At 41.8% G+C, this 144,179-nt stretch overlaps 5 protein-coding genes and 1 non-coding gene across 10 annotated transcripts; 3 read left to right on the forward strand and 3 right to left on the reverse strand.

Annotated features, from left to right (window-relative positions):
- Nucleotides 1–6,035: 6,035 nt before the first annotated feature.
- LOC109875763 (zinc finger protein 2 homolog) lies at nt 6,036–13,041 on the reverse strand. The gene is made up of 2 exons (XM_031824622.1): nt 12,430–13,041; nt 6,036–8,222 (listed from the first exon to the last, which is right to left on the reverse strand). The coding sequence occupies exons 1-2, from the start codon at nt 12,752–12,754 to the stop codon at nt 6,919–6,921; spliced, it is 1,629 nt and encodes a 542-aa protein (XP_031680482.1). The 5' UTR covers nt 12,755–13,041; the 3' UTR covers nt 6,036–6,918.
- A 22,688-nt stretch (nt 13,042–35,729) lies between these two features.
- Nucleotides 35,730–109,294, forward strand: LOC109875754 (zinc finger protein 189-like). 4 transcript variants are annotated; one of them, XM_020468176.2, is made up of 2 exons: nt 35,730–36,314; nt 42,276–43,223. In XM_020468176.2, exons 1-2 carry the CDS (start codon nt 35,969–35,971, stop codon nt 42,497–42,499), a joined length of 570 nt encoding a protein of 189 aa, XP_020323765.1. In that variant the 5' UTR covers nt 35,730–35,968; the 3' UTR covers nt 42,500–43,223. The 4 variants fall into 4 exon arrangements, 3 of the variants coding, with proteins under 3 accessions (XP_020323765.1, XP_031680509.1, XP_031680508.1); XM_031824649.1 differs by lacking the exon at nt 42,276–43,223 and adding an exon at nt 107,048–108,925 and having other exon boundaries at nt 35,741–36,314; XM_031824648.1 differs by having other exon boundaries at nt 35,741–36,314; nt 40,359–43,223.
- Nucleotides 44,793–44,874, forward strand: trnas-cga (transfer RNA serine (anticodon CGA)). The gene has a single exon. It is a non-coding gene; the product is annotated as a tRNA-Ser (tRNA).
- On the forward strand, nt 61,885–67,294 carry LOC109875766 (zinc finger protein 501-like). The gene is made up of 2 exons (XM_031824637.1): nt 61,885–62,526; nt 65,037–67,294. Exons 1-2 carry the CDS (start codon nt 62,157–62,159, stop codon nt 65,891–65,893), a joined length of 1,227 nt encoding a protein of 408 aa, XP_031680497.1. The 5' UTR covers nt 61,885–62,156; the 3' UTR covers nt 65,894–67,294.
- LOC116374174 (gastrula zinc finger protein XlCGF8.2DB-like) lies at nt 71,869–78,734 on the reverse strand. Its single transcript, XM_031824640.1, has 2 exons — nt 78,213–78,734; nt 71,869–73,344 (listed from the first exon to the last, which is right to left on the reverse strand). The coding sequence occupies exons 1-2, from the start codon at nt 78,445–78,447 to the stop codon at nt 72,527–72,529; spliced, it is 1,053 nt and encodes a 350-aa protein (XP_031680500.1). The 5' UTR covers nt 78,448–78,734; the 3' UTR covers nt 71,869–72,526.
- LOC109875767 (cilia- and flagella-associated protein 251-like) lies at nt 91,376–111,479 on the reverse strand. 2 transcript variants are annotated; one of them, XM_031824641.1, is made up of 4 exons: nt 110,980–111,479; nt 94,390–94,680; nt 94,184–94,288; nt 91,376–94,065 (listed from the first exon to the last, which is right to left on the reverse strand). In XM_031824641.1, the coding sequence occupies exons 1-4, from the start codon at nt 111,029–111,031 to the stop codon at nt 93,782–93,784; spliced, it is 732 nt and encodes a 243-aa protein (XP_031680501.1). In that variant the 5' UTR covers nt 111,032–111,479; the 3' UTR covers nt 91,376–93,781. The 2 variants fall into 2 exon arrangements, with proteins under 2 accessions (XP_031680501.1, XP_031680502.1); XM_031824642.1 differs by lacking the exons at nt 91,376–94,065; nt 94,184–94,288; nt 94,390–94,680 and adding an exon at nt 110,161–110,538.
- Nucleotides 111,480–144,179: the final 32,700 nt, after the last annotated feature.

Consider the following 144,179-nt stretch of genomic DNA (forward strand, 5'->3'; position numbering starts at 1 on the left):
TTGGTCGGTCATTGGGTTAATTTGTTTCGCAATATGTTCAAATCAAATCAAGCTTTATTTACACAGCACATTTCAGACATGGATCCAACACAAAGGCTTCATTAGAAAAAACTATGAGTAACAGAAATATTTAGTACACAAACATAAGAGGATAAAAAAACAGACTATTGAGCATTCTAAGGAAATGCCATTGATTAAAATATGACCAATTGGATTTAATATCCAACATATAAGCTTGTTTTTAAAGGAGGGGTTCTGAAAGACTATGGGGGTGTCCACTGAAAGTTGATGAGTAACAACAACTGGGACCTAAAAGACACCCACCATGAGACCCACCAAATCTGCCCAAGAAGAGGCAAACAAAAGAAAAACCCACACCAAACTTTAAGACAGGACGCAAATCAAAAAAGGCGGTGGTTAAAATAATTTATTACAATCAATACCATTCATACTATTACAAAATCATAATTCTCATTCTTCATTCTTAATAAAATTCTATTTACAAAAACATCAAACAAAAACAAACCTCAGGGGAGCATCGTCCCTCCCCGTCATACCTAACCAATACCTAACCCTTTCCCCCCTTCCCTAATCTATCCCCTTACCAAACTCACTCTAACACTCCCAGCCCTAAACCCCCTTTCCACCTCTCCCGTGCCGCATGCTTCCCCCACTTCCTCTCCTCCCTCTTCATCCTCCCCCTCAAATCACCTTCCACCCTTCTCACTATCCCTTCCACCCCCCAATCTCTCCCTGTCTTGACTAAATTCTTCCTGGCTTCCCACAGTCCCTTTTTAAAGAGACTCATGAGAAGCCAGAGCAGAAACCTGTCCCTATCCGTTCCCTTTGCTCTCCCTACGCCTCTCTCTAGCCTAGCCCATGTCAAAACAAAATCACTCCTAACCACACCTAGCATCACCCGTGCCCTAGCCCAGACTAGTCCGGCAAAGGCACAGTCCCAGAAGGCATGGCGCACAGTCTCCTCCCTGCCACAAGCAGATCTTGGACAGGTGGGGGATTGCACCAAACTATACCGGTACAAGATGGCACGTACCGGCAAGAGCTTATGGAGGCCCAACCAATTCAGGTCCTTGAGCCTGTTGTCCAGGCACCGCGCCTGCACTCCCTCCCAGACCTCCTCGTACAGGTGCCTGTGGTCTAAACCTACTCGGGCAACTTCAACCTCGGGGTGCGCACGCAGCCACTTGGCCGCATGGCCAAAGTGCCACGGCAGCTGTTCCGCCCGAGGACCCGCGTTAGACCACACCATTACGCTTCTCGCCTTATACGAGAAGAACACCCGCAGGAGGTAACCGGACGGGTGTATAACCGGACGAGCAAGCTCCGTCAACAAGAAAGAAACAAAAATGGCGTCCAGCTTGAGGGGGAAATGTGGTACCCCCCTACCTCCCTCCCCGATGGGACAGATCATGCGTGCCCTGGCGACCCACTCGCACCTGCCACTCCACATAAACTGAAACACAAGCCTCACTAGAGGCCTCCTCAGACAAGCCGGCAATGGGTAGATGTATGCCAAATACAAAAGAGACAGCAACACATCCACCTTTAGGACCAGGACTTTGCCCATAATAGACAAATACCTAGCCTTCCACATTGCTAGCTTCCTCTGTACCACTGCGATACGCATGTTCCAGTTTAGCGTCGCTGAGCCGGAGGTCTCAAAATGAACCCCGAGAATCCTCAGGGCCCCTTCACAGAGAGAACCCCCCAGGCACATCCGTTCTACCGCGCCATCTTCCGAAAAACTTGACGGAAGACTTTGCATGGTTCAGAACTGCTCCCGACGCTCGGGTGAAATCCCCAAAGATGGCAAGGGACCTTGTCAGGCACGAGTCCTTGCACAACAGCAAGGAAGTGTCGTCGGCGTACTGCGTCATCTTAACACGCAGCCCACCGCTTCCAGGGATCAACAAGCCTTCCACCCCTGTGTCTGCCCTAATGGCAGCCCCCAGAGGCTCCATGTACAGAACGAAGAGGAGAGCCGAGAGTGGGCATCCCTGTCTGACCCCAGACGAGAGGTCAAAAACGTCACCTAAGTGGCTATTTACACTAACTCGAGACCCCGCTCCGACATATAAAGTACGGATCCATCCTATAAACTTCTCCCCAAATCCTAATCTACCTAACACCCTGAATAGAAAAGATCTATTCACGCGATCAAAAGCTTTCGCCTGATCTAGCGCTGCTACCATTAAAGGCAGCCCTCTATCTTCAACCCAAGCGATGGAATCCCTGATCAACTGTAGGTTCCATCTTATAGAGCGGCCCTCTAACCCGCACGTCTGATCCTCGTGGACGACGTAGGGAAGGGCTGTGCGCAACCGGTCTGCTAAAACCTTTGCAAGAATCTTGTAATCTACGCACAGCATGGTCAATGGCCGCCAGTTGCCAAGGTCAGTTGCTTCCCCCTTCTTATAAAGAAGTGACAGCACACCAACAACCATTGATCGCCCCGGGACCCCCGTCTCAAGGATGGCCTTCAAGACTTCGAGAACCACTGGTCCAAGTATACCCCAAAACATGAGGTAAAACTCAGCCGGCAGCCCATCCATCCCAGGCACCTTCCCTTTTCCCATCCTCCTAAGAGCGCTCTCAACCTCTTCTAGTGAGATCTGGGCCTCCATCACGTCTCTAATGTCCTCTGGCAACCGCCGGGACAAGTGTTCTAAAAACACGTTTCCCTGCTCTACATCTATTTCCCTTTCCTTAAATAAACCTTGGAAATGATCAGTTGTCACCCTGACCATTTCCTCTGGTTTACTTACTATACTACCATTTTCTTCCCTAACTCCATGCATTACCTTCCTACTCTGCCTGGCCCTAACCGACTTAAAGAACATAGCGGAACAAGTCTCATTATGTTCTAGAAAGCCACTATGCGCACGCTCCAGGAAAGCTCGAGCCTTCTGCTCCTGCAGCTCCCTGAGCTGCGCCTTTAGGGCTGCGAATCTCTCCCAGTCAATCGACCCGCCGAGGTTGCCTGCCTCGTACTCGAGTTCAATTAACCTTTGGATACGATCCACCTCCCTCCTTTCCTCCCTTTTTTTCCTTCTACAATATCCTATTATGAAAGCCCTTATCCTCCCCTTGACTAAATCCCACCACTCTAACACCCCCTCGCACATGGACCGGAGGCCGTCAAGCCTCCGAAAGAAACAAAAAAATGCATCAACGAAAGCCTGCTCCTCCAGTATATCCCGATCTAACTTCCAGTACCCCCTACCGAAGAGGCAGACTGGCGACCCCACCTGCAGGAACACCCCGTCGTGATCCGTGAAGAAAACAGGCAACAGCCGCCCAGACAACTGACCCAAAGACCTGGATACAAGAATGTAGTCGAGCCTCCGCGCAACCCCCCTGGAGTTGCGCCATGTAGGACCGACCATTGCCGGAGTAGTGTGCAGGCCACCATCAACCAGACCATGGCAAGCCATTAGCCCAGAGATGGCACCTGCACTGCTATCACCGCCTACCCCTAAATCTATATTAAAGTCTCCTCCTATCACCAAGTGCCTGTTTGTAACACACAGGGGCGCCAGACAGTCCACCATCTCCCTCCTGTCTGCCGCCACCTGTGGCCCATACACCCCAATTAACCTATATCTAGCTTCTCTAAACTTAACAGCTATCCCCAAAACTCTACCCTGCATTATTACAAAAGTGTTCTCTATTTTAACCTCTCTATGCCCACACAAAATCCCTACTCCTGTTGAGTGCACCCCTCCTATGCCCCAAAAAGATTCCCCCTTAAATCTACACACATCCCCACCATCCCTCAGGTGAACCTCCTGTAAAAAACAGAAATCAAACCCCACACCCTCTAAATAACAAAAAACCGCCCTCCTTTTAACATTATTCCTTAACCCCCTAACATTTAGACAAAAAAAAAGAAACAGAACTATTCATTTAATTATTAACAACAAATAAAAAACCAAAAAACCAAAAAAAAAACAGGAGACTCACCCGATGCTCCCCTGGTCCATCTCCACCGGCGGGGACGTCCTCTCCTCTCCTGACGCCCCCCCCCGTCCTCCATCCCAACCCATGACCCAGGCAGTGTGTTGGGTCCTCCCTCCCCACCCACCATCCCCCCCTCCCCGTTTGCCTCGGGGCTGCATGTAGGGGACCCCATCTCCCCAAACAGGAGTTGGGATCCCTCTAGCAAACAGCCCACCGACCCCTCACTGGAGTCATCCACTAAAATGCAAGGGGCTGAGGCAAACCGGGAGGACAAATTACCCCCCCCCCCCCCCCGCCACTCTCTTAGCCCCCCCTCCCCCTCCACACACCCCTCCCTCTCACTTCCTGCCAAGCTCCCCCTCTTTATCCCTTTCTTCTTTGGTGAAGGAGGTAGCGGGGAGACACAACGTCCCATCCCCGCTAACTCCTCCACCAAATCCCTCATTTCGACCTCGAGGAAACCTGGCAGGCTGTCCCCCCACTCCTTCCCCCCATCTCCCCCTCCCCTCCCAACTCCACTCCTCCCTCCTTCTCCGTCACTGTCCCCGTTCCTTCTTCCACTCCTTCTCGTACCACTGTCCCCTTCTCCCTCTTCTCAGCTCCTCCACGTTCTTCCACCTTCTTTTTAATCTCCTTCTTTTTCCTTCTTTCCATCTTCTCTCCTCTTTCTTTTCGCCTCTTCCTTCTTCCCTTCTTCGTCCTTCTCCTTCCTTTCCCCTGTGCCATCCGTACAATCCGCATGCGTCCTCTCTTTCCTCCCCCCATCCCCCGCTCCCCCCCCAGCTGCAGACGCGTATGACCTGTGACGAGCCGGGCAATCACGCCACAGGTGTACTTTCGAGCCACACCCGTGGCAAGCCTTGGGCTCGTCACACTCCTTGGCCTCGTGCTCTTCCGACCCACAAAAACGACATTTCTTGGCGCTGCACGAGGCCAGGGTATGGCCGTAGGCCATACAACGCCTGCAGAACGGGGGCTGACGTGCATAGTAGAGTGTTCCCCTGTCAGCCCCCAGGGAGAACATCGCCGGAGGATGGAGGTAGCCATCCACACTCTTCGGGGACTCCCTGAGTAACGCCTGGAACCCTCTCCTCCCGTTCCAGAAACCCAGGGAGTCCCTGAGGTACCTCGCTGAGGAGACATTGTCCATGTATCTCCCCAGAAAGGCCCTCACTTCTTCATCCTTCACGTGCGGATTGTACATGTTTACGGTGACCACCCTGAAGTTGTTCTTTGCCAGGCTGGTCACCGCATAATGGCACAGGGGTCCTTTTCTTTCCGCTTCCTTTGCCATCTTCAATACATCATCATGTTTCTCTTGCTTGTGAAACGTCACATCAAAACCCTTTTCATTCAGTACTTCCTTCACCTCTATCCTGAGGCATCCCATCAATATGGTCCTTCCAAAAGTTTCCCTGCCCCAAGGTTCCATCTCCTTTTCAGTCCATGAAAATCTTACGGTATTTGCTATACCAATCCCCGGGAACCGACCAGGTTTGCTTGTTTGTATTCATTTTTCTTTAAAAAAAAAGCTCTCTTCAAAAAGAAGCTTCAACCTGAAATGAAAACATTTTAAACCAAAAAGGTGGAGCAACTAAAGGTGTTGACTCTCCACATCTATCAAGACAACTGGAGCACTGGGCCAGACACTTTTAAATAGAACCTGGACCAGCTCAGGTGAAACACCTTCCCACTAACGAGATGGACAAGCCAGCACAGGTGTAACACATACTGACTAATGAGGTGACACCAATCAGTGTGTCCTACGTGCTAACGCGCTATACCTGCTGACGAGCTTTACGTTCTTAAGTCCAACCTCAAAACATAAATGGAAAAACCAAAGCCTGTAACACCATCCCCCTTAAGACAACAAATATAACCTATATTTTTGTTGGACAAGTTTGCTTACCACCAACAGAAAACAACTTCCATTTCACATTATAATCTACTACAATGCTTCACCTTCTACAATATAAACATGGTGTCTACTGTCTGTCAACAATTAAAAACAAGAAAAAACACGTACTTCTAAATGATAATATACAATCATTGAATTTTTTTCTCCTTTTTCTTCCTATAGAATCGTAGAACTCACTAGCTTCTAGAACTCTCATCCCCTTGGAACGAGCCCAAACAAAACTCAAATCAAATTGTATTAGTCATGTCTGATTTCAAGAGCAAACTCCTGCAATATCTCGATAGACATGTTGTTGGATCGGGGCCCAGCCCCAATGTCATGCTCTAGTACATTTGGGTTGGAACATCTGAGAATGATCCCTGCTATTCTAAAAGCAGGATAACAATTCCAATCTAATTGTACACAAAAAATAGTAATTTGGTTGCATGAATAATTATGATTACTAAATGTTACATGAATTGTAAATATGAAATATCAAAAGCAAATGGACACCCCTTTGTAAACATGGACTGATAAAAAATGTATATTTTGTCAGGCTGGATGTTTGAAATATGAGGTGATTTGTATCACTCTTCTTCAGTTGTGGAATGGAATAAAGACAATTGGCACTTGGATGTAAAGAAATGCTGGAGTGATGTAAGATTGTTAATAAAATGTATTATAGACCAATTTATTATATTGCGTCCATGTGTATTGGCTGCAAGTACGTTGAATTTAAGTTGTTTTCAAGTCATTGAAAAAAAGACCCGAAGACATCTTATCAACTTTCACTTTCAGTTTTCCATGTCGCAAGTTAGACAATTTTTGTTAAATCTCATAAATAGTACTATTTCAATTCAGAGCAAACGTTTAGGGTTCTACATTCTGACATCCCTTAAAATACTGCTCCTACAATGTTAAAACATTCTACATTGTGACATCATTAGAATACTGCTCCTACAATGTTAAAACATTCTATATTGTGACATGACTAAAATACTTCCACAATATTGAAAACATTCTACATTATTTCATTGATATCATGAAACAACATGTATTTTCTGATGTTTGACCAGAGATCTTTTATCAGAGTATCTCTTCCCACATTGATTACAGCTATGCGGTTTCTCTCCTGTGTGTGTTCTCTGGTGAGATACCAGGCTGCTTAGCTGAGTAAAACTTCTCCCACATTGATTACAGCAATACGGTTTCTCTCCTGTGTGTATTCTCTGGTGTACAGTCAGAAGGCCAGATGAAGCAAAACTCTTCCCACATTGATAACAGCTATACGGTTTCTCCCCTGTGTGTGTTCTCTGGTGTGATATCAGGCTGGTTGAATGAGTAAAACTCTTCCCACATTGAGTACAGCTATAAGATTTCTCTCCTGTGTGTGTTCTCCGGTGTTTTGTCAGACAGCCAGATGTACCAAAACTCTTCCCACATTGATCACAGCTATAAGGTTTCTCTCCTGTATGTGTTCTCTGGTGTGATGTCAGGCTGGTTGACTGAGTAAAACTCTTCCCACATTGACCACAGGTATAAGGTTCCTCTCCTGTGTGTGTTCTCCGGTGTGTTGCCAGACGGCCAGATGAACCAAAACTCTTCCCACATTGGTCACAGCTATACGCTTTATCTCCTGTGTGTGTTCTCTGGTGTGATGTCAGGCTGGTAGACTGAGTAAAACTCTTCCCACATTGATCACAGCTATAAGGTTTCTCTCCTGTGTGTGTTCTCTGGTGTTTTGTCAGACAGCCAGATGTACCGAAAACCTTTCCACATTGATCACAGCTATATGGCTTCTCTCCTGTATGTGTTCTCTGGTGTATAGTTAGATAGCTAGATGTAGTAAAACTCTTCCCACATTGATCACAGCTATAAGGTTTATCTCCTGTGTGTGTACGCTGGTGTACTATCAGGCTGTTTAGCAGAGTAAATCTCTTCCCACATTGATCACAGATATAAGGTTTCTCTCCTGTGTGTGTTCTCTGGTGTTTTGTCAGACCACGAGATGTGCCGAAAACCTTTCCACATTGATCACAGCTATATGGTTTCTCTCCTGTGTGTATTCGCTGATGAATAGTGAGACAGCTTGACCCAGTAAAACTCTTCACACATTGATCAAAGCCATAAGGTTTCTCTCCAGTGGGAATTCTTTGATGTATTTTAAGGTCTGATGAAGAGTTGAATCTTTTCCCACAATCAGAGCAGCAATGAGATTTCTTCCCTGTGGGTCTCTGCTGTTGTATTTTGAGGTGTTCTGATCTGGAGAGACTCTTCTCTGCCGCATCAGCATCATAATGTTGTTGAGGCTCCACAGAGGATCCACGATAGTCCCGTCTCTCTCCTGTGTGAATGACAAAGTCAGACAGATGGTTAACCTGTTGAGTGTATGGGGCAGTATTTCGATTTTTGGATGAAAAACATTAATTAAACTGCCTATAATTGTCAGATTATGATAGAAAACACTATAAAGTTTCCAAAACTGTCAAAATGTTGTCTGTGAGTATAACAGAACTGATATTGCAGGCAAAAACCTGAGGAAAATTCAACCAGGAAGTGGCTTCTATTTTGAAAGCTCCATGTTCCATTGAATGCCTTCCCTCCATTTAAAGGGATATCAACCAGATTCATTTTCCTATGGTTTCCCCATGTTGTGAACAGTCTTGACATAGTTTCAGGCTTCTATTTTGAAAAATGAGTGAGAAAGATCACATCGCGTCAGTGTATAGCTGGGTGTCCCCAGAGTTTTGGCTGCTTGGAGCAGCCATTTTCTCTCTCTCTCCTATTGAAGAAGCTACAGTCCCGGTTGAAATATTATGGATTATATATTGTAAAAACAACTTATTGATTATAAAAAACATTTGACATGTTTCTGTGAACATTACGGATACTATTTGGAATTTGTCTGCGATGTCGTGACCGCTCGAGCCTGTGGATTTCTGAACATAACGCGCCAACCAAATGGAGGAATTTTGGATATAAAAATAATCTTCATGGAACAAAAGGAACATTTATTGTGTAACTGGGAGTCTCGTGAGTGCAAACATCCGAAGATCTTCAAAGGTAAGCAATTTAATATATTGCTTTTCTGACTTTCGTGACCAATCTACTTGGCTGCTAGCTGTTTGTAATATTATGTCTACTGAGAGCGATGTCCTTAAATAAACGCTTGGTATGCTTTCGCCGAAAAGCTTTATTGAAATATGACACGCCAGGTGGATTAACCACCACCTAAACTGTGTTTTGCTATATCGCACTTGTGATTTAATGAAAATTAAATATTTTTAGTAATTTATTTTTAATTTAGTGCTCTTGCAATTTAGCGGATGTTGACGAAAATGATCCCGCAAAAGGGATGGGTGCATCAAGAAGTTTTAAAGGCCCACAACAGCAGAAATCCACTGTTTATTTGAGGTAAACGATGATGCCCAGAGCATACCCATGAGTTCTACAACAATTGACGTCTGTTAAATTATTTGACAATGAAGACAGTCAAGTTAGCAACAAGTCATATTTTATCTTGTGGTAACTAGAAATAAGTTATTTAAGTTGTTGAAACTAAGCAGTGTGCCAGACAACTATTGGTCTCCAATGTAGGCCCTTTTCTGTGCTTGCTAAAATTGCAGCACGAGGGCAAAGCACAAACAGAAACACCTCCCTGCTAATGAGTAAACCGATAGTTATGGATGTAGTATATCTGCCTAGAGCAAAAATGGTGAGCAAAGATTTTCGTTTTTCACAATGTATTAGGAATATTACAGTGCAAGATCAGGAGTGCTACTCAAGGAAACTCACATTAAGCTCTGTGTCTATTCACTAATTCACCACCGTGGGGAAAACTCAGTGGAGATCTCGCAGGCTGACAGCAAAAATAGCCTCCATTTCCAGGTTGAATATGAGTACATTTCACACTACTTTTGGATTATAATTGTAAGGCACGCTTGAATGTCTAATATGGCTAATATGTTTGTGTTTTTGTCGCAAATCAACTGCTATATACTTTAAAAAAACACAACCAGTAAAATGCTCTTTGGCTAGCTTTAACATCAGCCATAACGTCATCCAACAATAACATAGACCTACTGTAGGACCCATAACTTCACCTAACAATAACATAGACCTAGGATTATGAATCATTTTAATATTTCAGGTGAAACATGGAAACTAAAATGTCTGTCATGACATTTCATAACCAGATAATTTTGTGAATAATCCCACTAGGCTACTCTGTAATGGGTTGTCATTCTAAATGTCCTGAATAGAGGAAAATAGCTCTGTGTGTTGTACAATAGCCTATTCATCAAGGAACAATTCTCTACACATTATGAGCAAAGTATCTCCATTTCCAAACAGACTAACGAGACCCTACTGTAAATCAAGCAGATAATTACATTATAAACATCAATGTGTTAGGCATGTTGGATCCAACGTGGAGCACAGCATAACTGTCTTTACCAGAGTAATGAATGAAGAAGCACTTTGGTTGTTGTGGCATGTCGTGATGTTTGTCATGTGACTGGCATTCAGAAAATGATTTCCTGGATCAGCTGATGATAGTTAAACATGTGACTGTAACAAAACAGCTACACTATTAAGAATTATGTGTAATTATTATTTTAAAGCGTTAATGACAGTATCCATTTGAGTGTTGTCAATAAAGTTAAGGTGACTCTCAGTTACAACAATTGGATTTAGCTAACTCTGAAATGATTTAGGATTTCTGTGTCCATGAAAACTGTTTTCCCAGCGTAACATAAGGAGACACTAAATGTTGCGTAGTTAGAGAGCATTTTCAGAGATCTAAATACAAAAAAACTGTCTGACAGCAAGATCCAGTATTTAAGTTTAAGTTCATCATAGCGTAACAAGCGTAACATTATGACTATAACTATTGTTCCCCGAAGGAGGGAAACTAGGTACAACATATTATTAAATCCACACCTCCCTGGAAGCCCTGCCTTCCACAGGTGATGAGCGTGAGACTCGGATATATTCCTTAAATGTAATTACCGCTCTTCACCGACCCAGGAAGTGGCGGGGCCAAACAGGTGTCGTAACTTGTTCATAACTGGCACACAGATCGGTAGTAATGGTCAGATAAATTGGCTCTCTAAATGGAAATGGAAAAAGTTTGCAAATTTTACCGGAAACTTCATGAGCATAACGTCAGAATTTAGGAAGGCCAGCAGCAGGTCGGTTGGTTATTTTCTTCTGGTTATATTGATCTCTGGCTTCCTCAAGTCATTTGTGTTAATTATTTAATCAAACGCTTGAAGCATCAGTATAGTTCTATATGGAAAAATACGTCATAACATAACAAGTTCCGCACAAACAGTTGATTTGATTCAACACATACAGTTGATTTGATTCAACACATACAGATGATTTGATTCAACACATACAGATGATTTGATTCAACACATACAGTGTATGTAGTTGATTTGATTCAACACATACAGTGGATTTGATTAAACACACAGTTGATTTTATTAAAACACAGGGGGTGTGTCTATATGGAAAAATACACATCATAACATTCAACCAATCAATTGGTAGAAAGAGAGCAGTATGTTTTTGTTATCTGGGACACCCTAGAACATACAGTGCATTCAGACCCCTTCCTTTTGACACATTACATTATATTACATACATTTATTAATGATCAATCTACAGACAATATCTCATAATGACATCACAATACCCCATAAAAGTGAGATTTAAAAAAAAGAAATGCTTGCATACCAGTGGTTGTATCTCTGTAGGACATGCCAGTAGGCTACAGTAGGTTGTATCCCTCTAGGTCATGCCAGTAGGCTACAGTAGGTTGTATCCAAGTGGAAACAATTATCAACCCAATGTGGAACATGTTGAATTTGGTCAACAACAAAATTAATGGCATATTTGCTACGTGGGGTTTACTTGAACCAACAGAAGTTTCGTAATGCTTAAGTTGTTATGTGGACACGTGATATACCGACAACTTTGATAAAAACATTATAGAAGTTGTCTCCAGATCGCTATGCATATTCATGCCATGAGGCTAGTAGCTTAGCATCTCTCCATTGAATACAGGCGGTTGACAACAACAACCCTCATAGAATATAAACAATAGATTACAATAATAAGATGTATCCACCAATCCAAAGAAATGATAGGCAGGAGAAAGACAACCCGCAGTGTCGCTTTGTGGACAACGACTCCCCTTGTTAGGGCAGGGAGACATCTTGTCAGTATATCCATAATCTTTGGTGTAGCCAACCCAACTCTCACATGGCACTATTGGGGGGCACGGTGTGTAGTAAAACATCACTACATGAAAATCACTATATGTCATGCCCCCCCCCCCAGTCTGCGGTCAGCAGATAGACCCTTCTCAAATATATATGTTAAGTCACTTTGTGGAAACGGAATGGAGAAAACAAGGGGAGCTTGTTCTCTACGTTGTCTGATTCTAGACATATCAGTCGTCATCCCAGGCTCTCCGTTGAAGAGGTATTGACGAGCTAACTCCGAATATCCAAAGTTAAAAACACATTTAAGGCGGTACTTACTGGTGTTAATCAGATCTCCTATCTCCTCCTCTTCATCTTTCAATGTGACAGTAATCTCCCCTTCCTTCTTCACTCCAAAAAATGCATCCTCCTCTTTTTTTACTGTAACATCCTCCTCTTTCACTCTGAACGAGTCTTCCTCTTCTTTCACTGAAACGTCTTTCTCTTCTTCTTTCACTGTAACAGCCTCACCCTCTACTTGTTTTACTGTAACATCCTCCTCTTCCTTTTCCTCTTTCACAACAATGATCTGCCACAGACCCTCTTTCTCCGTCCAGCAGACCTCCTCTTCTTTAACCGGAGGAGAGTAGTTTAGGGAGCTCATGGTCGGGATGTTAGTTAGCTATCATTAGCGACTAGGCTAGTGCTAACTTAACCTGCCAGCTACTATAGTTGACTAATACAAAATAACGCAATATTAAATTAAATAGGTTAACAAGTAGATACGACAGAAGTGTGTCTAAAACACAGTAGTTAATATACACCGAAAGCGTCTAAATAGCTTGAATCTTTCAGCTATGTTGACTAGCAAGCTACCGAGGTGGTTGACGAGCAGTTTCTGAAGAACCGTCCACTAGATTATACGTCACGCTGGCAGCGTCGCCTGAAAGACGCACACGTCGTCTGCTGACTGGAGGGGAAACGCAGTTGAGGATCATATTTTATTTTCAGATAAAGATTATTTTAAATGGATTTAATTAAATAATACTATTATATTGAGACATACAGAGACCTGAATGTGTTGATTGATTAGTGCGAATAAAAAAATGTTTACTACAGAACATTTAAGGCAGTTTCATTTAAGTCACCATAAAAATAAGTAGCTAGGTACTGTAGGTCTATACTGTTCCTACATGGTGTAACAATACATCTTGTAGATGTATATAATGAACAGACTAGGTCTATACTGCTCCTACATGGTGTAACAATACATCATGTAGATGTACACTACTGTTCATAAGTTTGGGGTCACTTAGAAGTATCCTTGCTTTTGAAAGAAAATCACATTTTTGGTCCATTAAAATATCGAATTGATCAGAAATACAGTCTAGACATTGTTAATGTTGTAAATTACTATTGTAGCTGGAGATTTTTTATGGAATATCTACATAGGCGTACAGAGGCCCATTATCAGCAACAAGCTACGCGTCAGTATAGAGACAAAGTAGAGTCACAATTCAACGGCTCAGACACAAGAGGTATGTGGCAGGGTCTACAGTCAATCACGGATTACAAAAAGAAAACCAGCCTCATCACGAACCAGGATGTCTTGCTCCCAGGGAGACTAAATAACTTTTTTGCCCGCTTTGAGGACAATACAGTGCCACTGACAAGGCCCGCAACCAAAACCTGCGGACTCTCCTTCACTGCAGCCGAAGTGAGTAAAACATTTAAATGTGTTAACCCTCGCAGGGCTGCAGGCCCAGACGGCATCCCCAGCCGTGCCCTCAGAGCATGCGCAGACCAGCTGGCTGGTGTGTTTACGGACATATTCAATCAATCCTTATCCCAGTCTGCTGTTCCCACATGCTTCAAGAGGGACACCATTGTCCCTGTTCCCAAGAAAGCTAAGGTAACTGAGCTGAACGACTACCGCCCCGTAGCACTCACTTCCGTCAACATGAAGCGCTTTGAGAGACTAGTCAAGGACCATATCACCTCCACCCTACCTGAAACCCTAGACCCACTCCAATTTGCTTACCGCCCAAATAGGTCCACAGACGACACAATCTCAATCACAGTGCACACTGCCCTAACCCATCTGGACAAGAGGAATACCTATGTGAGAATGCTGTTCATCGACTACAGCTCAGCATTTAACACCATAGTACCCTCCAAACTCGTCATCAAGCTCGAGACTCTGGGTCTCGACCCCGCCCTGTGCAACTGGGTACTGGAATTCTTGACGGGCCGACCCCAGGTAGTGAGGGTAGGTAACAACATCTCCACCCCGCTGATCCTCAACACTGGGGCCCCACAAGGGTGCGTTCTGAGCCCTCTCCTGTACTCCCTGTTCACCCACGACTGCGTGGCCATGCACGCCTCCAACTCAATCATCAAGTTTGCGGACGACACTACAGTGTTAGGCTTGATTACCAACAATGACAAGACGGCCTACAGGGAGGAGGTGAGGGCCCTCGGAGTGTGGTGGCAGGAAAATAACCTCACACTCAACGTCAACAAAACAAAGGAGAGGATTGTGGACTTCAGGAAATCGCAGAGGGAGCACCCCACTATCCACATCGATAGGACAGTAGTGGAGAGGGTAGTAAGTTTTAAGTTCCTCGGCGTACACATCACAGACAAACTGAATTGGTCCACCCACACAGACAGCGTCGTGAAGAATGCGCAGCAGCGCCTCTTCAACCTCAGGAGGCTGAAGAAATTCGGCTTGTCACCAAAAGCACTCACAAACCTCTACAGATGCACAATCGAGAGCATCCTGTAGGACTGTATCACCGCCTGGTACGGCAACTCCTCCGCCCACAACCGGAAGGCTCTCCAGAGGGTAGTGAGGTCTGCACAACGCATCACCGGGGGCAAACTACCTGCCCTCCAGGACACCTACATCACCCGATGTCACAGGAAGGCCATAAAGATCATCAAGGACAACAACCACCCGAGCCACTGCCTGTTCACCCCGCTATCATCCAGAAGGCGAGGTCAGTACAGGTGCATCAAAGCAGGGACCGAGAGACTGAAAAACAGCCTCTGTCTCAAGGCCATCAGACTGTTAAACAGCCACCACTAACATTGAGTGGCTGCTGCCAACACATTGACTCAACTCCAGCCACTTTAATAATGGGAATTGATGGAAATTGATGTAAAATATATCACTAGCCCCTTTAAACAATGCTACTTAATATAATGTTTACATACCCTACATTACTCATCTCATATGTATATACTGTACTCGATACCATCTACTACATCTTGCCTATGCCGTTCTGTACAATCACTCATTCATATATCTTTATGTACATATTCTTTATCCCTTTACACTTGTGTGTATAAGGTAGTAGTTTTGGAATTGTTAGGTTAGATTACTCGTTGGTTATTACTGCATTGTCGGAACTAGAAGCACAAGCATTTCGCTACACTCGCATTAACATCTGCTTACCATGTGTATGTGACAAATACATTTGATTTGATTTTGACTTAATATGCTGAAAACAGGTCCCTAGTGGAATGACAATGAAATAGCTGCTTGTTAAAGAAGCGATGGAGGGAGAGAGAGAGAGGTAACCATATGCTGAAAGCAGGTGTATTTATCCCTGTGTTTCCTGTCTCTCTGTGCCGGTTCATCTTGTATGTCCAAATCAACCAGGGTGGTTTTTCCTGTGCCCATACCTTCTCTATTCTCTTTTTTATAGTCCTCCAGGTTCTGACCCCTGCCTGTATTCTGGACTCTGTACCCGCCTGCCTGACCATTCCGCCTGCCTTGATCTTGAGCCTGCCTGCCACTCTGTACCTCCTGGACCCTTTTGCCTGTCCACGAGCATTTTCTTGCCTACTCCCTTTTTGGATCAATAAACATCTATGACTCCAACCATCTGTCTCCTGTGTCTGCATCTGGTTCTCACCTTGTGCCCTGATACATGCGTACTTGGTTAGGAGACTCTCCTGTGAGCGATACAGAGAAGCCCCTGTATTGTCCCTGAATATTCGCTGCTCCGTCTGTTGCATTACCAACACACTGTTTGATATCTATGTCCATCTTCTCAAGGGGTCTGTTTCACAAGGTCCACAAAGTACTGTCCAGTCTATGACTCACAGTCAATGACCGCAATCAGTCTCTCGTGGACAACATCAGTGACATATCGCAGGACTACTGCACACTGGTCTTTGGATGTTAAATCCTGTGTTGTGTCCATTCATATTGAGAACATCCCTGCCTTTCTCACTTCAACAGCAATTGTCTGCTGAATAAACATTCTGATGACTTCAATAACTTTATTTGCTGTTGTTTTGGACATCACAGTTACCAAGGACCATCTTCCTTTACTTGCCATCTGCTTCTTGCTCTTCTCAATGCTCCACCAACATGCTCTTGTAGGCAGACATATTTGCTTAGCAACAATATAAGGTCAAGAAACGTGTCATGATTGACGGCCATGTTTTCCAAGTTATATGCAGCGTCGTGTCTGTGTCCTCTGTAGCTAAGCCCACATTTACCAATAACTTTAAAGACATCATTCACACGTTCCATGACCTGCCTCCTCTTTCTGACCTGGTCTCGTTGAACTGACATTTGCGTATCACTCAGAAGGGTATGGATGTCTGCTTTGCTGGCTCTGAGGAAAAAGGCTTCTGCACTTTCTCTATGGGTCTTGCTTTTCTCATGTTCCTGTACTCTCTGATGGGCATGTTTCCAGGCCTCCTTTGATAAATGCACTATCACTGGCTGAAGATTTTGCAAATGACAAGACATACTGAGCAGAACAAGGAGGGAGTTACTTAAAAGTATGTCAGCCATTTTCTGTTTGTGCCATCTTTGGAGTGGAATACATTGGGAATGACTCTTTGAGGGGTTTGTTTTGGGTGATACTGAAAAAATAAGTCAAACTCCTTGGACTGAGGACAGGCAAAATAATCAAATGGATTTTCATTGCTTTCAATGTCCCTTTCTATTTTCCCTATACTGGGCTCTGAACCTCTCTCGCTCTAACTCTGCACATCTAGTTGCTTTGCAGAATTGTAAGAACCAATGCCGGACAGGAGAAGCAGGTACGGGGAGTCAAACATTTATTCTGGAACGGACAAAGAATAAGCACAGGAACAGCGTCAGCACACGGATAAACAAGGCCATATGACAAACAATCCTGAAGCAGGGAACAGAGCTAGGAAACAGGCAGTTATAGGGAATGAAATGATACAAATAACTGAGTCCACGTGAGTCCCGTGAGTCTCATGTGTGTGACGGGGAAAGGCAGGTGTGTGTATTGAAAGTGGCTTGAGTGCTTAATGTTGGGGAGTCTGGAGCCCTCGAGCGCCAGAGGGAGGAAGAGCGGGAGCAGGAGTGACAAGAATGAGATTAACATTGTAAATAACCTCAATTTAAACTTGTATTAGATGTGCAGTCATCGATTGTATGCCTGATTACAGTCCCACTGATAATCTCATAAATAAATCTCATATTAATCTAAAATCATAGCCTACATGTTTAGGTTTGTGCTCTGAAGTTGTACCTGAAGGTTCCTGCTCTGAGTCTGACTCTGAACTGACCACCGTCTCCAGTTCTATAGGAGCACCTGAAGCTCTAGTGCTGCTGCTGCTTCCTTCTGCACCTTGTAATGCTGGTACTAATGGTGTTAATGATCTTTGTCATTTCCTGTGCTGTGTCACACAGGCTACTGGGTTACATTCATGGATGTATTATGATTACGTTACTGTAGTCTGTTTCGCTGTACAGTGTATGTACACTTTCCCCAGCTTATGTGGCATGAGTCATGACCGAGTCCTGGCAAGTCCATATTCTAGGTTTTACTAGAACCTATTTACTACTATTAGTTGAAACATATTGTCTTCAATGTCATATTCTTATCCCTATGTTGCACTCATTGCTATGATATAATTCCTCCATGAAGACGTAAGACGTGCAAACTGTTTAACCTCCCGGCCGTTGTGTCACTATTATTAGCTAGGCTACTTAGCTAGCCATGCTGGGTGTCGTGTGTGTGTGTATCAGTGTGTGTGTTTTTGAATGACTTGGTCCCTTACTGGCAAATATGTCGCTTATTTTAAGGCATTTAGCTGCGTCTGTTGCAAGGGCCTTTCTCTTTTTATATTCTCTCCCTCTCTGCTCCATCTTTCCTTTTCTGACCGTCCATTTCGCAGTGTGATTTATCTTAAATGTTTTCGGTAGAGAAGCATGTTGATGGTTGCTATATGCGTCAGGGAGAGACCTGAGTGATGTAATTTCTGCGCAGGGACACTGCAGCGAGAGAGTGAGAGTCGTGTCTGATGCATGGATTATCCATAAACTCATTCTTGCTTGCCATATTATCGCTGGTCAAGTTGATTATTCACAGCACGCCAAAACGACCCTCAGGCCAAAACGACCCTCAGGCCACGGAGAAATGTCCTGGAGCTCCCTACGGCCAGTCCGCCACTGCTGCTCGGCCATCGCTCATCCATATACTTATATGTACATATTCTCATTCACCCCTTTAGATTTGTATGTATTAGGTGGTTGTTGGGGGAATTGTTAGATTACTTGTTAGATATTACTGCACTGTCAGAACTAGAAGCACAAGTATTTCACTACACTCGCATTAACATCTGCTAACCATGTATACGTGACCAATAACATTTGATTTGATTAGATTTTCCAGTTAGCTACCAACTTGAAAGAGGGAACTTTAGCATAAAACCCACATGGAAAACTGAGATACGGCAAATAACAAATAAAGAGAGGCTTATTTGACACCAAACCAACAAATGTAGTTACTAAAACATAAATTGCTAATGTACGATGTAAAAGGTGGATTTTATGATGTAATGTCAACTTTATACATTTCTATCCCCGGGACCAAAAACGCATGCTTCCCACATGGAACTTGTCTGCACATTTTAAATATATGTTTTATTCAACTACGTTTCCCACTCTAGTCAGCAGATAATCTAGTGGACAGAACGTTTCTTTCAACCGCACTACAGTTTGTCAGACACCTCGGTATCTTGCTAGACAAAATAGACGAACCAATAAAGCTCTTTAGACGCTTTAGTGTAGATTAGTGTTAGTGTTTACATACTGGAGAGGGAATGCAAAACAACGACGCTGGACAGAGTGGAATCAGGTGTATCAAAAGGCAATTTATTGAGTCAAAGATATTTTGTCCTGCCGTTATCGTGCACGGACCTAAGCAATGTGACTCTGTGAGGAGTCAGAAAAATTTGGCTACCTCGCCAGAGTTTACAACAGCATGTATACACAGAATAATGTAGGTGGGGTCTCGTCGTGTTGGTCTTCTGACTGGTCCTGAAGAGTTGGAGGCGGGCCCTGCTCTAGCCAGAGCAGAAGCCCCATTAGTGCACAGCAAAGTCCTTTGCTCTTGGCACCCGACCAGTAGGGGGGGGGGGGGGGGGGGGTGGAGTGTGAGTGTACAGATGCTCATGAAATATATGTGTGTCAAGGAAGCGTGGATTTTAGGGACTGGTAATGTCTGCTTTAGGCTCAGGTGTTTCCTGTTTATGCAGGAGTGCATGCAAGGGTCAATGTCAGTGAGATAGCTTGGCACTTCTAAGCTCGTTAGTGTTGCAGGCTGCTCTTTGTAGTTTACAGGGGAGTATATTTGCGTGATGGCAGCTGTGTGTCCTTCGGATAATCATGTTATTGCACGTAGGCTCTAAACTTGACTGAGGACACTGGGCCCAGAGTTATGCTAGTAGTGCTCGATATTAGAATTATTTATATAACATTAGCCACTGTGTTTTAAACCCACTTCTGTCGTCTAGTTAGTTATCCGATTTAATTTAATATTTACGGTGTTGTTGTTATTATTCAGCTAGCGGTTAGTTAGCATTAGCCTAGCTAGCTAACATCTCCGACCATGAGGTCTCTAAGCTACTCTCCTCCTGCTAAAGAAGTGAAAGAGGAGGAGGAAGATGAGGATGTTACAGTACAAAAACAAGTAGAAGGTGAGGCTGTTACCGTGAAAGAAGAGAAAGACGTTTCAGTGAAAGAAGAGGAGGGTGTTACAGTAAAAAGGAGAGGATGAAGAGAAAGAGGGTGTCGTTTTTGGAGTGAAAGAGGGGAGATGACTGTCACGTCGAGAAAGGAGGAGGAAACTGGATATCTGGTCCCGGTTTCCTAAAGTCATCTTATGGCGTCCAATGGTTCTAATGATGAACAGGCCCTGATTAACACTAGTAAGTACTGTGTTAAATACAGAGGCACAAACTCTGCAGTTGTTGAACTGATGTTTGGTGTTAAAGGGGAAATCTGCAATTACTACATCCATATTTGGACTTTTAAATTATTTATTTATAGCCATTGATTCTTGAAGAATATAACACATGCCTCGTGAACTTAGTTCAACTGTTGTATCCAATCAGAACCACAAATAAGCTTTTTTTACTCCAATGTTTAGAAACAATGTAAACCAACACTGTATAGCCTCAACATGGTTAACTATAATATTGATATTATGGATGGTCAGTCCTTGCATCCATAGGTCTGTCTAGGAATTTGAGAGTAGTTACATTTCTCCAGACACATCCATCATCTTATTAGCAAAACAGTGGTGGAATTACAGCTTTGTTGATTGTTGTGTGGCTTTTTTAAAGGGACAACCTAGGATGTAAACAGAAACAAAATGGCTGCCCAGAGACTTGGTTTGAGGGATGGCGGCTGGAGAAATGTAACCACTCTCAAATTCATAGAGAAAGCTATTGTATCAACCTTAACGCCAAACCTAGGGACCTCGTCAAGAAGTTCAGACATCTTGGCATAACAGTTATAAGGTGTTGGCTTGACAGTTGCTGGACCCAGGTTTGAGTTCAGCTCAGGGCCACCCCATTAATTCACTACACTATGAATATAATGACTGGCCATCCATGATGTTCAAATGATGGTTTAACCAGGTTTCTAGGCTATATAGTATATTCTAGAATGACCAGTGTAGATTTCTTGTGGGGCTTGTTGACAAGTCATTGTAAACTGTTACAGCCAATTTATTTTCATGCCATTACATCAATATCGCCCAACCAGAAGAGAAGAAACTCTTCCTGAACCACCACCACCTCCTGTTGGCCTTCATATTATCTGACGTTGCTGGTAATAGGCTACACAAGCAGTCGGCAACCTACGTTTGGACTTCAAATTTATCTGACCATTTCTACTGATCTGTGTGCCAGTTATGATTTTCATATGCACATTTTACTGTAACAGTTTAATTTATAATAGTATTGTTACGGTTTTCTAAGTGTGGTGAAGGAGAGTCGGACCAAACTGCAGCGTGTCGATTGCGATCCATGTTTATTTAAACAAACGTAAAACACGAACTAAACACGAACACTACAAAAACAATAAACGAAACGAAAACCGAAAACAGCCTATACTTGTGTCAACTAACATAAACAAGGACATCAAGACAAATAGAACAATCACCCACGACAAACTCAAAGAATATGGCTGCCTAAATATGGTTCCCAATCAGAGACAACGATAAGCACCTGCCTCTGATTGAGAATCACTCCAGACAGCCATAGACTTAGCTAGAAAACCCCACTAGCTACAATCCCAAATACATACACACCAAAACCCCAAGACAAAACACACCACAATACAAAAACTCCATGCCACACCCTGGCCTGACCCAATACATGAAGAAAAACACAAAATACTTAGACCAGGGGCCTGTTGCACAAAACTAGGATAAGGGATTAAGCCAGGATATCTTGGTGATCCTGGCTCAATTGATCCGTAATCCGGTTGCACTAAAGATGGATAGGGGGCAGGAGGATATGTTATGGTATAAATTACCATGGAGATTTATTCTGTGGAGCTAGCCTGCTCCAGACCAGGCTAAATTCCAGGATCTATTTAATTTTTTTATTTTTTTTTACCTTTATTTTACTAGGCAAGTCAGTTAAGAACAAATTCTTATTTTCAATGATGGCCTAGGAACAGTGGGTTAACTGCCTGTTCAAGGACAGAACGACAGATTTTGTACCTTGTCAGCTCGGGGATTTGAACTTGCAACCTTTCGGTTACTAGTCCAATGCTCTAACCACTAGGCTACACTGCCGCCCCATTAATCTCATCCCTAATGTCAGTCAGCAGTCACCACAAATGGAAACCAATAGTTATTTCACTGCTCACTATACATTGTTATCACATTTAACTAGACCCACTGTTATTTAAACGTTTGTGATCATTAATTTCAATGATTTTTAGATGTTGCTATCATTAGATAATTTACAGTTTCCCATAGACTATAAGGCTATATATAAAATGATAGAATATTAGGGCCACAGAGGGGAAAAAAACACAAGTCATAATATTGTAACCAGTTGTTTTAAAGGAGGAGAGTTGTTAAAATGACAGATGTGGGGCATTTCATGAAATTGTACTTCAGTATGGTTTCATAAACAGACATGCTGATGTGCTAGAATATTAAGTATCACATTGTCATAAGTATCAAAACAATATGTAGCTTTTCTGCAGAAAGAACCAGCCTCATAAATATGACTTTATCCTTTTTCTTCAGTGTGGCCCTAGTACTCTGTCATATAAACAAATACACATTCCATATGAATATAAAAACACAATGTGTAACATTATGTTCCTTTATTGAATAAGGACAAAACAAAGCAGGTAAACCATCAGCTCCTTTCGAAACTGAAGTCACAGTGACTCTACAAGATGGAAAGCACAGAATCCAAGCATATTATACAAAATGATACATACACATTCAAAGGTCTGTATATAACACACCCTGCATGTCTGCACACTAAAATAAATGCAGGACAAATCCATACACATCAACTGAACAGACAAATGAATGTAGCCTCCCTGCAGCCTTGTATTACACACAGTATACCGTATACCGCACAAACATCATAAGAGGCCAAATTCGTCCATCTTTAGTGCAACCGGATTACGGATCAATTGAGCCAGGATCACCAAGATATCCTGGCTTAATCCCTTATCCTAGTTCCTCTGCCACCGCAGGACATATTTAACCAAAATTGAAAGCACACATACTAACTAAAATAATTCAACACATATTGGTCCCTCAGCAGCCGACCACTGTCGTCATCAGGGAAGATTGCCGGATTGTCCCAGTCCATGGCTGGTGGCACTCTGGGGGCCCTCTCCTTCCTCAGGCAGGCCACATTGTGGAGGACAGCACAAGCCACAGTAATATCACATGCCCTAACAGGGCTGACCCTTAATTTGTGAAGGCAGTGAAAGCGTGCCTTCAGGAGGCCAAAGGTCATTTCAACTCTGGCCCTGGTCCTGGCATGGGCATGGTTGTAGGCCTGCTGTGCTTCCTGGGGGTCTGTGAAAGGTGTCAGGAGAAAAGGCTGGCAGCCATACCCCCTGTCTCCCAGCAACACACCAGAGAATTCACCTGTCAACACAAAATCTCATCATTACTACCTCATAAACACAGTGATATTCTTGACACAGCCATGATGGTTATAAATAGGGTTGTGTGGCTTACCTTGTGATAGATTTCAGAGGCCCGAAAGATTCTGGAGTCATGGACTGAGCCAGGCCATTTTGCCACAACATTGCTGATCACACAGTCAGCATTGCAGACCATCTGAAATCATAAGATGAGGAATATTACACCAATCAATGCACATCACTGGCAATGCAGAGTGTTCGTCAATGGACAATATCAAAAAGTTATGTTCACCTGAACATTAATGCTGTGAAAGGATTTCCTATTCACAAAATCGGCCTCATGGGCACCCGAGGGGGCTTTTATCCTTATGTGTGTGCAGTCCACTGCACCAATGACATTGGGGAAACCTGTCACACAAAAGTAATGAGTATCCTACTATGTGTTAACAGTTGTCCTGTAATTTGTAGATCCTCTTACCTGCAATCCTATAGAACTCCTCTTTGATGTCACAGAGTCTTCTGTGGCCAGGGAAGGAGATGAAGACATCTGCTAATGCTTTGATAGCCAGACACACACTCCTTATTGTGCGGCAAATTGTGGCCTTGTTCAGCATCCCCCACTGAGTACAGGAAGGCTCCACTAGCAAAAAAGCGCAAGGCCACACAAACCATTTGCTCCACACTCAGTGCATGGCTCCGTGCAGTGCGGTGCTTAATCCTGGGACCCAGTAGTCTGCATAGATACCTGATGCCATCTGCAGAAAACCTGTATCTTTCATATAGATGGTCATCAGGGAAGGCCAGTGGGTCCAACCGGTCCCTGAAGACCCTTTCTCGCCTGAAGGCTCTCCTCAGCACAAGTGCTTCTTCATCCACCACATCTCGCACGAATGGGCATGCCATTGTCAGAGCAGAAAGGAACACACAATTTTGGGCCTTCATATAGGCTAGTGGCCACACCTGGTGCTGGGGGGGTGGGCAAAAGAGGGCGATGCCTTATAACGATGACTTGGTTGTACTGATTGCTGGGAAAATTAAAAAAAACTTAGAAAGATGCCACCGTCCTGTGTGCTCACAATAAGAGCTCATATGTCATGGCTCACTTGACTTTACGAGAATATACCTAATTTTTATTTTGAGCTGTGTCATCTTCTTGGAGCTGGGGGAGGAAAGAAAAATAATGATTAATACATTTGTGTTACAGTTAGCATACAGTGTACATTGAAGGCATATCTCACCTCCCTCTCAAGTTTTTTTATTTCAAGGTCCAGTTTCCTAATTGTCCTCTTTTTTATTTCGAACTCCAGTGCAAGATTTTCCATCTTTTTCTTCTTGTACTGAATGTCTATGTCTGCCAGTTCTATTTGGCGCCGGAGGTGGTTGCCATACAACTTTCTGATAGCTTGTGAGCTCTGTGAACACAATACAATTAGCGCAGCTGGAATTTGGCAGGATGTGGTGTCCTTTTATTAATACGCACTATGTTGCCAGGCTGGTTTTCCCACTGTATAGCATCTGGGTCCTGTAAAAGAAATTAGATTTTTTGATTTTGATGAGGACTCCTCACCATTGTAGAGTAAATAGTACTTTCACAGTCTTAACATGATACCTCATGCCTTCTGGAATCCAGAGAGATGGTCTCCTCCTCATCATCGTCTCCATCATGTGCTGTTGCTGCTGCACTGGGGCCTTCACCCTATCACATTTAATCGGATTCATATTGAAGCTAGTAGACAAGACATGCCAGGCCTACAGTATGCCTTTGATGGAGTACTCACTGGATCAGCATCGTCTGGTGCTTGTGCTGGTGGCTCTAACAGGAACACATTGCTGCCAGACACTGCAAGGCAATAGGTAAACCAAAGTCAGACAGTCCAAATTGATTCAATATGAATGTGGTTGTATCCCATGTAGAGATGGAAGGACATACCTTGAATGAAGCGGGTGGCATCTTGGGAGGAACCTATGCTCGTCTCTTTCCCCCCAGGGATCCCCTCTAAGACGGGCCTGCCTTTATTTAGCTCCAAGGCCATGTCCTCTGCTGGGGTAAGGTCAGCCTTTGGTGACCCACCACCCGTGCCTTGTCTGTGGGTATTCTTTTTCACTGCTAAAACAGTACAGACAATGTGTGAGCAGGCACCTTCTGGGTACAATATATGCTTGTGCTTTGTTAAATATTAGTCAGGGACCATACCATTCTGCAGAATGTTCTTGTATTTGATTTTGACCTGCTGCCATGTCCGTTTTGGCCCGTTCATGTTTAATCTACACACACACACACACACACACACACACACACATTTAATGGAGTCACACTGCAAAAAATTACTTGGTATTTTTGTCTTGTTTTCAGTAAAAATATCAAAAAATGTATCATAGCTTTATACAGTGTGATGGAGTTACTTTACACAATTTCACTCATATCTGCAGTGCATTTCAATAAAAAATTTAACCGTTTCATAATTACAGTACAACTGCATTTTTGGAGATGTGAATTAAATATTTGAATTGTAATTGTGATGTTTCAGCGGAGCGGTGAGTGTGTAATTGTGCACTACTTACGCATTCAGGCGGTCTGCAATACTTTGCCACGCTTTATCACTGTGGCGGTGTTGCCTTTCTTCTTAATTATATATTTTACCTCCTCGTATGCCTCCATGAGGATTTGTGCTTCCGACGGGGAAAAGTACGCGGCTCTAGTTGCCATGGTAAATCAGTTAATCTGTGATCTGTGGCGGGGTCTATTTGAGTGAGCCGTGAGCGCGCACCTATCCAGGATTGGTTTCACCTGGCTTAATGAATCCGTGTCTGCTCATCCTGGCTTGGTCTTTGTGCAACCAACTAAGCCTGGACGCACATGTTTTGGCTTCATTGAGCTCAGCTGAGTCATTTATCCCGGATGTCTTAATTCTACTTTTGTGCAACAGGCCCCAGGGCGTGACAAGTATCCAAAATCATTGTCTGTGATTAATCTACAGTTTATCTAAATGAAAATCTAAATCTAACTTTTTTTGCCAACTATGTAAAAAAAAAATAGCCTACATAAAGCCAACACATAAAACCATTGCATTCTGCAGGTAGAAAATATCCTGATAAAAATAAATATCCTAGAAATCACTTTGGCTGCACATGGCCTGTCTACAACGAACTTGAAACATTGTATAAAATGTTCTGGCCTCTCAGTTTCCTGCGCCAGTGAGTTTGGGACAGACACAGCTGTAGGCTATTTGTGCAAAGGATAAGAGGTTATCAGGTATTTTACATGTCACCCTCCCTAGGAGAGGGGGTGACCTTGATAATGTATTGTTAAAACGAGAGGCTGCCTGGATCTTTAACTTAAAGACCCTTGCTCCCTTCGGTCTCAACGTAGACTTTGATCTGAAGCCATTCTTGTGATTATTGTGACTTTGCCAATGTAATTGTTTGCAAGCTTGTGTAGTCGAAAATGAATTCATGATCGTATGCTATCCATGTGTTGTTTGTATGCTGTTCTTTGTATGCCATTTTAATAATTGATAATTAACCAATGATATTAGGCCACTCTTGGCCATGATTACAGACACCTGTGTCTTTTGACACATAAACGAGTAATCCCGCAGTGTTTGTGATTATACCCTGATGAAGACCGCTTACGTTGGTAATTACTTTTTTGCATCTGAGCTCCTAGAGTGTGCGGCTCTCTTTTATTTTTAAGTCTTCTACTCCGCTAGCCAGCACCTCGCCTAAATAGGTGTGTGTTTCTTTTTCTTCTAGATTATCAGGTATTTTATTACATTTCCACTGGATCAGAGCATTACATTTTTCCATTTTGTGCCGAGTGGTTATCGAAAGGGCGAGAGCTGGAAATATGTGTCAAATACTTTGAGGAGTTATTCTCATTTGCAATTGATTTTGATTAGACTTTGTTTACTTGCTGTTTGAGGTGGAGAGAAATTTGCTTTGAGAAGCTCCACAACTCATTAGTGGTGGTGCGTTAAGACAAACAGAAATACTATCAGACGTCCCCAAATGGGCACATTTATAGGCCTACATTTGTGTGCAGGTCAAGTAGATTAATCCTCCTCCTATATGCGTGATCAGGTGTGCGTCCTTACTCAACATTGACAGGAGTGTTTCAAATGAAAGACAACAAATAAATTGACAGAAATGTATGCATCTTGTGTCTCCCCATGTTACGCAGGGAAAACAGTTTATGGGCACAGATATCCTAAATCATTTCAGAGTTTGGTAAATCCAATGGTTCTAACTGAGAGTCACCTTAACTTTATTGACAACACCCAAATGGATACTGTCATTAACGCGGTTCTTCAATAATTACACATAATTCTTAATACTGAAGCTATTTAGTTAGTCATGTTTTCAACTATCATCAGCTGATCCAGGAAATCATTTTCTGATTGCCAGTCAAATGACAAACATCATGACATGCAGCAACAACCAAAGTGCTTCTTCATTCATTACTCTGGTAAAGACAGTTATGCTGTGCTCCATGTTGGATCCAACATCCCTAACAAATTGGTGTTTATATTGTTATTGTCTGCTTGATTTAGAGTAGGGTCCCGTTAGTCTGTTTGGACACAGAGATACTTAGCTCATCATGTGTAGAGAATTGTTCCTTGATGGATAGGCTATTGTACAACACACAGAGCTATTTCCCCTTATTCAGGATATTTAGAATGACAACCCATTACAGAGTAGTCTAGTGGGATTATTCACAAAATGATCTGGTTATGAAATGTCATGACAAAGACATTTTAGTTTCCATGTTTCACCTGACATATTATTTATAGTCCTAGGTCTGTTGTTGTTTGGTGAAGTTATGGGTCCTACAGTAGGTCTATGTTATTGTTGGATGGAGTTATGGGTCCTACAGTAGGTCTATGTTGTTGTTAGGTGGATTAATGTGCCAATTTGTTAAACACTTAGTGTACAAACCCTTATTGTCAGGCTGATGGCAAAGCTAGCCAAAGATAATTTTACTGGTTGAATTATTTTTTTAAACTATAAAGCAGTTTTTTTGTGACAATAACACACATTTTAAGCAGATGATTCAAGCGAGCCTTACAATTATAATACAATAGTAGTGTGAAATGCACTCATAATCAACCTGTAAATGGAGGCTATAATTGCTGTCAGCCTATGAGAACTCCCCTGAGTTTTCCCCCATGGTGGAAATTAGTGAATATACACAGAGCTTAATGGAGGTTTCCTTGAGTAGCACTCTTGATCTTGCGCTGTAATGTTCAGAATACATTGTGAAAATCTAAAATCTTCGCTCACCATTTTGGCTCCAGGCAGATATACCACATCCATAACTAGCGGTTTCCTCATTAGCATGGAGGATTTTCTGCAACCAAATTGTGTGTGCATTGCCCTCGTGCCGCAATTTTAGCAAACACAGAAAGGGGCCTATTTTGAAGACCAAAAGTCATCTGGCACACTGCTTAGGATTTCAACAACTTGAAAAACGTATTTCTAGCCTGCAATCACCAATGTTACTGCTAACGTGAAAACAAGACTAAATCTGACTATTGTTGCTGTCTTGACTGTCTTAATTTTCCAATTTAACAGACGTCAATCGTTGTACAATTTCATGGGTATGCTCTGGACATGACCTTTTACCGCAAATAAACAGTGGATTTCTGCTGTTGTGGGCCTTTAACCATCTGTCTGACTTTGTCTGTCACACAGGAGAGAGACGTGACTATCGTGGATCCTCTTGGGAGCCTCAGCAACATCATGATGCTGACGAGGCAGAGAAAAGTCTCTCCAGATCAGAACTCCTCAAGAAACACCAGCAGAGACCCACAGGAAAGAAATTTCACTGCTGCTCTGACTGTGGGAAAGATTAAACTCTTCATCAAACCTTAAAATACATCAAAGAATTCACACAGGAGAGAAACTTTATAACTGTGATCAATGTGGGAAGAGTTTTACTACATCTAGCAATCTAACTATACACCATAATACACACACAGGAGGGAAACTTTTCGCCTGTGATCAATGTGGGAAGAGTTTTACTACATCTAGCAATCTAACTATACACCATAATACACACACAGGAGGGAAACTTTTCGCCTGTGATCAATGTGGGAAGAGATTTATTCTGCTACAAACCCTGAAATCACACCAGAGAATACATTCTGGAGAGAAACCTTTCGGCTGTTATCAATGTGGGACGAGGTTTTCTCACTTGAGCTGCCTGATAGGACACCAGCGGGGACACACAGGAGAGAAATCTTATAGCTGTGATCAATGTGGGAAGAGTTTTATTAGATCTAGCAATCTAACTATACACCAGCAAGTACACACAGGAGTGAAACCTCATAGCTGTGATCAATGTGGGAAGAGTTTTATTAGATCTTGCCATCTGACTAGACACCAGCAAGTACACACAGGAGTGAAACCTTATAGCTGTGATCAATGTGGGAAGAGATACTCTAGTAAAAGATCTCTGATCAAACATCAGAAAATACATGAAGGAGTTGTTTCATGATATCAATTAAATAATGTCACAATGTAGATTATTTTAACTTTATATCAGGAGTATTTTAATGAATTTCAATGTAGAACCCTAAATGTTTGCCCCCTGTTCAATTGATTTTAGCCTCATGGAAACAATCCAGGCTCTGAATTGAAAGAGTTACTATTTATGTGATTGAACAAAAAGTGACTAACAAAAAAGAGTTGGGTTACACTTACCACGTTGGTGACCCACTGGAATCAAAATGTAGCTAGCAGTTTACCACGTTGGTGACCCACTGGAATCACAATGTAGCTAGCAGTTTACCACCTTGGTGACCCACTGGAATAACAATGAAACACTCCAAAATGTTTAGGTTTTCAATATATCCCAAACTGTTTCTGCATATTGGTTATTGATTTGGACACGTTAAAACTGTGTTTTGACATTGCACTATTCCCATTTAGCTAAATATAATTCAAAAGACGTTGAAAATAAGACTATGCCCGACGTCCAATATATGTTCATTGTAGTTAAAAGTGAAAGTTGAAAATATGTATTTTCAGGTCATTTTTTGAATGACTTGAAAACAGCTTAATTTCAACGTACTTGCAGCTTATACGCCTAAATTCAATTTTATTAACAATCTTACATCACCCCAGAATTTCTTGACAACATTCAAGTGCTAATTGTCTTTATTCCACTACTGAAGAAGCATGACTCAAATAACCTCTTATTTCAAACATCTAGCCTAACAAAAGATACATGTTTAATTATTCCATGCCTCACCATTAAGTTAATTATTGCCAATACATATTAACATATTATTTCAAATGTACAATTATGTAACATTTAGTAATCATAGTTATTCATGCAACCAACTTAACATTTTTGGGTACAATTATATTGACATTGTTACCCTGTTTTTATTTCCAACAACATGCCTATCTAGTGAACCCTGAAAAGAGAGAGAAGCTCCGCAGTAAGGTGGAAAGTTACTAGTGTATCGCAGGTGTTTCCTCTTGAAATCAGACATGTGTGTGGTAAGGACAACTTGGTTGCTGATTATCTCAAGGGTTGGCAGTCAAAGACTGGTGTTTTGCATTTAGCCAGTGTGTTACCATGGATCACAATTTATTTTGACACGTTTTTCCGTGTTGGAGATGAGTTTTATCTCTTTTTCTTTTCTGTATTTTTTTGAAACTGCACTGTTGGTTAGGGGCTCGTAAGTAAGCAGTCCAGTGTTGTATATGGCGCATGTGACTAATACAATTTGATTTGAGTTTTGTTTGGGCTTGAAGCTAGTGAGTTTTAGGAAGACGAGAGTTCTAGAAGTTAGTGAGTTTTAGGATTCTATGGAAAGAAAAAGCATGAAAAATTATAGATTGTATATTATTATTCAGAAATATGTGTTTGTAATTGTTGACATGTATTGTAAAAATGTAACCAATTACAGAATTAAATGTATGTGAAGACACCATGTTTATATTGTAGATGATTATGTGAAATGGAAGTTGTAGAGATACTCTGAATGATTGGCTATGAAAAGCCAACTAACGTTTTCTCCTGAGGTGTTGACCTGTTACACCCATTACAACCAATGATTATAATTATTTGACCCTGCTGGTCATCTATGAACATCTTGGCCATGTTCTGTTATAATCTCCACCCTGCACAGACAGAAGAGGGCTGGCCACCCCTCGGAGCCTGGTTCCTCTCTAGGTTTCTTCCTAGGTTCTTGTCTTTCTAGGGAGTTGTTCCTAGCCACGTGCTTCTACACCTGTGTTGCTTGCTGTTTAGGGTTTTAGGCTGGGTTTCTGTACAGCACTCTGTGACATCAGCTGATGTAAGAAGGGCTTTATAAATACATTTGATTGATTGATTGTACAACTGAATGCATTCAACTGAAATGTGTCTTGGGTGCACATATTGTTGTCAGTATGTGTTACACCTATGCTGGCTTATCCATCTCGTTAATGGGAAGGTGTTTCACCTGTGCTAGTCCAGGTTCTATTTAAGAGTGTCTGGCCCAGTGCTCCAGTTGTCTTGATAGATGTGGAGAGTCAACACCTTTAGTTGCTCCACCTTTTTGGTTTACTTACGCTCTTTTAGTTTGGAGTGGGTTTTTCTTTTGTTTCCCTCTTCTTGGGCAGATTTTGTTGGTCTCATGGAGGGTGTCTTTTAGATCCCAGTTGTTGTTACTAGTCAACTTCCAGTGGACACTCCCATAGTGTCATTCAGAACCCCTCCTAAAACCCCACATGTTTAGTTTTGGTTGTTGTCAGTGACTCTTTGTTAGTTCCCTCTTCTGTTTAAGGGACGTTTCTGGTTTTCTTGCTGGGGAATGTAACAACAAACAATGTAGTAAAACAAGCTTATATTTTGGGTTGTATCATCATGTTCTTGTTAATCAAAGGCATTTCCTTGAAATGTTCATTAGTCTTTCAGTTGTTATTCTGTTTGCTCTGTATGTTTTAATTTTTTTTCTGTGAAATGCATTGCGTTGCATCCATAAGATACATCCATTGCGTTGCATCCAAAAGTGCTGTATAATTAAAGCTTGGTTTGAACACATTGCAAAATAAATTAACCCAATGTCCAACAGATTCTTGCTCCATCTTAGTATGACAAACAGTGTAAATTCAGTGCATTTGTTGAAATCAACAATATGTCAACGGATTCAACTACTGAGAACTAAAGCAAACAAATGGATCAAACAGTATCAATCCCACTTTTCCAGCCTGCTGAAGGCGTGGTGGAGTGATACACATCACCCCCGGCTCGACCAGGGGCTTGAGGTGGTCTCCCACAGCTCTGCTTATGTCATGTTCTGTGGCCTTGCTGTTCCATTTCTTGACTGCCCCTGAAACACAGAAATAAACACATTTAGTCATATTATATAAAACACTCAAAGTAATGAATATGGAGCATCTATGACCTCAGTTACACCTGGCACCTAAATGTGACTTCTGTCATCTGATCACTCCATGCTGCATTAGGTTCAGATCTACCAGGATGGGCCTTTGACATAGTCTGAATATGTATCAGCAATGTAAAGAGATGAGTGGGGAAAAGTACATTTTACACAAATGACCATATCAAATCAAATATTATGTCACATACAGATGTTATTGCAGGTGTAGCTAAATGCTTGTGTTCCTAGCTCCAACGGTAATATCTAACTAAATGGTTGTGTTTCTAGCTCCAACAGTACAGTAATATCTAACTAAATGCTTGTGTTCCTAGCTCCAACAGTGCAGTAATATCTAACTAAATGCTTGTGTTCCTAGCTCCAACAGTGCAGTAATATCTAACTAAATGTTTGTGTTATTGGCTCCAACAGTGCAGTAATATCTAATTAAATGGTTGTGTTGTTGGCTCCAACAGTGCAGTAATATCTAACTAAATGGTTGTGTTATTGGCTCGAACAGTGCAGTAATATCTAACTAAATGTTTGTGTTATTGGCTCCAACAGTGCAGTAATATCTAATTAAATGGTTGTGTTGTTGGCTCCAACAGTGCAGTAATATCTAACTAAATGGTTGTGTTATTGGCTCGAACAGTGCAGTAATATCTAACTAAATGGTTGTGTTATTGGCTCCAAAAGTGTAGTAATATCTAACTAAATGGTTGTGGTCCTAGCTCCAACAGCGCAGTAATATCTAACTAAATTGTTGTGTTCCTAGCTCCAACAGTAATATCTAACTAAATGGTTGTGTTCATAGCTCCAACAGTGTATTAATATCTAACTAAATGGTTGTGTTCATAGCTCCAACAGTGTAGTAAAATGTAGTGTAGTAGAATAGGATAGAATACAGTATATACATATGAGATGAGTAATACATAGACAGATACAGTACAATAGGCTAGAATACAGTATATACCAGAGGTGGGACTAAGTCATTGTTTTACAATTCACTAGTAAGTCTCAAGTCTTAGCACTCAAGTCCCAAGTCAAGACAAGCTATGGGGCGCAATCGGGCGATGTAGGCTTTTACACAATCGCCCAACCTTAACACATACACACACACACCCTGTCTGTGTGTGCTTACAGTAGGCTAACGTATGTCAATGGTTTTTACGAACAGCAGTAACATCAGGCAGGATTTAGGCTACAAGATCCCACCCAGTGTTCTCTAATCTCATAAAACATTTGAGTGTCGTTATCCTCTCAAGAGGAGGGTGCTGGAGTATTGAAAACATGGGAGGCAATAATTCAGACCCCTACCTTTTGAGAATTACATGTTAAACAAAATCTCCTTTTCTAAGAAATTGTATCAGTATAAAATAATATAATTTTCCTTTTTTTTTTTGGTGTAACAATACATCATGTAGATGTATATAATGAACAGACTAGGTCTATACTGCTCCTAGATGGTGTAACAATTCATAATGTAGATGTATATAATGAACAGACTAGGTCTATACTGCTCCTGCATGGTGTAACAATACATCATGTAGATGTATATAATGAACCGACAAAGTTTATACTGCTCCTACATTTTTGTATTATTATTATTATTATTATTCACCTTTATTTAACCAGGTAGGCAGTTTAGAAGAAGTTTTCATTTACAACTGCGACTTGGCCAAGATAAAGCAAAGCAGTGCGACAAAAACAACAACAGAGTTACACATGAACAAACATTCAGTCAATAACACAATAGAAGATCGAGAATATATTTTTATGTTTAGGAATATTGTGAAACATGATCATTCCACTATTAATGTAGATATTATGGACATTTTATTAAATCAAACGTTTTACCATTGGAACACTTGATGTAATTAAATCAAACGTTTTACCATTGGGAAGCTTGATGTAATTAAGTAATTATTATTTTCGGATATAAAGACTAGGCTGTATCAACAAAAAACGGATTGCAACTTCCAACTTTGTTCGACTTTTGAAGCTGCACAAAGAACGGTAAGTCGTGGCTAATACAGCCGACAGCTATACATTTTTTTTTTGTTGCTAGTATAGCATGAAGGCTAAAGTAACATTAAATCAATGAGCCTCCACACAGTCAGTCAGTGCGGGAACGTGAACATTGCACCCAAAATTGAGCTTCAACTGGCCAGGCAGTTGTTTATGAGATAAGAGAACACATTGGGTGGGATGTAGACCATTCCTCCATACAGAATCTCTCCAGGTCCTTGATTTCTTTTGTCTGCGCTTATGGGCTGCCCTGTTCAATTCAAACCACAGGTTTTCAATGGAGTTCAAGTCCGAAGTCTGAGATGGCCATTGAAAATGTTTTTGTGCCCAATTAACCATTTCTTTGTGGATGTTGATGTGTCTTGCTGGAAGATCCACTTATGGCCAAGTTTCAGCCTCCTAGCAGAGAGGTAACCAGGTTTGGGGCTAAAATATCCTGGTAGTGGGTTAAGTGTATTTATTTTATAGGGTAATTTTAGCTAACCTTTATCAAGGGTATCAATAACTAGCTGCTTATTTTGATATCTAGTTATTTGACTGAATCAGAAATAAAGATGTGGAGTAGATGTAGAGTTTGTTTTGAATTCTCATAAAAAATCTGAACTAATCAAACAACACTTGTTGCTCTTTGTACATGTTGATATAATATTATTATTTAATGGCGAGGGAAAAACGATTCCCTAAACTGCTTTATAATATTATAATTCAATGAAGAAAAAAAAAATGTTTTCCCTCCTCAACTGCGTTTCCTCCCTCCAGACAACAGATGGCGATATGTGTATTTCAGGCGATGTTTCTACTGGGACGTATAATCTAGTGGACGGAACGCTTCTTCTACAACTGCAGCCACCTCGGTAGCTCGCCAGATAATAAAGTCGGAACATTCAAGTTCTTTGGGACAATTTCGTGGTTTATTTGCCACTATGATTTAAACATACTTATGTGGAAACAACTAGCTACCCCATTTAATGTAATATTCACGTTGTAAGTCAGTTAGCTGGCTGGTTAAGTTTGCACTAATCTAGTCGCTAATGCTAACTAGCAATTATCCCCGACCATGAGTTCACTAAACTTCTCTCCTCCTTCTAAAGAAGAGGTCTGCTGGACGAAGAAAGAGGGTCTCGTCAAAGAGGAGGCGGAAGAGGAGGCTGTTACAATACAAGAACAAGTAGAGGGCGATGTTGTTACCGTGAAAGAAGAAGAGAAAGACGCCTTCAGAGTGAAAGAGGAGGAGGATGTTACTGTGAAAGAAGAGGAGGCAGATGCCGTTTTTGGAGTGAAGGATGAAGTGAAAGAAGATGAAGACGTTTTTGGAATGAAGGATGAAGAGGGGGAGATTACTGTCACATTAGAGGAGGACGAAGAAGAGAAGACTGGAGATCTGATTAACACCAGTAAATACAGTGAGTACTATCTTATAAAACAGGGACACAAACTCTACAGTTGTTGAACTAATGTGTGACTTTTAAAAGAGCATTCTACACTTGAATATGTTTTTGTACTGTAGAAATTGTTCATGATGTCCTCCAGTGATTTTTAAACTTTTCTTGTTTGAAAGTGATATATAGATACAGTAAAGTATAAATACACTAAAGGGAAACAAATAAATATGTTGGGCAAAATAGTTTTTTTTTTTAGACAACTGCAAACTAGAAGGAATGAGGATGTCATAGTAAGTAGAGGTCGACTGTTTATGATTTTTCAACGCCGATACCGATTATTGGAGTACCAAAAAAGCCGATACCGATTAATCGGCCGATTTTTGTATTTTATTTGTAATAATGACAATTACAACAATACTGAATGAACACTTATTTTAACTTAATATAATACATCAATAAAATCAATTTAGCCTCAAATAAATAATGAAACATGTTCAATTTGGTTTAAATAATGCAAAAACAAAGTGTTGGAGAAGAAAGTAAAAGTGCAATATGTGCCATGTAAGAAAGCTAACGTTTCAGTTCCCCGCTCAGAACATGAGAACATATGAAAGCTGGTGGTTCCTTTCAACATGAGTCTTCAATATTCCCAGGTAAGAAGTTTTAGGTTGTAGTTATTTTAGGAATTCTAGAACTATTTCTCTCTATATCATTTGTATTTCATTAACCTTTGACTATTGGATGTTCTTATAGGCACTTTAGTATTGCCAGTGTAACAGTATAGCTTCTGTCCCTCTCCTCACTCCTACCTGGGCTCGAACCAGGAACACAACGACAACAGCCACCATCGAAGCAGCCTTACCCATGCAGGGCAAGGGAAACAACCACTCCAAGGCTCAGAGCGAGCGAGTGACATTTGAAACGCTATTAGCGCACGCTAACTAGCCAGCCATTTCACTTTGGTTACACCAGCCTCATCTCAGGAGTTGATAGGCTTAAACAGCACATAAACAGCACAAGGCTTGACGCACCTTTATTTACCTTTATTTAACTAGGCAAGTCAGTTAAGAACAAACGAAGCACAAACGCACAACGAAGAGCTGCTGGCAAAACGCACAAAAGTGCTGTTTGAATTCATGTTTACGCGCCTGCTTCTGCCTACCACTGCTCAGTCAGATACTTAGATATTTGTATGCTCAGTCAGATTATACGCAACGCATGACACTCTAGATAATATCTAGTAATATCATCAACCATGTGCAGTTAACTAGTGATTATGATTGATTGTTTTTTATAAGATAAGTTTAATGCTAGCTAGCAACTTACCTTGGCTTACTGCATTCGCGTAACAGGCAGTCTCCTTGTGGAGTGCAACAAGAGGCAGGTTGTTATTGTGTTGGACTAGTTAACTGTAAAGTTGCAAGATTGGGTCCCCCGAGCTGACATGGTGAAAATCTGTCGTTCTGCCCCGGAACGAGGCACTTAACCCACCGTTCCTAGGCCATCATTGAAAATAAGAATGTGTTCTTAACTGACTTGCCTAGTTAATTAAAGATTAAATAAAGGTGTCCAAAAATATTGATTTCCGATTGTTTTGAAAACCTGAAATCGACCCGAATTAATCGGCCATTCTGATTAATTGGTCGACCTCTAATAGTAAGGCCTTCAAGGAGTTGGCTTGATGGGAAGTCGTGACGTCATCCAATAGGCGACAGATCTTCATGTGAATATTCATTATTCTTTTAAAAATCGTTCCTGCTCTGTCAAGTTGGTTGTTGATCATTGCTAGAAAGCCATTTTAAAGCCTTGCTATAGACTTTTAAGACAATTTTAGTCCAAACTGTAACTAGGCCACTCAGGAACATTCAATGTCATTTTGGTAAGCTCCTCCAAAGTAGGTTTGGCCTTATGGTTTAGGTTATTGTCCTGTTAGTACAGTTTTTTTGTATTCAGATCTCTGAAATGCACTCTAACTACATAACATTTAGTGTCTCCTTATATTACGCTGGGAAAACTGTTTTCATGGGCACAGAAATCCTAAATCATTTCAGAGTTTGCAAAATCCAATGGTTCTAACCGAGAGTCACCTTAATAACCTCTCGGCACACAGAACCCGTTAGCGGAATGAAATTCCACTACATACGGGGATCGCTACATAAATAGTTATATTAAACATTCATGAAAATACAAGTCTCTCACATGTTTCGAAAGCCTAGAATCTTGCTAATCCATATTTTAAAAAGGATTTACTGTGAATTATCTGAGGATAGAGCCCCATAAAAAAAACAGCTATTCAACCAGCACAGGCGTAACAAAATCACAAACTGCAATAAAATAAATGGTTTACCTTTGACGATCTTCCTCTGTTTACAATCCCAATGCTTATGGTTACACAATGAATGGTCTTTTGTTTGATAAAATCCATTTTTATAGCCTAACACGAAAAATTTTGTGAACCGCTTGTCGTTAATTCCGTCTCATTCCATTTTCGACGACACATTCGATGTAAATACACACACGTTTGGTGACTTTTCCAGTCATGTTTGGTTTCATTGCAATCAACTGGTTTGTTTGTAACACAACCAAACCTGATGGGTCATTTCGTGGGGTGTATTGACTGAAAGAAACCGATTTGAAGACAACAAGTAATTGTTTTGCATCAATGATATGACCGCTGTTTCGTTGATTGACTGTATTTTAACCCAATGACCAATGATCGTCTTGAAATCTAGCTGGGTAGATAGCCAATGAGCTGAGGTAAACGGCAATATGTAATGTTTATGTGTTGGAAGACCAACCCATGTCGTAAACTCCGCCGTAAAGAGGGTCATTCGCTATTGAAGTTTCATACCGGAAGGAGCTAAGCATGTTACGCACAGCGTTGTTTTGGTAAAGCGCGTCTTCAGCTGTTTATATATCAATCAGTATGGCGACTAAGTCAGGGAAAGCTAAATCTAAGTCTAGATATACAGATGTACACACAATTTTAGAAGCAATTGATCGGGAGAACGAGACAGAGGTTGTTGGAGGACGATTCATTTAGCGATTCCCAAATGGAGGAATCTTTTTTGAACAGAGAGGACATAGTTTTGGACTGGTAAGTTTTTCTCATGCCAATGCCGTTGTTTGAAATTAATAATCTGAAATAATATTTGTGAAATGAAATAGCCTATTTGAGGCTGTTGAGGGGAGGGCAGGCCCACAACAATGGCCAAAGTGAAATGGAGACAGTAGATACAGCTGATCTGTTGTAATATAATAGAGACAGTAGATCTAGCTGAAATGTCATAATATAAATGAGACAGTAGATCTAGCAGGTCTATAATAATATATTCAACCTTATGTTCCCTGTACACTTCTCTCTCTCTCTCTCTCTCTCTCTCTCTCTCTCTCTCTCTCTCTCTCTCTCTCTCTCTCTCTATGTATATGTGTATATATATATGTATATGTATATGTGTATATATATATGTATATGTATATATGTATATGTATATATGTATATATATATATGTGTATATGTATATGTATATATGTATATATATATATGTGTATATGTATATATCTATATGTATATATATGTGTATATGTGTATATATATATATGTGTATATATATATATATATGTGTATATGTATATATGTATATGTATATATATCTGTATATATGTATATATGTATATGTATATATATCTGTATATATATATGTATATATATATATATATGTATATATCTATATGTATATATCTATATGTATATATGTATGTATATATCTATATGTATATATCTATATATATATATATATGTATGTATGTATGTATGTATGTATGTATGTATGTATGTATGTATGTATGTATGTATGTATGTATGTATGTATGTATGTATGTATGTATGTATGTATGTATGTATGTATGTATGTATGTATGTATGTATGTATGTATGTATGTATGTATGTATATATATATAGATATATGTATGTGTATGTATATGTGTGTGTATATGTGTTTATTATACCTGTTGATACAGGGCTCATATGTGAAACTATGCTAACTGAACATTTTCTTTCACAGTGACACTGACTCCGAATGGGAGCCCCCAGTGCCAAGGTGTCCATCCCCCACTGAAGCTGGTTCATCCAGCTCCTGCCACAAGTGGTGTTCATCTGCCCAAATTTATTTCTGCAGGCATGGATGTGCCTCAGGGCCAAAAGCGCACAGCACGGAGGCGTCGCTGTGTTCTTTGCAAAATGAAGTCCCCCATCACCTGCACCACATGCTTGGTGACCCTCTGCTTTACAGCAGAAAGAGACTGCTATGGCACCTGGCATCAGCAGCACAATATTGTGTAGAGGACTGAGGGTCTTACAAATATTGAAAGTGTTATTTTGTAAATGTATTTTTATTTTTCATTTTTTGGGGTGGTGTGTTAGAATACCATTTTGGTATTCTGTATATAGTTATTCCATTCAAAATGTAAAACTTCACCAATTTGGCAACTTGGGTACATTTGAGCTACTTGTGTGGGACACCTGGGTAACTTCATGATAGATGTCATGTAGCAGACTCATTTTGGAAGTTATCGTTCTGAAAATTTGCACAAGTACTGCTGCCCTCTTATGTTTTTCACTGAAATTGTCCCCATCATCCTATCTGAATGTTTGTTTTGTCTTGTTGATTTTAAAGATGATGATACAATTTATAATACAATGTATTATCTAAACCAGATCTATTGTGTTATATTCTCCTACATTCAATTCACATTTACACAAATGTCAGAATGTTTTCTTTCAAATGAAATCAAGAATATGCAGATCCTTGGTTCTGAACCTGAGCTACAGGCAGTTAGATTTGGGTATGTCTTCAGGCGGAAATTGAAAAAAGTAGGAGGGTAACTGTAAGAGGTTAACTTTATTGACAACACCCAAATGTATACTGTCATTAATGTGGTTCTTCAATAATTACACAATTGTTAATACTGTAGCTGTTTAGTTACAGTCACATGTTCAACTATCATCAGCTGATCCAGGGAATCATTTTCTGAATGACAATGACATGACAAACATCACGACATGCAACAACAGCCAAAGTGCTTCTTCATTCATTACTCTGGTAAAGACAGTTATGTCGTGCTCCATGTTGGATCCAACATCCCTAATGTTATTTTCCTATATTTATTGTTAGGTGAAGTTAAGGGTCCTACAGTAGGTCTATGTTATTGTTATGGGTCCTAGAGTACACTATGTATGTCATGCAACAACAACCAAAGTGCTTCTTCATTCATTACATAGGTATATTTGTTGTTAGGTGAAGTTATGGGCCAATTTGGCAAACTGTACAAACCCTCATTGTCAGGCTGATGGAAAAGCTAGCCAAAGAGTATTTTACTGGTTGAAATGTTTTTTAAGGTCAAAGGGATTGATTTGCGATGATGACACAAACATTATATTAAGCAGGACATTCAAACGAGCCTTACAATTATAATCCAAAGCAGTGTGAAATGCACTCATAAGCAACCTGGAAATGGAGGTTACTCCCCTAAGTTTTCTCCTATTCATATTCAGAATACATTGTGAAAAACTTCATCTTTGCTCACCATTTAAGATATACTACATCCATAACTAGTGGTTTCCTCATTTGCAGGGAGGTTTTTCCAAAACTAAATTGCATGTGCATCACCATTGTGCCGCAATTTTAGCAAACACAGAAAGGGACCCATATTGGAGACCAAAAGTCGTCTGGCACACTGCTTAGAGTTTCAACAACATGAATAACTTATTTCTAGCCTACAATCATCGATGTTAGTACTAATGTGAAAACAAGACAAAATATGACTCTTCTTGCTCATTTTAAGACAAATATCAAATAATCATTACAGACGTCAATTGTTGTACAACATCATGGCTACGCTGTTGGCATCACCTTTTACAGTGGATTTCTGCTTGCTGGTGTGGGCCTTCAACCATCTGTCTGACTTTGTCATTCACACAGGAAAGAGACGTGACTATTGTGGATCCTCTGGAGAGCCTCAAGAACCTTATGATGCTTATCAGGCAGAGAAGAGTCTCTCCACATTAGAATACCTCAAGAAACACCCACAGAGATCCACAGGGAAGAGAACTCACCGCTGCTCTGACCGTGGGAAGAGGTTCACCTCACCAGCAGGCATTAAAAAACATCAGAGAATCCACACAGTAGAGAAACCTTTTAGCTGAACTCAATGTGGGAAGAGTTTTGATACATCTAGCCATCTGAAGATACACCAGAGAATACACACAGGAGAGAAACCTTATAGCTGTACTCAATATGGGAAGAGTTTTACTCAGCTAAGCAACCTAATATCACACCAGAGAACACACATGGGAGAGAAACCATATTGCTATGATGAATGTGGGAAGAGTTATGTTACATCTAGCTATCTAACTGTACACCAGAGAACACACACAGGAGAGAAATCCTATACCTGTAATCAATGTGGGAAGAGTTTTACTCAGTCAAACAGCCTGGTACAACACCAGATAACACACACGGGAAAGAAATCTCGTAGCTGTGACGAGAGATACTCTGATAAAAGATCTCTGATCAAATTTCAGAAAATACAAACATGAAGGAGTTGTTTCATGATATCAATTAAATAATGTCACAATGTAGAATGTTTTAACATTGTAGTAGGAGTATTTTAAGAAGGTTAAACGTTTGTCCGCTGTTCTATTGATTTCATCATGATATGGATATTAGCCTCAGGGGGAAAATCCAGGCTCTGAATTGAAAGTACTATTTATGTGATGTAACAAAAATTGACTCTCAAAAAAAAAGTTGTGTTACACTTACCACATTAGTGACCCACTTGAATCAAAATGCAACACTTCAAAATGTATTATACATTGTATTGACCTGCTCCCTTATTAATAAGTGAATAAAGATTTAGTTTAAGAATAACTGTGACTTGTGTGATAAGTTTGTCTCTCCTCATTTTATATTAAAGAAATTAACCACTACATTTGGCGATGGGGATGTGAATCTTGACTTGATGACCGCTCCTGGCGACATGGGTAAGTGGTGCACCAGGGATCCCTCAAACTTGGGTCTCGGGGAGACCACACTTCGGGAACGGAGCAGATGGACCCACCTTTGATCTGAGAGGCAGCGAGTCGAGGTGATACCACATCTTGAACGTAGTTTAAAAAAAAGAATGAGGTGAGCGAAACAAGTGGAGTTTTTAGAAAAGCCTCGAAGGCTCTGAGTGTGTATTCCTGTGTGAGGGGGGCACCTTGAAGGTGTAAACAGGAGGTTCTGAGGCTGAGTCGGCTATCTGTGTGAGATTCTGTGTGAACTAGAATCTGTGTTTTGTAGTTAAGACCATTTATGATATAGTATAAGATAGTAAGGTGCACCTGTAATTATTTTAAACCTGTACTTGTTTTAAACCTGTAATTATTTTAAACCTGTAATTGTGTTAAACCTGGACCCCATTTTAGAAGTATTGAAAGATGTAAATGTATGAGTTGCATTATCCTAGGAACTAACCATGACATAGAAATGTGAAAATATTCCTGCAGGTTAAAATATTGTTGAAAAACAACTAATTGATTAGGTATGTTTGGGAATAGTATTGTGTGACTGTGATATGAGAGTTGTGTGAATGTGGAAATTAGTCTTAATCTGACGTTTTGATAGTAAAATATGAAATATGCTTAATCAGATGATTGAAATTCGGCTAAGAAGCGGGATGATATTTTAGAAAGCAGCAGAAGGTCTATAGTTCCTGGGAGGCTTGATTTTGCTGTGGTCTCTGGGAGGTTAGAGAACCGTTGACGATCCGGTCAGTGTCCAGGAAACAAACATATTTTGGGGGGGTTTCGCTGGGAGTATGTTTAAAGAGCTGCTTCGTGTCTATGGAGAGTCCTTGAAAAAGCTAATGGAATGGTTGTTGTGAGTACCTGAGAATTTCTTACGTTTTATATGGATTCTGTGAATATATGAAAATATGATGAATTGTATGTGTGTATAATCGATTACTAGAGATTTGTTAAAGTAATACTGGGAATATAATTGGATACAATTTAAACAACCCTTATGTAGATGAACGTAGGTTTTGAGAGTTGGTATCTTTAACCCGATACCCAGTTACTGTGCTGTAGTCAGGATGGCTGAGCTGTCTAAGGCGCTGCGTTCAGGTTGCAGTCTCTCATGGAGTTGTGGGTTTAAATCCCACTTCTGACAGTGGGATTTAGCGCCTCTCACGCAGGAGTCATGCTGCTTGGCAGTAATAATAAGATGATGAAATAATAATTCATAATAAACACTCTCAAATGCAAACCTTCTGGAGCTCAGCAAAGATCAAAGAAAATGAGAACAAATACCTACTTAATAACAAATGAATGAGGGGAACAGTTCATGTTATTGCATTATAATGAATTATTATATTGTCTTTCAGTTATTAAATTATAATTTGCTGTAAACTATGCCTGCCGGCCCACTCCAACTAGCCGGTTTTCTTCCGTCACAGTGGTCGTGGCCGAGCGGTTAAGGCGATGGACTCGAAATCCATTGGGATCTTCCCGCGCAGTTTCAAATCCTGCCGAAAATTAAATATATATTTTTTGACCCCTCCGGAGGTGGAAGTTTAGTCGTGTTTCTTATACCAATCACATCCTCTCAGATCTCCACAAGTACATAGGGATTAGGTGTCCATTTTGGATAGGACTGCAGGCCATCTATCCCACCTCACACCTTTACACACCTGGTTATCCATCCTTCTAGCTCTATAGGCCACAGTAGCATAGGTTACAGGTTTGTAGTCAAGCCACAGATTTCAGGTGAGATCCCATGCTTACACTCAACAATACAACAAGTGTAGCTTTAATTGAGTACCCTGCATGTGTGTTTTAATGAAAGTTTGAGTTTTAGCGAGTACTATTAGCATTTGGCGTTGCGCATTTCCATTTCCTGTAGGCTATGTGAGACGCAGACATCTCACCTTGCCCTAACAGGTTTTAAACCCTAAAAATAAATACAAAATGTGTTTCGTTTGGGATGTTACTCACAACGAAGCTGTGGCTTCCTTGAAAAACCAGCTTGCAAGGCACCCTGCCGGGTATACCTCAACAAAGACAAAACATTATTTTTGGAAGTCGGTTTCTCAGAGCACTGCCTTAGCGCTGGGTTGTACCAAAAATACGACCAAGACAAACGTGTGGTAGCTTGCGCGAGCAAAACACTCTACCCTGCTGAACACCAATACTCAGACTGCGAAAAAGCACTGCTGTCGACAGTCTGGGCAATCAAACACTTTGCCAGTTATGTCGGCGGACAAAAGATGATCATAGAAACATGTCACCAGCCTGTGACGTTTCTGAAAAGCCAACAAATCCGTGAGGGTGCTGTACACAACAGCAGGATAGCGACTTGGCTTAAGACTAAAAGATTGGTCTGATGCCCGCTCTTGGACAGTGCCGGACAGTATCCTGACTGTTACCATGATCCTTGGTCTTATTTCCCTTGTTGTGTGCACCTACTACGTACACAGGCAATGGAAGACCTAATGAGGTCTTATACCAGGATCACCCGTGGGACAGAAGCGATTCCGATGTTTGGAAATTTGGCAATAGATCCTGAAACCCCATCAGGGGGCCCAGTCCCAGCCTCTTCTCCTGAACTCATTAGGTCAGCCCAGTAATGTGCCCAATGTAAGCTTTGGCCTTCAGGGGCCAAGTTTTTCCAAGTGCCTTAACTACCCACCTGCAAGTAGGATCACCCTAGACATGACATTAGAGACAATGCCATGATAGAGTCATTTAGCCAAGACCTTGGACATATACAGTGGGGCAAAAAAGTATTTAGTCAGCCACCAATTGTGCAAGTTCTCCCACTTAAAAAGATGAGAGAGGCCTGTAATTTTCATCATAGGTACACTTCAACTATGACAGACAAAATTAGAAAAAAAATCCGGAAAATCACACTGTAGGATTTTTCATGAATTTATTTGCAAATTTATGGTATAAATTAAGTATTGATAGAACTGATAGAAGCAGTAAAAACAATGTGTAATGGATGGCACTGACACATGCCCATGAAATTCCGCTTTCTTATTTCTGTTCGCGTTTCATTTTTAAAAACAGACTGGTTTGCAGAGAACGGTTTCGATCCATCTACCTCTGAGTTATGGGCCCAGCACGCTTCCGCTGCACAACTCTGCTTTCAGCCACTTCAGATAAGACTAGAACTAACAATCCATGGCTTAGGAGGCCAGTGTCTTTGGCCACTGGGGTCTGTGTAATCAGTATGACCTAAACAAACTGATGGAAGAGGTAAAACATTTTTTTATGGCACTTACACATGCCCATTTAACTACGCATAATTTTTGTTCGCACTTCAATGCTAAAAAAAAAATCTTGTTAACAGAGTATGGTTTCCATCCATCGACCTCTGGGTTATGGGCCCAGCACGCTTCAGCTGCGCCACTCTGCTTTCAGCCTCTCCAGGAAAGACTAGAACTAACAATCCATGGCTTAGGAGGCCAGTGTCTTTGGCCACTGGGGTTCTTTGTAATCAATATGACCAATACGAACTGATGGAAGAGGTAAAAAAAAATGTATAATGGCACTTACACATGTAATGAAACTACGCATTTAAAAAAAATATTTGTTCGCACTTCAATGCTAAAAAATGCTGGTTAGCAGAGGATGGTTTCGATCCATTGACCTCTGGGTTATGGGCCCAGCAAGCATCCACTGCACAACTCTGCTTTCAGCCACTTCAGAAAAGACTAAACCTCACAATCCATGGCATAGGAGGCCAGTGTCTTAGGCCACTGGGGTTCTTTGTAATCAATATGACCAATACGAACTGATGGAAGAGGTAAAAAAAAAAGTATAATGGCACTCACACATGGAATATAACTACGCATTTCAAAAAAATATTTGTTCGCACTTTTATTTTTTAATTTGATTTATTTCGCCTTTATTTAACCAGGTAGGCTAGTTGAGAACAAGTTCTCATTTGCAACTACGACCTGGCCAAGATAAAGCATAGCAGTGTGAACAGACAACACAGAGTTACACATGGAGTAAACAATTAACAAGTCAATAACACAGTAGAAAAAAAGTCTATATACATTGTGTGCAAAAGGCATGAGGAGGTAGGCGAATAATTACAATTTTGCAGATTAACACTGGAGTGATAAATGATCAGATGGTCAAGTACAGGTAGAGATAGGTGTGCAAAAAGAGCAGAAAAGTAAATAAATAAAAACAGTATGGGGATGAGGTAGGTAAAAATGGGTGGGCTATTTACCGATAGACTATGTACAGCTGCAGCGATCGGTTAGCTGCTCAGATAGCAGATGTTTGAAGTTGGTGAGGGAGATAAAAGTCTCCAACTTCAGCGATTTTTGCAATTCGTTCCAGTCACAGGCAGCAGAGAACTGGAACGAAAGGCGGCCAAATGAGGTGTTGGCTTTAGGGATGATCAGTGAGATACACCTGCTGGAGCGCGTGCTACGGGTGGGTGTTGCCATCGTGACCAGTGAACTGAGATAAGGCAGAGCTTTACCTAGCATGGACTTGTAGATGACCTGGAGCCAGTGGGTCTGGCGACGAATATGTAGCGATGGCCAGCTGACTAGAGCATACAGGTCGCAGTGGTGGGTGGTATAAGGTGCTTTAGTGACAAAACGGATGGCACTGTGATAAACTACATCCAGTTTGCTGAGTAGAGTGTTGGAAGCAATTTTGTAGATGACATCGCCGAAGTCGAGGATCGGTAGGATAGTCAGTTTTACTAGGGTAAGTTTGGCTTTGTTGCGGAATAGAAAGCCGACTCTTGATTTGATTTTCGATTGGAGATGTTTGATATGAGTCTGGAAGGAGAGTTTACAGTCTAGCCAGACACCTAGGTACTTATAGATGTCCACATATTCAAGGTCGGAACCATCCAGGGTGGTGATGCTGGTGCAGGCAGCGAACGGTTGAAAAGCATGCATTTGGTTTTACTAGCGTTTAAGAGCAGTTGGAGGCCACGGAAGGAGTGTTGTATGGCATTGAAGCTCGTTTGGAGGTTAGATAGCACAGTGTCCAAGGACGGGCCGGAGTATATAGAATGGTGTCGTCTGCGTAGAGGTGGATCAGGGAATCGCCCGCAGCAAGAGCAACATCATTGATATATACAGAGAAAAGAGTCGGCCCGAGGATTGAACCCTGTGGCACCCCCATAGAGACTGCCAGAGGACCGGACAGCATGCCCTCCGATTTGACACACTGAACTCTGTCTGCAAAGTAATTGGTGAATCAGGATCGAACCAGGATCGAAACTTGAATGCTATAGATGCTTCAGGCTATCTCGGTATAACCAGGACCGCTCGCGAAGCCCTGCCTCTCTTTCTTTATCGATACGTTGTCCGCGTAGAGAGGTCTTTTGCCTTGTCACTCTCAACGGTCTAGCTCTAGCTGGGATGTGTGAACCCCACGTTTATCCTCTAGACTCCTTTTCCACCACTAATGGATCCTTGAGTTGTTATTAAGCCTTCTTCCTACCAGTCTCTATATGATTTCCCTCAGGTTGAGTATTTCCCTTCTGTGATGTATCTAGTTTAAAGTGTGAAGACCTTTAGTCAACTTAGTCTCACTACTCTGCCCGTCAGCTATGTATCGCTTGGATAATAAAACTTAGATAGATCGATAAGACAATTAATGAATCACTACTGGACACACCTTCCACCTTTTCTTTTAATGGTAACTCACTTTGTCGTAGAGTATTGGTCTCCGTTTCCAGTGTCCCGGTAGAGGGGAGTGTCAGAGTTGTTATCTCCCGTGCCGTTAACTGTCTTGGGAGGGCGTTTTACTCGAGACAAAATATGGCTACCGTTTATTTTTGGAAACACTCTGTTTTTTGTCTTTTACAATCAAACACACTTCAAAATACACAATTTGTTACTTGGTTAAACACAGCGTTAATCAAAAACACGCAAATGCCTTAATGCTCTACAATGCCTGGTACAATGATAACACTTATCTCTAATAAAATATAATATTTCAACTTAATTACCTTTAAAAGATGACAGGGAGACCCACGAGATCAGGAGCGGTGTTTCAATCGGTCAGAGTTCTGAGAATTTAGTTTATGTATCCATCTTGCCTATGAGGAATCGTTGGTTCAACTAAATTTCGAGATTCAAGTTAGACTGAGTACTCTAACCTGCCCTCAGGTTGGATAGTATTGTCAAATAACCTGAAACCGTGATTCCAGGGCAAGGTACTGTGTTCAATCTTAAGATATTCTTACAACAGTACACGTGTCACTGGGTCGGTCGGAGACAGATTCGATTCGAACAATTTACCAACTGTTCTCAGCAAGTGGCAATTCTGCCGTTGATCTACCGCAGTGTCTGGGGCAAGCAACCCGGCCGGTGATACATTGTTTCTCTGTCAATTAAGACTTTGTCACAACGGTACACTCGGTCCAAACGTATACTGTTCGATAGGTAAACGGACTCTTACCCTAGTATCCAGCAAGTTAGAATCTTTAAAGTAATTTGACCTTGGGCTCAAAATAGCCCGAGGTGAAATGGCTGTCTAAATGAATTCGAGATTCAAGAAGTCAGCGCCGAAGTATCGGCAGTTTCTCTATATATACCTTTTTATCCCTCACTCAAGGTCATGTGAGTGTCCTCCCCTCTACAAACTTGGAGGACACACAGCTGCTTTACCACACATTAACAACAGTTCATATATGGGCATCCGTTTATGACAGTGCCCTTACTCTTATACCAGTACATATATGGGCATCCGTTTATGACAGTGCCCTTACTCTTATACCAGTACATATATGGGTGTTACGGATACAGTTATCCTGTGTGTGTGTGTATCCTGTGTGTGTGTTTCTTTTCTCTCCTTCTCCCCTCACAAGTGAAAATCATCACTCCCCAATCAATCATCAATCAGAAGACACACCTCCTCCTATTTCCTACCCTATCACAGTTCCTTCCCCGTGGTTTAAAAACCCCATCATTTGTTTGCTCTAGAGCTCAATCTCTCTGTAAATGCCATGTCTGTAGGTCTCTGTGTTTCACTCTCGCTTTGTGTCTTAACCTTTCTTTTGTTTGAGCACCTCCATAGCACTTTGTCATCACCTGTGAGTTTTGTTTTTGGTTATGGTGTTTGTTTGTTTGTTTGTTGCTGGTGGGAAAAGGGGGAAACCAAGACAAGTCGCCCATGGGCATACACTACCCGTAGGTGAACTTTGTTAAATACATTAGTTAGAACTGGGCGGACCACCCACTGTATTTTTGGTTAGTTAGTTAGCTGTTGTTAAAGTAGGCTAGTCTAGCTTAGGGGTGTTTTTGTATATTTATTGTTTCTTTCCTTGGGTCCAGCTCAGCCCCTTTTCCTGTTCCCCCCCCATTACCGTGTGTTTATAAATAAACCTGGAGTTTGACGGTATATTTCTGTTGTCGTGGTTATTTGGTTCACACTTTTACTTTGTCACAATTATAATTTGCATGAGTTATGTTACGGGTCTCATTACCATCCCCCCTAGACTGTCGGGCCAAAAGGGATTCGTAACAATGGGCATCCGTTTATGACAATGCGTTTACGTCAGTACACCTATCCCTATATCCCCTGCCACCCTCCGGTGGTTAAGAGTCAAGGTAAGGTATCCTGGCTTTCTCCAGACCCCTCTGGGCCAGGACTCACTTTTCCAGAGGTTCAGAGGGGGTCCATTTGGATCCAACGTTCTGATCCATCTGTCCCCTTCTTTCGTTACTGGCCCTGTTGGTCCCCACGAGGTTACTGGGCCAGCATAGAACCCAATTGGATCATGTTGTCACCTAATGCGATACGCTGCCTCTGGTCTGAAACAGTTATGACACATAAGTTGTGCCTCCTAGTATTACTCCATTGGTGGATTTTGGTCCCAATGGTACGGGTTCTAATAACCCGCAGCCCCCGCAATTTGTGTATGCCTTTACGAAATCTAATCTCCCTTTATCTACCCACCACCTTTGTCCTTCTAGCACCTCCACCACTCTACCCGCCCCTCCTATCACTCCTTCTATTGGGGAAGGTATTAGGACTGTAGCTGTCCTTACCCCATGCCCGGGCTGGAAGGAATCCTCCGGGTCCTGCTGGGAGTGGGGGGAAAGAATATGGGTAAACAGAGTCCCCAGACAACTTTTAGCATGTTTGTGGGCCAGCCGGATTCTTCTCCGCAACTTAGGATCAATAGGACACAGAGGACCAGTGGGACGGATTTTAAGGCTGTGTCCAACTGATCTTTTGGTTTCAATTTTCTCATTAATTTGACTATTTGGACACATAGCATGCCAACTAGGCCTGCTTCAATGATCCGCGCCACATAGTCTATTCCAATTATGGTAGCGCACATAGGTTCCATTCTACCATTTGTTCCGTTCTTCTCTATTGCACCTATTTTACTTACTACAGTCATAGCTGCAGCTAAGGCTTCTAAGCATAGACAGACTAAATAATATTTTCCTAATATTGTATACATTCTCTGGATTAGTATTATTGGTACAACGGACAGCATAATTTTTTGTCCCATCGTTAACCCTAATTTAGCAATGGCCACTATTGAATTGATGAATAGAGCAACCCAAGTTACTAAGCCATTATTATGCCTATTTTCCCATGCTATTTTCCAAAAAACTACGAGAACCAATATTTGACAACAGATGTTTTCCCATACCTGGTCAGTGAAGGGACTGCATGCCTCAGCCGAGGTGTCATGGTCAGTTGCGTTGGAAGTCATGGCAGAGGATATCTTTAAGTTTTGCTGCCTAGAGTTATTCTAGTCGTTAATTTAAGATGTGTTGAGAGCAGGAGGATTCTTTGTCTCTGAGCAAGAGTTGTCCAGGGCTCTCTGATTTATTCCTCATTAGTTGGGAGGAGTTTCTACAACTAAATTGCATGTGCATTGCCCTCGTGCCGCAATTTTAGCAAACACAGAAAGGGGCCTATATTGGAGACCAAAAGTCGTCTGGCACACTGCTTAGAGTTTCAACAACATAAATAACTTATGTCTAGTCTACAATCTTAGATGTTACTACTAATGTGAAAACAAGAAAAAATATGACTTCTTGCTCAATTTAAGACAATTGTCAAATAATTTTAACATTCATTACAGATGTCAATTGTTGTACAACATCATGGCTATGCTGTTGGCATCACCTTTTACAGTGGATTACCGCTGTTGTGGGCCTTTAACCATCTGTCTGACTTTGTTGTTCATACAGGAGAGAGACAGGACTACCGTGGATCCCCTGGGGAGCCTCAACAACCTCATGATGCTGACAAGGCAGAGAAGAGTCTCTCCAGATCAAAACACCTCAAGAAACACCTGCAGAGATCCACAGGGAAGAGAACTCACTGCTGCTCTGACTGTGGGAAGAGATTCACCTCCACATCAGGCATTAAAATTCATCAGAGAATCCACACAGGAGAGAAACCTTCTAGCTGTGGTCAATGTGGGAAGAGTTTTTCTGCATCTAGCACTCTGAATCTACACCAGAGAACACACACAGGAGAGGAATCTTCTAGCTGTGGTCAATTTGGGAAGAGTTTTGCTGCATCTAGCACTCTGAATCTACACCAGAGAACACACACAGGAGAGAACCCTTACAGCTGTAATCAATGTGGGAAGAGATGTATTACATCTAGCCATCTAACGCTACCCCAGAGAACACACACAGGAGAGAAACCTTATAGATGTGTTCAATGTGGGAAGAATTTTGGTAGAACTGGCTATCTGACTCAACACCAGAGAACACACACAGGAAAGAAATCTTACAGCTGTAATCAATGTGGGAAGAGTTTTACTCAGTTTTACTCAGCTAAATGAGTAAAACTCATAAAACCTTATAGCTGTGATCAGGGTGACAAGAGATACAAGAGATACTCTAATAAAAGATCTCTGATCAAACATCAGAAAATACATGAAGGAGTTATTTCATGCTATTCATGCTAATAATTTCACAATACATTTTAATGTATTTCACAATGTAGAATCCTGAACGTTTGCCCCATTCAATTGATTTCAGCGTGATTATGGATATTAGCCTTGGGAAAAATCCAGGCTCTGAAATGAAAGAGTTACTGTTTATGTGATTTAACAAAAAGTGACCAACACAAAAAGAGCTGTGTTACACTTACCACATTGGTGACGCACTTGAATCAAAATGCAACACTTCAAAATGTAGCTAGCTGTTTTATACAAGTTGTCATCTAACCAGTGATGTACACATTACTCCCAGATTCCGTATGGTTTTTGAGCTGTTAGTTTTAACAGGACTTGCAACCTCATCTCCCTCCTCTCGGCACAATTGATTTCAACATGATTTCATTGAGTGATGACAAATAAGTGTTGCGTTCCTTTGTTTAGTGACCCCTAAATTTAAATCCATCACTCCAAAATGTAGCTGACTGTCTTCTACAGGTTGTCCTCTAACCAGTGAGGTAAAATATATCTTCCATTTCCATGTGTTTTTTTAGTTGTGTTAGTTTCAAAAGCACGAACAATCTGATTTCCCCCCTAATTGATATCAGTGATTTATTGCTGCATGTCAAAACAACAGCATTTCTGGTGCTTGTGTCCATGGTGAGGACAACTTGTTTTTTGGTGCTTATGCAGTTTATAAGGTACTTGTTTTAAAAAATACAGGTACTTGTTGTAAAAAATACAGATATTTGTGTACATTGCACATGTTATGTTTAGGTTTTCAATTTATCCCAAACTGTTTCTGCACATTGGTTATTGATTTGGACATGCTATTCCACCTAGCAAAATGTCATTGAAAATTATATTGACATTGTTGCCCTGCTTTTAGAATATCAAGGTTAATTCTCAGATGTGCCAACCCAAATGTACTAGAGCATGACATTGGGGACTGGGCCCCAATCCAACAATATACCTATCTAGTGAAACCTGAAAAGAGAGAGAAGCCCCGCGGTGAGGTGGAAAGTTACTACTGATATCGCAGGAGTTTCCTCTTGAAATCAGGACAACTTGGTTGCTGTTTGTCTCAAGGGTGGGCAGTCAAAAAGTTTTGTGTTGTATTTATCCAGTGCATTTCCATTTACTTTGACTGCACGTTTTTCCATATTGGAGATTAGTTTTGTTTGGGCTCGTTCCAAGGGGACGAGAGTTCTAGAAGCTAGTGAGTATTAAGACGGAAGATTTAGAAGCTAGTGAGTTTTAGGAAGACAAGTTTTTTAAAATTGTTTTCAATTGTTCACAGCCAGTAGACCCCATGTTTATATTGGTGAAGAAATGTAGGTGATTATAATGTGAAATGTAAGTTGTTTTCTGTTGGCGGTAAGCATTCTCTTAAGGTGTTAGTCTTCTGGTTTTTCCATTTCTGTTAGTCAGGATGTATTACACCTGTGCTGGCTTGTCCATCTCGTTAGTGGGAAGGTGTTTCACCTGAGCTGGTCCAGGTTCTATTTAAGAGTGCCTGGCCCAGTGCTCCAGTTGTCTTGATAGATGTGGAGAGTCAACACCTTTAGTTGCACCACCTTTTTGGTTTAAGATGTTTTTCATTTCAGGTTGAAGCTTCTTTCTGAAGAGAGCCTATTTTTTTTTTATTTTTTTTTTGAAGAAGAAAAATGAATACAAACAAGCAAACCTGGTCGGTTCCGGGGATTGGTATAGCAAATACTGTAAGATTTTCATGGACTGAAAAGGAGATGGAACCTTGGGGCAGGGAAACTTTTGGAAGGACCATATTGATGGGATGCCTCAGGATAGAGGTGAAGGAAGTACTCTGCCTTCAAGGCAACCCAAATGAAAAGGGTTTTGATGTGACGTTTCACAAGCAAGAGAAACATGATGATGTATTGAAGATGGCAAAGGAAGCGGAAAGAAAAGGACCCCTGTGCCATTATGCGGTGACCAGCCTGGCAAAGAACAACTTCAGGGTGGTCACCGTAAACATGTACAATCCGCACGTGAAGGATGAAGAAGTGAGGGCCTTTCTGGGGAGATACATGGACAATGTCTCCTCAGCGAGGTACCTCAGGGACTCCCTGGGTTTCTGGAACGGGAGGAGAGGGTTCCAGGCGTTACTCAGGGAGTCCCCGAAGAGTGTGGATGGCTACCTCCATCCTCCGGCGATGTTCTGCCTGGGGGCTGACAGGGGAACACTCTACTATGCACGTCAGCCCCCGTTCTGCAGGAGTTGTATGGCCTACGGCCATATCCTGGCCTCGTGCAGCGCCAAGAAATGTCATTTTTGTGGGTCGGTTTTTGTTATTTAGAGGGTGTGGGGTTTGATTTCTGTTTTTTACAGGCGGTTCACCTGAGGGATGGTGGGGATGTGTGTAGATTTAAGAGGGAGTGGGATAAGGGGGAATCTTTTTGGGGCATAGGAGGGGTGCACTCAACAGGAGTAGGGATTTTGTGTGGACATAGAGAGGTTAAAATAGAGAACACTTTTGTAATAATGCAGGGTAGAGTTTTGGGGATAGATGTTAAGTTTAGAGAAGCTAGATATAGGTTAATTGGGGTGTATGGGCCACAGGTGGCGGCAGACAGGAGGGAGATGGTGGACTGTCTGGCGCCCCTGTGTGTTACAAACAGGCACTTGGTGATAGGAGGAGACTTTAATATAGATTTAGGGGTAGGCGGTGATAGCAGTGCAGGTGCCATCTCTGGGCTAATGGCTTGCCATGGTCTGGTTGATGGTGGCCTGCACACTACTCCGGCAATGGTCGGTCCTACATGGCGCAACTCCAGGGGGGTTGCGCGGAGGCTCGACTACATTTTTGTATCCAGGTCTTTGGGTCAGTTGTCTGGGCGGCTGTTGCCTGTTTTCTTCACGGATCACGACGGGGTGTTCCTGCAGGTGGGGTCGCCAGTCTGCCTCTTCGGTAGGGGGTACTGGAAGTTAGATCGGGATATACTGGAGGAGCAGGCTTTCATTGACGCATTTTTTTGTTTCTTTCGGAGGCTTGACGGCCTCCGGTCCATGTGCGAGGGGGTGTTAGAGTGGTGGGATTTAGTCAAGGGGAGGATAAGGGCTTTTATAATAGGATATTGTAGAAGGAAAAAAAGGGGGGAAAGGAGGGAGGTGGATCGTATCCAAAGGTTAATTGAACTCGAGTACGAGGCAGGCAACCTCGGCGGGTCGATTGGGAGAGATTCGCAGCCCTAAAGGCGCAGCTCAGGGAGCTGCAGGAGCAGAAGGCAACGTGTTTTTAGAACACTTGTCCCGGCGGTTGCCAGAGGACATTAGAGACGTGATGGAGGCCCAGATCTCACTAGAAGAGGTTGAGAGCGCTCTTAGGAGGATGGGAAAAGGGAAGGTGCCTGGGATGGATGGGCTGCCGGCTGAGTTTTACCTCAAGTTTTGGGGTATACTTGGACCAGTGGTTCTCGAAGTCTTGAAGGCCATCCTTGAGACGGGGGTCCCGGGGGGATCAATGGCTGTTGGTGTGCTGTCACTTCTTTATAAGAAGGGGGAAGCAACTGACCTTGGCAACTGGCGGCCATTGACCATGCTGTGCGTAGATTACAAGATTCTTGCAAAGGTTTTAGCAGACCGGTTGCGCACAGCCCTTCCCTATGTCGTCCACGAGGATCAGACGTGCGGGGTAGAGGGCCGCTCTATAAGATGGAACCTACAGTTGATCAGGGATTCCATCGCTTGGGTTGAAGATAGAGGGCTGCCTTTAATGGTAGCAGCGCTAGATCAGGCGAAAGCTTTTGATCGCGTGAATAGATCTTTTCTATTCAGGGTGTTAGGTAGATTAGGATTTGGGGAGAAGTTTATAGGATGGATCCGTACTTTATATGTCGGAGCGGGGTGTCGAGTTAGTGTAAATAGTCACTTAGGTGACGTTTTTGACCTCTCGTCTGGGGTCAGGCAGGGATGCCCACTCTCGGCTCTCCTCTTCGTTCTGTACATGAGCCTCTGGGGGCTGCCATTAGGGCAGACACAGGGGTGGAAGGCTTGTTGATCCCTGGAAGCGGTGGGCTGCGTGTTAAGATGACGCAGTACGCCGACGACACTTCCTTGCTGTTGTGCAAGGACTCGTGCCTGACAAGGTCCCTTGCCATCTTTGGGGATTTCACCCGAGCGTCGGGAGCAGTTCTGAACCATGCAAAGTCTTCCGTCAAGTTTTTCGGAAGATGGCGCGGTAGAACGGATGTGCCTGGGGGGTTATCTCTCTGTGAAGGGGCCCTGAGGATTCTCGGGGTTCATTTTGAGACCTCCGGCTCATGACGCTAAACTGGAACATGCGTATCGCAGTGGTACAGAGGAAGCTAGCAATGTGGAAGGCTAGGTATTTGTCTATTATGGGCAAAGTCCTGGTCCTAAAGATGGATGTGTTGCCGTCTCTTTTGTATTTGGCATACATCTACCCATTGCCGGCTTGTCTGAGGAGGCCTCTAGTGAGGCTTGTGTTTCAGTTTATGTGGAGTGGCAGGTGCGAGTGGGTCGCCAGGGCACGCATGATCTGTCCCATCGGGGAGGGAGGTAGGGGGGTACCACATTTCCCCCTCAAGCTGGACGCCATTTTTGTTTCTTTCTTGTTGACGGAGCTTGCTCGTCCGGTTATACACCCGTCCGGTTACCTCCTGCGGGTGTTCTTCTCGTATAAGGCGAGAAGCGTAATGGTGTGGTCTAACGCGGGTCCTCGGGCGGAACAGCTGCCGTGGCACTTTGGCCATGGGAGGGAGTGCAGGCGCGGGGCCTGGACAACGGGCTCAAGGACCTGAATTGGTTGAGCCTTCATAAGCGTTTGCCGGTACTTTCCATCTTGTACCGGTATAGTTTGGTGCGATCCCCCACCTGTCCAAGATCTGCTTGTGGCAGGGAGGAGACTGTGCGCCATGCCTTCTGGGACTGTGCCTTTGCCGGACTAGTATGGGCTAGGGCACGGGTGATGCTAGGTGTGGTTAGGAGTGATTTTGTTTTGACATGGGCTAGGCTAGAGAGAGGCGTAGGGAGAGCAAAGGGAACGGATAGGGACAGGTTTCTGCTCTGGCTTCTCATGAGTCTCTTTAAAAAGGGACTGTGGGAAGCCAGGAAGAATTTAGTCAAGACAGGGAGAGATTGGGGGGTGGAAGGGATAGTGAGAAGGGTGGAAGGTGATTTGAGGGGGAGGATGAAGAGGGAGGAGAGGAAGTGGGGGAAGCATGCGGCACGGGAGAGGTGGAAAGGGGGTTTAGGGCTGGGAGTGTTAGAGTGAGTTTGGTAAGGGGATAGATTAGGGAAGGGGAGATAGGGAAAGGGTTAGGTATTGGTTAGGTATGACGGGGAGGGACGATGCTCCCCTGAGGTTTGTTTTTGTTTGATGTTTTTGTAAATAGAATTTTATTAAGAATGAATGAGAATTATGATTTTGTAATAGTATGAATGGTATTGATTGTAATAAATTATTTTAACCACATCCTGTCTTTAAGTTTGGTGTGGGTTTTTCAATTTGTTTGCTTGGGCAGATTTAGTGGGTCTCATGGTGGGTGTATTTCATGTCCCAGTTGTTGTTACTAGGCAACTTTCAGTGGACACTGAGAGCAAAACTGCAACATTATGTCTTGTGTGATAAGTTTGTTTGTCTCATTTGATATGAAAGAAATTAACCACATTTGGGGATGTTAATCTTCATTTGGTGACCGCTCTTGACGACCTGGGTAAATGGTGCACCAGGTATCCCTCAAACTTGGGATCTCAGGGAGACCACACTTTGGGAATGGAGCAGATCTGAGAGGCAGTGAGCCGAGTGGATACCAAATCTCAAATGTAGTTTTTAAAAAAGAGGTGAGCGAAACACGCAAAGTGTAGTTTTTAGGAAAGCCTCGTAGGCTCTGCGTGTGTATTCCTGTGTGGAGGTGTTAACAGGGCCCATTCAGGAGGCTCTGAGTTTGTATTCCTGTATTTTCCCAGTATGAGTGGAGTTGCTAGATGTATTGAATAAACCTTTTTCCATAAAGTTAGAATGAACCAAGGTGGCTGACTAGCTGTTCATGTTGAAGAAGCGTCCCGTACACTAGATTATGTCACAGTGGCAGAATCACCTGAAAGAAGCACATCGCCATCTGCTGACTGGAGTTGGTATCGCAGTTGAGAAATTACTTTCAGACAAAAAGCTAAAAAGCGACTGCCCCTATAAACCAATGACTCCCTTTGAAAATGGGCTATGTGGCATCAGAAACATTTATTATAGTGTAAGAATGTACTACAAAGTGTAGCTAAACAGAATAACTTTAGTCATACCCAGTCAGCACGTAACGTCCAATGATGTCGAATTATGGGCGATATCAGGTCTGTTTGTTGTGGCCACTATTTCGCCCCAAAATATAAAATATAACTATGTAAATGTCTCTCACACAAGGTGACTTTTATCAATATACACTCTAAAAACAAAAGGTTCCTGGAGTATGCTGTAGGGGTTCTTCAAATTGAAAATGGGGGAACCCCTAAAGTTATATGAAGAACCCCTTATCATGGTTTCTCTAAGAACCATTTGGGATTCATTTTTTAAAAACTCCCTGTCCACCCTCCCTCCATTATAAAAACATATTTTAATAACAATAATGACTTAAATCATAAATTATTTATTTAGTGGCACCACAAATGTGAATTCATATTTACAAAACAACTGACCAAACAAAACACATTACAAAACATTTCTGCAGACATGTCAGACCATAATAAATAATACATTTACTTTGTGTAGTGCTTTTCATGACATTTAAAATACATATATATATAAATAATGATGTACAATAAAAACAACATATATTAAAAATGAATCATTGGTAAACTAACAATATTGTAGACTTGATGCTAAATACAGTTTTTTCAGCTTTAGTGTGTATATCGTATCCACTTAGTTATGTTAGGAAGTTTGCCACCCTGGTAACTTCACCCCAACTTCTCTTGTCCCCAGAACACAGTAACTTAACATAAGTGTTTTCTGACATGTTTTGGGAATTTAAGGGAAAATAAAAAAATACAGTCCCATGGGGACGTCCTCGAGGGTGTGGATGTTCTCCCCATCAAAGGCCAGCGGGATTTCACTCTCACGGTGAAATGGATTTCCGCCGATGTGCAGTAAAGGAGTGAAAAGCAGTGAAATCTGTGTCAACAAAAGAAAGAAAAGATGAATACACATACAATTAACGAAGAACATAACAAATTATCAGCTGAAGTTTTATATAAGCATGCACACCTACAGTGGGGCAAAAAAGTATTTAGTCAGCCACCAATTGTGCAAGTTCTACCACTTAAAAAGAGTGGGTACACTTCAACTATGACAGACAAAATCAGAAAAAAAATCCAGAAAATCACATTGTAGGATTTTTTATGAATTTATTTGCAAATTATGGTGGAAAATAAGTATTTGGTCAATAAACTTTTGTTATCTCAGTTGTGGGTGGTGCAGTTGCTGTACCAGGCGGTGATACAGCCTGACAGGATGCTCTCAACCCCCTCCTGAGGTTGAAGAGTCGCTGTTGCACCTTCTAAACCACACTGTCTGTGTTTGGTGGACCATTTCAGTTTGTCAGTGATGTGTACGCCGAGGAACCTGAAGTTTTCCACCTTCTCCACTGCGGTCCCATCGATGTGGATAGGGGGGTGCTCCCTCTGCTGTTTCCTGAAGTCCACGATCATCTCCTTTGTTTTGTTGATGTTTGGTGAGAGGTTATTTTCCTGGCACCACACTCCCAGGGCCCTCACTTCCGCCCTGTAGGCTGTCTCATCATTGCTGGTAATCAGGCCTACTACTGTTGTGTCATCTGAAAACTTGATGATTGAGGCTTGTATGGCCACGCAGTCATGGGTGAACAGGAAGTACAGGAGGGGCCTGAGCACCCATCCTTGTGGGTATCACCACCTGGGGTAGGCCCGTCAGGAAGTCCAGGACCCAGTTACACAGGGCGGGGTTCAGACCCAGGGTCTCAAGCTTAATGAAGAGCTTGGAGGGTACTATGGTGTTGAATGCTGAGCTATAGTCAATGAACAGCATTCCTACGTAGGCATTCCTCTTGTCCAGATGGGCAGTGCGATGGTGATTGCATCGTCTGTGGATCTATTGGGGCGGTAAGCAAATTGAAGTGGGTCTAGGGTGACAGGTAAGGAGGAGGTGATATGATCCTTGACTAGTCTCTCAAAGCACTTCATGATGACGGAAGTAAGTGCTACGGGGCGATAGTCATTTAGTTCTGTTACCTTTGCTTTATGGGCTCCCGAGTGGCGCAACGGTCTAAGGCACTGAATCACATCTGGCCGTGAGTCCCATAGGGATGCACAATTGGACCAGCATCGTCCAGGTTTGGTAGGCCGTCATTGTAAATAATAATTTGTTCTTAACTGACTTGCCTAGTTAAATAAAAAATATTGTGTGTAGATTGATGAGGAACATTTTCTATTTAATCCATTTTAGAATACGGTAAGGTAACAAAATGTGGAAAAAGTCAAGGGGTCTGAATACTTTCAGAATGCGCTGTAAACTAAAGTTTAAAAAAGTTAATTAAATACATTTAAAATGAACTTTATCTGAAAATAAAATATGATCCTCAACTGCGTTTCCCCTCCAGTCAGCAGACGGCGATGTGCGTCTTTCAGGCGACGCTGCCAGCGTGACGTATAATCTAGTGGACGGTTCTTCAGAAACAGCTCGTCAACCACCTCGGTAGCTTGCTAGACAACATAGCGGATAGATTCAAGTTATTTCTACGCTTTCTAAGTATATTAGCTACTGTGTTTTAGACACAGTTCTGTCGTATCTACTTGTTAACCTATTTAATTTAATATTTCGTTCTTCTTTATTCGTCAGCTATAGTAGCTGGCTGGTTAAGTTAGCACTAGCCTAGTCGCTAATTATAGCTAGCTAGTTAACATCCCGGACCATGAGCTCCCTAAACTACTCTCCTCCTGTTAAAGAAGAGGAGATCTGCTGGACGGAGAAAGAAGCTCTGGGGCTGTACATTGTCGTGAAAGAGGAGAAGGAAGAGGAGGATGTTACAGTTAAACAAGAAGTAGAGGGTGAGGCTGTTACAGTGAAAGAAGAAGAGGAAGACGTTTCAGTGAAAGATGAGGAAGACGTTTCAGTGAAAGAAGAGGAAGACGTTTCAGTGAAAGAAGAGGAAGACGAGTTCAGAGTGAAAGAGGAGGAGGAAGAGAAAGATGATGATGCAGTTTTTGGAGTGAAGAAGGAAGGGGAGATTACTGTCACATTGAAAGATGAAGAGGTGGAGATAGGAGATCTGATTAACACCAGTAAGTCCCGCCTTAAATCGTTTTTGTTCACTTTGGATATTCGGAGTTGGCTTGTCAATACCTCTTCAACGGAGGGCCCTGGGATGATGTCTGATATGTCTAGAATCATCAGACGACGCAGAGAGCAAGCTACCCCTTGTTTTCTCCGTTCCGTTTCCAAAAAGTGACTTAACATGTATATTTGAGAAGGGTCTAAATGCTGACCGCAGACTGGGGGCAGGGCATGTAGTGATTTTTGTGTTGTGATGATTTACTACACACAATGCCCACAATTTACTACACACAATGCCCCCAGTCTGAGGGTTGTTGACGTCAACCGCCTGTATTCAATGGAGAGAAATGCTAAGCTACTAGCCTCATGGCATGAATATGCATCTGGAGACAACTCCTATAGTGTTTTATTAGAACACACCGTTCTATACAGTCCACCTGGTAGAGATTAATATCTGACAGAGATGAACACACCGTTCTATACAGTCCATCTGATAGAGGTTCATATCTGACAGAGATGAACACACTGTTCTATACAGTCCACCTGGTAGAGGTTCATATCTGACAGATGAACACACCAGTCTATACAGTCCATCTGGTAGAGGTTCATATCTGACAGATGAAAACCTCTTTTAGAAACTTAGAAAGAGGGGGAGTCTAAAGCTGCAACAACTAGGATTGTGCCTTTTGGCTTCTGGACAACGAAATAATTTTGATATTAAAACGAATAGAACAGGAGAGAAATGACAGTGGTGTGTCCAATAGAACAGGAGAGAAATGACATAGTGGTGGGTCTAATAGAACAGGAGAGAAATGGCATAGTGGTGGATCCAATAGAACAGGAGAGAAATTACATAGTGGTGGGTCTAATAGAACAGGAGAGAAATGACATAGTGGTGGGTCTAATAGAACAGGAGAGAAATGACATAGTGGTGGGTCCAACAGGTAAATAAATTGAAATACATTTTCCCAAATGATATAATTACCCCAAAGAAAGGATTGCCAAATAATTTCCCAATGTGAATGAGACTCCCTTCACCAGTCGGCTAGGCCTCACTCCAACGACAACGGAATGAGAAATGGTTTAAGGTTATACCAAGGATAGTTTTGCTATTTCATTTTGAATTGTAAGTATCAACAAAAAATATTTATGAATCGTTTTGTCAATAAAATATTTGTTCATACTGCTGTAACACATTGGAGAACATTCACAATATGAAACAACAGTAACCACAGTAACACATTGGATAACATTCACAACATGGAACAACAGTAACCATAGTAACATTGTTTCCCCCAAAAAATGTAGATGAAGTTTGTTCTGAGGTGTCTGTCCTGTATCTGAGAGATATAATAACAAATATATATATATATATATATATAAAAATATATTTTTATTTGTCACTAAAGTCTTTCCACATTTTGTTACGTTACAGCCTTATTCTACAATAAATAAAAATCGTCATCAATCTACATACAATACCCGATAATGAAAAGGCGTAAATAGTTTTTTTGAAAAAATGCTAAATTTATTATAAGAAAAAACATTATTATTTACTTATTTAATATTATTATGTACATAAGTATTCAAACCTTTTACTATGAGACTTGAAATTGAGCTCGGGTGCATACTGTTTCCATTGATCATCGTTGAGATGTTTCTACAACTTGATTGGAGTCCACCTGTGGTAAATTCAATTGATTGGACATGATTTGGAAAGGCACACACCTGTTTGGCTACCACAGCATTCTGAAGCGATACACCATCCCACCTGGTTTGCGCTTAGTGGGACTATCATTTGTTTCTCAGCAGGACAATCTCCCAACACACCTCCAGGCTGTGTAAGGGCTATTTGACCAAGAAGGAGAGTGATGGAGTGCTGCATCAGATGACCTGGCCACCACAATCACCCGACCTCAACCCAATTGAGATGGTTTGGGATGAGTTGGACTGCAGAGTGAAGGAAAAGCAGCCAACAATTGCTCAGCATATGTGAGAACTCCTTAAAGACTGTTGGAAAAGCATTCCAGGTGAAGCTGGTTGAGAGAATGCCAAGAGTGTGAATATTCTAAATATTGAATATTCTAAAATATATTTGGATTTGTTAACCACTTTTTTGGTTATTACATGATTCCATATGTGTTATTTCATGGATTTCATGTCTTCACTATTATTCTACAATGTAAAAAATAGTAAATATAAAGAAAACCCCTGGAATGAGTAGGTGTGTCAACTTTTGACTGGTACTGTATATCTCATTCATGTTTTTACCACTTCTTCCAAAGGCAAACATGTAAGGAAATGTTTTTTTTTAAATCAAAAGGGATGCTGTCAAAAATGTATGGAATTCAAATGGATTTACCCAGCCTACAAAGCACTACAGCAACTCTGTGATGACCAGTTCTGCTCTTTTATTGAGGGATCTAGTCTAGATTAAACCTCATAGGAAGACAGTTTTATCATATGGAGGTTTCATTCAGGTCTCTGTTTAACTAGATACTCTGTTTGTCTTTGGCAGGAGAGAAACCAGACTCTCACTCTGACAGCGGGAAGAGTCCTTCAGGGGAACCAGACCCAGAGACGCCCAAACCAGCCAGACAACACCACTGCTCCCACTGTGAAAAGAGTTTTTGCTGGTTAGGGAACCTAAAACTGCATGAGAGGACACACACAGGAGAAAAGCCTTTCCAATGCTCCCAGTGTGGAAAGAGTTTTGCTGTGTTAGCTAACCTGAAAAGACACGAGAGAATACACACAGGAGAAAAGCCTTATCACTGTTCCCAATGTGGAATGAGTTTTAATCAGGATGGGGACCTAAAAGCTCATAAGAGGAAACACACAGGAGAAAAGCCTTTCCAATGTTCCCAGTGTGGAAAGAGTTTTACTAAGATAGGGCAATTAAAAGAACATGAGAGAATACATAAAGGAGAAAAGCCATTCCAATGTTCCCATTGTGGAAAGAGTTTTACTCGGATAGGAAACCTAAAAAAGCATGCGAGACTACACACAGGAGAAAAGCCTTACCAATGCCCCCAGTGTGGAAAGAGTTTTGCCGTGTTAGCTAACCTGAAAAGGCATGAGAGAATACACACAGGAGAAAAGCCTCATCACTGTTCCCACTGTGGAATGAGTTTTACTCAGTTATGGGACCTTCAAGCTCATGAGAGGATACACACAGGAGAAAAGCCTTTCCAATGTTCCCAGTGTGGAAAGAGTTTTACTCAGATAGGGCACCTGAAAGCTCACGAGAGGATACACACAGGAGAAAAGCCTTACCAATGTTCCCAGTGTGAAAAGAGTTTTACCATGTTAACTAACCTGAAAAGGCATGAGAGAATACATAGAGGAGAAAAGCATTTTCTGCTCCCAGTGTAAAAATAGATTCTCACGAATGGCAGAACTTAAAGCTCAGAGGATACAGAAGAGAAAACCCTTTCCAATGCTCCCAGTCTGGAAAGAGTTTTACCTGGTCAAGTAGCCTGAAGGAGTATAAGAGGATAAACACAGGAAAAGTCCTACCACTGCTGTCTGTGTGGAAGAACATTCAGAGAACCTGAAATCAAATGAGAGAATAGAAAGAGTGTATTCTGACTTATATTTTTGACTGAGAATTTGTGTTTTTGTTTAGGCCACATGAAATCACATTGTGTATGGTTACACCTGCCTATATAAGGTCTCACAGTTGACAATGCATGTCAGATCAAACACCAAGCAATGAGGTCAAATAAATTGTCCTTAGAGCTCCGAGACAGGATTGTGTCGAGGCACCGATCTGGGGAATGGTACCAAAAAAAAGACGTTTGGAAGACTCTTCCTAGAACTGGCCACCCGGCCAGACTGCGCAAACGGAGGAGAAGGGCCTTTGTCAGGGAGGTGACCAAGAACCCGATGTTCACTCTGACAGTTCTAGAGTTACTCTGTAGGGATGGGAGAACCTTCCAGAAGGACAACCATCTCTGCAGCACTCCACCAATCAGGCCTTTGTGGTAGAGTGGCCAGACGGAGGCCACTCCTCAGTAAAAGGCACATTACAGCCCGCTTAGTTTGCCAAAAGGCACCTAAAGACTCTCAGACCATGAGAAACAAGATTCTCTGGTCTGATGAAACCAAGATTGAACTCTTTGGCCTGAATGCCTTTCGGCAACCTCCAAGCTGGCAGTCATGTGCCTTTTACTGTGGAGTGGATTCTGTCTGCCCACTCTTCCATAAAGTCCTGATCGGTGGAGTGCTGCTGAGATTGTTGTCCTTCCGGGAAGGTTCTCCCATCTCCACAGAGGAAATCTGTAGCTCTGTCAGGGTGACCATCGGGTTCTTGTTCCCTTCACCGATGAAGGCCTTTCTCCCCCGATTTCTTAGTTTGGCCGGGTGGCCAGCTCTTGGAAGAGTCTTGGTGGTTCCAAACTTCCTCCAATTAAGAATTATGGAGGCCACTGTGTTCTTGGGGACCTTCAATGCTGCAGAAATGTTTTGGTACCCTTCCCCAGATCTGTGCCTTGACACAATCCTGTCTCAGAGCTCAACGGATAATTTATTTTGACCTCATGGCTTGGTTTTTGCTCTGACATCCACTGTTACCTGTGGGAGCTTATATAGACAGGTGTGTGCCTTTCCAAATCACGTCCAATCAATTGAATTTACCACAGGTGGACTCCAAACAAGTTGAAGAAACATCTCAAGGATGATCAATGGAATCAGGATGCATCTGAGCTCCATTTCGAGTCTCATAGTAAAGGGTCTGAATACTTAAGTTAATAAATGTGCAAAAATGTCTAAAAACGTATTTTTGGTTTGTCATTATGGGGTTTTGTGATGTCATTATGGGGTATTGTGTGTAGATTTGATGTGGGGGAAAAAATCTTCAAGTTTAGAATAAGGCTGTAACGTTAAAAAAAATGCGGGAAAAGTGAAGGGGTCTGAATACATTACAAATGCACTGTATACCGCTGGCAGAGTTTTCCACCGCTGGCAGAGTGTTGTCAAAGTTTTCTACCCCTGGCAGTTTTGTACACAGTCATGTGATACTTGGTATAGAAAAGTCCAATCTTAGGAGGGTACATGGGAGGCACAATACTGTGTGTCTGCAGGTGTCTGTCTGGTCAAAACCAGTGATACAGTTGCCCCTCCACCCTCTGTTGGGATGGATCATTAATTTTTTAAATAATTGAATAAACCACATTTTGGCTATGATAAAATATATGTCTCTGGTGTCAAAATGTTCCATGTTAGAAGTATGGTTCAATGCAAATATGTAGTGGGTGTAAAGTTTGTTTTAAATTCTCACTCATTAAACACGTATCAATCAACACATGCTTCTCTTTGAACGACTTAATAAACTTAATAAATGAAAAATGTACTTTTGGTTCCTCAACTGCGTTGCCCACAACAGTCAGCAAATGGTATTTTAGGTTCAGGCGACGCTGCCAGTGTGACGTATAATCTAGTGGACGGGACGCTCCTTCAACAACAACAGCTAGTCAGACACCACGGTAGCTTTCTAGCAAACATAGCTACAACATTCACGCTCTTTACACTGTTTTGGTGTATATTAGTCGCTGTGAATTAAACACACTTCTGTCGTATGTACTTGTTGGCCCATTTAATTATATATTTACGTTGTTTGTCAGCTAGCTGGTTTGCTAGGTTAGCTTAGAACTAGGGCTAGTCCCGACCATGAGGTCACTAAGCTACTCTCCTGATAAAGAAGAGGAGGTCTGCTGGACGGAGAAAGAAGCTCTGGTCAAAGAGGAGGAGGAAGAGGAGGCTGTTACAATACAAAGACAAGTAGAAGGTGAGGCTGTTACTGTGAAAGAAGAAGAGAAAGACGTTTCAGTGAAAGAAGAGGAAGAGAAAGAGGAAGATGCAGTTTTGGGAGTGAAAGAGGAGGGGGAGATGACTGTCACATTGAAAGAAGAAGAGGAGGTTGGAGATCTGTTTAACACCAGTAAGTACCATCTCTGCAGTCGTTGAACCAATATGCAGTAAAGGGGTTCTACACTTTAATGTTGTTCTGTAGGAATGGCTGAAGCTACACTGTAACGTGTAGAACATCAAGAGTGGACCATCAACAAAATGTTAACAATTGATCAAATGCATCTAATGACAATGCCTGAAATACTGTAGTCCTCAATATCTCATATTAGATTAGCCCAAGATGTACTCTTAAAGGGGCAATCAGCAGTTGTTACATCCATTTTGCAGCTTAATGATATGTACCCATCTGTTTCTTGAAGAATTCACTTATAAATGCCTCAGGAGCTTAGATCAACTGTCGTACCCCACCAGAACCCAGAATATAAGCTTTAAAAAAAAAGTGTGTCATTAAATATAAACAAACACTGTATATCCTCAAAACATGGTTAAAACTAGAATGTTGATATCATGGAGGGTTGCATTTTTCCAGCCCCATCCCTCAGCTTTTTACCGAAATGGGCAGGGAGTACGCTTTGTTATTGTTTCTACTGCTGATTGCTTCCCCCGTTACTCCTCAAGGTCCAAGGACTGTATGTTATTTTCAGAGGTAGACGGGCTCTGGCAGCTATGTTAGTCCAATAATCCACCTAAATGTGAATCGTTTCTTAATTGCGATACATTTCTAGAAACATAAATCGCTGTACTTTCATATCACATCAACATAATTTCACACAATACTGTCATATCACATTAAAATAATTTCACACAACACTTTCATATCACATCAATATAGGTAACCAGTCACGATGCCACAAAAGGTAAACCAAATTAGTTTCTCGTCATTTCTCCTTTCTTCAGGCTTCTTTTTCTTCTTTGGACTTTATATGGCGGTTGGCAACCAACTTTAAGGTGCATTGCCACCATCAATTGGACTGCAGTGTGGACCTCAGTTGATCTTTCAATCACCCACGTGGGTATATACCAAGGACAGTCATGACGAGGGCCCAACAAAATCTTTTCCCCCTCAGGAGACTGAAAAGATTTGGCATGGGTCCCCAGATCCTCAAAAGGTAATGCAGCTGCACCACCGAGAGCATCCTGACCGGTTGCATCTCCACCTGGTATGGCAACTGCTCGGCATCTGACCTTAAGCCACTACAGAGGGTAGTGCGAACAGCCCAGTACATCACTGTGGCTAAGCTTCCTGCCATCTGAGGAAAGCCCACAAAATTGTCTGAGACTCCAGTCACCCAAGTTTTAAACAGTTTTCTCTGCTACCACACGGCAAGCGGTGCCGGAGCACCAAGTCTAGGACCAAAAGTCTCCTCAACAGCTTCTACCCCCAAGCCATACAACTGCTGAACAATTCATAAAATCGCAACTAGACAATTTACATTGACCCCCACCCCCTCCCTTTTGTGCACTGCTGCTACTCGCTGGTTGTTTGTTACCTATGCATAGTCACTACGCACCCACATTCATGTAAAAATTACCTCAACTAGCCTGTACCCCCGCACACTGACTTGGTTCCGGTGCCCCCTTTATATAGCCTCCACACTGATTCGGTACCGGTGCCCCCTGTATATAGCCTCGTTATTCTCATTGTGTTACTTTTTATTATTACTTTTTATTTTAGTCTACTTGGTAAATATTTTCTTCTTCTTGAACTGCTCTGTTGGTTAAGGGCTTGTAGGTAAAGCATTTCACGGTAAAGTCTAAGTTGGTGTCTTGACGGATTTGTAAAAAAATGGTTTATCTTATAACACTATATACAGTGGGGAGAACAAGTATTTGATACACTGCCGATTTTGCAGGTTTTCCTACTTACAAAGCATGTAGAGGTCTGTAATTTTTATCATAGGTACACTTCAACTGTGAGAGACGGAATTTAAAATAAAATTCCAGAAAATCACATTGTATGATTTTTAAGTAATTAATTTGCATTTTATTGCATGACGTAAGTATTTGATACATCAGAAAAGCGGAACTTAATATTTGGTACAGAAACCTTTGTTTGCAATTACAGAGATCATACGTTTCATGTAGTTCTTGACCAGGTTTGCATACAATGCAGCAGGGATTTTGGCCCACTCCTCCATACAGACCTTCTCCAGATCCTTCAGGTTTTGGGGCTGTCGCTGGTAAACATTTCAGACCTCTAGATGCTTTGTAAGTAGGGAAACCTGCAAAATCGGCAGTGTATCAAATACTTGTTCTCCCCACTGTAGCTGATGCCTGTTGGACTGTTCATTAATCACGATACTCTATTTTGTTCATCTGTCAGCCCCAGCCTCGAACTCAGGCCCTGTGTGTAGTTAACTGACCCTCTCTGCCCATTCATCGCCATTTTACCTGTTGTTGTCTTAGCTGATTAAGATGGTGAGGAAATTACTTTTAAAGAACAACCAGGCATCCTCTACTGATGGGATGAGGACAATATCCTTCCAGGATACCTGGGCCAGATCGATTAGAAAGGCCTGCTCGCAGAAGTGTTTGACAGTGATGAGGGGTGGTTGTTTGACCGCGGACCCATAACGGATGTAGGCAATGTGGCAGTGACCGCTGAGATCCTGATTGAAAACAGCAGAGGTGTATTTGGAGGGCAAGTTGGTCAGGATAATATCTATGAGGGTGCCCATGTTTACGGATCTAGGGTTGTACCTGGTGGGTTCCTTGATAATTTGTGTGAGATTGATGGATTTCAGCTTGGATTATAGGACGGCCAGGGTGTTAAGATGCGTTTGGGAAAACGGGCCCAGATATCCAGTTTCCCTCCTCTTCTTCATTGTTCGATGTGACAGTCACCTCCCCCTCCTCTTCTTTCACTGAAACGTCGTCGTCGTCGTCCTCCTCTTTAACTCTGAACGAGTCTTCCTCTTATTTAACGGAGACGTCTTTCTCTTCTTCTTTCACGGTAACAGCCTCAACCTCTACTTGTTTTTGTATTGTAACAGCCTCCTCTTCAGCCTCCTCTTTCACGAGAGCTTCTTTCTCCATCCAGCAGCCCTCCTCTTCTTCAGAAGGAATGGGGTTAAGTTTGAGACTGGAGCTATGAGGCATGTACTGAAGTCGCTAAGCGGTATAATTCAAAGCAGTGTAACTTTATCAGCAGCACGTGATCAATGACGTCTGAAGAATCATTTCGTCGAACACCTGATTGGTTTGGAATTGGGCTCGTTCGACATTGCAGGTGGCTGCTGACTGACTAATTTACAAATCACCTTGCATCATCAATAACTACTTATTATTATTTATAAATCAGTCAGCCAGTCACCGTTCATCCACAACGCAGTGTAACATTTTAACTTTAGACCGTCCCCTCGCCCATACACGGGCGCGAACCAGGGACCCTCTGCACACATCAACAACAGTCACCCACGAAGCGTCGTTACACATCGCTCCACAAAAGCCGCGGCCCCTGCAGAGCAAGGGGAACTACTACTTCAAGGTCTCAGAGCAGGTGACGTCACCGATTGAAACGCTAACTAAGCTAGCCATTTCACATCCGTTACAGCAGCATGGATTTTATGCTCTCGAACATGGCCAGTGCTTTAATATATGACATAATGGCTTCGCTGCTACGTGTGGGGGATGTCATCTATAACAATGTGGCTGTTCGAAATTCTGTGTCGCTCAAAGCCTTGAGTAATTAATGGCTACATTTTGAAGTGTTGCATTTTGATTCAAGAGGGTCACCAACGTGGTAAGTGTAACACAACTCTTTTTTTGTTAGCACATTTTTGTTAAATCACATAAATAATACTCTTTCAATCCAGAGCCTGGATTTTTCCCCTGAGGCTAAAATCCATATCATGCTAAAATCAAATGAACAGGGGGCAAACATTTAGGGTGCTACATTGTGAAATTCATTAAAATACTCAGACTACAATGTTAAAACATTCTACATTGTGACAATATTTCATTGATATCGTGAAACAACTCCTTCATGTATGCATTTTCTGATGTTTGATTAGATATATTTTATCAGAGTATCTCTTGTCACATTGATCATAGCCATAAGGTTTCTCTCATGTGTGTGTCCGCTGGTGTGATATCAGGCTGTTTGACTGAGTAAAACTCTTCCCACATTGATTACAGCTATGGGATTTCTCTCCTGTGTATTCTTTGGTGTGATTTCAGGCTGCTTGACTGAGTAAAACTCTTCCCACATTGATTACAGCTATAAGGTTTCTCTCCTGTATGTATTCTCTGGTGTATTTTCAGATAGACAGATGTAGCAAAACTCTTCCCACATTGATCACATCTAAAAGGTTTCTCTCCTGTGTGTATTCTCTGGTGTATCTTCAGATAGCCAGATGTAGCAAAACTCTTCCCACATTGAGTACAGCTGTATGGTTTCTCTCCTGTGTGTGTTATCTGGTGTGATATCAGGCCGCTTGACTGAGTAAAACTCTTCCCACATTGATCACAGCCATAAGGTTTCTCTCCAGTGTGTATTCGCTGGTGTGATTTCAAGTTGCTTGGCTTAGTAAAACTCTTCCCACATTGATCACAACCAAAAGGTTTCTCTCCAGTGTGAATTCTCTGATGTATTTTAAGGTCTACTGAAGAGGTGAATCTCTTCCCACAGTCTGAGCAGCAGTGAAGATTCTCTCCAGTGTGTATTCTCAGGTGTAGTTTAAGTGAATCTGATTTTAAGTAACTCTTCCCACAGTCAAAACAGTGGTGAGGTTTCTCTCCTGTGTGTACTCGCTGGTGTATTCTCTTATGTAGTTTAAGTGAATCTGATCTTGAATAACTCTTCCCACAGTCAGAGCAGTGGTGAGATTTCTTCCCTGTGGGTCTCTGCAGGTGTTTCTTGAGGTGTTCTGATCTGGAGAGACTCTTCTCTGCCTCGTCAGCATCATGATGTTGTTGAGGATCCCCAGAGGATCCACGATAGTCCTGTCTCTCTCCTGTGTGAACAACAAAGTTAGACAGATGGTTAAAGGCTCAAAACAGCAGAAATCCACTGTTTATTTGAGTTAAAAGGTGATGCCCAGAGCGTACCCATTAAGTTGTTCAACAATTGCCGTCTGTTAAATTATGACAAATGTCTTAAAACAGTCAAGTGAGCAACAATTTTGTATTGTTTTCACATTAGTAGTAAAATCGATGATTGGAGGCTAGAAACAAGTTATTAAAGTTGCTGAAACTCTAAGCAATATGCCAGATGACTTTTGGTCTCCAATTTTGGCCCCTTTCTGTGTTTGCTAAAAATGGCCGCACGAGGGCGGAGCACACACAATTTAGTTGCAGAAACTCCTCCCTGCTAATGAGGAAACCACTAGTTATGGATGTAGTATATCTGGTAATGAGGAAACCACTAGTTATGGATGTAGTATATATGGTAATGAGGAAACCACTAGTTATGGATGTAGTATATATGGTAATGAGGAAACCACTAGTTATGGATGTAGTATATCTGGTAATGAGGAAACCACTAGTTATGGATGTAGTATATCTGGTAATGAGGAAACCACTAGTTATGGATGTAGTATATCTGGTAATGAGGAAACCACTAGTTAGGGATGTAGTATATCTGGTAATGAGGAAACCACTAGTTATGGATGTAGTATATGGTAATGAGGAAACCACTAGTTATGGATGTAGTATATCTGCTAATGAGGAAACCACTAGTTATGGATGTAGTATATCTGGTAATGAGGAAACCACTAGTTAGGGATGTAGTATATCTGGTAATGAGGAAACCACTAGTTATGGATGTAGTATATCTGGTAATGAGGAAACCACTAGTTATGGATGTTGTATATCTGGTAATGGGGAAACCACTAGTTATGGATGTAGTATATCTGGTAATGAGGAAACCACTAGATATGGATGTAGTATATCTGGTAATGAGGAAACCACTAGTTATGGATGTAGTATATCTGGTAATGAGGAAACCACTAGTTATGAATGTAGTATATCTGGTAATTAGGAAACCACTAGTTATGGATGTTGTATATCCGGTAATGAGGAAACCACTAGTTATGGATGTAGTATATCTGATAATGAGGAAACCACTAGTTATGGATGTAGTATATATGGTTGGAGCAAAAAGATTTTAGTTTTTCACAATGTATTCTGAATATTACAGCACAAGATCAGGAGTGCTACTCAAGGAAACTAATTTTAAGCTCTGTGTCGCTATTTACTAATTCACCACCATGGGGGAAAACTCAGGGGAGGTCTCATAGGCTGACCGCAAAAATAGCCTCCATTTACAGGTTGAATATGAGTGCATTTCACGCTACTTTCGGATTCTAATTGCCAGGCTCGCTTGAATCTGCTGCTTTGTGTAATGTTTGTGTTTGTCTCAAATCAATTGCTTCAACCTCTCTTTCGTGTCGTCTGAGATTCCCAAAGATTGGAAAGCAGCTGCGGTCATCCCCCTCTTCAAAGGGGGGGACACTCTTGACCCAAACTGCTACAGACCTATATCTATCCTACCGTGCCTTTCTAAGGTCTTCGAAAGCCAAGTCAACAAACAGATTACCGACCATTTCGAATCTCACCATACCTTCTCTGCTATGCAATCTGGTTTCAGAGCTGGTCATGGGTGCACCTCAGCCACGCTCAAGGTCCTAAACGATTTCTTAACCGCCATCGATAAGAAACATTACTGTGCAGCCGTATTCATTGATCTGGCCAAGGCTTTCGACTCTGTCAATCACCATATCCTCATCGGCAGACTCGACAGCCTTGGTTTCTCAAATGATTGCCTCGCCTGGTTCACCAACTACTTCTCTGATAGAGTTCAGTGTGTCAAATCGGAGGGTCTGCTGTCCGGACCTCTGGCAGTCTCTATGGGGGTGCCACAGGGTTCAATTCTTGGACCGACTCTCTTCTCTGTATACATCAATGAGGTCGCTCTTGCTGCTGGTGAGTCCCTGATCCACCTCTACGCAGACGACACCATTCTGTATACTTCCGGCCCTTCTTTGGACACTGTGTTAACAACCCTCCAGGCAAGCTTCAATGCCATACAACTCTCCTTCCGTGGCCTCCAATTGCTCTTAAATAGAAGTAAAACTAAATGCATGCTCTTCAACCGATCGCTACCTGCACCTACCCGCCTGTCCAACATCACTACTCTGGACGGCTCTGACTTAGAATACGTGGACAACTACAAATACTTAGGTGTCTGGTTAGACTGTAAACTCTCCTTCCAGACCCATATCAAACATCTCCAATCCAAAGTTAAATCTAGAATTGGCTTCCTATTTCGCAACAAAGCATCCTTCACTCATGCTGCCAAACATACACTTGTAAAACTGACCATCCTACCAATCCTCGACTTTGGCGATGTCATTTACAAAATAGCCTCCAATACCCTACTCAACAAATTGGATGCAGTCTATCACAGTGCAATCCGTTTTATCACCAAAGCCCCATATGCTACCCACCATTGCGACGTGTACGCTCTCGTTGGCTGGCCCTCGCTTCATACTCGTCGCCAAACCCACTGGCTCCATGTCATCTACAAGACCCTGCTAGGTAAAGTCCCCCCTTATCTCAGCTCGCTGGTCACCATAGCATCTCCCACCTGTAGCACACGCTCCAGCAGGTATATCTCTCTAGTCACCCCCAAAACCAATTCTTTCTTTGGCCGCCTCTCCTTCCAGTTCTCTGCTGCCAATGACTGGAACGAACTACAAAAATCTCTGAAACTGGAAACACTTATCTCCCTCACTAGCTTTAAGCACCAACTGTCAGAGCAGCTCACAGATTACTGCACCTGTACATAGCCCACCTATAATTTAGCCCAAACAACTACCTCTTTCCCAACTGTATTTAATTTTAATTTATTTATTTATTTTGCTCCTTTGCACCCCATTATTTTTTATTTCTACTTTGCACATTCTTCCATTGCAAAACTACCATTCCAGTATTTTACTTGCTATATTGTATTTACTTTGCCATCATGGCCTTTTTTGCCTTTACCTCCCTTCTCACCTCATTTGCTCACATTGTATATAGACTTGTTTATACTGCATTATTGACTGTATGTTTGTTTTTACTCCATGTGTAACTCTGTGTCGTTTTATCTGTCGAACTGCTTTGCTTTATCTTGGCCAGGTCGCAATTGTAAATGAGAACTTGTTCTCAACTTGCCTACCTGGTTAAATAAAGGTAAAATAAAAAAAAATAATAAAAATACTTAAACACTTCAACCAGTAAAATGGCCATTGGCTAGCTTTTCCATCAGCCTGACAATGAGGGTTTGTAAACTAAGTGTTTGCCAAATTGGCCCATAACTTCACCTAGCAATAACATAGACCTACTGTAGGACACAACTTCACCTAACAACATAGACCTACTGTAGGACCCCTAACTTCACCTAACAATAACATACACCTACTGTAGGACCCATAACTTCACTAACAATAACATAGACCTACTGTAGGACCCATAACTTCACCTAACACCATAGACCAAGGACTATAAATAATTTAATATTTCAGGTGAAACATGGAATCTAAAATGTCATTTTATAACCTGATCACCAGATAATTTTGTGAATAATCCCACTAGACTACTCTTTAATGTGTTGTCATTCTAAATGTCCTGAATAAAGGAAAATAGCTGTGTGTTGTTCAATAGCCTATTCATCAAGGAACCGTTCTCTACACATTATGAGCTAAGTATCTCTGTGCGCAAACAGACTAACGAGACACTACTGTAAATCAAGCAGACAATAACACATTATAAACATCAATTTGTTAAAGATGTTGGATCCAACGTGGAGCACGGCATAACTGTCTTTACCAGAGTAATGAATGAAGAAGCACTTTGGTTGTTGTTGCATGTCTTGATGTTTGTCATGTGACTGTCATTCAGAAAATTATTTCCTGGATCAGCTGATAGTTGAACATGTGACTGTAACTAAATAGCTACAGAATTAAATATTGTGTGTAATTATTGAAGAACCGCATTAATGACAGTATCCATTTGGGCGTTGTCAATAAAGTTGACTCTCGGTTAGAACCATTGGATTTTGCAAACTCTGAAATTATTTAGGATTTCTGTGTCCATGAAAACTGTTTTCCCAGCATAATATAAGGTGAACACTAAATGTTATGTAGGTAGAGTGCATTTCAGAGATCTGAATACAAAAAAACTGTACTAACAGGAAAATAACCGAAACCACAAGGCCAAATCTACACTGGAGGAGCTTACCAAGATGACATTGAATGTTCCTGGGTGGCCTAGTTACAGTTTGGACTTAAATCGTATTGAAAGTCTATGGTAAGACTTGAAAATGGCTTTCTAGTAATGAACAACAACCAACTTGACCGAACAGGAAGGATTTTAAAAAGAATAATGAATATTCACATGAAAATCAGTCGCCTATTGGATGACATCATGACTTCCCATCAAGCCAACTCCTTGAATACCTTACTATGAAATCACTCACACCTTCTTGTTTCCAGTTGTTTAAAAAAACACTATTTTGCTCAAAACATTTATTTGTTTCCCTTTAGTGTGTTTATACTTTACTGTATTTATACATCACTTTTCAACAGGAAAATGTGAAAAATCACTGGAGGACATCATGAACAATTCATACAGTACAAAAACATATTCAAGTGTAGAACGCCCTTTTAAAAATCACACATTAGTTAAACAACTGCAGAGTTTGTGCCCCTGTTTTATAAGATAGTACTCTCTGTATTTACTGGTGTTAAACAGATCAATGTCCCTGTTTTATAAGATAGTACTCACTGTATTTACTGGTGTTAATCAGATCAACTTCCCTGTTTTATAAAATAGTACTCACTGTATTTACTGGTGTTAATCAGTTCTCCAGTCTTCTCTTCTTCCTCCTCCTCTAATGTGACAGTAATCTCCCCCTCTTCATCCTTCATTCCAAAAACGTCTTTCTCTTCTTGTTTTACTGTAACATCCTCTTCTTCCTTCTCCTCTTTCACAACAATGTTCAGCCCCAGAGCTTCTTTCTCCGTCCAGCAGACCTCCTCTTCTTTAACAGGAGGGGAGTAGTTTAGGGAGCTCATGGTCGGTGATGTTTATCATTAGCGGCAAGACTAGTGCTAACTTAACCAGCCAGCTGCTATAGCTGACTAATACAAAATAACGTAATATTACATTAAATAGGTTAACAAGTAGATACAACAGAAGTGTGTCTAAAACACAGTAGCTAATATCCACCGAAAGCGTCTAAATAGCTTGAATCTTTCGGCTATGTTGGCTAGCAAGCTACAGAGGTGGTTGACGAGCTGTTTCTGAAGAACAGTCCACTAGATTATACGTCATGCTGGCAGCGTCGCCTGAAAGACGCACATCGCCGTCTGCTGACTGGAGGGTAAACGCAGTTGAGGATCATATTTTATTTTCAGACAAAGATGATTTAAAATGGATTTAATTAAATAATACTATTAAATTGAGACATACAAAGACAGGAATGTGTTGATTGATTAGTGTGAATAATTTTTTTTCACTACATCACATTTAAGGCAGATTCATTTAAGTCATACTAAATCTAAATAAGTAGCTAGCTACTGTAGGTCTATACTGCTCTTACATGGTGTAACAATACATCATGTTGATGTATATAATGAACAGACTAGGTCTATACTGCTCCTACATGGTGTAACAATACATCATGTAGATGTATATAATGAACAGACAAGGTCTATACTGCTCCTCCTACATGGTGTAACAATACGTCATTATACGGCAGGGTAGCCTAGTGGTTAGAGCGTTGGACTATTAACCGGAAGGTTGCAAGTTCAAATCCCCGAGCTGACAAGGTACACGTTTGTCGTTCTGCCCCTGAACAGGCAGTTAACCCACTGTTCCTAGGCCGTCATTGAAAATAAGAATTTGTTCTTAACTGACTTGCCTAGTTAAATAAAGGTAAAATAAAAAAAATACAGTGGGGCAAAAAAGTATTTAGTCAGCCACCAATTGTGCAAGTTCTCCCACTTAAAAAGATGAGAGAGGCCTGTAATTTTCATCATAGGTACACTTCAACTATGACAGACAAAATGAGATTTTTTTTTCCAGAAAGTCACATTGTAGGATTTTTTATTAATTAATTTGCAAATTATGGTGGAAAATAAGTATTTGGTCAATAATAAAAGTTTATCTCCATACTTTGTTATATACCCTTTGTTGGCAATGACAATGGTCAAACGTTTTCTGTAAGGTTTTCACACACTGTTGCTGGTATTTTGGCCCATTCCTCCATGCAGATCTCCTCTAGAGAAGTGATGTTTTGGGGCTGTTGCTGGGCAACACGGACTTTCAACTCCTCCAAAGATTTTCTATGGGGTTGAGATCTGGAGACTGGCTAGGCCACTCCAGGACCTTGAAATGCTTCTTACGAAGCCACTCCTTCGTTGCCCGGGTGGTGTGTTTGGGATCATTGTCATGCTGAAAGACCCAGCCAAGTTTCATCTTCAATGCCCTTGCTGATGGAAGGAGGTTTTCACTCAAAATCTCACGAAACATGGCCCCATTCATTCGTTCCTTTACACGGATCAGTCGTCCTGGTCCCTTTGCAGAAAAACAGCCCCAAAGCATGATGTTTCCATCCCCATGCTTCACAGTAGGTATGGTATTCTTTGGATGCAACTCAGCATTCCTTGTCCTCCAAACATGACGAGTTGAGTTTTTACCAAAAAGTTATATTTTGGTTTCATCTGACCATATGACATTCTCCCAATCATCTTCTGGATCTTCCAAATACTCTCTAGCAAACTTCAGACGGGCCTGGACATGTACTGGCTTAAGCAGGGGGACACGTCTGGCACTGCAGGATTTGAGTCCCTGGCGGCGTAATGTGTTACTGATGGTAGGCTTTGTTACTTTGGTCCCCGCTCTCTGCAGGTCATTCACTAGGTCTCCCCGTGTGGTTCTGGGATTTTTGCTCACCGTTCTTGTGATCATTTTGACCCCACGGGGTGAGATCTTGCGTGGAGCCCCAGATCGAGGGAGATTATCAGTGGTCTTGTATGTCTTCCATTTCCTAATAATTGGTCCCACAGTTGATTTCTTCAAACCAAGCTGCTTACCTATTGCAGATTCAGTCTTCCCAGCCTGGTTCAGGTCTACAATTTTGGCCATAGTGGAGTTTGGAGTGTGACTGTTTGAGGTTGTGGACAGGTGTCTTTTATACTGATAACAAGTTCAAACAGGTGCCATTAATACAGGTAACGAGTGCAGGACAGAGGAGCCTCTTAAAGAAGAAGTTACAGGTCTGTGAGAGCCAGAGATCTTGCTTGTTTGTAGGTGACCAAATACTTATTTTCCACCATAATTTGCAAATAAATTCATTAAAAATCCTACAATGCGATTTTCTGGACTTTTTTCTCATTTTGTCTGTCATAGTTGAAGTGTAGCTATGATGAAAATTACAGGCCTCTCTCATCTTTTTAAGTGGGAGAACGTGCACAATTGGTGGCTGACTAAATACTTTTTTGCCCCACTGTACATCTACATACTATCGTTCAAAATTTTGGAGTCACTTAGAAATGTCCTTGTTTTTTTAAAGAAAGCACTTTTTTTGTGAATTATAATAACATAACATTGATCAGAAATACTGTGTAGACATTGTTAATGTGGTAAAAAAAAAGATCTGCGATCTGGCCAAGATAAAGCAAAGCAGTGAGACACAAACAACAACTTGTACTTTAACAAAGCTTTTGTAAACAGTGTCGATGCATAACAATTAGGAAGTAGAACAACAATAATCATCACCCTCTTGACCAATCTTCCCTCCCCTTAACATTGGGTTTGATTCAGACCCTGCCAGTGTGCCAGGTGGTCATTGGGTTTGATTCAGACCCTGGCAGTGTTCCAGGTGGACATTGGGTTTGATTCAGACCCTGCCAGTGTGCCAGGTGGTCATTGGGTTTGATTCAGACCCTGGCAGTGTTCCAGGTGGACATTGGGTTTGATTCAGACCCTTGTTGGTGTGCCAGGTGGACACTGGGTTTGATTCAGACCCTGTCAGTGTGCCAGGTGGACATTGGCTTTGATTCAGACCCTGTCGGTGTACCAGGTGGACATTAGGTTTGTTTCAGACCCTGCCAATGGCCAGAAATGTATTCCAAGGTCAGAAACTTATAACCACAGAACCCCCCCAGACCTTTCATGCATGACTAAAAACACCTAAGAAATTAGATATACTGCCATGGTTTAGTTTGTCACCGCCTCAGACACCATTCACAATGCTAGCTGAGGTATGAGTAAAACATGACATGTTATTTCCTAACTATTCATAATGCTGGCTGAGGTATGAGTAAAACATGACATATTATTTCCTAACTGTAAAAAACTCCCCACTCCTTAATCAACTAGTTTCCCACTGTTTAACCAGAATAACATGAGTTGTGTCCTTTAGACTGTTAGTCCATAATCATTTTCAGCTACTTAGATGTCATGTATTGTCATGTTATGTTCTCTATAATGAAACATCTCCAAGTGAAATAAAGTTGATAAGATACTCTTAATAGACATTAAGCTCTTGAACCTCTGGGGGCAGTATTTCATTTTTGGATGAAAAACGTTCCCATTTTAAACAAGATATTTTGTCACGAAAAGATGCTTGACTATGCATATAATTGACAGCTTTGGAAAGAAAACACTCTGACGTTTCCAAAACTGCAAAGATATTGTCTGAGTGCCACAGAACTAATGCTACAGGCGAAACCAAGATGAAATTTCATACAGGAAGTGAGACAGATTTTTGAGGCGCTGTGTTCCAATGTCTCCTTATATGGCTGTGAATGCGCAGAAAGCCTACACTTTCTGTCGTTTCCCCAAGGTGTTTGCAGCATTGTGACGTATTTGTAGGCATATCATTGGAAAATTTACCATAAGAGACTACATTTACCAGGTGTCCGCTCGGTGTCCTCCGTCGAAACTATTGCGTAATCTCCAGGTGCGTTCATTTTTCCATTTTGAACAGAGGAGAAACCAAACTGCCATGAGTGACTTATCATCGAATAGATATGTGAAAAACACCTTGAGGATTGATTCTAAACAACGTTTGCCATGTTTCTGTCGATATTATGGAGTTAATTTGGAAAAAAGTTTGCGTTGAAATGACTGAATTTTCGGGTTTTGCATCGGTTGTGAGATCAATCACCCCAGCCAGCGCAGGCATCCATCCACTAACCCCCAAGATACTACTTCTTCAACCATTTTGAGGCGCTGGTGAAAAGACTTTGGTCCTGCAGGTTTATACCATCGCTGGTCAGAGCCCTGGAGTCTGTGGGTCTTGTGCCGTCTATTCCCAGAGTTTACGGGGTAACTGAGGCTTTCCTACATGAACTGAAGGAGGCGATCTACATCCACGAGAAACGCAAAGAAATTCGACACACCCTGGTGGACGATAACAAATACATGTCACGCCCTGGCCTTAGTATTTTGTGTTTTCTTTATTATTGTGGTTAGGCCAGGGTGTGACATGGGTGATTATGTGTTTGTCTTGTCTAGGGGTTTTGTAGATTGATGGGGTTGTGTGTAGTATAGTATTCTAGGTAAGTCTATGGTTGCCTAGAGTGGTTCTCAATCAGAGGCAGGTGTTTATCGTTGTCTCTGATTGGGAACCATATTTAGGCAGCCATATTCTTTGAGTATTTCGTGGGTGATTGTTCCTGTCTCTGTGTTTTGCACCAGTTAGGACTGTTTTCGGTTTTCCACGTTTTCTTGTTTTGTAGAAGTATATTGTTCACGTTATCTTTATTAAAGATGTTTATAAATAACCACGATGCATTTTGGGCCGCTTCTGTTTCACCAGAAGAAAACCGTAACAATACAGGGAAGCTGTGGTGGCTGATGTGATGACTTTCTTGCTCAATAAACCCCAAGAGACCGAGTGACATTTTTGTTATTTAGATGTAAAGCAATGTGTATATGATGTTAGAGAGAATAAATATTTTTTTTCTTTTTAGAGAACTTACAAATGTTATGCATCAAATTATTGAAAATAAAGTGAACAATGTATCGTTCTACACAACCCACAATTCCGGGACTGATGTAGAGTGTGTGCTGAAAATGGAACAAATCATGAATCATACAACATGCGGGCGAGAGTCTAGAATGAACACAATTGGTATCCCGTCTTGGGGGTGATTCTGAAGAACTAGAAACAACTTTGTCTAAGATTTTACTTTATTTGTTTGAAACACCATTTAATTGTAACATGTATCATATTTGTTGTTTATATACTTATATAGCGGATGTGTGTGTTTTAAAAATTCAGCGACACAAGCCTGTTAATCTAAACCAAATATACAGGGTGTTGCATGATGTGATCATTGAGAAAACGGGGACATGTATCCTGCAACGAATTCTGAATTGTCTGTATACGTAATACATGTTTTCTTGAAAATAAAATTCAAAAAAATGAAAATGAAATGTCGTTATTTGAAAGTGGCTCATTAACGTTATTATACCTCAGAGAGGCAAGAAGGATGGCGGAGCAGATGTTGAAAAACATTTATTATAATCCCTCTAACCCTGGGTCTTATGGGGGTAAGGAACGTGTACAGAGAGCTATAGCCGAAGAAACAGGTAGCCGGTTAAGCGATGCTAAAGTGAATGAGTGGTTATCAGAGCAGGATGGGCACACTACATAAATCCGTAAGAAAACAATTTCCAAGAAATATAGTTTTTTCTACCCAACCATTGTCCCAATTTCAGGTGGATCTATGTGACATGCAGGCCCTTGCAGATAAAAATGATGGAAATCGCTACATGCTAACGGTTATAGATATTTTCTCTAAAATAGCCTTTGTCAGGGTCTTAAAAAATAAGAGCGGGGCAGAGGTGACCCGGGCCTTTGACTCTATTTTGAAGGAAGGAGGAGCCCCCAAGAAAGTGCAGACTGATGGCGGAAAATAATTTTTTTATAATACTTTTCAGAAACTCATGAAGAAGCACAATATAGTACATTTTGCTACAGGCTCGGATTTGAAAGCTTCAGTTGTTGAACGCTTTAACAGAACTCTGAAGGAGCGGATGTGGCGCTATTTTACAGCTCACAACACGCATAAATATATCGATATAGTTCAAGATTTAGTAATGGGGTACAACAATAGTTACCATAAGAGTATAAGGATGAAACCCTCCGAGGTATCTTCTGAAAACTCTTTTCAAGTCTTTAAAAATCTGTATGGTTTGTTCCCCCTTCGCTGTAAGAAAAAAATACATTTTAAATTAATTGTGGGAGACTTGGTGCGTATATCCAAGTTGAGGGTTGTTTTCGACAAAAAATATGAGCAAGGCTACAGCGATGAGTTGTTCACGGTTACCGAATGTCTGCCGCGCATACCCCAGGTCTACAAATTAAAAGATTATGATGGGGAACTTATAGAGGGATTTTTTTATGAGAAGGAATTACAGAAGGTACAGTTGGGTAAAGACAAAGTCTTTCACGTGGAGGAGATTCTAGATCAAAAGAGAGAAAAGGGTCAAAAATGGGTGCTGGTCCGCTGGAAAAACTGGCCCCAAAAGTTCAACAGTTGGGTATTAGAGCACGATGTGGTGGAGGCATCGGGGGTTAATTTAAACCCACATGCATGATAAAATACATCATCATTCGCGTGTACACCGGAGTGCATCATGGAACACAGCGTCTTCTACCTGACTCTCCCCAGTAATGCGTCCGCACTTATATATCGTAATAATCAGAGTTCGAATTATACAACCAATTTTCCAAAGCCTATAGAGTTATCAGAGGCCTGGGAAGTAGGTCTCAGAGAGATTACATACCCCGATAGGTGGTATAATATCAAAGATAAGGACCATGATTTTTATAGCAAAAAGTTATCGGAACCTGCGAAACTTATTAAGGTTAAAAAAGGGTTCTATAGAACCGTCGACAGGATCGTCTCCGAGTTGAATGAACGCCTATCACTGAACAATATGGAAATATTCCTGATGTACAACCCTATACATAAACGTGTACAAATCTCAGGAGATGCTGCCTGGGGAATATAGACCGGCGATAATTTAGCCTACATGTTGGGGATGGGTCCCAATAGATGGACGTATGTGAAAGATAAATTATTCCCATTCCCCGCGGATATACATGCTGGATTTTACAACATATTTGTGTATACCGACATCATATCCTATCAAAGGGTCGGAGACAGCTGTGTGCCACTCCTGAGAACGGTTCATATAGACGGAAAGGATGGGGACATAGTCACTGTCACCTATGACAAGCCACACTACGTACCTGTAAGCAAGAAATATATTGAAAACATTCTTGTTGAGCTTAAAACGGATCAGAACGAAAACATCGAATTTACATATGGTAAAACGATTGTAAAAATCCACTTTAGACCCACCATAACCTCTCTACATATATAACATTAGTATTATATATTTTATATACATAATACAAATAAATGAAAAAGGGTTATGGAACACCGACATCTCGACCCTAACCGTTATGTCTCATACTATGTTGATCAAGTGGGTAATGGGTTACCCGGCTATTATGGTTCCCCAACCATGTATGGTTCGGGGATAGGGGGTATATTTCGTAACCTCTTTAGGATGGTTTTACCGTTTATGAAGAGAGGCCTCAGCATAGCCAAACCGCATTTAAAATCAGCAGCAAAAAATATAGTAAGTGAGGTTGTAGCAAATGCTATGACCAGAAGGGCGTCACCAGATGTCGAGCGTCAAGAAGGCTCGGGGCTGATGATGTTGTCTCGAAGACCAAAAAGAGACCTCCCGGGTATAAGGCGCAGGCTTGCGCCTAAAAAACGGAGGTTAACGGTTAAAAGAAACTCAGTTAGTCAAAGACGGGGTAAAGTGAGGAGGTCTGGACCAAAAACGGTAAAAAGAATACTCAGAAGTATTTTCTAAAAGAACAAGCACCATGGCTCTTTTACACCGGATGTCCTCTGAAGCTATAAAAGACAGAGCTCGATCTTTTCACGGCCCCCTTAACCCAACATTCAGTAGAGAGGTCCAGTTATGTGGAGATAGCCCCACTCTCTGCCATTACAGACAACGGTCCCATAGAGTTTTTCATACCAGGCCACAGTGACCAAAAGAGATGGTACTAATATTGCAAACGATGCCAAAGTGAGTCTCATTAATTACCCAGTGGCCACCATCTTCTCCCAAGTGGATGTGACTTTGGGTCAACGTCTAATCAGTCAAAGCAGTGCCACATACCCATACAGGGCCATCATGGAGTGTTTACTCAACTACTCTGAAGACACTCTCAAAACCCAATTCAGCGCCGGGCTGTTTAGCAAGGATACTGCAGGAGGCTCTATGGAATCGACAGACCCATCCACCGGTGCAAACAAAGGACTGGAGGCACGGGCTCGCTACTGTGCCGAATCTCGAGAGTTTCATCTGCTAGGCCCTATACACTCTGACATTTTCTTTCAAGAACGTTTACTCTTAAATGCGGTTGATTTAAGACTAAAATTAACCAGGGCCAAGGATGAGTTTTGCCTAATGTCTGCACAGGACGGGGACTTTAGTTTAAATGTGTTGGGGGCAACGCTTTTTATTTAAAAAGTGTCTGTATCTCCGGCAGTTCGTCTGGGTGACTCACAGGCTTTGATGAAAGGAAATGCCCTTTACCCTCTCCAAAGAATTACCATGGAAACCTTTAACATACCTGTGGGCAGCAGAATCTGCAGTCAAGAAAACCTATTTCTCGGCCCTTTACCACGATACGTGGTTATAGGTTTGGTTGATCACGCCTCCAATATGGGCAGCTTAAATAAAAACCCATTTAATTTTCAACACTTCAATGCAGAGTATGTAGCTCTGTGTCAGGACAGACGTCAGGTCCCTGCTAAGGCTTTCCAACCGCAATTTAATAACAACATATCTGTGCGAGAATTTTACAATCTATTCCTGGCTACCGGGAGGCATCTAAAAGATCTCTCTTTACCTATTGACAGAAATTATTTTGCAGAGGGTTACACAATGTATGCTTTCAATTTATCACCTGATGATGACACCTCAGTAAATCTTTCGGTGGTGTCCCAAGGTAACCTCAGGCTGGAAATGCGTTTCCGTACACCTTTATCCTGTACCGTTAGCATGATTGTTTATGCATGCTCTGATTCAATCTTGGAAGTGAATAGCCGAAGACAGGTTTTAGTAGATTATTATTATTAAGGATCGTGGAGCAAAGACATGAATACCCAAGAGTTGGAAGGGCTCATGAGCCGACTTATTGGAAAACAATTTTGTGGAGTTTTGGCTTGTGATGAATTACCTATGGAGAAATGGACGGAGCGGCCTGCCATGTTTATTGTCAATACCCATCCTAAACACATGCCGGGTGAACATTGGCTAGCTGTGACATTAGAAGAGAAAGGAGGAAGAAAAATCTCAACTTTTTTTTGATTCCTATGGCTTTCCCCCCGGTTTTTCACATTTCCCAAAATCTATTAAAGAATTTTTGACCAAAAACGTCTCAAAGATATACTACAACATCAAACAAGTGCAAGATAACCTTTCCACTACATGCGGTCACCACTGTGTATTCTACCTATGCCAAAGAGCCCGGGGAGTTTCTTTTGAAGATGTTATGCCTCTTTATAAGGATGATTTAAGAAGTAATGATAACATTGTAGTTTTGTTAGAAAATATCAAAAGTGTTCAAATGTGTATCCTTTAAGACCGTGTAATCAAGGCGTATGCTCACATCAAATGTTTCAAGAATGCCACAAATGTTAAATTGCTTAATTTTTCAAATAAAATTTATTGAATTTAATCATAGTCATTCAAAAGTCATTCAAAAGTCTAACCACCCAGAGAGATCGGGATTAGGGAAAGGTCCGGAGGCGTTCAGGGGGGTAAATGGGTTATCATCATTCATTTCATAGGGATGCGGGGTTGTTGGGGCATCTTTAGGGGTGCTGTATCTCGTTGAAGGTTTTTGTTTTAAAGAGTGAATCTGTTGACGAAGCTTATAGTTGGGTACACCCGAGAGGGGAATGTTGAGGATGGCCAGGGCCTTAAGAAACTGAAGCCACCCTGGAGGTCTTCTGTCATCAGCAACCTTGTGGGCCGATGTCGTACTTTTAAGCAAGTCAAGCATATGTGAACCTTTGACAACAGAACCCTGAAGGATAAACTCTCCTTTGTCGTTCCAAGTAGCGGCCCCATTTGAGTCTTTTATCTTGTTCATAATGTATCTAACATTTTTCCTGTTACGTGCCGGAACATGGGTTAACAAGTCATGCATAACTTTATCTTCAACAGGCATTTGATCTTCAGACGGTAAGCTCGCAGGTACAGGCATTACAGGGGCTTGGCTCTCGCTAGGCTCGTCATCTTTTAAAGGGTCCGGTAGGGAAATAGTTAAATGGTTAAATGGCAGGTCTCTCTCTCCCCTTGTTTCACCAAGGCCAAATACAAGAGGTTTGTGTATTTTTGGACCTTATCATAGGGGTTAAATCCTTTTTGATTCAAAATATCCTTCATGGCCATATCCAAATCATTTTCTGCTGTTTGTCTGATATTTTCAGGACCCTGCACTTGTTTTTTTAAGTCTATCCAACTATTTTTGTGGCACCAGATACATTTTATTGGCCATCACCCTCTGTGTTCAACCCCCACGTCTGGCAGCAATAAGGCTGGTGATGAAGGGCACGGCTATACTTAGTAAAGGTAGAATAAAACCGCCAGACTGTTGTATGCTATGTCTTTTCTTTTGAAGACTGACCCTTTTATTGGCAAAGAGTTTGATCGCGGTCTTTTGTCTCTTTAATTTTTTCAATTGGGTCAGGGTGAGTGGAATGCGCCCTTTGAGAAGATTCAAAGCAATCTCACATAGGGATAATAAGAGATCTGAAGAACAGTGACCCAAGATGGCCTTCCGTTCATTAGATGTAGCCCCAACTAGGCTTCTCAAGGGGGACAGGTTTCTTTTTAAACGCAGAGACATAGCGGTTACTTTTTAGGAATGTACGCAGCCGGCCACTCCCATGGGAACAGCCCTGTTCGTAGCCTCAGGTGTTCTGGAGTATTTGCTTTTAAATCCACGATTAAATAAGAAAATGGCGCTTTGGTAGCGTCCTCGTAGCTTTCCATAAAGTAGGATTTCCTTCCCGGGTACATCTGCTGAGCTAGAGTGTTAATTTGTAGTTTGCCTCTAGGATTTTTGAACAAAACCATGTAATTGGTGTTCAAACTGATGGTGCTGCTAAGTTTTGCCATTAAGGCCGAAAATGGTAGTTGCATCCGGGGGTCAAAACCTTCTACAGCAGTCATTATATCTTAAGCTTTAATGACACACTGCGGCTTGTAGCATAAGTCAGTAGCCAAAGGGCAATGTGGTCCCGTCAGGCAAAAGCAGTCTCTTGTCATAGACTACCCTGAATCTTTTAGTAAGTGGGGCATTCCTCAGATGGAAGCCCTTTTTATCCCTAACAATCTTTTTGTATGAGCTCAAAATCTCCAAGTCACTATTCCTGTCATTTATGAACCCCTCGACCAAGCGTGTGATTGATTCCAAGTTTACACGCGGGGCATTTTCATAGTTTTGAGTCACGCCTTTGGCTTTCAACACCACGTGATTCTTTTTAGTCCTAAAAGCATAGCTTTTGGGACCGCAGGAGGACCATTCTGTGATATGGTCACCCTCTTCGAGTTCACTCGTTAAGCCACCCAGATAGTTGCTGAGTGGGGGGCTCCAATCTCCCTGTTTGCTTACATAGACCACAGAGTCTGTGTCGTGGTAAAGAACCCGCCTCTGAAGCTGCTCCATGAGCGTGTACAGTTCAAGTTGGCCATAGGCCGTGGTAAATTCTGCAAGAAACACATTTACATTACCCTGGGGTAGAACCTACTTCTTGTTACGTCGCCATTGCACCAGGGCAATGTCTTGACTCAAGAATGAAAAATGTGAAATTTCGTATTGGTCCGAAAAAACAAATTCCCCAAATTCTTCGGGGTCTTTAATAATCGACGTTGTTAGCATATTACATCTCTGCGATAATTTGCCCCAAAGCGAATTTAAGTACAATTTCGACACATTTCGTTTGGTTTTGTTGACCTCTATTCTGTCAGGGTCAATAAGTATGCCTTCTCTGTCGTGATAGTCTTGAATGTACCCTTTTTTGCTCTCTTGATCTGTGACCGATGCAGGATAGCCTGAAGCCATTTGCTTGCATCTCAAGAAGGTCTTGATGTACTCTTTAAAAAGAGTGTCTGATTTCTTGGAAAAGTTCCACACTTCAAAGATTTTGGCCACACGATACCCCATCTCTAAAGCCTTAGAGAATTCAACTGTGACCCAAACCCCTGTCAGGGCTCTTTCTTGATCTGAGTGATCACATGGGGTTTGCTGTTTGTTTTCACTGCAGGTGCGACAAAGGAGAAAGAAAAGTTTTCCTTGAGGGCCCCTGTAAGGCAACACTGGTATAAACAAACCCCTAGGAGGGTAGACAGTTGCTTTGATCAGACCAAAATAGTTTTGAGGTAAGTCAAAATCACGATGAATCATTTCCAGATGCCCCATAGGATAGCATGAGGAACTCATTACATGAGGACAAAGGGATGTAAAATCTACATATCCTATTGTCTCGTTGGGTTGCGCTACATACCGCAAGGTCAAAGCATTGGTGCGGCCTCCATACAAGGCCTGTCGGGGTTCCAGGGGTTCTGGGGTGTCATAGCTGGAAAGGAAGGCTTGAACATGAGGATCAGACTTTTTGAGGGCGGCCCATTCGTGCTCCCACAAAACGTCCACTTTTAGCTCGTAAGTAGCCTGTAAAGAATCCAATTTGTCTTGAAACTCTTGGTACATTTCCCCAAAATTCTTTTGGGTTAGGACACACATGGCCTGGGGCACAAAGCAAGATTTACAACCGTGGAAGAAACAACCGTTGTACTCATACACGGTCTCAACCCCGTCAATCTGGGAGTAGCCATCTACATGGTAAGAGCCAAACGACTTCTCCCCCCGATTCAAAGCATGTTGAATAAAAATATCTTTATCCTGGGCCATATACTCCAACCATTGAATGGACCCACTAGAGTATGACTTGAATTGGCGTCGGTAGTTGTCAGGCGAGGGGATAGCTATAGAGGATGTAGGCAGATAGTGTGTACGATAGGTTTTCATGCATGCCAATGCAATAGTTGTACAACTCCAGGGGTCAATGCCTGCATCTTTGATGACCTCTTCTCTGAATCTGAGGCATCCTTCATGAAGTATAACCACATCATTGTCACAGTATGATTCCATCTCTTTATGGAAATCAAAGGTGCCATGTCTTACTGTTTCGTACCACGTCATGAATCTCTCACGCTCTTTGGGAGACATTTGATCACACCCGTACATTTCTGGGCTGGGATATGATCCGACATAATGTAGATTCTCCTCAGATGTGAAGAAGTGGGGGAACCAGCCTTTCACAGAGTTTTCAAAACCCAAGGCCTCTGGCATTTGAGCCAATCGCATGGGTAAGAAGCTTAAACTGTCAATGTATCTCTGGTTGAAGGCTGGGTCTACAAAACACAAGATTTTACTACCTTGAGCTATGACACTGGGTGCCACGCCTTGCTGTATCAAGGGGTTCAGAAGAAGGTAAGAGTCGTAGGCTCTAGCATTGTGCGCTATAAACAGGAAGTTTCTGTACTGTGGTTTTCTAAAGTGTTTTAGAAAGAGTAGTGCACAATTGGATCCTTCTTCCGACCACTTTTCCCCCTTGAAAGTCATGGTAGATACAAAAATAGGTAAATGAACCCCCGATTGCTGATTTGTCTCAAAATCATAGAACACATATTTCTCTGAATGTTCATCTTCAGCCAAGGGCTGAATATAACACTCGTGTGGCACTTCTTGAACCACTTCAGCGTCTCTGCTTTTCAAAGGCCCTTTACAGATTGGACAATATATGATTCCACACACATGCGGTTTAGGGCTATCTATTTTAAGGTTGTAATTGCAATGACATTGCAATGACATTTTGGGCATTACATGCCTTGGGGTGCCATGTTTCAATTTTGTGTTTTTCGTGACAGTAGGTCGAACGACATGTGCGGTGCCAATCCTCACAGGGTGTCAAGTTTAAGGGCTGCATTGGGCAATCTGCATCCTGACATACTGAACAGTTATAACGGCACGAGTGCCCCCCCTTTCGGGTGGGGCCGGTATGGCAGGATGGATGGATGTTAGTTTTGCACATAAAAGTACAGAATCTGAGGATACTGTGGTACAAAACCACAATCTTGATATTCAGAAAGTTTTCAAATTTGACTATGTCAGAGAAAGCCACAGCATCCTGTATACCGAGACCCACGGCCTTTTGGAGCTCTCTAGCTTTTTGCAATGCCGTCAGATCAGTACATCCAGGGTTAAGTAAATGCGCTAGGCCTATTGCAAAACATAGCTTATTATCTGGATTGTGAACGTTTATGAGGTAGGCCCTTTTATTGCTTATGATTTCTGACTGCATTAGGCTATCAAGCTTCCTTCTCTGCCCACCACCACCCTGGGGTTGACGTATTATTTGCACTACAAGCTCGAGGGTCCGATCTGCTATGATGGCTAAGTTTGACTGAACAAGGCGTTCTAGCAGCGCGATAAATTGTTCAAGATCTGCTTCGCCATTGGGTAAAATAAGAGAAACTGTGTTATGCACAAATCTCCAACTGTAAGACATCACGTGGTTCGCCATAATCTCTTGCCGTGTCTAACAGATCATTCAGAGTGTCCATTATCATTACGTAAAACACAGCATAGTCAAGATTCTGATTCACCCATAGGAAATTGAAAAACTGTCGAATCTCTGTATTGTTCAATTTATTCCGGTACACAACCCGGACACGTCTATCAATACCATCTCCCTCCAGATTTATTAGACAATTTTCCAATTCCCCAAAAACATCATGTGGCGTTTCAGACTCTACGGACATGGGCGTTAACGGTTGGGATGTCGCTGTTGGTGTAGCGGGTGCCGAAAATGTCTGACTCTCGTTCATCCGATTAATTAGGGTTATGAGGGCTTCGGGAATCTGTGATAACAGGTTTTCATCGGGCGTCCCTGACTCGTTCATACGATTAATCATTTCTAGGAGTTTGGCTGGAATCTGTGATAATATGCTTTCATCGGGCGTCCCTGACTCGTTCATACATTTAATCATTTCTAGGAGTTCTGGCGGTATCTGTGCTAAGGGGCTTTCAACTGTCTCAACTTGTTCCTGTGGTTCTGCCATTTGGATAATTAAGGATGTGCGTTTTGGGGTATTTCTGGAATGATCCGTGTTACATATATGATTTTAGCGCCTGTATTTGCGTTTTTTAATCAGTTTGCTGTTTAACATGCGTGGAATTGTTCTATGCCAGAATAACATATCGCCGCGGTACTGTCTCTCAATTCAAATCCCCAGTCGTTTGTATAGCAAAGCGTTCCTCGATTTCAAAGCCCTGGAAAGGAATGTGAAAATCCTTGCTTGTTCTATTTCAGATCGTGATGTTGACGCCATAGAATTGTCGGGGTCAAGAAGGTTGGCCGCATCACAGAATAACTGGTCGTCAACCTTTGAAATGTCATTAAAAAAAGGGATATCCTCCGCTTTGGTTGTTTCATTGGGAATGTTCGGTGAGTCGGAATCCCCCAGCTGTATGTGGGCTTCTGTGCCGTTTTTCGCCGGGGAGGAGTCTGAAAGAAAATAATACATACAAAATAGGTTATTAAATATAAAAATATGTTAGATACATAAAATGTCAAATACATTTCAGGTATAATACTATATATTAACAATACATAGTTAAAATACCTCTGCTTTTTTGGCGCTGGCTGTTCTCACGAATCGCGGATAACGAGGGCTCTAGACTTTTTTCATCAAGCGTTCCCGATTCTGCAGGGCCGGTCTCGTTGGAGTCTGAAAAAACATTATTTGACATTGTTTTAACATATTCTATCAAAAGAGGTATAACTAATAAAAGACGTATAACTAATAACAAATGTATAATGGTCTCATACCGTCTCCATAGAGCGCCAGTTGTTGAATCCGTACATTTTCAGCCCTGTAGCCCTTCTTGGGCCGGGGTGATTCTACGCAATGCACTTGGGCTACAGTTATGCGTTGGTTGTTGGGACATGGAATGTGTAGCGAGTGGGTTGAGGTTTCCGGAGGAGGTGTCGGGACGTTTAGATTCTCTGTTCGCGGTGTGCTGGAAAAAAAGTTCATGCAGAACGGGAGAATTGCATCCAAGTCACCCGTTGTGTCAGTTGTCCATAACGAAGCCTTTATCATTCTTGGCTGTATGTCGGCTGTAAATACAAAAAATAGCTTTTAAAATAGTACACACTATTTGTTTTTTTAATATATAAATATTATTGGGTATGTGATTAATTATATGGATTTATGCCGAAAATATGCTGATGGCGATTGGCTGCCGGGGTTTTGAGACTGAGAATCATTGTCTAACTCATTGTGTTCCAGCTGCGTAAATGTTGGGGAGCCTAACAAACGTTACATAATATTAACAGTTATACGATATATATACACTTGAACTTATATGGGCATTTGGCCTGAAATACATACCTAAAAAAAAACACAAATAACTCGTGTTTAATATTACAATGATATCCAGACAATTTAGCAAGTCGAAATCTTAAAGCTGCGTAAATGATAGGGCCCCCTAACAAACGTTAGAGAATATTAACAGTGTAGTCTGGCCCAGGAGTGGGAAGGTGAACGGAAAGGCTCTGGAGCAACGAACCGCCCTTGCTGTCTCTGCCTGGCCGGTTGCCCTCTTTCCACTGGGATTCTCTGCCTCTAACCCTATTACAGGGGCTGAGTCACTGGCTTGCTGGGGCTCTCTCATGCTGTCCCTGGAGGGGGTGCGTCACCTGAGTGGGTTGATTCACTGTTGTGGTCATCCTGTCTGGGTTGGCGCCCCCCCCCCCTTGGGTTGTGCCGTGGCGGAGATCTTTGTGGGCTATACTCAGCCTTGTCTCAGGATGGTAAGTTGGTGGTTGAAGATATCCCTCTAGTGGTGTGGGGGCTGTGCTTTGGCAAAGTGGGTGGGGTTATATCCTTCCTGTTTGGCCCTGTCCGGGGGTGTCCTCGGATGGGGCCACAGTGTCTCCTGACCCCTCCTGTCTCAGCCTCCAGTATTTATGCTGCAGTAGTTTATGTGTCGGGGGGCTGGGGTCAGTTTGTTATATCTGGAGTACTTCTCCTGTCCTATTCGGTGTCCTGTGTGAATCTAAGTGTGCGTTCTCTAATTCTCTCCTTCTCTCTTTCTTTCTCTCTCTCGGAGGACCTGAGCCCTAGGACCATGCCCCAGGACTACCTGACATGATGACTCCTTGCTGTCCCCAGTCCACCTGGCCATGCTGCTGTTCCAGTTTCAACTGACCTGAGCCCTAGGACCATGCCCCAGGACTACCTGACATGATGACTCCTTGCTGTCCCCAGTCTACCTGGCCATGCTGCTGCTCCAGTTTCAACTTCCACCTGACTGTGCTGCTGCTCTAGTTTCAACTGTTCTGCCTTATTATTATTCGACCATGCTGGTCATTTATGAACATTGAACATCTTGACCATGTTCTGTTATAATCTCCACCCGGCACAGCCAGAAGAGGACTGGCCACCCCACATAGCCTGGTTCCTCTCTAGGTTTCTTCCTAGGTATTGGCCTTTCTAGGGAGTTTTTCCTAGCCACTGTGCTTCTCCACCTGCATTGCTTGCTGTTTGGGGTTTTAGGCTGGGTTTCTGTACAGCACTTTGAGATATCAGCTGATGTACGAAGGGCTATATAAATAAATTTGATTTGATTTGATTTAACAGTTATACGAAATATATAAACTTTAACTTATATGTGCATTTGGCCTGAAAAACACAAATAACTCGTGTTTAATATTACAATAATATCACGATAATATTCAAACAAAACTTAAAATGTTTTTATTGAAGGAATTTGATTCCTCTGTTTTAATTCCCAATTAAAAGTAAACACTCTGTCAATTCATAAGAATTTGTAAGACCCTTATTTTATAGGAATGGACAGAGCCCGGTCTTAAAGTCAAATAGCAGCCTTTATTCAAGAGAGTACTCCCGCAATACAGGTTACCACAGGTTATACACTGAAAATGACGTCATTAGTTCCAATACCACCCCGCGCCATCTCCATCCAGTACAAAGGCTGTATCTCGAGCCTTCCCACATCCGTCTCCCTACCAATTTAATATAATTTACGAGTCAAGGTTTTCTCGTGTAGATAAGCATTCTAGCCAGTCTGATTCATTTGTACCAAGGAACAGATAGTCATTGTTCTAAACTCTTGACCACATTCACACATTATATTCGGTACGGGGTCAGATAAGAAAATTCATACATATACAGTAACATTTAGTATTCTGATTAGTACATCCTGATTGAAATGTATACATAATTAGTCATTATAGATAAAAAATTCCCTGATGAATTTGCTGGACAGTCTTTTCGAAAATCGTGAACAATTACGGCGATGGCCGAGGTTATCGTTGAGACATACCCAGGACCAAGGCCAAAGGAGGATCTTTCCCTGGAGTGAAAATGTCCGGAGCTTCGATGGAGCGGGCAAGTGACTTTGCGATGGTGAATTGGAAACGGATAATGGTCAGGGCTAACCGACCCTTTATCTGTAAGAAATAGTAAAAAATGTTGAATTATGCTTATCTACACAGGCAGGTCTTGGCTTGGTCGTAAATTATCTAAATTAGGATAGACGATGTGGGAAGGCTTGAGAACTATACAGCCTTTGTACCAGTGTCAAGAAGAGACGGGACAGTTAGAAAACTAATGACATCATTTTCAGTTTATAACCTGTGGTAAACTTTATCATGTTCAGTACTCTCGAGAATAAACGCTGCAGGTTGATTTTGAGACTGGTCTCTGTCCATTTTATGCAAATAAGAGTCTTACAAATTCGTAGGAATTGACAGAGTGTTTAATTGTAATTGCGTATTAAAACATAGAGGAATTTAATTCCTGTAACAGCTAGCCATCTTGATGTATTTATCACTGTAAAAAAACAAACTCCAAATGCATTTGTAGGTAGCTAGCTAACAGCCATGGAGGAGGGTGAAAGGATAGCAGCCCAAACTGTCAGTGAGAGAGGAGGCTATTCTGGATAGGGCGGGTACTTTTGTGTTGTTCCTGTCCCTAGAAGTGAGGACGGAGATATTAGTAACATAATATTCAGTGTGGTGTAATTTGACTATAATGAAGTGTGTTTCTTGTGAGGTTATCTGTCCTCAGATAAAGAGCTCTATGAAAGCCAAGCTAAATATGAAGAGGTCCCAATGAAGAGCAGTGGTTTTCAGGCCTGGGGACTGAAAGAGGCACATTGTTGTTTTTGCCTCAGCACTGCACAGCTGATTCAAATGATCAACTCATCATCAAGCTTCAAGTATTTATGTATTCAAGTGGTATTTATGTATGTATGCCATCCTTGATATGATCCTGTTTTTGTCACATGCACATATGTGTGCCCATGCATTTATCAATCCAATGTTATCATGATTTTTTTTTATCAGGGATATTATACTTTAGTAATCCACAATGACCTGGTGATGTAACAGTGTAGGGCCACTGCAAGGTTTCTCTCGCTTTGATTTCTACTTCTCAGTTGAGGGTGCTGTTTAGGTAAGTGTGCAATGTCTGTGTAAAAACAAAACAGGCTATTTTAAATCACCCATATTGAAAAAATGTAGAACAATTAGACACCCTATAACCCACACCTACACACTCATGTATCAATCTGATTGATGGATGGTGTTGTGCAGTAAGCAGGTTCTGGTGTATAACTGTGTCTCCTTCTACCTTCAAAGAATAGTCAAGAGAGCCAACCATGGAGAATAGTAAGACACTTCATTATTTCTATAACTATGCTATATTGTTTGTCCGTTCATGTTTTTCAGAATAAAGTACTCTGCAACCACTTAGTGTGGTGTGGACACCAGGGGAGGCCACACACAGATTCCTGTTGAACACAGTGGCTTTAACTAACTTATTTTGTCAATAACAGTCTCTCTTCTTCACTTCATCCCTCTCTCCTCTTCTCCCTAAATGATCAAGGTTATATCAGCTATCGGTGAACCCCTCCTGCATCTGAACTGGCTACATAGAGGGCACAACATGATCAGATGTGAGAGGTCACTTGGTCAGATCAACAGGAAGTATTATTAAAGAGATGCTTTACATTGAAATACAGATAGATGCAGTAGTCCCAGAGTTAATGATCCCAGGTCAGTTTTGCATTTCACCTCCTGATTGATGACTAACAATGTTAGAATAAAAAATAAAAACACAAGGCTTAAACATACTCTCTCTCTCCATCTGTCTCTCGTCTGCAGATATGTTTTGATGTGAGAGGATGCCAACCCCCAGTCTCATCATCGCCACCTCACCTGCTTTTAAGATAACCTTTGTACCGACTAGAGACACTTATGTAATTGTGATGACCTGAGAGAATATTTAGGTAGCACTGTGATTCATTAATCATGTTCCCTGCTCCTATGTGCTTACCTCTTTCCCTTTCTGTCTTTAACACCTCTCCTGACACCTATTTTTTCCTCTGTTTTTATAATGCACAACAGATGTGCATTGAAGTACAGATTGAACTTGTATTTATAACACTTGGATAATGAGCCTTTCAATAAAGCGTTTCACATTCTCTACTGGTTGAAATGAAGTGTAATGTGATGAAATACTCTACCTATCCTGTGTTTATCAGATCAATGCAGATGAAGGGCATTTTTTTCTACTGTGTTATTGACTTCTTAATTGTTTACTCCATGTGTAACTCTGTGTTGTTGTCTGTTCACACTGCTATGCTTTATCTTGGCCAGGTCGCAGTTGCAAATGAGAACTTGTTCTCAACTAGCCTACCTGGTTAAATAAAGGTGAAATAAAAAAAATAAAAAAAATTGATGTTGAGATGAACCAGTGTTAGATTATTTACATGATGCATAGGAAGTGTAGTGTAGTGTAGTGTTTATTATCATTATATTTCTGTATATATGAATTAACTAGTTAAATCCTGTTTCTAGTCTACTAGTTACAATGTGTAACCATTGATGTCCCAGGACCAAGATTGGTAAACACTGTTGAAGTGTATAATTGTAATACATACATGCAGACACAGCGTCATTCAAAGACTGGAATTTGATGCTCCTGGTATTGGATATGACTGAAAAATAATCTCAAAGACATTCATACCTAAACTGCACCTTTATTTGTCAAGGTAGAGTACATGATCAGTGAATATATTCAATGTACACGCTACAACGTGGGGATCTCATGCATGGTAATCACAACATGTATAACATATTATATTCTACTCAAACCATAGGCTTCATTAATGTCATTCAGGCTGTTTTAAAGTTGATACAACTGGCTATGATAGCTGAGGTTCAAAGCTAGGTTCTGAACTAATATGTATACCAAACGTTTGGGTCCATACACAGATCGGCTAGATAGCTAGCTACACATCCATGGGCATACATGTATTTTAATCATCCACTGCACAATAAGCAAGAACATAGATAGCTACGTGATGTCATCTATCTTCATGGCAAATATCAGCAAGGCAAGGTTACACAATTGTACATCCAATTTGAAGTAAATTCTTCAGCTAGCTAGATTCTATACATCCACTGTTTCACAAAACTACAGCCTGGTTTGCTGGTTGTTTCCTGAGTCCCTAAAACAACCAGAATTACAATGTCATTCTCATGTCACAACACCCATAAAGCTAGTCAGCTAGCTGGCTAATGTTAGCTAGTCAGCTAGCTGGAAAATGTTAGCTAGCCAGCTAGCTGGCTAATGTTAGCTAGCCAGCTAGCTGGCTAAATCACGATTTTCGTTATGATAAAAAAAATGCATAATCGTTTGTCTCTCCATGAACTAAAATTCCAGTCAACTGTACATGTTTTTTGCGTGATTCGTTATGATGTTATAATCCCTTACATTTGCTTCCATCGTAGTATTTCTGTCCGCTATCTTTGATCCAGTTCAATTCTGTGTTGGGGTTCCCCTCTCTCCTAGGATTTCTGTCCGCCATCTTTGATCCAGTTCAGTTCTGTGTAGGGGTACCCCTCTCTCCTAGTATTACTGTCCGCTATCTTTGACCCAGTTCAGTTCTGTGTAGGGGTACCCCTCTCTCCTAGTATTTCTGTCTGCCATCTTTGCTGAAGACAGTCTAACAGTGCAGCAGCAGCCTACCCCGGTCCAAGTTCCGACCCGATAGGAAGTTTAAGATGAGATGGAACGGTTGACGAAAAAAATAAATCACAGAAAAAATATATTGACTGATATTGATTTATTTAGGAGGGGCTAATTAATATTTTAGGACTAGCGGCGTTTGAAAATAAAATAAACATTTTACTCAACTGCGTTACCCACTCCAGTCAGCAGATGGCGGTGTGGGAATTTAAGGCGATGCTGCTGGTGTGACGTATAATCTAGTGGACGGAACGCTTCTTTCAACAGCAGCAACAGTCAGTCAGCCACCTCGGTAGCTTGCTAGACAAAATAAAGCTCTTTAGTGTATATTAGCCACTGTGTTTTAAACCCACTATTGTCGTCTAGTTAGTATCCGATTTATTTTCATATTTACTGTGTTATTGTTATTAGTCAGTTAGCGGACTGGTTTAGTTAGCATTAGCCTAGCTAGCTAACATCTCCGACCGTGAGTTCACAAAGTTAATATTTTCCTGCTAAAGAAGGGGAGATCTGCTGGACGGAGAAAGAAGCTCTCGTGAAAGAGGAGGATATCACAGTAAAACAAGAAGTAGAGGATGAGTTCGTTACTGTGAAAGAAGAGGAAGACTCATTCAGAGTGAAAGAGGAGGAGGATGTTTCAGTAAAAGAAGAGGAGGATGCAGTTTATGGAGTGAAAGAGGAGGAGGGGGAGATGACTGTTACATCGAAAAAGGAGGAGGAAGAAGAGGAGAAAACTGGATATCTGGGGCCGGTTTCTCAAATGCATCTTAATAAGGCATCCAATGGTTCTAACGGTGAACTGAGCCATAAGATGGTTTTGAGAAACCGTTCCCTGATTTACACTAGTAAGTACTATCTTAAAAACAGAGGCACAAACTCGGCAGTTGTTGATCTGATGTTTGGTGTTAAAGTGGGAAATCTGCAATTGCTACATCCATATTGTGACTTTTAAATTATTTATAGCCATTGATTATTGAATAATATAACACATGCCTCATAAGCTTAGTTCAACTGTTGTAAACAATGTAAATAAACACTGTATAGCCTCAACATGGTTAAAACTATCATGTTGATATCATGGATGGTCAGTCCTTGCATCCATAGGTATGTCTATGAATTTGAGAGTAGTTTCATTTCTCCTTCCCCAGCCATCATCTTATTAGCAAAACAGTGGTGGAATGAGAGATTTGTTATTGTTTGAACTGCAGATTGCTAGGTTGTGTTTTTTTTTTAAAACAGCAACAAAACGGCTGCCCAGAGGCTTGGTTTGGTAAACAGCTGAGGGATGGGGGCTGGAGAAGTGTAACCACTCTCAAATTCATAGAGAAAGCTATTGTAGCAACCGTAACCCAACACCTAGCTACCTCGTCAAGAAGATCAGACATCTTGGCGTAACAGTTATAAGGTGTTGGCTTGACAGTAACTGGACCCAGGTTTGAGTTCAGCTCAAGGCTACCCCCTGAATTCACTACACTATGAATACAAAGACCGGCAATCCATGAGGTCCAAATTACCGTTTTAAACAGATTGAGGCTATATAGTATATTCTAAAATTCATCCATGATGTCATAATGATAGTTTAACCAGGTTTCTAGGCTATATAGTTTATTCTAGAATTCATACATGATGTCGTAATGATAGTTTAACCAGGTTTCTAGGCTATATACAGTGAGGGGAAAAAAGTATTTGATCCCCTGCTGATTTTGTACGTTTGCCCACTGACAAAAAAATTATCAGTCTATAATTTTAATGATAGGTTTATTTGAACAGTGAGAGACAGAAAACAAAAAAATCCTGAAAAACTCATGTAAAAAATGTTATAAATTGATTTGCATTTTAATGAGGGAAATAAGTATTCGACCCCCTCTTAATCAGGAAGATTTCTGGCTCCCAGGTGTCTTTTATACAGGTAACGAGCTGAGATTAGGAGCATACGCTTAAAGACAGTGCTCCTAATCTCAGTTTGTTACCTGTATAGGAGACACCTGCCCACAGAAGCAATCAATCAATCAGATTCCAAACTCTCCACCATGGCCAAGACCAAAGAGCTCTCCAAAGATGTCAGGGACAAGATTGTAGACCTACACAAGGCTGGAATGGGCTACAAGACCATCACCAAGCAGCTTGGTGAAAAGGTGACAACAGTTGGTGCGATTATTTGCAAATGGAAGAAACACAAAATAACTGTCAATCTCCCTCGGCCTGGGGCTCCATGCAAGATCTCACCTCGTGGAGTTGTAACCATGGGTCATGAGAATGGTGAGGAATCAGCCCAGAACTACACGGGAGGATCTTGTCAATGATCTCAAGGCAGCTGGGACCATGGTCACCAAGAAAACAATTGGTAACACACTACGCCGTGAAGGACTGAAATCCTGCAGCGCCCGCAAGGTCCCCCTGCTCAAGAAAGCACATATAAATGCCCGTCTGAAGTTTGCCAATGAACATCTGAATGATTCAGATGACAAGTGGGTGAAAGTGTTGTGGTCAGATGAGACCAAAATGGAGCTTTTGGCATCAACTCAACTCGCTGTGTTTGGAAGAGGAGGAATGCTGCCAATGACCCCAATAACACCATCCCCACCGTCAAACATGGAGGTGGAATCATTATGCTTTGGGGGTGTATTTCTGCTAAGGGGACAGGACAACTTCACCGCATCAAAGGGACGATGGACGGGGCCATGTACCATCAAATCTTGGGTGAGAACCTCCTTCCCTCAGCCAGGGCATTGAAAATGGGTCGTGGATGGATATTCCAGCATGACAATGACCCAAAACTCACAGCCAAGGCAACAAAGGAGTGGCTCAAAAAGAAGCACATTAAGATCCTGGAGTGGCCTAGCCAGTCTCCAGACCTTAATCTCATAGAAAATCTTTGGTGGGAGCTGAAGGTTCGAATTGCCAAACGTCAAGTCTCGAAACCTTCATGACTTGGAGAAGATCTGCAAAGAGGAGTGGGACAAAATCCCTCCTGAGATGTGTGCAAACCTGGTGGCCAACTACAAGAAACGTCTGACCTCTGTGATGGCCAACAAGGGTTTTGCCACCAAGTACAAAGTCATGTTTTGCAGAGGGGTCAAATACTTATTTCCCTCATTAAAATGCAAATCAATGTATAACATTTTTGACATGAGTTTTTCGTGATTTTTTTGTTGTTGTTATTCTGTCTTTCACTGTTCTAATAAACCTACCATTAAAATTATAGACAGACCATTTCTTTGTCAGTGGGCAAACGTGAAAAATCAGCAGGGGATCAAATACTTTTTTCCCTCACTGTAGTATATTCTAGAATTGCCAGTGTAGATTTCCTGTGGGGGTCAAATTGTTACAGCTGTTGATAAGTCATTGTATGATATTCAGCCAATTTATTTTCATGCCATTACGTTAAAGGCGCAACATACCTAGATTCAATTACATTCATGAATTGGTTTGAAACCTTTGTTTTAAAACCTTCTCAAAGTTGGTGCCTTGACGGATTTGTAGAAAACGGTTTGCCATAAAACAATATATATATATATTTTTTAAATGTAACCTTTATTTAACTAGGCAAGTCATTTAAGAACAAATTCTTATTTACAATGACTGCCTACCCCGGACGACGCTGGGCCAATTGTGCCCAGCCCTATTGTACTCCCAATCACGGCCGGTTGTTATACAGCCTGGATTTGATCCAGGGTGTCTAGTGACGCCTCAAGCACTGAGATGCAGTGTTCGCTGCCCCACCCGGGAGCCCCAAAATCATGTTCTAGTGCTGTCCCCAACTAGAATATATCTTGGTCAACCAAGAGTTATCTGTTCTTTCTACTAATCACCCCATGTTTTAATAAAATCAACTATATGTGCGTAACTTGTTTGATACTTTAAGCATCAATATAGCATCAATATAACCTCAAAATAGCATCAATATAACCGAGAGAAACTCTTCCCTCCTCCTCCTCCCGCTGGACTTCGTAAATTCTGCCATTATGCTCCTGAAGTGTTCAGTAATACACGACACCAGTGGTCGTCAAACTTTTTCCATTTAGAGTGCCAATTTATCTGACCATTTCTACCAATCTGCATGCAAGTAATGATTTTCATGTGCTCATTTTTGTTGAACAGATTCATTTAATATATAATAGTATTACAAAACATCGTCTGTGATAAATTTTTATTTATTTATCCGTTATTTTACCAGGTAAGTTGACTGAGAACAAGTTATCATTTGCAGCAACGACCTGGGGAATAGTTACAGGGGACATTAATCTACATTCTATATAAATCTAAATGAAAAAAAGTAACTTTTATTGCCATTGCCAACTATGTAAAAATAGCCGATATAAAGCCAACAAATAAAAACATTGCAGCCTGCAGGTAGAAAATATCCTATAAATCACATTGGCTGCACATGACCTGTCTTCAACTAACTTTAAACATTGTATCAACTATCAACTGGGTTAGCCCCGAAACATGTGATAGCAAGCTTGCAACATTGTATAAAATATTCTGGGCCCTCAGAGTTTCCCGGCCACTGAGTTTGGGACAGACACCGCTGTCGGCTATTTGTGTAAAGGATAAGAAGTAATCAGGTATTTTATGACATTTCCACTGGATGTTTTATGCTGAGTGGTTATCGAAAGGGCGAGAGCTGGAAATATTTTATGAAAATATTTTGAGGAACTATTGTCATTCACAATTGATTTTGATTACACTTTGCTTACTTGCTGTTTGAGGTGAAGAAAAAAATACTTTGAGAAGCTCCGCAACTTATTATTGATGGTGCGTTAAGACAATCAGAAATACTATCAGACATCCCAAATGTAACTTTGACTATAATTACTCTTCCCTGAAGGAGGGAAACGAGGTACAACACCTGTTTGAACCCGCCCTTCCCTGGGTCGGTGAAGAGTGGTATTAAATTTAAGGAATAAATCCGAGCCTCACGCTCATCATCTGTGGAAGGCGGGGCTTCCAACGAGGCATGGATTTAATAGTATGTTGTTCCTAGTTTCCCTTCTTCAGGGAACAGTAGTTATAGTCATAACGTTAAGCTTGTCATATGATGAACTTCAACTTAAATACTGGATCGTGCTGTGGGACAGTTTTTTGTATTCAGATCTCTGAAATGCACTCTAACTATGTAACATTTAGTGTCTCCTTATGTTACGCTGGGAAAACAGTTTATTGGCACAGAAATCCTAAATAATTTCAGAGTTTGCTAAATCCAATGGTTTTAATACGAGAGTCACCTTAACTTTATTGACAACACCCAAATGGATACTGTCATTTACGCAGTTCTTCAATAATTACACATCATTCTTAATACTGTTGCAATTTAGCGACAGTCACATGATCAACTATCATCAGCTGATCCAGGAAATCATTTTCTGAATGACAGTCAAATGACAAACATCACGACATGCAACAACAACCAAAGTGCTTCTTCATTCATTACTCTGGTAAAGACAGTTATGCCGTGCTCCACGTTGGATCCAACATCCCAAACAAATTGATGTTTATAATGTTATTGTCTGCTTTATTTACTGTAGGGTCTCGTTAGTCTGTTTGCACACAGAGACACTTATCTCATAATGTGTAGAGAACTGTTCCTTGATGGATAGGCTATTGTACAACACACAGAGCTATTTTCCTTTATTCAGGACATTTAGAATGAGAACCCATTATAGGATTATTGACAAAATAATCTGGTGATCAGATTATGAAATGTCATGACAAAGACATTTTAGTTTCCATGTTTCACTTGAAATATTTATAGTCCTAGGTCTATGTTGTTGTTAGGTGAAGTTATGGGTCCTACAGTAGGTCTATGTTGTTGTTAGGTGAAGGTATGGGAAAATTTGGCAAAAACTTAGTGTAGAAACCCTCGTTGTCAGGCTGATGGAATATTTAGCAAAAAATAGCATTTTACTGGTACAAGTGTTTTTTGAATACAAAGCGATTGATTTGCGATGAAGACACAAACATTATATTAAGCAGAACATTCAAGCGAGCCTTACCATTATAATCCAAAGTAGTGTGAAATGCTCTCATTATAGCTTCCTGGAAATGGAGGTTACTTCCCTGAGTTTTCCCCCATTCACATTCAGAATACATTGTGAGAAACTAAAATCTTTGCTCACCATTTTTGCTCCGGGCAGATATACTAGATCCATAAGTATCGGTTTCCTCATTAGCAGGGAGGAGTTTCTACAACCAAATTGCGTGTGCATCGACGTCATACCGCAATTTTAGCAAACACAGAAAGCGTCCGACATTGGAGACCAAAAGTCGTCTGGCACACTGCTTAGGATTTCAACAACTTTAATAACCGATGTCTAACCTACAATCATCAGTTACTACTAATGTGAAAACAATCCAAAATATGACTATTCTAGCTCATGTTGTGGGCCTTTAACCATCTGTCTGACTTTGTTGTTCTCGCAGGAGAGAGACGGGACTATCGTGCATCCTCTGGGGAGCCTCAACAACCTCAAGATGCTGAGGAGGCAGAGAAAAGTATCTCCAGATCAGAACACCTCAAGAAACACCCGCAGAGACCCTCAGGGAAGAGAACTGCCGCTCTGACTGTGGGAAACATTTCACATTTTAATTTGAACTTAAAATACACCAGAGAACTCACACAGGAGAGAAACCTTATAGCTGTGCACAATGTGGGAAGAGTTTTTCTCAGTCAACCACCCTGATATCACACCATAGAACACACACAGGAGAGAAACCTTATAGCTGTGCACAATGTGGGAAGAGTTTTTCTCAATCAACCACCCTGATATCACACCAGAGAAAACACACACAGGAGAGAAATCTCATGTCATTGCTCAATGTGGGAAGAGTTTTGCTACGTCTAGCAAGTGGACTACACAACATGTAACACACACAGGAGAGAAATCTCAGCTGTGATCAGTGTGTCTCCTTGATAAAATACCTCTGATCCAACATCAGAAAATACATGAAGGAGTTGTTTCATGATATCAATGAATTAAATGTCACAATGTAGAATGTTTTAACATTGCAGTAGGAGTATTTTAATAATGTCACGATGTCAAACCCTAAAAGTTTGCCCCTTTTCTATTGATTTGAACTTGATAGGGATGTTAGCTTCACGGAAAATTCAGGCTATGAAATTGAGAGAGTACTATTTATGTGATTTAACAAATATTGACTTACAAAAAACTAGTTGTAAGTCAATTTACCACGTTGGTGACCCACTTGAATCAAAATGCAACACTTCAAAATGTAGCGAGCTGTTTTCTACAAATTGTCCTCTAACCAGGGATGTACACATTACTCCCAGATTCCGTGTGGTTTTTGAGCTGTTAGTTTTAACAGGACGTGCAACCTCATCTCCCTCCTGTGGCACACTTGATTTCAACATGATATCGATGAGTAATGACAAATAAGTGTTGTGTTCCTTTGTTTAGCGACCCCTAAATTTAAATGCATCACTCCAAAACGTAGCTGATTGTCTTCTGCAGGTTGTCCTCTAATCAGTGAGGTAAAAGATATCTCCCATTTCCATGTGTTTTTTAGTTGCGTCAGTTTCAACAGCATATACAACCTGATTTCCCCCCTAATTGATAGTGATTTATTGCTACTTGTCAAAACAACAGCGTTTCTGGTGCTTGTGCAGTTCATAAGGAGCTTGTTTAAATAAAATTGAAGTAATATGATTATTGTGGCAGATGTTTGTGTATATAGCCCATTTTATGTTTAGGTTTTCAATTTATCACAAACTGTTTCTGCATATTGGTTATTGATTTAGACACGTTAAAACTGTGTTTTGACATTGAGGATATCCCACCTAGCAAAATGTAATTGAAAAGACGTTGAAAATAAGACTATGCTGCCAAATATTTCATATTTACAATTTATGTAACATTTAGTAATCATAATTATTTATTTAACCAACTGACAATTTTTTGGGCTACAATTATATTGACATTGTTTCCCTGCTTTTAGAATATCAGGGTTCATTCTCAGATGTGCCAACCTTAATGTACTAGAGCATGACATTGGGGACTGGGCCCCGATCCAACAACATGCCTATCTAGTGAACCCTGTAAAGAGAGAGAAGCTCCACCGTGAGTTGGAAAGTTACTACGGATATTGCAGGAGTTTCCTCTTGAAATCAGACATGTCCGTGGTAACGGCAACTTGGTTGTTGATTGTCTCAAGGGTGGGCAGTCAAAAGGTGTTGTGTTTTGAGCTTAGCCAGTGTTAAGGGAATTTTTTATCAATGATGACTAATTATGTATACATTTCAATCAGGACTGACTAATCCGAATACTATTATGTTACTGTACATGTATGAATTTTCTCTCTTGCTCCCAGTATTGAATATAATGTAGTCAAGAGTTTAGAACAATGACGGTCTGTTCCTTGGTACAAATGAATGAACTATCTCCAGACTGTCTAGAATGCTTATCTACACTGACTGACCTTGGCTCTAGGCGAGGAGGGAAGGCTTGAGAGCTATAGGGCCTTTCTACCAGTGTCAAGAAGTGACGGAACATTTAGAAAACGCTGACGTCATTTTTTGTTTATAACCTGTGGTAAAATGTGTCTGAACTCAGTACTCTCTTGAATAAAGGCTGTTACTTGGCTTGAAATATATACATAATTAATGTAATGTGTTGTCATTCTAAATGTCCTGAATAAAGGAAAATATCTCTGTGTTTTGTACAATAGCCTATCCATCAAGGAACAGTTCTCTACACATTATGAATACTGTGTAGTTATTTTTAGAACCATGACCGTATCCATTTGGGTGTTGTCAATAAAGATGACTCTCGGTTTGGATTTAAACTCTGAAATGATTTGTTTGAATGTAGCAAATCAACTGCTATACACTTCACCTAATTTTATTTTTATTATTTATTTATTTCACCAGGTAGGCCAGTTGAGAACAAGTTCTCATTTACACCTGCAACCTGGTCAAGATAAAGCAAAGCAGTGCGACACAAACAACACAGAGTTGCACATGGAATAAACAAACGTACAGCCAATAACACAATAGAAAATAAATAAAAAATACATACAGTGTAGCTCGGGGATTCGATCCAGCAACCAATAGGCTACCCGCCGCCTTAATAAGCATACATACTCAATTTACGTCACAAATAGTGAGGTTTAGTATGAGTATTCAAACACAGCTCAGGTCTCTGTGCTGCCATTTTGTTTCTGTTTAAATCCTAGATTGCCCCTTTAGCAAAGCCACAACAATCAACCAATCTGCAGTTCAAACAATAACTAAACTAATTCCACCAATGTTTTTGGTAATAAGATGATAGTGAGGCTGGAGAAATGTACCTACTCTCAAATTCATAAACAGACCTATGGATGGAAGGACTGACCATCCATGATATCAACATTATATTTTTAACCATGTTGAGGCAAAACAGTCTTGATTTACATTGTTTCTAAACATCGGAGAAAAAAAGAAGCTTATTTTGGGTTCTGATGGGGTACATCAGTTGAACTAAGCTCATGAGGTATGTGTTATATTCTTCAAGAATCAATGGATAGAAATAAATAATTTAAATGTAGCAATTGCATATTTCCCCTTTAACACCACACATCAGTCCCACAACTGCCTCTGTTTTGAAGACAGTACTTACTAGTGTTAATCAGGGCTCGGTTTCCCAAAACCATCTTACAGCTAAGTTCACTGTTAGAACAATTGGATGCCTTAAGATGCGTTTGGGAAACTGGGCCCAGGTATCCAGTTTCCTCCACCTCCTTTTTTGATGTGACAGTCATCTCCCCCTCCTCCTCTTTCACTCCAAAAACTGCATCATCCTCTTTCTCTGCCTCCTCTTTCACTCTGAATGCGTCTTCCTCTTCTTTCTCTTCTTCTTTCACTGTAACAGCCTCCTTTTCCTCAATACCTTCTTTCTCCATCCAGCAGACCTCCTCTTCTTTAGCAAGAAGAGAGTAGCTTAGTGACCTCATGGTCAGAGATGTTAGCTAGCTAGGCTAGTTCTAACTTAACCAGCACGCTAGCTGACAGAAAAAAAAACGTATATTTGGGGTTCTGATGGGGAACGACAGTTGAACTAAGCTCATGAGGCATTTATAAATGAATTCTTCAAGAAACAGATGGGTACATATCATTAATATATACGTCCCAAAATGGATGTAACAACTGCTGATTGCCCCTTTATGACTACATATTGGGCTAATCTAATAGGAGATATTGAGGCCTACTACTATTTTATCAATTGTTAACGTTTTGTTGATGGTCCACTCTTGATGTTCTACACGTTACAGTGTAACTTCAGCCATTCCTACAGAACAACATTAAAGTGTAGAACCCCTTTACTGCATATTGGTTCAACGACTGCAGAGACGGTACTTACTGGTGTCCACTCGATCTCCAACCTCCTCTTCTTCCTCCAATGTGACAGTCATCTCCTCCTCTGTCCCTCCAAAAACGGCACCCTTTTTCTCTTCCTCCTATTTCACTCTGAACGCATCTTCCGCTTTCACTGAAACGTCTTTCTCTTCTTCTTTTACGGTAACAGCCTCACATTCTACTTGTTTTTGTATTGTAACATCCTCCTCTTCCTCGAGACCTTCTTTCTCCGTCCAGCAGACTGCCACTTCTTTATCAGGAGGAGAGTAGCTCATGGTCGGGGATGTTAGCATTAGCGACTAGCCTAGTCCTAAACTAACTTAGCAAACCAGCTAGCTGACAAACAACGTAAATATATAATTAAATGGGCCAACAAGTACATACGACAGAAGTGTGTTTAATACACAGCGACTAATATACACCAAAACAGTGTAAAGAGCGTGAATGTTGTAGCTATGTTTGCTAGAAAGCTACCGTGGTGTCTGACTAGCTGTTGTTGTTGAAGGAGCGTCCCGTCCACTAGATTATACGTTGCACTGGCAGCGTCGCCTGAACCTAAAAGACGCACATCGCCATCTGCTGACTGGAGTGGGCAATGCAGTTGAGGAAAAAAACGTACATTTTTCATTTATTTCATAAAAGTTTAATATTATATTAAGTCGTTCAAAGAGAAGCATGTGTTGATTGATTCGTTTTTAATGAGTGAGAAAATAACAAACTTTACACCCACTACACATTTGCATTGAACCATACTTCTAACATGGATCATTTTGACCCCAGAGGCATATCTTTTATCATAGCCAAAATGTAGTTTATTCAATTCTTCCATTTTTTTCATGACGTTGTCAATCAACTTGTTCTTAATAAATTTAAATAATGGCTTAGTGTTTCTGTATAAATATGGACTTTTAACAAATTCAAATCCTTTGGAGTCATTTTGACCCCAGACAAAAGCACCTTTGATAAATAGGATGTTTATTTCAAATCAAAATCAAATCACATTTTATTGGTTACATACATGTGTTTAGAAGATATAATTGCGGGTGCAGTGAAATGCTTGTGTTTCTCACTCCGACAGGGCAGTAATATCTAACAAGTAATATCTAACATTTTTACAACAAATACCCAATACACACAAATCTAAGTATTTGAATCTTGGTTTCTCTGTAGACATGATCCATCCCACCAGAGGGTGGAGGGGCTCCTGTATCAGTGGTTTTGACCAGATAGACACCTGCAGACACACAGTATTGTGCCTCCCATGTACTCTCCTAAGATTGGACTTTTCTATACCAAGTATCACATGACTGTGTTCAAAACTGCCAGGGGAAGAAAACTTTGCCAAAACTCTGCCAGCGGTAGAAAACTCTGCCAGCGGTATACAGTGCATTCATAATGTATTCAGACCCCTTCACTTTTTCCACATTTTTTTTTACAGCCTTATTCTAAAATTTCAGATTTTTTCCCCCTCATCAAATCTTCACACAATATCCCATAATGACATCACAATACCCCATAATGACAAACCAAAATCAAGTTTTAGACATTTTTGCGAATGTATTTACTTAAGTATTCAGACCCTTTACTATGAGACTCGACATGGAGCTCAGATGCATCCTGATTCCATTGATCATCTTTGAGATGTTTCTACAACTTGATTGGAGTCCACCTGTGGTATATTCAATTGACTGGATATGATTTGGAAAGACACACCTGTCTATATAAGGTCCCACAGGTAACAGTGGATGTCAGAGCAAAAACCAAGCCATGAGGTCAAATAAATTATCTGTTGAGCTCTGAGACAGGATTGCATCGAGGCACAGATCTGGGGAAGGGTACCAAAACATTTCTGCAGCATTGAAGGTCCCCAAGAACAGAGTGGCCTCCATCACACTAAACTGGAAGAAGTTTGGAACTACCAAGACTCTTCCAAGAGCTGGCCACCCGGCCAAACTGAGAAATCGGGGGAGAAAGGCCTTCATCAGGGAAGGGAACAAGAACCCGATGGTCACTCTGACAGAGCTACAGATTTCCTCTGTGGAAATGGGAGAACCTTCCGGAAGGACAACAATCTCGGCAGCACTCCACAGTAAAAGGCACATGACTGCCAGCTTGGAGGTTGCCGAAAGGCATTCAGGCCAAAGAGTTCAATCTTGGTTTCATCAGTACAGAGAATCTTGTTTTTTTTAATGATTTTTTTAACCTTTATTTAACCAGGCAAGTCAGTTAAGAACACATTCTTATTTTCAATGACGGCCTGGGAACAGTGGGTTAACTGCCTGTTCAGGGGCAGAACAACAGATTTGTACCTTGTCAGCTCGGGGGTTTGAACTCGCAACCTTCCGGTTACTAGTCCAACGCTCTAACCACTAGGCTATGCTGCCGCCCCAGCGTAGCCTAGCGTCTGAGAGTCTTTAGGTGCCTTTTGGCAAACTTTAAGCGGGCTGTAATGTGCCTTTTACTCTACCACAAAGGCCTGATTGGTGGAGTGCTGCAGAGATGGTTGTCCTTCTGGAAGTTTCTCGCATCCCCACAGAGTAACTCTCAAGCTCTGTCAGAGTGACCATCGGGTTCTTGGTCACCTCCCTGACAAAGGCCCTTCTCCCCCGATTGTGCAGTTTGGCCGGGTGGCCAGCTCTAGGAAGAGTCTTCCAAACGTCTTCCATTAAAAAATTATGGTGGCCACTGTGTTCTTGGGGACCAATGCTAAATAAAAATTTTGGCACCATTCCCCAGATCTGTGCCTCGACCCAATCCTGTCTCCGAGCTCTAAGGACAATTTATTCAACCTCATTGCTTGGCGTTTGATCTGACATGCATTGTCAACTGTGGGACCTTATATAGACAGGTGTAATCATACACAATATGATGTCATGTGGCCTAAACAAAAACTACTTCTCAGTCAAAAATATAAGTCAGAATACAGCCTTTCTATTCTCTCATTTGATTTCAGGTTCTCTGAATGTCCTTCCACTCAGAGCGAGCAGTGGTTGGACTTTTATTGTGTGTGTCCTCTTATGCTCCTTCAGGCTACTTGACCAGGTAAAACTCTTTCCAGACTGGGAGCATTGGAAAGGGTTTTCTCTTCTGTATCCTCTCATGAGCTTTAAGGTCTGCCATTCGTGAAAATCTATTTTTACACTGGGAGCAGAAAATGCTTTTCTCCTCTATGTATTCTCTCATGCCTTTTCAGGTTAGTTAACATGGTAAAACTCTTTTCACACTGGGAACATTGGTAAGGCTTTTCTCCTGTGTGTATCCTCTCGTGAGCTTTCAGGTGCCCTATCTGAATAAAACTCTTCCACACTGGGAACATTGGAAAGGCTTTTCTCCTGTGTGTATCCTCTCATGAGCTTGAAGGTCCCATAACTGAGTAAAACTCATTCCACAGTGGGAACAGTGATAAGGCTTTTCTCCTGTGTGTATTCTCTCATGCCTTTTCAGGTTAGCTAACACGGCAAAACTCTTTCCACACTGGGAGCATTGGTAAGAATTTTCTCCTGTGTGTAGTCTCGCATGCTTTTTTAGGTTTCCTATCCGAGTAAAACTATTTCCACAATGGGAACATTGGAATGGCTTTTCTCCTTTATGTATTCTCTCATGTTCTTTTAATTGCCCTATCTTAGTAAAACTCTTTCCACACTGGGAACATTGGAAAGGCTTTTCTCCTATGTGTTTCCTCTTATGAGCTTTTAGGTCCCCATCCTGATTAAAACTCATTCCACATTGGGAACAGTGATAAGGCTTTTCTCCTGTGTGTATTCTCTCGTGCCTTTTCAGGTTAGCTAACACAGCAAAACTCTTTCCACACTGGGAGCATTGGAAAGGCTTTTCTCCTGTGTGTGTCCTCTCATGCAGTTTTAGGTTCCCTAACCAGCAAAAACTATTTTCGCAGTGGGAGCAGTGGTGTTGTCTCGCTGGTTTGGGTGTCTCTGGGTCTGGTTCCCCTGAAGGACTCTTCCCGCTGTCAGAGTGAGAGTCTGGTTTCTCCCCTGCAAAAGACAAACAGAGTATCTCGTTAAACAGAAACCTGAATGAAACCTCCACATGATAAAACTGTCTTCCTATGAGGTTTAATCTAGACTAGATCCCTCAATAAAAGAGCAGAACTGGTCATCACAGAGTGGCTGTTGTGCTTTGTAGGCTGGGTAAATCCATTTGAATTCAATTTATTTTTGACAGCATACCTTTTGATAAAAAAAAAGCTTTCCTTACTTGTTTGACTATGGAAGAAGTAGTAAGAAAGTGACTTTTTGTAACTGAATGTAAAAACATTCATGAGATATACAGTACCAGTCAAAAGTTGACACGTCATTCCAGGGGTTTTCTTTATATTTACTATTTTTTACATTGTAGAATAGTGAAGACATGAAATAACACATATGGAATCATGTAGTAACCAAAAAAGTGGTAAACAAATCAAAATATATTTTAGAATCTCTTTGCCTTCATGACAGCTTTGCGCACTCTTGGCATTCTCTCAACCAGCTTCACCTGGAATGCTTTTCCAACAGTCTTGAAGGAGTTCCCACATATGCTGATCAATTGTTGGCTGCTTTTCCTTCACTCTGTGGTCCAACTCATCCCAAACCATCTCAAATGGGTTGAGGTCAGGTGATTGTGGTGGCCAGGTCATCTGATGCAGCACTCCATCACTCTCCTTCTTGGTCAAATAGCCCTTACACAGCCTGGAGTTGTGTTGGGAGATTGTCCTGCTGAGAAACAAATGATAGTCCCACTAATCGCAAACCAGATGGGATGGTGTATCGCTTCAGAATGCTGTGGTAGCCAGACAGGTGTGTGCCTTTCCAAATCATGTCCAATCAATTGAATTTACCACAGGTGGTCTCCAATCAAGTTGTAGAAACATCTCAACGATGATCAATGGAAACTGTATGCACCTGAGCTCAATTTCAAGTCTCATAGTAAAAGGTTTGAACACTTATGTACATAATAATATTAAATAAGTAAGTAATAATTAATAATGTTTTTTCTTATAATAAATGTAGCATTTTTTCTAAAAACCTATTTACGCTTTTTCATTATGGAGTATTGTGTGTAGATTGATTAGGATTTTTATTTATTGTAGAATAAGGCTATAACATAAAATGTGGAAAGACTTTAGTAACATAAATAAGGGATTAAAGACATCCCATTTTTTTGTTGTTCTGAGGTGTCTGTCCTGTATCTGAGAGATATAATAATAAATATATATACAGTGGGGCAAAAAAAGTATTTAGTCAGCCACCAAATTGTGCAAGTTCTCCCACTTAAAAAGATGAGAGAGGCCTGTAAATATTCATCATAGGTACACTTCAACTATGACAGACAAAATGAGAAAAAAAATTCTAGAAAATCACATTTTAGGATTTTTTATGAATTTATTTGCAAATTATGGTGGAAAATAAGTATTTGGTCAATAACAAAAGTTTCTCAATACTTTGTTAAATACCCTTTGTTGGCAATGACAATGGTCAAACGTTTTCTGTAAGTCTTCACAAGGTTTTCACACACTGTTGCTGGTATTTTGGCCCATTCCTCCATGCAGATCTCCTCTAGAGCAGTGATGTTTTGGGGCTGTTGCTGGGCAACGGACTTTCAACTCCCTCCAAAGATTTTCTATGGGGTTGAGATCTGGAGACTGGCTAGGCCACTCCAGGAGCTTGAAATGCTTCTTACGAAGCCACTCCTTCGTTGCCCGGGCGGTGTGTTTGGGATCATTGTCATGCTGAAAGACCCAGCCACGTTTCATCTTCAATGCCCTTGCTGATGGAAGGAGGTTTTCACGCAAAATCTCACGATACATGGCTCCATTCATTCTTTCCTTTACATGGATCAGTCGTCCTGGTACCTTTGCAGAAAAACAGCCCCAAAGCATGATGTTTCCACCCCCATGCTTCACAGTAGGTATGGTGTTCTTTGGATGCAACTCAGCATTCTTTGTCCTCCAAACACAACGAGTTGAGTTTTTACCAAAAAGTTATATTTTGCTTTCATCTGACCATATGACATTCTCCCAATCTTCTTTTGGATCATCCAAATGCTCTCTAGCAAACTTCAGATGGGCCGGGACATGTACTGGCTTAAGCAGGGGGACACGTCTGGCACTGCAGGATTTGAGTCCCTGGCGGCATAGTGTGTTACTGATGGTAGGCTTTGTTACTTTGGTCCCAGCTCTCTGCAGGTCATTATCAGTGGTCTTATATGTCTTCCATTTCCTAATAATTGGTCCCACATTTGATTTCTTCAAACCAAGCTGCTTACCCTTTGCAGATTCAGTCTTCCCAGCCTGGTTCAGGTCTACAATTTTGTTTCTGGTGTCCTTTGACAGGTCTTTGGTCTTGGCTATAGTGGAGTTTGGAGTGTGACTGTTTGAGGTTGTGGACAGGTGCCTTTTATACTGATAACAAGTTCAAACAGGTGCCATTAATACAGGTAACGAGTGGAGGACAGAGGAGCCTCTTAAAGAGGAAGTTACAGGTCTGTGAGAGCCAGAAATCTTGCTTGTTTGTTGGTGACCAAATACTTATTTTCCATCATAATTCATAAACAAATCCTACAATGTGATTTTCAGGATTTTTTTTCTCATTTTGTCTGTCATAGTTGATGTGTACCTATGATGAAAATTACAGGCCTCTCTCATATTTTTAAGTGGGAGAACTTGCACAATTGGTGGCTGACTAAATACTTTGTTGCCCCACTGTATATATATTTATTATTATATCTCTCAGATACAGGACAGACACCTCAGAACAAACTTCCTTTAACTTTGTTGGGGGAAACAATGTTACTATGGTTATTGTTGTTCCATGTTGTGAATGTTCTCCAATGTGTTACAGCAGTATGGACAAATATTTTTTTGACAAAACAATTTTTCTATATTTTTTTTGATACTTACAATTCAAAATTAAATAGCAAAATTATCCTTGGTATAACCTTAAAACATTTCTCATTCTGTTGTCGTTGGAGTGATGCCTAGCCTACTGGTGAAGGGGGTCTCATTCATATTGGGAAATTATTTGGCAATCCTTTATTTGGGGAAATTATATCATTTGGGAAAATGTATTTCAATTTATTTACCTGTTGGACCCACCACTACGTCATTTCTCTACTGTTCTATTGGACACACCACTATGTCATTTCTCTCCTGTTCTATTAGACCCACCACTATGTCATTTCTCTCCTGTTCTATTAGACCCACCACTATGTCATTTCTCTCCTGTTCTATTGGATCCATCACTATGTAATTTCTCTCCTGTTCTATTGGACCCACCACTATGTCATTTCTCTCCTGTTCTATTGGACACACCACTATGTCATTTCTCTCCTGTTCTATTGGATACACCACTATGTCATTTCTCTTCTGTTCTATTGGACACACCACTATGTCATTTCTCTCCTGTTCTATTGGACGGTGTGTTCATCTCTGTCAGATATGAACCTCTACCAGGTGGACTGTATAGAACGGTGTGTTCATCTCTGTCAGATATGAACCTCTACCAGGTGGACTGTATAGAATGGCGTGTTCTAATAAAACACTATAGGAGTTGTCTCCAGATGCATATTCATGCCATGACGCTAGTAGCTTAGCATTTCTCTCCATTGAATACAGGCGGTTGAAGTCAACAACCCTCATAGAATATAAACAAGATTACAATAAGAAGATGAATCCACCAATCCAAATAAATAATAGGTGGGAGCAAGACAACCCACAGTGCCGCTTTGTGGACAATGACTCCCCTTGTTAGGGCGGAGAGACATCTTGTCAGTATATCCATAATCTTTGGTGTAGCCAACCCAACAATCACATGGCACTATTGGGGGACACGGTGTGTAGTAAATCATCACAACACAAAAATCACTACATGCCGTGCCCCTCAGTCTGCGGTCAGCAGATAGACCCTTCTCAAATATACATATGTTAAGTCACTTTTTGGAAACAGAACGGACAAAACAAGGGGTAGCTTGCTCTCTACGTCGTCTGATGATTCTAGACATATCAGTCATCATCCCAGGGCCCTCCGTTGAAGAGTTATTGACAAGCCAACTCTGAATATCCAAAGTTAAAAACACATTTAAGGCGGTTCTTACTGGTGATAATCAGATCTCCTCTCTCCACCTCTTCATCTTCCAATGTGACAGTAATCTCCCCTTCCTTCTTCACTCCAAAAACTGCATCATCATCTTTCTCTTTCTCTTCCTCCTCCTCTTTCACTCTGAACTCGTCTTCCTCTTCTTTCACTGAAACGTCTTCCTCTTCTTCTTTCACTGTAACAGCCTCACCCTCTACTTCTTGTTTAACTGTAACATCCTCCTCTTCCTTCTCCTCTTTCACGACAACGTTAAGCCCCAGAGTTTCTTTCTCCGTCCAGCAGACCTCTTCTTTAACAGGAGAGGAGTTTAGGGAGCTCATGGTCGGGGATGTTAACTAGTTAGCTATCATTAGCAACTAGGCTAGTGCTAACTTAACCAGCCAGCTACTTTAGCTGAATAATACAAAATAACGTAATATTAAATAGTTTAACAAGCAGATACGACAGACGTGTGTCTAAAACACAGTATCTAATATACATCGAAAGCATGTAAATAGCTTGAATCTTTCGGCTATGTTGGCTAGCAGGCTACCGAGGTGATTGACGAGCTGTTTCTGAAGAGCTTGAGAGGATCTCCAGAGAAGAATGGGAGAAACTCCCTAAATACAGGTGTGCCAAGCTTGTAGCGACATACTCAAGAAGACTCAAGGCTGCAATCGCTGCCAAAGGTGTTTCAACAAAGTACTGAGTAAAAGGTCTGAACACTTATGTAAATGTACGATTGGGCCGTTGTCATCCCACTTCCATGATTAGTAAGAACTAGGGTAGATTTATAGGACTATTGTTTTTTATGATTCATACATACTTTCCTAACACTAAAATGTACCTAAATAATCTACAAGATCAGAGTATTTTTAAATCTACCAGTTGGAGACGGATGATGACTTTCTTTAATTGATAGATTAGATTCTAGAACTAGATTCTGTTCTCTTCATGTATTGTGTAGAGTCTGTTGACAACATTCTAATTAAAATGTATTCAACCGTATTTAAAAGGCTTAAGATGAAATGTACTCTAAACCCTACTGAATGAAAACTTCAAGACAAAATATGTTGACCAACAATTGTGAGGGTTTTCAGCAAGGTAGCAACACATGCATAGTGTGTGTAGGCAAGGCATCGAGATTGGCCCCGGTCTCCTGGTAAAACACTGAAATCTCCTCCTACTAACACACAGACACCTCCTCCTACAGCATTTATGTTCATTTTGAGAAATTGGCACTGCTGTCTCTGGGTAAAAAACTACTTGTCGGTAAAAAAAGAAAATCTACCTGTCTATGAATTTGAGAGGTTACATTTCTCCAGATACTCAACTAGTCTAAAGAAGGCCAGTTGTATTGCTTGTTTAATCAGAATGACAGTTTTCAGCTGTGCTAACATAATTGCAAAAGGGTTTTCTAATGATCAACTAGCTTTTTAAAATGACAAACTTGGATTAGCTAACACAACGTGCCATTGGAATACAGGAGTGATGGTTGCTGATAATGGGCCTCTGTACGCCTATGTAGATATTCCATACAAAATCTGCCGTTTCCAGCTACAATAGTCATTTACAACAATAACAATGTCTACACTGTATTTCGGATCAATTTGATGTTATTTTAATGGAAATAATTGCTTCCCTTTAAGAACAAGGTCATTTCTAAGTGAGCCCAACCTGTTGAACAGTAATGTACATCCTCCCATGTCGCTGAACCATTGAACAATAATTCCCTATTACAGAAAAAACACAATTTCCATTGATCAATAATTCCCTATTACAGGAAAAACACTATTTCCATTGATCAATAATTCCCTATAACAGAAAAAACACAATTTCCATTGATCAATAATTCCCTACTACAGGAAAAACACTATTTCCATTGATATAATTGACATAATCAAAACATAATATATTTTAAACTATTTTAATATGATTTTCGACATGATCATGTCTTGAGCTGAACAAAAAAAATTTAGAACTATTTTTAAAACATAAGTCAGAACACAGGCTCTCTATTCTCTCATGTGATTTCAGGTCCTCTGACTGTGAAAATGTCTTTTCACAATGAGAGCAGTGGTATGTCTTCTCCTTCTGTGTCTTAGAATGTTGGAAAGGCTTTTCTCCTGTGTGTCTTCTCTCATGCCTTTTCAAGCTCCCTAAACGAGTAAAACTCTTTTCACCCCGGAACATTGGTAAGGTTTTTCTCCTGAGTGTATTCGCTCATGCGCTTTCAGGCTCCCTTGATGGGTAAAACTCTTTTCGCAATTGGAACATTGGTAAGGCTTTTCTCCTGTGCGTATTCTCTCATGGGCCTTCAGGCTCACATACCACCTAAAATTCCTTCCACAGTGGGAACAGTGTTAAGGCTTCTCTCCAGTGTGTCCCTTCTCATGTGTTTTCAGGCTCCCTAACTGATTAAAACTCTTTACACAGTGGGAACAGTGATAAGGCTTCTCTCCAGAGTGTATTCTCATATGTATTTTCAGGTTCCCTAACCCAGTAAATATCTTTCCACACTGAGAGCAGTGGTAGGTCTTCCTATCTTCTGTGTGAATTTCTTCATGTTGTTTTAGGTACCGTAACTGGGTAAACCTCTTTCCACACTGGGAACATTGGAAACGCTTTTCTCTTGTGTGTGTCCTCTCATGCTCTTTTAGGTTCCCTAACTTGGTAAAACTTTTTCCACAGTGGGAGCAATTGTAAGGGTTTTCTCCTGTATGCGTTCTCTCATGTACTTTCAGGTTCCTTAACCCCTTAAAACTCTTTCCGCACTGGGAGCAGTGGTGTCGTCTCGCTGGTTTGGGCGTCTCTGAGTCTGGTTTCCCTGAAGGACTCTTCCCGCTGTCAGAGTGAGAGTCTTGTCGCTCTCCTACCAAAGACAAACAAGAGTATTTAGTTAAATACTAAACAGAGAACTGAATTAAACCTTCATAAAATCAAACTGTCTTCCTGCGAGGCTAGATTCCTCAATAACCTGAAGTCAGTTTTCAGAACATTCCATAATTTAATAAAAAACATAATAATAATAATAATGTAGAACATAAAATCTAATCTTGCTTTCATGTTTATAGCAGAGCTCTATAATAGGGAAAGGGGGTAATATTAGATAATGTCATGTATAGGCTGAGCAGAGCTCTATAATAATAGATAATGTCATGTTTTCGGCTGAGCAGAGGTCTATAATAATAGATCATGTCATGTTTTAGGCTGAGCAGAGGTCTGTAATAATAGATCATGTCATGTTTTAGGCTGAGCAGAGCTCTATAATAATATATATTACTATTTCAGTCAATGTTATAGGCTGCATTTGATCCAATGTTAATAACGTTTTGTTGGTGGCCCACTTCATCTCTAAAGTAATAATTACTATATTTTCTAAATTATAATTCTTTAGTTCAGCCTTTCCTTGAAACGGCTATTTTGGCCATGTTTTTTGTAGACTTTTGCTAATATTTTCAGTGTCCCCAAAACGCTTGTCCTTTTGCTAATATGCTCCGTCTCCCCAAAACGCTGGTCCTTTTGCTAATATGTTCCGTTTCCCCTAAACGTGTGTCCTTTTGCTAATCTGTTCAGTCTCTCCATAACACGTGTCCATTTCATGTCACAATGCTTCTTATTTTATGTATTTCTCCAACATGATTTAGAAATCTGCTTTTTGCGGGTATACACACTCCATGCAAGGTCTACAATAGACACACGTCAAACATTTCATTTGTAACTTTCATTTGTTTGCCATTATGTGAGACAAATAAGTTGTGATTTTGTGGTGGTGGTGGGGACTCTGATGGTATACACATGTTACAGTTAAGCAATAAGACCAGAGAAAGTGTGGTATATGGCCAATATAACATGGTTAAAGACTGTCCTTATGCACAACGCAACGCAGAGTGCCTGGATACAGCCCTTAGCCGTGGTATATTGGCCATATATCACAAACCCGAGGTGGCTTATTGCTATTATAAACTGGTTACCAACGTAATCAGAACAGTAAAAATACATGTTTTGTCATACCCATGGTACACAGCCTCATGTACCATGGCTGTCAGCCAATCAGCATTCAGGGCTTTAACCACCCATTTTAGAATGTAGCTTTAACATTATATTATACCATACATTCCTATAGTACAGAACAACATTTTCAAGTATAGAATTTCAGTAGCTGCTGCTTTAAAACCACACATTCGTTAAAAAACTTTGGAGAGTTAGTGCCCGTTTTGAAGACAGTACTTACAGGTGGTAATCAGATCTCCTGACTCCTCTGTCAATATGACATATCTCTCCCTCTTTCTCCTTCTTCACTCCAAAAACAGGCACCCTCCTCTTTCTCATCCTCCTCTTATTTTACTGTAACATCCTCCTCCTCTTTCACTCTGAACCCGTCTTCCTCTTCATCCGGAACAGCCTCAACCTCTACTTGTTTTTAATGGTGACATCCCCCTCTTCTTTCTCCTCTTTCACGACAATGTTCAGCCACAGACCCTCTTTCTACGTCCAGCAGACCTCCTCCTCTTTAGCAGGGGGGGAGATACATCAGTGAGCTCATGGTCGGGGATGTTATCTAGCTAACTAGTTAGTTAGCATGAGCGACTAGTTTAGAGCTAGGCTAACTTATCAAGCCAGCTAGTTGACTAACAATGTACCTATAACATTTAAATGGGATCAATTAAATAGATGTCAGAAGTATATTTAAAACACAGAGCCAAATATGAACAGAAACAGTCTAAATATTTTGGCTATTGGCTACCAAGGTGGCTGACTCGTTGATGTTGATCCGTTTTATACGTAAAGCGTCTAAATAGCTTGAATCTTTAGGCTATGTTGGCTAGCAAGCTACCGGGGTGGTTGACGAGCTGTTTCTGAAGAACCGTTCCCTAGATATCACCAGACTGCATACAAACCTAACTGCATCCCCAGGCCCTGGTATATCACCAGACTGCATACAAAGAGGCACTGACCACAAGTTCTACATCCTTGAATTAAGGGGTTTCACAGGGGTGTGGGGTACCCCTTGTTAGACAAAAAGTAAATCATCTCCAAAATGCTTAGCAGAGTCTCCGGACTCCGGAGACAAAACAAAAGCCGGGCCTGATGGAGAGGAGGGAGGGATAAACTGGGTCATAGCAGCAGTAGGCTATATACACACGGACTCTCCTAGTGAACAGAATATCACAGGATCAGGCAGCTCAAACTATTGGTTGAGTAGCTAGCTCACAGATGAACCATAGTGGTTGAATAGTTAAAGGAAAATTCCACCCCAAAATGATCTTTTGGTATTTGTTTCAGGAAGTCAATTCATGATTCTCGGTTGTGACTAGATGGAGTACAGTTACGACCAAAAGTGACTTTTCGTTGCAGGTTAGCAGTGCAATTTAGCTAACCCCTTTCCTAACCTTAACCTCAGTCTCCTAATCTGCTACATGAATTCTCCTAACCTGCTATGTTTATGAGGCAGAAATATTGGGATAGTTTGTTTTGCATGGCCAGGTTCCCCGGGTGGGTGGAGATTTCACTTAACGACAAATGGAATGGACTACAATATGCAAACTCCACCTTTACCAGATAGGTGGACACGACAGGACTATTGAGGTGGATCAGAGATGGTAACCTCCTCTTTACCAGGTAGGTGGACACTACAGTACTACTGAGGTGGATCAGAGATGGTAACCTCCTCTTTACCAGGTAGGTGGACACTACAGTACTACTGAGGTGGACCAGAGATGGTAACCTCTTCACCAGATAGGTGGACACGACAGGACTACTGAGGTGGATCAGAGATGATAACCTCCTCTTTACCAGATAGGTGGACACTACAGTACTACTGAGGTGGATCAGAGATGATAACCTCCTCTTTACCAGATAGGTGGACACTACAGTACTACTGAGGTGGATCAGAGATGATAACCTCCTCTTTACCAGATAGGTGGACACTACAGTACTACTGAGGTGGATCAGAGATGGTAACCTCCTCTTTACCAGATAGGTGGACACGACAGGACTACTGAGGTGGATCGGAGATGGTAACCTCCTCTTTACCAGATAGGTGGACACTACAGTACTACTGAGGTGGATCAGAGATGATAACCTCCTCTTTACCAGATAGGTGGACACTACAGTACTACTGAGGTGGATCAGAGATGGTAACCTCCTCTTTACCAGATAGGTGGACACTACAGTACTACTGAGGTGGATCAGAGATGGTAACCTCTTTACCAGATAGGTGGACACTACAGGACTACTGAGGTGGATCAGAGATGGTAACCTCCTCTTTACCAGATACAGTGGGGCAAAAAAGTATTTAGTCAGCCACCAATTGTGCAAGTTCTCCCACTTAAAAAGATGAGAGAGGCCTGTAATTTTCATCATAGGTATACTTCAACTATGACAGACAAAATGAGAAAAAAAATCCAGAAAATCACATTTTAGGATTTTTTATTAATTTATTTGCAAATATGGTGGAAAATAAGTATTTGGTCACCTACAAACAAGCAAGATGTCTGTCTCTCACAGACCTTTAACTTCTTCTTTAAGAGGCTCCTCTGTCCTCCACTCGTTACCGGTATTAATGGCACCTGTTTGAACTTGTTATAAGTATAAAAGACACCTGTCCACAACCTCAAACAGTCACCCAATCAGAAGACTCCTCCAGCCACCCATTTATCCAATCAGAAGACCCCTCCTGACATCCATTCACCCAATCAGAAGACCCCTCCTGACATCTGTTCACCCACTCAGAAGACCTCTCCAGCCATCCATTCACCCAATCAGAAGTCCTGTCCTGACATACATTCACCCAATCAGAAGACCTCTCCTGACATCCATTCACCCAATCAGAAGACCTGTCCTGATACGTTGTGTGATCTTCCTTCCAGCACTCCATTCAGAATAACCCATTTCTGTAAGTACATAGATGTAGATGTAGATAATGAATGTCCACTAGTGACTAACATCGTTCTATACAGTTTATTCAAATCAAATCGTTTTTACAATCAGCACATTGTGGAATAATAAGGGTTCATACTTGTATTCAATTAAACACATTTTAAAATGTGAATCTGATTTTAGACATGATCATGTCTCCAGAGGAAAAAACTCAAACAAAAGTAGAGGCCTATTTTTGAGTTAAATTTCATATAAACAATATGATTTAATGTGACATAAAACAACAGTCAAACATCAGTCAGAACACAGTGACTCACCAGGACACAGCTTGTCTATTCCGCCATGTGATTTCAGGTCCTCTGTCCGGGAAAATGTCTTTCCACAATTGGGTTCCCTAACTAAAACTCTTTCCAAACTGTGAGCTTATCCTTCCATGCGTGTGTATGTCCACATGCCTTTTCAGGTTACCAAGCTAAGTAAAACTCTTTCCACACTGGGAACAATGGTAAGGTTTCTCTTTAGAGTGTATTATCTTATGTATGTTCAGGCTATCTAATTCAGTAAAACACTCTCGACACTGGGAGCAGTGGTAAGAATTTTCTCCTGTGTGTGTCAATTCATGCTTCTTAAAGTCCTGTGATCGTGAAAATCTCTTTCCACACTGGGAGCATTGGTAAGGCTTTTCTCCTATGCGTGTCCTCTCATGCTCTTTCAGGTTATCTGACAGTGCAAAATTCTTTCCACATTGGGAACAGCAGTAGGGCTTCTCTCGAGAATGTATTCTCTTATGCTGATTTTGGGTCGCTGAATGGGAAAAACCTTTTCCACACTGGGAGCAATTGTGTGTTTTTTTCCTCATGTAATTTTAAGCTTTCTGACAAAGTAAAATTATTTCCACAATGAGAACAGGCTTCTCTCCAGAGTGTATTTTTTAATGTTTGTTCAGGTTCCCTAAATGGGAAAAACTCTTTCCACACTGGATGCAATTGTCTGTTTTTTCCCCTGTGTGTGTTCTCGCATGTGATTTTAAAATTTGTAATAACCTAAAATTCTTTCCACAGTGGGAACAGGGTAAGGTTTTTCTCCAGTGTGTATTCTCTTATGTTGTTTTAGGTTCCCTAACTGTGTAAGACTCTTTCCACACTGGGAGCAATTGTGTGATTTTTCCCCTGTGTGTGTCCTTTCATGTAATATTAGTTCATGAGTTCATGAAAATCTCTTTCCAAACTGGGAGCATTGGAAAGGCTTTTCTCTTGTGTGTTTTCTATTATGCTCTTTTAGGTTCCCTAACTTGGTAAAACTCCTTCCACACAGGGAACAGTGATGTCGTCTCACTGGTTTGGGAGTCTCTGGGTCTGATTCCCCTGAAGGACTATTCAGTCTGTCAAGAGGGAGAGTCTGGTCTCTCTTCTGCCAAAGACAAACAAAAGTATTGAGTTAACTTCCTATGGCTGCAGAGGCAGTATTGAGTAGCTTGGATGAAAGGTGCACAGAAGTGCCCATATTCAACGGCCTACTCCTCAGTCATAGTTGCTAATATTTGCATAGTATTATTAGTATTGGATAGAAAATTCAAACAATTTTAGAAACTTCAGAGTGTTATGTCTGTGAGTATAACATAACTCATATAGCAGGCAAAAACCTGAGAAATTCCACTTCCTGTTTTTTTTCTGGGGGTGGCATATTTTCAACCAAGTTGTCATTGAAATTACAGCGAGATATGGATGAGTTTTTACTTCCTACGCCTTCCACTAGATGTCAACAGTCAGTGGAACTTTGATGACTCTAATGTGAAGGGGAGTCGAATGAGACAGGAAATAGTCACCACAGCCATGAGTGGACCATGCTTTCACCAGGCGCGTTCACAGATGAAGGACCTGCGTTCCACCGCTCATCTGAAGTAATTCTAATTCTCCGGTTGGAACGTTATTCAAGAAAAATGTAAACAACATTCTAAAGATTGATTCAGTACATCGTTTGACATGTTTCTACTGACTGTTATGGAACTTTTGGACATTTCGTCACGTTATAGCTTTGTGACTTTGGAATTGTTGACCAAACGCGCTAACCAAAGTAGCTAATTGGACATAAATAACGGACGTTTTTGAACAAATCAAGCATTTATTGTGCACCTGGGATTTCTAGGACTGCATTCTGATGAAGTTCATCAAAGGTAAGGAAACATTTATCATGTATTTTCTGGTTTCTGTTGACTCTAACATAGATGCTAATTTGGCTACTGTTCTGAGCGCCGTCTCAGATTATTGCATGTGTTGCTTTTTCTGTAAACCTTTTTTGAAATCTGACACAGCGTTTGCATTAAGGAGAGGGATATGTATAATTCCATGTGTATAACTTGTATTATCATCTACATTTATGATGAGTATTTCTGTTGAAACGATGTGGCTATGCAAAATCACTTGATGTTTTTGCAACTAATGAATCTAAAATGCCAATGTAAACTCAGATTTTTTTATATAAATATGAACTTTATCAAACAAAACATGCATGTATTGTGTAACATGAAGTCCTATGAGTGTCATCTGATGAAGATAATTCAAGGTTAGTGATTAATTTTATCTCTATTTCCGCTTTTTGTGAATGCTATATTTTGCTGGAAAATGGCTGTGCTTATTGTGGTTTGGTGGAGACCTAACACAATTGTTTGTAGTGCTTTTTGAAATCGGACACTTTGGTGGGATTAACAACAATAATAGCTTTAAAATTGTATGAGACAAGTGTATGTTTTAGGAATTGTAGTTATGAGATTTCTGTGCTTTGAATTTGGCCCCCTCTATTTTCACTGGTAGTTGTCATATCGATCCCGATATCAGGATTGCAGCCATAACAAGTTAAACAGAGACCAGAATGAAACCTCCATATGATTAAACAGTCTTCCTATTGAGGTTTAATCTACACTAGATCTTTCATTATAACACAACATTTGGATCCTGGTTGGTTATATCCGTTAGTTACTCACAATACTACCCGGGTAATGGTTGTTAACAGTTCTATTTGAATCATTCCTACACATCCACTGTCCCACAACCCAGCCAGGCAATTTATAAACTAATCTCCACTGTCCCACAGCCCAGCCAGGCAATTCATCAACTAATGTTCACTAGAACGAATCATCTAGACATTATTACCACATGCTTCTAGCCTAGCATTTGGTTTGAAACAGAGGGGATTCATTAATATGAATGAATATAGGCTCCTATGACCATGGCTGATGGTACAAGAAGAAAAGAACAGAATGAAATAAGCCGAAGTGGCAAACGGAGGCAACACGTAACACTGGTGCTAGTGTGTTCTGATATAGGAACACTGGTTCTGGTGTGTTCTGATATAGGAGCACAACCTCTCAGAGGAACACAACCTGCTGATATAGGTATGAGCCTTCCAGACGAGCTAAATTCCTTTTATGCTCGATTCAAGGCAAGCAACACTGAAGCATGCACAAGAGCACCAGCTGTTCTGGATGACACTGTAATAACGCTCTCGGTAGCCGATGTGAGCAAGACCTTTAAAAAGGTCAACATTCACAAAGTCGCGGGGCCAGACGGATTACTTTGCACATTCTTCCACCGCAAATCTACCATTCCAGTGTTTTACTTGCTATATTGTATTTACTTCGCCACCATGGCCTTTTTTTTTGTGCCTTTCTCTCCCTTATCTCACCACATTTGCTCACATTGTATATAGACTTTTTCTACTGTATTATTGACTCCCTCACCAGCTTTAAGCACCAGCTCACAGATCACTGCACCTGTACATAGCCCATCTATAAATAGCCCAAACAATTACCTCATCACCTACTGTATTTATTTATTTTGCTCCCTTGCACCCCAGTATTTCTACTTTGCACATTCACCTACTGCAAATCTACAATTCCAGTGTTTTTAATTGCTATATTGTATTTACTTAGCCACCGTGGCCTTTTTTTTGCATTTACCTCCCTTATCTCACCTCATTTGCTCACATTGTATATAGACTTGTTTTTGTATTGTATTATTGACTGTATGTTTGTTTTACTCCATGTGTAACTCTGTGTTGTTGTATGTGTTGAACTGCTTTGCTTTATCTTGGCCAGGTCGCAATTGTTAATGAGAACTTGTTCTCAACTTGCCTACCTAGTTAAATAAAGGTGAAATAAATTTAATAAATTTAATAAAAAAATGCACGGACCAACTGGCAAGTGTCTTCACTGACATTTTCAACCTCTCCCTGACCAAGTCTGTAATACCTACATGTTTCAAGCAGACCAGCATCGTCCCTGTGCCCAAAGAAGCAAAGGTAACCTGTCTAAATGATTACCGCCCAGTAGCACTCACGTCGGTAGCCATGAAGTGCTTTGAAAAGGCTAGTCATGGCTCATATCAACAGAATCCTCTCAGATACCCTAGACCCACTCCAATTCGCATACCGCCCCAGATGACGCAATCTCAATCACACTCCACACTGCCCTTTCCCACCTGGACAAATGGAACACCTATGTGAGAATGCTGGTCATTGACTACAGCTCAGCATTCAAGACCAGTGCCCACAAAGCTCATCACTAAGCTAAGGACTCTGGGACTAAACAACTCCCTCTGCAACTAGATCCTGGACTTCCTGATGGGCCGCCCCCAGGTGGTAAGGGTAGGAAACAACACGTCTGCCACGCTGATCCTCAACACTGGGGCCTCTCAGGGGTGTGTACTTAGTTCCCTCTTGTACTCCCTGTTCACCCACGACTGCATGACCAAACACAACTCCAACACCATCATTAAGTTTGCTGACGACACAACAGACAACGATAAGGCAGCCTATAGGGAGGAGGTCTGAGACCTCAATTTGAGCCAGACAAAGGAGATGATCTTGGACTACAGGAAAAGGCAGGTTGAACAGGCCCCCATTGACATCGACAGGGCTATAGTGGAGCAGGTGGAGGATTTGAAGTTCCTTGGTGTCCACATCACCAACAAATTATCATGGTCCAAACACACCAAGACAGTCATGAAGAGGGTACAACAAAACCTATTCCCCCTCAGGAGACTGAAAAGATTTGGCACGTGTCCCCAGATCCTCTAAAGGTTCTACAGCTGCACCATCGAGAGCATCACCGCCTCGTAAGGTAACTGCTCGGCATCTGACCGTAAGGCGGTACAGAGGGTAGTGCGAACGGCCCAGTACATCACTGGGGCCAAGCTTCCTGCCATCCTGGACCTCTATACCAGGTGGTGTCAGAGGAAGGCCCATAAAATCTCTAAAGACTCCAGTCACCCAAGTCATAGACTGTTTTCTCTGCTACTGCATGGCAAGTAACTGGAGCGCCAAGTCTAGGACCAAATGACTCCTTAACAGCTTTTACCCCCGGGCCATAAGACTGCTGAACAATTAATCAAATGTCCACTGGACTATTTATATTGACCCCGCCCCCCCATTTGGTTTGTACACTGCTACAACTCTGTTACGGCTTTCTAGTTGTGATGAAGGAGAGTCGGACCAAACTGCAGCGTGTCGATTGCGATCCATGTTTATTTAAACAAACGTAAACACGACTAAACACGAACACTACAAAACAATAAACGAAAACCGAAAGCAGCCTATACTTGTGCAAACTAACAGAGAGTACACATAGGACAGATAGGACAATCACCCACGAAATACAAAGTGAAACTCAGGCTACCTAAATACGGTTCCCAATCCGAGACAACGAGAATCACCTGACTCAGATTGAGAACCACTCCAGGCAGCCAAGCCTATACAAGACACACCCCTAATCAACCACAAATCCCAATGCCTACAAAAACCCCAATAGGACAATACAATAACCTCATGTCACACCCTGGCCTGAACAAATAATAAAGATAAACACAAAATACTTTGACCAGGGCGTGACAGAACCCCCCCCCCCCCCTAAGGTGCGGACTCCCGAACGCACCTCAAAACAATAGGGAGGGTCCGGGTGGGCGTCTGTCCATGGTGGCGGCTCCGGCACGGGACGAGGACCCCACTCAGTCAACGTCTTAATCCCCTCTCCCTTCGTCCCTGGATAGTCCACCCTCTCCGCCGACCATGGCCTAGTAATCCTCACCCAGAAACCCACTGGACTGAGGAGCAGATCGGGACTGAAGGACAGCTCGGGACTGAGAGAAAGCTCAGGAGTGAGAGAAAGCTCAGGAGTGAGAGAAAGCTCAGGAGTGAGAGGAAGCTCAGGAGTGAGAGGAAGCTCAGGAGTGAGAGGAAGCTCAGGCAGGTAGGTAGATCTACCAGATCCTGGCTGGTTGGCAGATCCTGGCCGACTGGCAGATCTGGAAGAGTCTGGCTGACTGGCAGATCTGGAAGAGTCTGGTTGACTGGCAGATCTGGAAGAGTCTGGTTGACTGGCAGATCTGGAAGAGTCTGGTTGACTGGCAGATCTGGAAGAGTCTGGTTGACTGGCAGATCTGGAAGAATCTGGTTGACTGGCAGCGCTGGGCAGACTGGCGGCGCTGGGCAGACTGGCGACGCTGGGCAGACTGGCGACGCTGGGCAGAATTGCGACGCTGGGCAGACTGGCGGTGCTGGGCAGACTGGCGGCGCTGGGCAGACTGGCGACGCTGGGCAGACTGGCGACGCTGGGCAGACTGGGGGCACTGGCGGCGCTGGGCAGACTGGCGGCACTGGCTGCTCCATATAGGCTGACAGCTCTGGCGGCTTCTTACAGACTGACAGCTCTGGCGGCTCCGTGCTGACTGGCAGCTCCTTGCAGACTGGCATCTCCTTACAGACGGACAAGCTCCTTGCAGACTGACAGCTCCTTGCAGACTGACAGCTCCGTGCAGACTGACAGCTCCTTGCAGACTGACAGCTCCTTGCAGACTGACAGCTCCTTGCAGACTGACAGCTCCTTGCAGACTGGCAGCTCCTTGCAGACTGACATCTCTGGCTGCTCCATGCAGACTGACAGCTCTGGCTGCTCCATGCAGGCTGGCAGCTCTGGCTTCTCCATGCAGGCTGGCAGCTCCAGCTGCTCCATGCAGGCTGGCAGCTCTGTCTGCGCTGAACAGGCGGGAGACTCCGGCAGCGCAGGAGAGGAGAGAGGCTCTGGCTGCGCTGAACAGGCGGGAGACTCCAGCAGCGCTGTAGAGGAGAATGGCTCTGGCAGCGCTGGAGAGGAGGGAGCCCCCGTTAGGATGGGCCGGAGAGACAGCCTGGTGCGGGGGGCTGCCACCGGAGGGCTGGTGCGTGGAGGTGGTGACGGATAGACCGGGCCGTGCAGGCGCACTGGAGCTCTTGAGCACCGAGCCCGTCCAACCTTACCTGGTTGAATGCTCTCGGTCGCCCTGCCAGTGCGGCGAGGTGGAATAGCCCGTTACTGGGCTATGCAGGCGAACCGGAGACACCGAGCGCAAGGCTGGTACCATGTAAGCCGGCCCAAGGAGACGCACTGGGGACCAGATGCGTAGAGCCGGCTTCATGGCATTTGGCTCGACGCTCAATCTAGCCCGGCCGATACGTGGAGCTGGAGTATACCGCACCGGGCTGTGCACCCGCACTGGGGACGCCGTGCGCTCCACAGCATAACACGGTGCCTGCCCGGTCTCTCTAGCCCCCCGGTAAGCACAGGGAGTTTGCGCAGGTCTCCTACCTGGCATAGCCATACTCCCTGTGAGCCCCCCCCCCCAAGGCATTTTTGGGGCTGACTCTCAGGCTTCCATCCGCGTCGCCATGCTGCCTCCTCATACCAGCGCCTCTCCGCTTTCCCCGCCTCTAGTTCTTCTTTGGGGCGGCGATATTCTCCAGGCTGAGCCCAGGGTCCTTTACCGTCCAGTTCCTCCTCCCATGTCCATTTATCCAGGTGGTGCAGCCTCTCCCACTGCAGCTGCTGCTGCTCTTGCTGCTGCTGCCTCTCTTGCCTCTCCTGTGGCTCCTGCCTGTTAACACGCTGCTTGGTCCGTTGGTGGTGGGTGATTCTGTTACGGCTTTCTAGTTGTGATGAAGGAGAGTCGGACCAAACTGCAGCGTGTCGATTGCGATCCATGTTTATTTAAACAAACGTAAACACGACTAAACACGAACACTACAAAACAATGAACGAAAACCGAAAACAGCCTATACTTGTGCAAACCAACAGAGAGTACACATAGGACAGATAGGACAATCACCCACGAAATACAAAGTGAAACTCAAGCTACCTAAATACGGTTCCCAATCCGAGACAACGAGAATCACCTGACTCAGATTGAGAACCACTCCAGGCAGCCAAGCCTATACAAGACACACCCCTAATCAACCACAAATCCCAATGCCTACAAAAAGCCCAATAGGACAATACAATAACCTCATGTCACACCCTGGCCTGAACAAATAATAAAGATAAACACAAAATACTTTGACCAGGGCGTGACAAACTCACTGTTCTGTTTTTCGCATTTGACTATTTTCTACATTGTAGAATAATAGTGAAGACATCAACACTATGGAAAAACACATATGGAATTATGTAGTAACCAAAAAGTGTTTAATCTAAATAGATTTCAGATTCTAGATTCTTCTGAGTCGCCACTTTTGGCTTGATATTTAATGATTTAATGTTTTTATTGATTTGATGTTGTTATTGATTTGATGTTATTATACATATATTTTTGTGCCACTTATTTGACAAGTGTGTTACAAATAAGATATTACTGTTATTATTACTATTATATAGCGCCAATCCACTTTTCTAGACACGGGACGAAGTCAGGATATTTTGGGGGGGCTTTCAGTTGGAGAATATACTGCAGGACTATTCACAGATTGTTGATGAACACTCTTCTCATCTTTCTGTCTGTTAAACAGTACTGCAATGTAAAGAAATGCATTTCACTATACATTTATGTTTCCTGAACTGATTTTAAACCCCGGATTTGAGCATATATTTCAGTTTCCTGAACTGATTTTAAACCCCAGATTTCAGCATATATTTCAGTTTCCTGAACTGATTTTAAACCCCAGATTTCAGTTTCCTGAACTGATTTTAAACCCCAGATATCAGCATATATTTCAGTTCCCTGAACTGATTTTAAACCCCAGATTTCAGCTTCCTGAACTGATTTTAAACCCCAGATTTCAGCATATATTTCAGTTTCCTGAACTGATTTTAAACCCCAGATTTCAGCATATATTTCAGTTACCTGGAGCAATTTCAACCCCTGACTTCAGCATGTTTTTTAAGAGAATCTTAACTAGAACACGTAATTTTCAAGAGATCAACAATTGCAACAATTACCTCAACGGAGGTTCCTCGATGAACCCACCATCTGACTCCGGCGCCGACAGAGATGGCCGCCTCGCTTCGCGTTCCTAGGAAACTATGCAGTTTTTTTATTTTTTATGTGTTATTTCTTACATTAGTACCCCAGGTCATCTTAGGTTTCATTACATACAGTCGAGAAGAACTACTGAACATAAGAACAGCGTCAACTCACCATCAGTACGACCAAGAATATGACTTTCGTGAAGCGGATCCTGTGTTCTGCCTTTCACCCAGGACAACGGAATGGATCCCAGCCGGCGACCCAAAAAACGACTTCGTAAAAGGGGGAAACGGAGCGGTCTTCTGGTCAGACTGCCACACCGCATTCTTCTCGCCAATGTCCAGTCTCTTGACAACAAGGTTGATGAAATCCGAGCAAGGGTAGCATTCCAGAGGGACATCAGAGACTGTAGCGTTCTTTGCTTCACGGAAACATGGCTCACTGGAGAGACGCTATCGGAATCGGTGCAGCCAGCTGGTTTCTCCACGCATCGCGCAGACAGATACAAACATCTTTCTGGTAAGAAGAGGGGCGGGGGCGTATGCTTCATGGTTAACGTGACGTGATCATAACAACATACAGGTACTCAAGTCCTTCTGTTCACCTGATTTAGAATTCCTCACAATCAAATGTCGACCGCACTATCTACCAAGGGAATTCTCTTCGATTATAATCACAGCCGTATATATATTCCCCCCCAAGCAGACACATCGATGGCTCTGAAAGAACTTTATTTGACTCTTTGCAAACTGGAATCCATTTATCCGGAGGCTGCATTCATTGTAGCTGGGGATTTTAACAAGGCTAATCTGAAAATAAGACTCCCTAAATTTTATCAGCATTTCGATTGCGCAACCAGGGGTGGAAAAACCTTGGATCACTGCTATTCTAACTTCCGCGACGCATATAAGGTCCTGCCCTGCCCTCCTTTCGGAAAAGCTGACCACGACTCCATTTTGTTGATCCCTGCCTACAGACAGAAACTAAAACAAGAAGCTCCCGCGCTGAGGTCTGTTCAACGCTGGTCCGACCAATCTGATTCCGCACTCCAAGACTGCTTCCATCACATGGACTGGGATATGTTTCGTATTGCGTCAGACAACAACATTGACGAATACGCTGATTCGGTGAGCGAGTTCATTAGAACGTGCGTTGAAGATGTCGTTCCCATAGCAACAATTAAAACATTCCCAAACCAGAAACCGTGGATTGATGGCAGCATTCGCGTGAAACTGAAAGCCCGAACCACTGCTTTTAATCAGGGCAAGGTGACCGGAAACATGACCGAATACAAACAGTGTAACTATTCCCTCCGCAAGGCAATCAAACAAGCTAAGCGTCAGTATAGAGACAAAGTAGAATCTCAATTCAATGGCTCAGACACAAGAGGTATGTGGCAGGGTCTACAGTCAATCACGGATTACAAAAAGAAAACCAGCCCAGTCACAGACCAGGATGTCTTGCTCCCAGGCAGGGTAGCCTAGTGGTTAGAGAGTTGGACTAGGAACCGCAAGGTTGCAAGTTCAAACCCCTGAGCTGACAAGGTACTAATCTGTTGTTCTGCCCCTGAACAGGCAGTTAACCCACTGTTCCTAGGCCATCATTGAAAGTAAGAATGTGTTCTGGTTAAATAAAGGAAAAATGTAAAAAATAACTTTTTGCCCGCTTTGAGGACAATACAGTGCCACTGACACGGCCCGCAACTAAAACATGCGGACTCTCCTTCACTGCAGCCGACGTGAGGAAAACATTTAAACGTGTCAACCCTCGCAAGGCTGCAGGCCCAGACGGCATCCCCAGCTGCGCCCTCAGAGCATGCGCAGACCAGCTGGCTGGTGTGTTTACGGACATATTCAATCAATCCCTATCCCAGTCTGTTGTTCCCACATGCTTCAAGAGGGACACCATTGTCCCTGTTCCCAAGAAAGCTAAGGTAACTGAGCTAAACGACTACCGAGTAGCACTCACTTCCATCATCATGAAGTGCTTTGAGAGACTAGTCAAGGACCATATCACCTCCACCCTACCTGACACCCTAGACCCACTCCAATTTGCTTACCGCCCAAATAGGTCCACAGACGATGCAATCTCAACCACACTGCACACTGCCCTAACCCATCTGGACAAGAGGAATACCTATGTGAGAATGCTGTTCATCGACTACAGCTCGGCATTTAACACCATAGTGCCCTCTAAGCTCGTCATCAAGCTCGAGACCCTGGGTCTCGACCCCGCCCTGTGCAACTAGGTACTGGACTTCCTGACGGGCCGCCCCCAGGTGGTGAGGGTAGGCAACAACATTTCCACTCCGCTGATCCTCAACACTGGGGCCCCACAAGGGTGCGTTCTGAGCCCTCTCCTGTACTCCCTGTTCACCCACGACTGCGTGGCCACGCACGCCTCCAACTCAATCATCAAGTTTGCGGACGACACAACAGTGGTAGGCTTGATTACCAACAACGACGAGATGGCCTACAGGGAGGAGGTGAGGGCCCTCGGAGTGTGGTGTCAGGAAAATAACCTCACACTCAACGTCAACAAAACTAAGGAGATGATTGTGGACTTCAGGAAACAGCAGAGGGAACACCCCCCTATCCACATTGATGGAACAGTAGTGGAGAGGGTAGTAAGTTTTAAGTTCCTCGGCGTACACATCACAGACAAACTGAATTGGTCCACCCACACAGACAGCATCGTGAAGAAGGCGCAGCAGCGCCTCTTCAAACTCAGGAGGCTGAAGAAATTCGGCTTGTCACCAAAAGCACTCACAAACTTCTACAGATGCACAATCGAGAGCATCCTGTCGGGCTGTATCACCGCCTGGTACTGCAACTGCTCCGCCCACAACCGTAAGACTCTCCAGAGGGTAGTGAGATCTATACAACGCATCACCGGGGGCAAACTACCTGCCCTCCAGGACACCTACACCACCCGATGTCACAGGAAGGCCATAAAGATCATCAAGGACAACAACCACCCGAGCCACTGCTTGTTCACCCCGCTATCATCCAGAAGGCGAGGTCAGTACAGGTGCATCAAAGCTGGGACTGAGAGACTGAAAACAGCTTCTATCTCAAGGCCATCAGACTGTTAAACAGCCACCACTAACATTGAGTGGCTGCTGCCAACACACTGACTCAACTCCAGCCACTTTAATAATGGGAATTGATGGGAAATGATGTAAAATATATCACTAGCCACTTTAAACAATGCTACCTAATATAATGTTTACATACCCTACATTATTCATCTCATATGTATATGTATATACTGTACTCTATATCATCTACTGCATCTTTATGTAATACATGTATCACTAGCCACTTTAACTATGCCACTTTGTTTACATACTCATCTCATATGTATATACTGCACTCAATACCATCTACTGTATCTTGCCTATGCCGCTCTGTACCATCATTCACTCATATATCTTTATGTACATATTCTTTATCCCCTTACACTTGTGTGTATAAGGTAGTAGTTTTGGAATTGTTAGCTAGATTACTTGTTGGTTATTACTGCATTGTCGGAACTAGAAGCACAAGCATTTCGCTACACTCGCATTAACATCTGCTAACCATGTGTATGTGACAAATTAAATTTGAAATTTGATTTGATTTGATTTAGACGTCTGAAGAAAATATCTCAGAACAAGCACACAGAATGTGGTGAATGGAACAGCTTCTGAAGAGAAGATACGATCCATCACATCCACAACCGTTATGTATGTTACTGACATCATAAAGCTGAAAAAACATACTGAGCAGGAACTAATTATAAACCATATAAAACCTACTGACAATGAAAAGCAGGAACTAATTATAGACCATATAAAACATACTGACAATGAAAAGCAGGAACTAATTATAAACCATATAAAGCTTACAGACAATGAAAAGCAGGAAGTAATTATAGACCATTTAAAACATACTGACAATGAAAAGCAAGAACTAATTATAAACCATATAAAACCTACTGACAATGAAAAGCAGGAACTAATTATAGACCATATAAAACATACTGACAATGAAAAGCAGGAACTAATTATAAACCATATAAAACCTACTGACAAAGAAAAGCAGGAACTAATTATAGACCATATAAAACATACTGACAATGTAAAGCAGGAACTAATTACAAACCAAATAAAACCTACTGACAATGAAAAGCAGGAACTATTTATAGACCATTTAAAACATACTGACAATGAAAAGCAGGAACTAATAATAAACCATATAAAACCTTGATGAAAGTTCACTTTCCAGAGAAAGTTTCAAGATGATCTGATGTCAGCTCCAGGTTTTACATTTCCTAAAACCTTTATGGATATTACATTGCCTGTTCCCCACCGATCTTTATAATATTTTAAAACAATACTCAGGACTCTTCCATTGAGTCTGTACTGCCTCATTAACATGTCCATACTGGGGGACAGCTATGTCGATGACATAACCAGCTATGAGTGGAAAACAAGATCCGGGAAGCCCATTCTAAAAGACATGAAATATGATTGGCTGAAAAGCCTTTTGGAGACTTGGCCACATGCTCTGTAATGATCAAAATTCAAGCAATGACCTGTTTGTAGGCCTTAAAGCTGCAACATGTCACTTTTCGGGTGACCTGACCAACGTCACATAGAAATGTATGTTACATATATGTCATTCTCATTGAAAGCAAGTCGAAGAAGTCACAGATCTGATCTATGTGCGCTATGTCTATGCTTCCCATTCTTAAGTGTTGTTTTTGAGTCTTTTACCTTAGGATTTTGTACACCAGCTTCAAACTGCAGGAAATGCAATATTTGAGGTTTAGGAAAATATATTTCACAGCGGTTTAGATAATACACTGCTCAAAACATAAAGGGAACACTAAAATAACACATCCTAGATTTGAATGAATGAAATATTCTTATTAAATACTTTTTTCTTTACATAGTTGAATGTGCTGACAACAAAATCACACAAAAATGATCAATGGAAATCAAATGTATCAACCCATGGAGGACTGGATTTGGAGTGACACTCAAAATTCAAGTGGAAAACCACACTACAGGCTGATCCAACTGTGATGTAATGTCCTTAAAAGAAGTCAAAATGAGGCTCAGTAGTGTGTGTGGCCTCCACGTGCCTGTATGACTTCCCAACAACGCCTGGGCATGCTCCTGATGAGGTGGTGGATGGTCAACTGAGGGATCTCCTCCCAGACCTGGACTAAAGCATCTGCCAACTCCTGGACAGTCTGTGGTGCAACGTGGCGTTGGTGGATCGAGCCAGACATGATGTTCCAGATGTGCTCAATTGGATTCAGGTCTGGGGAACGGGCGTGCCAGTCCATAGCATCAATGCCTTCCTCTTGCAGGAACTGCTGACACACTCCAGCCACATGAGGTCTAGCATTGTCATGCATTAGGAGGAACCCAGGGCCAACCGCACCAGCATATGGTCTCACAAAGGGTCTGAGGATCTCATCTCGGTACCTAATGGCAGTCAGGCTACCTCTGGCGAGCACATGGAGGGCTGTGCGGCCCCCCAAAGAAATGTCACCCCACACCATGACTGACCCACCGCCAAACCGGTCATGCTGGAGGATGTTGCAGGCAGCAGAACGTTCTCCACGGCGTCTCCAGACTGTCACGTCTGTCACATGTGCTCAGTGTGAACCTGCTTTCATCTGTGAAGAGCACAGGGCGCCAGTGGCGAATTTGCCAATCTTGGTGTTCTCTGGCAAATGCCAAACGTCCTGCACGGTGTTGGGCTGTAAGCACAACCCCCACCTGTGGACGTTGGGCCCTCATACCACCCTCATGGAGTCTGTTTCTGACCATTTGAGCAGACACATGCACATTTGTGGCCTGCTGGAGGTCATTTTGCAGGGCTGTGGCAGGGCTCTGGCAGTGCTCCTCCTGCTCCTTGCACAAATGCGGAGGTAGCGGTCCTGCTGCTGGGTTGTTGCCATCCTACGGCCTCCTCCACGTCTCCTGATGTACTGGCCTGTCTCCTGGTAGTGCCTCCATGCTCTGGACACTACGCTGACAGACACAGCAAACCTTCTTGCCACAGCTCGCATTGATGTCCCATCCTGGATGAGCTGCACTACCTGAGCCACTTGTGTGGGTTGTAGACTCCGTCTCATGCTACAACTAGAGTGAAAGCACTGCCAGCATTCAAAAGTGACCAAAACATCGGCCAGGAAGCATAGAAACTGAGAAGTGGTCTGTGGTTACCACCTGCAGAACCACTCCTTTATTGGGGGTGTCTTGCTAATTGCCTATAATTTCCACCTGTTGTCTATTCCATTTGCACAACAGCATGTGAAATGTATTGTCAATCAGTGTTGCTTCCTAAGTGGACAGTTTGATTTCACAGAAGTGTGATTGACTTGGAGTTACATTGTGTTGTTTAAGTGTTCCCTTTATTTTTTTTGAGCAGTGTACAATGATTGTGACAAAACAAGCTCGGAGTGTAGACATACTGAAATCAGGCGAAATATCACAATTTAGTCAAATGGTGGAGAGATTTCAGCATATTGAACCTTTAAGGATAATTATCATTGTGGTTCAGCTTCACTTTTACGCAAAATCACCCTTAGAAATGTTGTAAAAATGGATTAAATGCTTCCCAATATCTTTAAAGTTTTGTTGGTGGACCCCCCTCTTTGTAGCTTCATCAATTCCTACAGAACATATCCAAGTGGCTAATTAGAATATTAGGACATTGTTTGAAGCCATTACAGCAACAATGTTGACATTCTGAAATGCGACCTCTGACCTGCCGTAGGGTACGAATGAGACAGCAGCATTTTCTGATTGGCTAGAAACTATAGGATTGACAACCAGTGCAATTGGCTAGAAACTACAGAATGAACAACCAATGCGATTGTCTAGAAACTATAGAATGAACAACCAGTGCAATTGACTAGAAACTATAGAATGAACAACCAGTGTGACTGGCTAGAAACTATAGAATGAACAACCAGTGTGATTGGCTAGAAACTATAGAATGAACAACCAGTGTGATTGGCTGGAAACTATAGAATGAACAACCAGTGTGATTGGCTAGAAACTATAGAATGAACAACCAGTGCAATTGGCTAGAAACTATAGAATGAACAACCAGTGCAATTGACTAGAAACTATAGAATGAACAACCAGTGTGACTGGCTAGAAACTATAGAATGAACAACCAGTGTGATTGGCTAGAAACTATAGAATGAACAACCAGTGTGATTGGCTGGAAACTATAGAATGAACAACCAGTGTGATTGGCTAGAAACTATAGAATGAACAACCAGTGCAATTGGCTAGAAACTATAGAATGAACAACCAGTGTGATTGGCTAGAAGCTATAGAATGAACAACCAGTGTGATTGGCTAGAAACTATAGACCAAACTTAAGACCAGTGATTTTGTCTCTCAACCTCAGAAATATAACTAATGATTGTCTCATGTCCAGACTAAATCTGTTAGAGACATTTGCGCCCATCTGCGGCCTGCTAACCGTTAGCTGTCTTACCGGCTGCTATCTGAATAGACAATCGGACAATTTTTTTATTATTATTATTATTTTTTTTTTTTATTATTTTTTTAATTATTATTATTATATTTTCTTCTTGGGCCTCTATAACTATATCTATTGTTTTTATTTTTGTTGTTGTTGTGTGATTTGGATTAATCCCCTCTACCACACGGAACCCCACTAATCTACTGACGGAATGTAAGGGGTGGCTAACAGACCTCCATCCTATGCTAGCTTGCTACCGATGCCCTGGCTAGCTGTCTAAATCACCAACCAACCTCTCCACTCACCGGACCCTTTTGATCACTCGACTAAGCATGCCTATCCTTAATGTCAATATGTCTTGTCCATTTCTGTTCTGGTTAGTGTTTATTGGCTTATTTCACTGTAGAGCCTCTAGTCCTGCTCACTATACCTTATCCAACCTATTAGTTCCACCACCCACACATGCAATGACATCTCCTGGTTTCAACGATGTTTCTAGAGACAATATCTCTCTCTTCATCACTCAATACCTAGGTTTACCTCCACTGTATTCACATCCTGCCATACATTTGTCTGTACATTATACCTTGATGCTATTTTATCGCCCCCAGAAACCTCCTTTTACTCTATGTTCCAGACGTTCTAGACGACCAATTCTCATAGCTTTTAGCCGTACCCTTATTCTACTCCTCCTATGTTCCTCTGGCGATGTAGAGGTGAATCCAGGCCCTGCAGTGCCTAGCTCCACTCCTATTCCCCAGGCGCTCTCTTTTGACGACTTCTGTAACCGTAATAGCCTTGGTTTCATGCATGTTAACATTAGAAGCCTCCTCCCTAAGTTTGTTCTATTCACTGCTTTAGCACACTCTGCCAACCCGGATGTTCTAGCTGTGTCTGAATCCTGGCTTAGGAAGACCACCAAAAATTCTGAAGTTTTAATTCCAAACTACAACATTTTCAGACAAGATAGAACTGCCAAAGGGGGCGGTGTTGCAATCTACTGCAAAGATAGCCTGCAGAGTTCTGTCCTACTATCCAGGTCTGTACCCAAACAATTTGAACTTCTACTTTTAAAAATCCACCTCTCTAAAAACAAGTCTCTCACCGTTGCCGCCTGCTATAGACCACCCTCTGCCCCCAGCTGTGCTCTGGACACCATATGTGAACTGATTGCCCCCCATCTATCTTCAGAGTTCGTGCTGCTAGGCGACCTAAACTGGAACATGCTTAACACCCCAGCCATCCTACAATCTAAACTTGATGCCCTCAATCTCACACAAATAATCAATGAACCTACCAGGTACCTCCCCAAAACCTTAAACACGGGCACCCTCATAGATATCATCCTAACCAACTTCCCCTCTAAATACACCTCTGCTGTCTTCAACCAAGATCTCAGCGATCACTGCCTCATTGCCTGCATCCGTAATGGGTCAGCGGTCAAACGACCTCCACTCATCACTGTAAAACGCTCCCTGAAAC

The sequence above is a fragment of the Oncorhynchus kisutch genome, linkage group LG5, assembly GCF_002021735.2.
Source record: "Oncorhynchus kisutch isolate 150728-3 linkage group LG5, Okis_V2, whole genome shotgun sequence".
Classification (NCBI taxonomy): Eukaryota; Metazoa; Chordata; class Actinopteri; order Salmoniformes; family Salmonidae; genus Oncorhynchus; species Oncorhynchus kisutch.

What these genes read in the sequence shown, in the direction of transcription:
- LOC109875763 (XM_031824622.1), bottom strand. Translation starts at nt 12,754, where the DNA reads ATGAGCTCCCTAAACTACTCTCCTCCGGTTAAAGAAGAGGAGGTCTGC. An exon ending in AGGAGATCTGATTAACACCA is followed by an intron (nt 8,223 to 12,429) that starts GTAAGTACCGCC and finishes TCATTCACACAG; the next exon opens with GAGAGAGACGGGACTATCGT.
- LOC109875754 (XM_031824648.1), top strand. Translation starts at nt 35,969, where the DNA reads ATGAGTTCACTAAACTTCTCTCCTCCTTCTAAAGAAGAGGTCTGCTGG. An exon ending in GATTAACACCAGTAAATACA is followed by an intron (nt 36,315 to 40,358) that starts GTGAGTACTATC and finishes TTTCTTTCACAG; the next exon opens with TGACACTGACTCCGAATGGG.
- LOC109875766 (XM_031824637.1), top strand. Translation starts at nt 62,157, where the DNA reads ATGAGCTCCCTAAACTACTCTCCTCCTGTTAAAGAAGAGGAGATCTGC. An exon ending in AGGAGATCTGATTAACACCA is followed by an intron (nt 62,527 to 65,036) that starts GTAAGTCCCGCC and finishes TGTCTTTGGCAG; the next exon opens with GAGAGAAACCAGACTCTCAC.
- LOC116374174 (XM_031824640.1), bottom strand. Translation starts at nt 78,447, where the DNA reads ATGAGCTCCCTAAACTACTCCCCTCCTGTTAAAGAAGAGGAGGTCTGC. An exon ending in GATTAACACCAGTAAATACA is followed by an intron (nt 73,345 to 78,212) that starts GTGAGTACTATT and finishes TTGTTCACACAG; the next exon opens with GAGAGAGACAGGACTATCGT.
- LOC109875767 (XM_031824641.1), bottom strand. Translation starts at nt 111,031, where the DNA reads ATGACTGTCACATTGGAGGAAGAAGAGGAGGTTGGAGATCGAGTGGAC. An exon ending in TGGAGATCGAGTGGACACCA is followed by an intron (nt 94,681 to 110,979) that starts GTAAGTACCGTC and finishes TTGTATTTACAG; the next exon opens with CCGACATACAGCCAAGAATG. An exon ending in CCAGCGCCAAAAAAGCAGAG is followed by an intron (nt 94,066 to 94,183) that starts GTATTTTAACTA and finishes ATTTTCTTTCAG; the next exon opens with ACTCCTCCCCGGCGAAAAAC.